Source organism: Balearica regulorum, chromosome 1 (assembly GCF_011004875.1).
Source record: "Balearica regulorum gibbericeps isolate bBalReg1 chromosome 1, bBalReg1.pri, whole genome shotgun sequence".
NCBI lineage: Eukaryota > Metazoa > Chordata > Aves > Gruiformes > Gruidae > Balearica > Balearica regulorum.
In genome coordinates, this window is record NC_046184.1 from 107,840,515 (window position 1) to 107,967,888 (window position 127,374).

Below are 127,374 nucleotides of genomic sequence, written 5' to 3' on the forward strand. Positions count from 1 at the left end.
GTCCAAGTGCTTAGCCACTTGAGAAGTGCAATTATGCGCTGGAAATGCACTGCCTGGAACAGTCCCTCTTACAAAATGAAAATTACCAACTAAAATGGGAAATTAGAAAAAAAAAAAAAAAAGTTCCTTTCTGTCTCATGTTGTTTATTGGAACTTCCTTATCAACCCCACTGCTTCTTTCCTTTTTACCCAAATTTTACCCAAATCAAGGCAACAAATTGCTATTCCTGTCCTACCCTTTTTATAGGTATCTTTAAAATGTGTGAAAACATTATCATTACCTTTATAGCGCACCACTGTGCAACACTGTTAGTCATGTCTGTATGCATCCTTATATCTTTCAACAGCACCTTACCTCACATTTATTCCATGCATTTGTAACGGAAAAAATCTAGGCAGGTACCTCGGTCCTCAATTCTGCACATCTTCTTGTTCATGTCTCATGCTCTACCCCACAACTCAATATATCGTGACTGCCTGTGTAGCCATCATTTTGCCAATGTGTTTACATGATAGATAAAGAATGCAGAAGGCTAGTAGTTCATTGTATATGAGTTACGACCTTTGACTAAAAGCATATATTGGTGCAAGTTCTCCTTTCGAAGGGCTGCATTACCAGAGTTCTGTCCTAATTTGGGGAGTAAGTAAATGGCAAAGGATACAGTTCATAGTGAAAACGCCACCTCCAGCAAATGCTGAAAAGATATAATTTTGTGTGTCTCTGTCTTTAAATAGAGTAAGCTGTTGAAAATCAGGCTGATACGGGTAAACAATCCACAAAATAGGGGGAAAAAACACTCGTTTGACAACTACATCAATTATAGCTGTGGTGATAAACAAGCACTCACTTCCATTACTGGAAAGAGCAGTATATCTACCCTTTATGCTGCCAATTTAGAGCTAATACAATTTCATTAGTTTTTTCAAATATTAACTTGTAATTGAATATCTCAAGCAAAATAAAAGTTTATAGTCAAAAATCATATTCATACCTCTGTACTTCAGTTCTTCTCAGCAGGACATAAAATCAATGGGAAAAAAAAAAGCAAGACTATAAAAGGTTAAAAAAAATAAAAAATTTAAAAACATATAAAAATATAAAACTTCAAAGAATTTGTAGAAAGCAACATTAAAAGGAAACTTAAGAGGCTATCATCTGATAAATTTCTATGCCTGAACATTTGTGTCACATGTCACCCATTGAAAGATTCTAGTTCAAGACAGTTGATATTTACTCTCAAGTCTCTCTGCTTTTTTTAAAGTGGCATAAGAAACAGCTATTTGGAGGCAAGGTGATGGAAGTAAGGAGGCTCAGATACCTATAAAGGGGAAGCTAGGGCTGATGAAAGCAAGGCTGGACAAAAACCTGCAGAATGAAAACAAACAGAATAACAGCAGTTTAAAAAAAAAAGGGAGGAGAAATTAAAAAAAAACCCAAAAACCCACACCCCTCCATACCCATGCATATAAGCAGACAAAAATGCCTTTTCCAGTGTATCTTCCTCAGAGGAAAGGAACAAAGAAGTACACAATAAAATGATAAAACTGAGTAAGACACCACCTGAGAAAACCTGTGGTAATATAATTACTGTTTCTATAGATTATTTTTTTTCTGTTTTTTTAAAAGTCAGTCCATGAGCAAGTCTGTCCGCAGTTCCGTATATTTTTTTGGTGTGTCTAGACAAGTAAAAGCATGTGCAATGGCTGGTTCAGAGCTTTGCACATACTGACCAGCATGCTGGAGCTGCCTCTTGCAATGAAAAGGGCAAAGTTATAACTTGCTTTCCCTTCCTCAGGACGCTATCTTCCATCTCCCTTCTCACCCAGCTGTTGACTTTCAATAAAACTTACAATTCGTAGGTTTTGGACATCCCACTCCATTGACATTCAGATGAAATTGGTTAATAGGTTCAACCAAGTATCGCTGTCAAGAGCAGGGACAGCGGGGGCATAGGAAAGAAAGGAAAAGGATAACGTGCATAGGACACATTTACTCAAGAAACTTGGGTTAAATACATAAAGCAACCTTAAAGAAGAAAAATACACATATCTGTTCTTGAATCAGTACCATTAGGAAAGGCAATCTAGCATTAGAAGATCTTTCCCTGGACTGGAGGAGGAAATGTTTATGTAGGGCTTATTCCTGCTCACATTCCAATAGGTGAAAAGCTGTCATCAATCTCAACCCGAGCAGCAGCTCTAATTCCAAGAGGCCCAAACAGAAACAGAATGGAAATGCATTTATTTCATCTTGAAGTGATTCTCTTCAGAACAGACTTTATGATTACTTCATAACTGAAATATCGCTGCCTTATCCATAGCTTTAATACAAAAAAACCTGGACAGTTGCAATAATATGAGGTGAGCATAAAGATAATTGATTTAAATAGCAAATTTACATACGTGCTCACAAATCTTATTATTCTAGTTCTCAGACTGAGACATTATATAATGAGAAAATGTGAATTCATTTATCCAATGAACGTAGCACAGCAAAACTGCTGTGTATTAGATCTGTAGATCACATGTACGGTATATTAAATTCACTTAGTAGACAGATAATTATGTTTCCATGTAAAAGCCATTACAAATGATAAATAATTAAATATATGTATGATTTGACAAATAATGTGCCATGATTATGCAGATAACTCATATTTAATTCAGTAGTTGCTTCACTGTTAACAAGTAATAACAAATAGACCATCGCATGTTCTCCAACATGATACACTTTATTCAAATTTCCCAAATACATAGATATCTGAAAATTTCAATTAATTTCACCCTAAGGCACTCAAGGCAAGTAATGCATATTACCAAGTAGACTCCTGAAAATAAATCTAGCTTATCTCGTTTCCTTTCTCATTGCAGTCTTTATCCTGAGGAAGAATCAAAATGTCACTGCAGTAGGAAAAATTAAGTTAGAAGAAGCTCGATCTTTGTGTACCCCTCTCTGGGCAAAGGATAGGTTTGAAGGTCAGTTCAGTGTTCTCCATCAGTACAAAATCGTATCTGCACAGCTGCGGTCTACAAAAGTAGAAACAGAAAAAATGTGCACAACAGAAAAAGTTAAAATTAACAGAAAAATATTTCAGTATTTGAATTATTACACTTCCAGTATTTACCACTTCTCAGAGACAGTACTCAGGACAAGAAGAAATGTCTTGTTTAAGTTTACACCCTATTTTACACATCACTAGAGTAGTTTTGCCATATTGTAAACAACAACGAGGACATCAGCTGGATGGTGCAAAATAGAATGAGTAGGAAGTGTATTGCATTAGTCTGAAATATGAAGATGCAATTATTCATCCATTAAAGCTATTAATCTGGATTCAAATTAATTCTTTAGAACAATGATCCAAGAACAGCCCAATTCCTGTTAACGCTGGGCCTGAATAATTTATTTTGAGTTCCCTAGGTATGAAAGTTTCTCTGCTTTCATTCCACAGAGGAAAGTAAAAAACCACATCATAATACCTTCTAACTCTTTCAGTTGCAATGACAGCATGCGTAAGAAAGTTTCATGCAAGAGACTAAACATGTTTAGTTTGTCATCTGAACACCTAGAAAACTCAGACCTGCATAATACTACACAAAAACATACAGAGGTCACAAAAGGAGTCGCACACACACACAAAATCTTTCTTTTGGAGGTCAACATAGATGCTCTGCCTTTTAGGGCAGAGACAGAACATAGCTCTGCCCTTTATGCACCATTATAGATAGACAGTGATAGCTGGTTTGAACAAGCAAATACCCTCTGATGGCACCTCTCAGCTGAAACCAGGACAGGGACATACAAACTATGATACTTATTTTATTTAAAATTATCTTTTATATTGCTCTGAACTCACAGATGTGGCTATACAATACAATCCACCTCGGACTGGGATGTAGCATACAATGAAACAGCTAAAGGACAAAGCCTGAGGAAGAACATCCCGCTGGGCACTCCTGTTGTTGCCCATTAGCGTGAGATTTCCAACCAGTCAAGGTTCCACCTGTCTGTATGTGAAAGGACTGTTGGATTTCTGTATAAGAATTGGAACCTCACAAAGCTAACATAGTAGATTTAATGACTAAGAAGTTCAAGGCAAATTCTGGTATTGTGTATAACGCAAAGCACAGAATTTCATCCAGTCCTTCCCCCCTACTTTGTTTGGATTTGAATTTAATGGTTTAGTATTCTATTATTTTTGAGGTGGGAGGAAAAGAAAGACATAAAAGCACAGAAATTGCCAGCATTTTAAAAGTCCTTATAAAAGACCATGAAAGAATTCACAGGTGAATTTCCAGCCAGAACAATGTCAGGTTATTATATACATCCATTTCCTGAGTTCACTTTCAATATCTCACGTAACAATACAATGCTGTATTTTAGCATGCTGCAACACAGCAGCAAAACATGTTAGCATAGCCACTTCTCCAACAGCAGTCATCACCTGGGAAGGGCTCTACCTAATACAATACTTAGACAAACAGTAACGATGAACACTAGAAATAAAAACGTATGGTTTCCAACATATCATGTCTCATTTGAAGTGCAATACATCTAAGCTTGTGATTATTGAGTACTAGGAATGCCTTACGGGAGAGTAGCCCTGAGCAAGGACCAGGGCTCCAGCTCACCAACAAGGAACAAAACATAAATTTTTTTTATTTTTTTTTTTAGGTGAGGCTTTCATAATCCCTCACCCCATGTGGCTTCTCTGCTGTCTGCTAAAAAGTAAGGACATGCCACACTCTCTCGTTCAGTAGAGGTATTAATAAGGTTGTCTTTTTTTATTACTTCTGTTCTTGTTTTGGTTAAAAAACCCCAAAGGTGGCTGGGCTATGTATCTTTGAGACATTCACCTTCCCCATCAAATGAGTTTGAATTGACTGACGGGTTCAAAAGCTTTTTTGGGAGAACTGACACCTGGACACACACAAGTTAGGAAAGCTTTCTCGGTTTATGGGTGAGCAGGAATGATTTATCTCAAAGACCAGAAAAAGAGTCTGAAAATTATACATACCTTTTAGCACTCCTACATTCACACACCATCTGTCTGAATAATGGACCAGCCCAGTAGAAAATTGTCAGTGATATCCCCCAAACTCCCACTGTCTGCTATTAACCCAGATCTGGGGAGACTGAGACTCCTATTGTCTTTTACCCCTGCACCTGTTCCCTGGTTTTTACCTACTACGTTGTTATATGAATAATTTAAATATTTTTAATGTAGTTTCTAGTTGATTATCCTGTATTCAAGTAATTGTTGTAATTATATGTAACAAAATAAGGTAAATATAGGTAGTTATAATTAGAATGAGTAATTATGTAATTATGCCAACCAATAGTGTTATAACATCTGCATTTAAATTACCTTCACATGCTCATTCAATACACTATTTCCCATTGCTATCCAAAAAGTATCTAATGTGCCTGTATGACTGCCATCTGATGAGGCTCTGTACAAAGGACTTTAATGGATCCTGTATTAAAGCAAATCAAGTGCATCTTACTTTAATACTAACAAGAGTCAGAGTAACAGGAATGAAAACTCAAAACCAGTGAGGGCTGTTCACTGAAAACCTTCTTATTTGCTAGATCGTTATCTGAAAAAGTCCTGAATGCTGATAGGCTTGCATCAAAGGTACCAAGTGTTCTGTTTCTTCTTAAGTCTCTCCCACTCATCTCCTCCTCTTTCCCAGTAAATATGAAATAGTACATCATTAATTTAACAAGGTTTCACAATTTATACAAAGTTTCATACCCAATTCTGTTATCATATACCAAATTTTTACAAAATATCATACCCAATTATATTATCATATACCAAATCAGAAAGCCTTAAATGTTATTTCTCAAGTTAACAGAATATACTGACTTAAGACTTACTCGTATTTTAATATTATTCCCACTCATTACTTGAGAACCCTTATTAGGTTTTATTTTAAATTCTGACTGTTGAAGCTGCCATTCATACAAAGCAAACAAACAGAACAACTCTAAAATAACGTACTCTTGCTACTCCTGGATATTTCTTATCTATTCCATGTAATATGTTATTTTCACAAGATGCAAATGTAAAATTTAATTGCTAGCGCTATTGTACAAGTAACTCTGGAGATCTAAAAAGCAAACATATGGCAATACTGCTCAAGTATTTAAAACCAGAAATAATTAATAAAATCATAGTAATGACACTCAATTATCAAAACATGCAGATGATTTCATTTTAAGTGTAGGCAAGCATAGACTCTGTTTTGGTCTTGGAAGGTCTTTACCTTCAGCAACAAGACAAAAAACCTGTTTTAGTCATAAAAGCAGCTGAAGTGCTCCGTTTCTTATCTGAGTGTGAACAGCTGTGTACGGACACATGATTAAAATCAGAAAAGTGCTTAATAAAATTTATCTTCTGGAAGAGAAGTTAACCATGCAGGTGTAAGTCAGGCTGGTCTACGTAAGTGGTCCTTGAAAACCCTTTGTGACCAGGCAGCAGCAGCAGCAGCCGGCTGTAACAAGCATGTGTGACACCTACATGTACAAGGGTGCTGTGCACTAAGTGTTAATGTACAGCGCAGCTCTTCCACATGATATATTTGATCCTAGGTAGGATGAGAAGGATGTTCATGCGTTTAGGAATATGTGATTAAAAAAATCAATAGAGGGAAACGCACATTTCTGAGGAAACATCCTGATTGGTTTAGTTGATACACCAATTTGATATGTGACAAATGCTTACCTTTCTGGATTATTAAGGGATTTCAGCCTCATCTGGAGAATCCTAAGCTTGTGTTTCGGGCCTATTAAAGTCTTTGTAGAAAAGGTCAAGGAAATTCTTGATATATTGTCAAGGTCTTGGTAAAATCCAGTTAGTATCTTGACTCTCTTATATTGCTGAAATGTTGAAGCTTCACTAAAGAAAAATATTATTTCTAGTCAGGGTTTTGTTAGCTGAGTAACATTCATTATTGCTAGGCATTATTCTTAAGATCAGAAATCTTATAAGACTTTGAGTGTTCAGAACAGGACACCTAGAACTGGATTCAAATCAGCACCATGCAAGGACCTGGGCTAGTTGATAAATGGAGAGAGGGTGCTTTCAGTGTGAGGAGCATTGCCTCTGACACTGAGCCATATCCCAGAAAAGGAGCCGTGGCCAAGTCTTAACAACCTCATGATACTTTTTTGACTTACAAGTTAACAAGCTAAAAGGTTTAGGGAACTCAGAAAATTAGTCCTATAAAGTGATAAAAAAGAGACAAAGCACAACATACCTATTCATCTCTGATTCTACTGTGTTTCCAGCATAATCTGTTATTTTCATTTTAATGAATCCTCTCCTAATGCTTTTATTCCAGGTAATAATATCCAGTAAGTAGTTATACACTGCAAAAAGAAATAGGAAATTATACAATTCAAAGAATGACCTCACAGGACATAGTTGTTATTATCACCCTGTTAAAAGTATTCACTGGTTGATGATAGGAATAGCAACTCTTTACTTCTAAGTTACCAGCTCAAAGCAGAGTAAGAAGGCTAAGGACAAAAATTAGCTTCTACCAAATGGCCACTTGGAGTTCTATGAAATTAGTGTATCGTTTCCTTCAGTTCTTACAGGGAAAGGATTTGCATCAGAAAGTTACCATCAGAATTAGCAGGAAGAGTTTGACCTGCCTAAGGAAAAAACGCACCTCAAGCTCTAAGCAGTGCCTTCAGGTTTTGGCAAGCTCTGCAAAGAGAGGATTTGAGCTATTAGTGCAGCCACAGTATTACATTACCCACAAAAGCGACATATCCAGAAAACAGCTGAGGTACACAGGCAGGGAGAGGGGAGGAACAGCATTGGCACAAACTTTATGTATAGGCAAAGTGGGCAGTTAGCTAGGTAAGCAGATTAATAGGGTGGCAAAAGCTGATTAATTCCCATGCTTTGCTTGCCCAGCCTGAGCAGGAGCAGCAGTACAGGTCCTCCAAGCACCCTTCCCTCAGAGAAGTCAACCTGCCAAAACCTCTGTGTGGATACTAGAAAAACTGCATGGGGAAGACTGAGGAAGAGGAGAGGGGGGTCTGATCGCTTTCCCATGCTCCAGCCCCTTCTCCTGCTCCCCTGGAGGGCCCACGGGCTCAGGAAACCGGGCTGGCTACCTGGGGCTGGCACCCTCCATGCACTGGCATGGGGCTGACCTGCCCCGCTGTGCCCTCGGAAACCCCGACCTGGCCTTCTACCGCACTTCTGTATCCATCACCAATATTGTAACTGTGCTATGGCTACCCAGGGGAAACACAGCTTTACTACTCCCAAAGTAAGGAAGCCAATTCAAACCCTTTTTTTTTTCTTTTTTTTTTTTTAAGCATGTTGCTTTTTAACATTCTCTCCTAAAAGACCAAGCCTCACCTCGTATGAAGAACTTGTCCTGCTGAAGTTTACAGTTTCATTTAGCTTTAAGACCTTTGTTTATTTGTATTTCCTCATGTTTTCTAATATCTAAGGATTAAAATAAGGCTTTAGTTAATAAATAACCTCTTTTTCAGACTGGTTTAGTAGACTCATTTTTCTTCTTGACTTTGCATATTTTCCCTCAAATTTCTGCTGTCATTACAATGTTTCTTATTCCTCTCCCTGTGTGTCCCCCTATGTTTGGTATATCTCCCCCTCTTTTCTCTCCTCTACCACCCCTGTCCCAGAATACTAAACATAATCTTTTCATTTTGCAATGTACTCTTTCCATCAGGAAGATTCTGTCTGGCTGGATATTTGATGAATGCCCAGATTTAAATATGTATGAGAGTGAAAGCAAAGCCGTATTTTTCTGCAGGAAGAATGAATAAGGAGACAGACCTAGTGGCCTGTGCAGCCTCGAGAGCAAAGCCCAGGCAGACAGGAGCAGGGGAGAAGAGTGGGAGCAGGTTTGGGTTGAGCCGAGAGACCACTGGGAATAGGAGTTATTTTATGTTAAATCCATCACATCTTCATTAACCTCTCCTTGGCCCTTTGGAAGAAACAGCGAAGTAAGTAAGCATATAGTACCACTATAAAAAGATATTTGGTCACTGGTCAAAAAACTTGACGAGATGATGGGGAAAGCTATTGGGAAAGCGTGATTTCACTTCAATTCCCTGTAAGCCTATCCCCATATCCCAAATAAAAGAACCTTAAACATAATCAATTCAAATGAGTGTGCTAACATTTGCTTATGGTGGTAAAGTCTGTTAATAAGAAGAGAAATTGGATGAGAATCTAAACTGGGCCTCTACATGGATAGGTAGATATCTAAACTGTTGCAGCTAAACCCCATGCCATGAGAATTCATCCCCATAGAGTATAACCCTGAAACAGTTAGCTAAGTTTTCTCTCCACTGTTTTACTGTCAGGGAGACATGGACTTTTAAAAGCTGGAGTAGCTTTAGTGGACTGTGAGGTGCTCCCCTGCTGGGGTGGAACACAGAAGCATCTCTTTTTTTGTCCCCCACCCAGGGCAGTCTCACTTCCCATTTTTGCTCTCTGAAAATGGCAGCAATGATCCCATCCCAGCAGGTTCTTCTCTCAGTCCAGCTTTTTCCCTGTCACTTGATTCTCCTTTTTTGGCTTCCTTCTTCCTCTTGGCAGTCCATCCCATTACTTTTAAAGTCACACCTCTTTCTCAGTTCACGCATTGCTTAGGCTTCTACCACAATCATTCTTCATCTTCCTCCAGTCTGTGAACTGACACTTAGCTTATGGTTTATTACACCATTTTACACAGCAGTTAGCAATAATTTTCTACTTTTAACATGCTTTCACTCCAGATCAGCTAACAAATAACAGCCATAACATTTCATAAAAAGCTTGTTATGTACATATTCAGTCACTTACTACAGAATGGTTCTTGATCCGAGGTATCAAAATAAGCTTTCCTTGGTGAACTCATTGGGATTAACAGGTTTTTCCACCTATCAGCATAATAACCTGAAATCCGAAGTTTAACTATTTCATTTCAGACATCTAGCAAAATCATGATACATGTATAAATACACAAAAGAAACTCATCTGAAGTGACAGATTTGGCTTTAATTTTTCTTAAATATTCTCTGAGAAAGTAAATTGACTTGAAAAATGCAGGAATCCCCTGAGAATAAGAGAATATAGTATGCAAGTATTTCATTCTTCTAATATATTTGTATCACTAAAATTGTTGTAATGTAACAGCTGGAATGTTTTTAGTCTAGACTACTAACTCCAAAAAATAGTGCTTATACACTCCTGCAGAAGTAATAAAAACAAACCCAAAAAGTAGCCCACTTATTTGCAGAGAACAGTTACAGAACAGCTTCACATTAGGTAAAATTTCTTCCTTTCTTTTTTGAATCATTACAGTAAATATTTTTAAACCCTTTAGTTTATACTTGTATATATTATTTAATAAAATGTTAGATACTCTGTAAACCTCCTAAGCTTATGGATGTAGTGTAGAAAGAACTTTTGGTCTATACGCTTATTGTCTTTGGGGCTTGATAACAGTTCTCGTTTCTAAACTGGCTGATCCTATTCTCTCCCTCTTGATTTCTTTACCTAGACTGGGCAACAAGGGCTAGTTCCAGGCTGCAGAGCTGCCACTGCAAGGCAGCAAGCAGGAAAGCTTCTTGCAGTAGAAGGATGCTGCTTCTCCTCTCAGTTCCCAGATTCAGCTGCCTGTCATTTCCTCAGAGGTTTTATGGTTATTAAAAAAAAAAAAAAACAAAACAAAACTGGCAGCTGACTGGTCAAATATTTCTCCACTTCTAGCTCAGGCATTCTGTGTAAGTGCATCAGGCATGGCTAACAACCATGCTGGGGAAGTCCTGCCCTACTATAAGATCCCATTATGGTTGGGGTTTATTGTAAAATAGCATACACATCCGTCTAACTATGCTTTTTCTTCAAACCTGATCGAACCAATATGGATGTACATCTTAATATAAGGATGTAAAAAAGACAAAGTATGAATTGAAAGTTAACTTCTAGCTCTTTTCAAACCCTCTCCAGATCCTCCCTAAAAGCAATAAAACCCCAAAAAACTAAAACCCCCTCCAAATAAAAGCTTGATTCCAAAAGAAGATCCAGAGAAACCATGAAGTTGCTATAAACGTCATTACTCTTAAATAAAAACCACAATAAAAGGTACTCTAGGGATAATAACACACTGTGAAAGCCTAAAGTGATGAATTAAGTAGAAGCAGTTTGTCAGTACAAAGGAAATACATCGTGAACCCATTTCAGACTGGAAAGCCTAATGATCAAACATTAGGAACATCCAGCACCTGTGTCTAACAGAGATAACTATAAAGCAGACAAACCCATAAACTTTAAACTACTAAACAGTATGCAGCTCTGCATGTGATCAATCTCTACAGATCCCTTCACACGATACTACAGATCTCTGGAGTAGCCCCAGAAAGAGCTGGTCTGGATTTTCTGAGTAATCTCACCCAGCCCAGAGCAGATGTGATAATCCTTACCCAGTACTGGACAGGACATTGGCTGGAAAGCTTCACAATCCACACATTTTCCTCTCTTGTAATCCAAGTACGAGTCACAAGGATATGTTATTATGTTGCACTTTCTTTTCAAAGATGATAAGAAGAGGAAGACAGATCTTTGATGGTCACACTTAAAATACCGAAGTCCTTCAGGAAAGAAAAAACAAAATATACCAAGAATATGTAATAATTTTTCTTAATGAAAGAAAAGGTGTTATCAAAGTAATCCCATTTACCTGAGTCATTCTTAATTAGCCATGCTTTTATTCTCTGGTTAGTTGACTACCAAGTGCAAAAAATGGATGCATACACACACAAGAAGAAATTGAAGACTATTTTGAATATTACAGGTACAGAGAAAAGTCTACAGAGTTTTATATGTAAGAAATAGTCTACTAAGTCCCATCAAATTCACAGAGTTTTTTGTTAGAAAGCATGAGTCTGAGTTAAAATTTGCCTTGTTCCATCCAGTGCAGAACCTTTTGGCAGAAAAATTACCGAGAGGAATATTTCAGAGATTTTGTCCCTAATTTTGGGGGGTAATAACACAAAGCAAAACAAACTCTCCTAGCAAAATGAACTCTGAGAATTGTACAGACGAAGACGATCCTGAGTCTTAAGGGATTCTCCCATACTCACAGACACACAAGTGGAAGCCCTATGCTTTTGCAGCAGCTCTAATTCGTAGCAGCACTGTGCAGATTAGTAATAGAAACAGACATAAACATATCCAAAAAGAGTAAACAAAAACACTGGGCAGCAACCTTGCCTAAGGTTTACAGAGGTTGAAATAAGCAAAATTCTGCAGCAAAAGATCATGTTGTAAAATGGTTTTCATGCTAAGGTCTAAAAGACCTGTCCGAAACCTAGTTCATCATTGCCAACCAGGAGGAACCTAAGACACTGTAAAGACTTGAAAGCCTTTCCTTCCATGCCATATGCAAGTGATCCTGTCCAAACCACTTGGACACAAACATCTTCCCCCATGCCTAGCCATACATAAACACAGAAAAATAAAAATCACTATATGCAGATTGTATACATAATACAATACTATAATTCCATCATGCCAATTATAATTGTATGGTGGAATATATATGCTTATAGGAAGATCTTTATTAAAAAAAGATATCAAATGTCTTTGTTATTTCTCATTTGCTGAGTGGGGATGGAAAAGAAAGAATACAATGCCCCCAGGTCCCACATTACCAGATATGTGCAGTATCCATTGAATTCAGTTTAACTTTTTTTGATTTGATCTCAAACTCTTTTCTCATTAATTGAACACATTCTTATTAATTAAACACATTTTTATTTACCACTGAATACTGTTTGTGGACAACCTGGCTGATCCATTCCTCCATTTGGATAGAAATCAATGGTTCCTAAAGGTTTCTTGAAACCTAGTGCTAAAGTAAAAAAAATCATGAATCAAAAAACCATAAACAGAATTATGCAGTCAATTATTTATCATTACATTCATTACAAAATAACATGGAAGTCTTTAAGAAAATTTTTGCAATTATACTGTTCTTTTGTTCTTTAAACGGAAGTTATGAGTTAAATAAAATCCATGTCTTTTTTTGTTTTTAAGAAAATTGTACACATGTAAAATGCTGCACACAAATCTATACATATTTGTGTAAGATTCCTACTGCCACGAAAGAAAAAGGAAAGAACAGAAGCAACTATTCAGTGCCGTAGCTGAGACAAAGAAATTTATGAAATTCATGTTCATTCCAGCAACCAAAATACTTTCCCAATGCAATTTTCATTAGAGTAAGATTTTCCATTTTTTGCACATGACATTGGATTCTGAGCTACACTAATGTAAGCAGTATATCAAAGTAGAAAAATCTGTATCCATCCTGTAAAAGACCATAAGTAATATTTAGCTTAGTCTGACCTACCTTCCTTTTTAGCACACATTATCTTTATTCACATAATTGGAACATTACAAAAATTGGTATTTTACTGCTTGGCATATAAATTTGTATAGTAAAATGCTTAATTGTTAATATTATTAAAGAAATTTATATGAAACTACACAAATAATGGGACAAGGGTGTTAGGTTTGAAAGGTTTACTTATGGTTTTGAGAACAAAATTAAACCAGATTATAGCATGGATGAAGCAGACTTCACAATGTTCTTCATTTTAACCTTACAGTAATGTGATTTAGAATTTTAAGCGGTGGATCTGTAGTGTACTAATGTGACACAGCTGAGACTGGCTGTCTCAGAAGGCACTAATTCAGTGATAATCATGTGCTTACAACCTCTATGTTCATACACACTAGCACAGCAAAAGAATGTTAATGCTAAACTATTTTGGAAATAGCAGTATCATCAATTAATGCAATAGGCATGCTTTATTCAATGTGCAGACGTGCTTTTTTCATATTCAGAAGGAATATACTATAACGAACAAGACATAAATGACAGTGGTGTAATCACTACTTTGGCGTGACATTAAACGGACTCACGACTATATGGCTATCTACGTACGCTGCTGGGCATAAAAGCTGTTTCAATATTTTCAGGTTCAGTCATGAAGCTTCACCCACTCAATAACATGGCTACTTCTGTCAGAACCAAACAGAATGGCCCATCATTACTTAAGTCATTAGCAAAGTTGAGTTTCGATTTCTTGATGAATAGCTATAATAACATATAGTATGATTTCAAAAGTATAGACATTGTTAGCAAGCAACAGCACAGGAATCTACCTGATGATAACAAAAAATATACTTCTGCAGCACTATTTGGATGTTACTGAAACAGATTATTCCTTCTCTTTTGCTTTCCTGCCTTTCCTCAAGTTGAAATAGGAAAGTTAAGGCTATGTCATTACCATCACTATCTGAATGGATTACATCAACAAATTGTGCATCTGTACGATCTAGTCTCCCCTCTGGTGGTTCTCCAGTGAACAAAGGGCCCGCTGGATCAAGACCTAAATGAAAATAACACTAGAATTACAAATCCTGGGGTCTGTTTCTACAGATATATACAAGACCAACATTTGAGCATTATTCATCAATGACTTCATTTTCTTGGGATAAAACCAAAAACCAGCACAATTGTTCTCAAGTTTTCATTCTTCAGCTTGCTAAGCAAAGCAAGGGCTCTTAACACAAGACTGATCAGCCCATATCTTTGAATTGCTCTCTCTTAATTAGTTGTGCTCATCTCCCGGTTCTCTAGATGAATTATAAGCCAACAGAATTAGTGATCAAATCAGGAGTAGTAATTTTGTCCTTTTCCCCAGAAAATACCATACCTACTACATACTTCATAAAAACAAAATGCACAATATAACTACTTTCAACACCAGAACACAAGATGAAGACACATTGGACGGACACAATTTCAAACATGCCTTAATCATTTTATCAGTTGGTGTTGAAATTAGTTACAGAAAAACATTGTTATATACAACTACGTGAAATAATAATTTTTGGCCACATTTTCACCTGAAGGAGGTTTGGAAATCTTATAATCAAATGAAAACTCAACTATGACAAAAGAGATTCCAACCGAGATCTACAAAAAGCACTTTATTTGAAGGAGGAGGGGATTTGGGTGGCAAAATGTTCAAAGATTAAACACTGCATATTCTCGTTCATTTTAGGCATGTTGTGCAGCCCTGAAGACTGATAATTTTCAAGATGTTAATCTCTGTCCTTCACAGGAAAGTGAAATTTTTAGCTGAGGTTTGCTCTTCTCTTATTTTCTTGACAACAAAAGCACAGACAAAGAGGGGAAATGAAAAAGCAGCAAAGATGGAAAATACAACTGTCAAGGCAAAACATATTCCTACACTGAGCTGACTTCTAATTGCATTCTCACTGATTGAGAGACAGGGACACAGTATGACCTTAGCTTATTCAGATTTGTATTATGACTTAACTGGCAGATGTTCTTTAATAACTAGTCTAGGAAGGTTCTCTCTCAAGGTCAAGCTAACCAAGATCCAAACTACGGCAAGGGATGATGGAATGCCAGGAATTCACATTCATAGTACCCCAGGTGACAAAGGTCATCATTTTAGTCCACTAATTAGTTTTATATTTCAGAAGCCTCCAAACAATTAAGAAGAAAATATATTTTTCTTTTTTAAAAAAAATCTCATTTTTCCAACATCAGTTTGGGTCACCAGCTCAAATTGTTTGAAAGAAAGAGGATCAAAACAGTCAAGAGGTTATGATCCTTGAGGGTTTGAACTACTCAATCTTTGCCTTTACTCATCCATACCTGTAATTATAAGAATGTGATTGAAACATGTCATATAATTGCATTTTCCTGCGAGCATCTGAGCTTAGAAGTGACATGGATCTTCTAGCTCCCAATTATTGTACAGAGAGGACACAGACCTGCTAACCTAGCACTGTAATCGAGACTGTCTCCAACCAGTGACACCACCAAACTAGGCAATCGTGGAAAGTGGAAATGACTATTCTTAAATAAAGGAGTATAGTTGGAGCCTATCACATTCTTAGAAAATGCCCTGACTTTCAGATTACTGTACTAAAAGAGGAGTCGTCTTTAATTCTCTTTCTTAAGGCTGGCTACTGGCTCCTCTTACATTTTGGGAAAAAATTACTTAAGTACTCTGAAGAGAGTGTTTGGAGCTATGAATCTCAAGGAGAGGTAACTGCCTCCTTTCAGCCTGAAAACAGCTGCTCTCTTAAATCCAGAACACTATCGGGATCCAACAGTCCCTTCTCCCCTTAGCACCTTTTCTGACAGCTTAGGGAGCTTCCTTCTCAGCACTGCTAGCTGCAGTGAGTTTTGCTCTTTCACCGCAAGAAGCATCTGGAGCCTGTGCACCCAAATTAGCACTGTGGATTCTGCCCTAGGAACCAGCATCTAAAAGTTAATCCTAAACTTTGTACAAGCAGGATCCTGAAAGATGTACCCAAATGACGGTACTCCAATTTTTACCGTATGCGCCACTTCCCGCAGATGACAATGCTGACGATGTAACGTGTATGAGGTAAGATTTGCAGTATCCATACACAGGCTGGACACCTGATTTAATCTCCCTGTAGCAGAGAGCTCAACATAGTAAAACCTGCACCATGTCCAGATACCTCAAACTGAAACTAAATCCTTGTGCCTGATTCCTGTGGTCTGACCAAGAGCTTTTGAACTTCCCTTCAGAGGGACCTGACTTGCTCCATCAACTAGACAGAAACTCATTTAACTTAAGTGGCATTTGGGATGTAGCACTTAATTTTCATGTGAGAAACTAGAGGTAAACAGGTTGGAAACTTATGTCCTGAAGTCAGACTTTCACAATTTTCTGAACTTCTATCAGGGATACATTTTGCCTAGCATACGTTAGTAAATATTCAGTTCTTATCTGTCGATATTTCAGAGCTAGCATCTATGGGATTTGCAACTATGACAACACCACAAGGTACATTAGAATACATGTATTGGGATTAAAAGACTTACCTGTAATTCTGCCGATTTTGCCATTATACTTCTGGCCAACAAAACCAGCTATATGAGCCCCAAGACTAACACCAATCATATACATAGTGTCAAGAGAAGCTCCATCTACCTGTTGGGGAAAAAAACCCACAAAGCCACAACCACACACATGGTTAAATGAACAGACATCAGCAGGCTGATTTAAGTTTTCACTTTCTGTCAGTACTCTAAGTTATACTTCTAACTCTCTAACTTTAAAAACAAATGGAAATTACAAAGTTCCTTTCAGTTTGACATTCTGTACTAGTTAAACAATGTAGTAATTGTGAAATTCTTTGACTAGAAAAATGTAAAAAGGAAGCTTGAGTCACATTTTTTCCAAACTGTCACACTAGTTAGAAGAGGAGCACAGGGAGAGAAGAGGAACACATTTACCAGATACCAGAAAGATGAACCAAAACTATGAACTAGGGAAAAAAATTAAAAAAAAAAAAATCTATCTCCCCCTGCCTTATTCTTCCAATAAAATAAATTTAAAACATAATACCATTAACACTTATACCACAGATCTGCTGAATAATGGTGCCAAACACACACCTGCAGGAAAGCCTTAAGATGCCCATTCTACAAAACAGGCAGTATTTAAAAAAAAAAAAAAAAAAAAAAAATCTACCAAAGAGCTCTCAAATAGTATCAGCAGACCTGTTAGAATCTCTGCAAAGTGATGGGATGATATGTGGGACCTGAAATATTAATGCATCTCAAAATTAACTGACAAGGCCTTGCGGCAGCTTGCATCTGTGAAACTGATACCTGTGGGACACAACATACCCCACCACCATCACTTTGATGACTCGCGCAACAAGATCGGCCCAAGCATGTCCTTCAGTCATTGCTTTGCCAGGCAGATCTGTAACCAGCAATTAACCAAAAATCTGCATCAAGAAATTTGCAAAATACACCCTTTTAACCCATTCTGGATTGGAGACTGTTCTTATAGTCCTATTTTATTTTTCTATTCCATAACAATAAATTTACTGTCATAATTACAAATTGTTATCACTATATCTAGTCCCAAAGGGTAGATTCTGATAGGATATCTCCTCTTTCACCTCATCCTTTCTCAAAATGCTGGTTTTTTTTCTCAAATTCCACATGAATATTTCCTTACTGCACAGCATTCAAAATTTCTGAAAATAGCCGGGAAAAGAAGTGGTTAGAATGGAAGAAAAATCAAGTGATAAATCTAACAATGCCACAAATTAGATGATAACATGTTTTGTTCATGTGATTAAGCAATAAATCTAAAGCCCAGTTAAGACCACTGGCATCAAGAACTGTTTCTGCAACTCCCTCTAGAATCAAGAAGTTTGTATTATTTTGAAACAAATATTTCTATCTCTGCCAGTGAATCCTTTTTCATTTAAAATCTTTAACTATAGTAGTTTAATAGTAAAAAGAGTAGTGTAATGTTTCTGTAAAATTTTAATGCTGCATACTATTTGAACATCTCTTGCTTCACCTCCCCACTGGTGTGTTCACTCTTCCAAGAAAACCTAAAACTTCCAGCTGGCTAAAGAAATCAGATGCAATCTCTGCCATACTTCAGGGAAAGGGAAATAAGAACTCAGGGGAAGCTAAAGATATGCAGTAATAACTGTATGCAAAGTTAGTAAATACTTTGGTAAAGAAATGTCATTTGATATTGATCACTGGGCTTCTCTTTAGACATATTTTAAATATCCATTCTCACTTAAACTATGCTATTTAAACTTAGTCAGAACAGAGGCAACTCTCTGCCTTACCAGCATCTGGTCAACATAGTTCTTCAGTATTTCTGCAACTTTTCTGCAGTTTTCAACAGCAGTTATGTAATTCACAGTTGTAGCACCACGATTCCAATCAACTATAATGAGATTAATATCCTCGGAAGACAGTAAAAGCTCCTTTATGCCACCTAGCCATGCTGGTGGAGATCCTGTTGGTCTGAAGCCATGAATAACAAAGACAATTTTCTTGGAGGTATTAAGGTACTCAGATGCAGTAATATTATGTTCAATGAGTCTCTCAGAACAATTTGGATTTTCTCTTGTGTGTAGCAGTAGCTGGACTTGGAGTTCTGTTCCAGACAAAGCATTGCCTATATTAAGATCTGTAAATTCAGGACATTTTTTCTCCTCATCTGAAAAAGATGAAAATGTTAGACAGTCATTTGATGAGTTAGACCACCTGAAATATCACCTTTTCATTTTTCTTTCCACATTTTTCAACTAAAAGTGAAGAACAACTGTTTTCTTCACTTCAGACCTTTGGAATGAGGTGCTAGAACATGCACTGAACAACAAGGACACACAGTTTAACTAATGATTCTACAGAGACTACTATGCTCCTCTGAACCCTTCATATACAAAATTAACCTTTCTAATTGTTTCTGAATCATATATTTTCTCCATAACAAGTACAAAGTAGTAGTCGCTGTTGATAAGATCCTTTGCTTAACCATCAAAGTAGGTTCTCAGAATTTTTTCACAGCTAATGTATGTTGTACAAACAGGAAGACCACTGCAGTTGTATCTTCCTCTTTTGGCCGCAATGTTAAAGTTGCCAATCCTTAGACCTTATTGTTTGATCTAGCAATAAGAAACAGTTGCCTGACAGTACAGAGATGATCCAGAACCCTGCCCTTGTTTTGGATCACCATAAGGACACCATTACCAAGAAATAAAGAAAGAAGAAACAAAGGATCTTGTTCCGAGTTTGAAAAAATAAGAATCTGTAAGGTACACAATGTACACAATGGCACAAGAAAAAATATATTTAGCATTTCTGTACTCAGACACTTATGGTATACAAGGTTAAGCTGTAGATCAGTCAGGATCAGGAAGAGGATGGAGGTTTTCAAGAGTCTAAAAAGAATTTTTCCCCTGTGTGCTTATCAACGTCAAAAGTTAACGCTTAGAAAAGTATCCTTTGTGACTGAGGTCACATTGCGTGGATAAGCCACTTCAGGATTCTGGGCACAATGCTGATGCCTGTCACAATTCTTCTGTATGGCCTCTTCACCTTTGCTATGGTGTTAGCTGGTGTATGGACAAAGAAATTTGGGCCAATCTCTTGACTTCTAGTGGGCTATGCAACTTCACACAAGGTTTTTGTCCGATATTTGATGGGACCTTTCTCAACTTCTCTGTCATTAACGACTTTGTAAAGCAAGACTCAGTCAGCTTCCAGAAAGCAAAAGTAGGAAGAGAAATAGTACCTACTCAGTTCCTTAAAAAATAATAAAAAAAGTAACCTGAATTTCTCGGAATTTTTGAGTTACAGGAGAGGCAGTTCTAGCTCTTCTCCTTTTCCCAGCGAGTGGCCAGCAGGCAGAACCAAACCTACGGCATTTGCACATCTGAGATGGACAGCGAGCCCTCACCAGTTTATAAAGCTGCGAAGGGCAAGAAAGTTGGGGGGGGGGGGGGGGGGGGGGGGGGGGAGGGGGGTTACAAGGTATCTGAAAAATGTATTTTATACTCTAGTACAGATCTAAGCAAAGCTAAACAAGATGAATTACAGACTGAAGATGCAGTAAAGATGCTGTAAACACACTAATTCCCTTGGGGAACTAGACCAATCACCTCTAGGCCATATCATGTATCTACAATGACTCAACCAGTCACTTACAGACTGGACATCACAAAAAATAATGGATGTTTGCAAACCGGAGGAGGGTTGGAGTTACACAGTGTTAGAAATTACCAGAAACTTCCTGTCTCAAATCGTTCATGCCTATCATCACCTTATGGCAATAGCTACAATTATTAAGTCTAGGAAAAGTTAGAATTACCTATATTTCACAATAAAGATCACTGTTCTCCTTATTTTAACATTGAATAACTTAAGTAACTTTCACTGTGTTTACTGGACAGGTTATTAACTAACTAATGGTACAGGAAAGCAACTCAGATTCATTGCTGAGGTTTATCCAAGAAGTTGTTCTGAAATTAAGAGCTGTTCAGCTGCAGTTGCCTTGAATTTAGTGAAAACAGTATTCAAGAACCTGGTAAAATGTCATACATGTGACATGATACTGAGATGTTAATAGAATGCATCACATTTAATCTCTACTTTTCATAAAATGATATATGACAATAAAACTAGAATAGAAATTCTATTACACAAATGTCATATACAAAGCTAAATGATAAAAACCAGCCACTTGATTAAATTTTTTCTATTCAGATTCAAAGCTACAACATGAAACTCTTTCATTTTTGCCTAATATTGTTCTTAAATCCAAGTTTAATCACTGATCCTTATAATTCACTCCCACATATCTAACACAGAAAAGATTAATGCTAAGATATTGTTGAAGTGTTCCTCCACATCCATTTAAATGTTTTGATTTCTTATCATTTGATTGGTAGAAATAAGAATTAATTCTTCTAAAGCCAGTGGAATGACAGTGACATAAACCAGAGACACAGTCTGGTCCATGGAAGCGAGAAATCTATCACAAGGAAATTATTTTAACTGACAAAACCTATTTACTAACTGGGAAATGTCAAAAGGAAACAACTCGTTTACTTATGGCTGTGAAATGACAGAAGTTATTCTTTGACAAGTAAGTAGAGAAAAAAAAAAGATGATGTCTTTACTGTGGAATGAGATACGTACTATAAATACATTTATAGATTTAATACTTTGAATTGTTTAGCGAGGAGTCTTTGAGGGAAGGTTTTTCAAACTCCTGATTGATTACTGGAAGGAATACACAGCTGCCCTTTGCGCACATGTGTGGGAGTGATGCCATACACTTTTCTGTACAGTCCGAACATACAGATAGGTGTTGGGCAGTTACATATGCTGTTTAGCTCAGCTAATACACAATTTTAACTTTCCTGTGTACATTTGTAGGCATTGTAAGTACCTTCTGTGGTTGAAAAGGGGAAAATCTTAAGTGCACACTGACTTTTTTGTAAATAAATTTTACTATTTAAAGCATAACACATAACTTGAAAACCTGTCAACCTATCGCATCGGCAATAAACAATAAACTTACGTTAATATGTTAAAACTATTTCACAATTACCTCTTTACTTCGTACAAAGTGCACATACCTGAGTGTGTCCCTGTGTAAAGTACAGCCAGAGATAAAGTATCAGGCTTTGTTCTATTTACTTTAAAATGAAAACCTATGTCTCAGTTTTAAAGTGATCAAATTCTCTTTACTAATCGACTGCTCCACTAGGCGTAATTCACAAGGTTTAATCTTTTGGCCAATTTAAATGAAGGAATATTCATTTTTTTAATGCTTGAATAAAGCCATTGCGAAGAATAAGCTAATGGTTCTTACCTGCTTTCACCCAGTATATCAAACAGATGAAGAAACACAATTTCAGCATGTGGAAATGGAGAAAAGCAATACGTAATATCCCCAGAGAAGTGGCAAATCTAGCTTTGCCTTATAGTATGCTAGATTTCTAACCTAACTGAATGCCACTAATGAAGAAAGTGACATGTAGAGTAGGAAGCAGAAAGCAAAGCCGTATTCAAGCTTCTGCAATTCATGGCTCCTCCTATTGAATGACTTCAGTAGGTAGGGTGGTTTCTGGTCTTTAAGGGTTGGGACTGTTTTTCAATCTATTTCCCTCTCTCTTTGCTCTCAGCAGATTCACACGTAAGCAACTGATGTCATATATTACTGACAACTCTGTTACACGCATGGAATTTAGGAAGCAGAGTAACTAGAGGTACATGACATTACAGACCCCCCACATGTCTTTTTAAAAGCGTGTCGCTCAATTGCAATCAGAGGCGCTGGGACGGGCAACAGAAACTTAGAACAAAAAGTAATTCTGGCGACAGAAGAATTTTTCTATAAGAACTTGAAAATAATTCTCACAACTGTGTCCCCATGGATTATTTTTTCACAAAATTAGCTTCTGAGCTTTTTCCAAGGAGTCATTCTCTGATCTAAATCCATAGGAAGTCTGTGAAAGCACTTATACAGGACAGAGCCTGTAGAGCCCCACAAATCTCACTCAGACACTGACTTGCTGGGTGTTTTGGGTATGTCACTTACTTAACTTCATTCCCTCTGGTTCACAAACTATAAAAAGATGAAGAAACATTTAGTTTTGTGAAGTTAATTTATTTACAAAGTAATTGACTGGGTAAATACAAGAGGATCAACTTCAGTTTCTTGGAGTTCACAGTGAGGCAAAGAGGCAGATAAACTCTGCATTATTCAAACGAGATGCCTGGATGCACAGTTTGCCAATATCCAGCCCCAAATTATTTCTACTGCAGGAGAAAGAAAAACAGATCATAACCACTCCAATACGAGGCAGATGCATCCAGAAATGTTTTTTGCATAGCATACCCTTCACAGCGCTTCTAAACATAAGGTCTAGGTCTCCTTCTTTCCCTTCCACAACAGTTAAGGTATATGTGTGTGTGCACGCACACGCGTGTTTCATTACTTAGTTTTAAGCGGTTGGTCTCTTCTGCTAGTTTTATGATTCTGAGCAGCTCAACAAAGTTGTGCTACACAAGCTTCTGCAGCAGATAGACTTTAGGTCTCTTCAAAGTCTTTTCCCCTTTGAATACAGCCACAAGAAGAAGATGCAGTATGTCTACTCATATGAACATCGGCTCAGCTTAACTAATGACCTTTTATTACTTTTTTGCTTCCATTTCTCAAATTTGTCACCCTATTGTCAGTAAAGTTCAATAAGGCAGCTCTTGTTATTACTTTGCGTTCCCTCTTTGACACGTTGCCCAACAATTACTATAAAAGCAGAGCCCTACTGACATTACATACTACTTAGAACAAGTAATGGTATAGTGTCAGTTTGGCTCTTTCCCCTCCCTAAAATCTATCTTTTTAATATAGATTACTGTTACAACAAAAACTCAGTGCACACAAGAAACCACCAGTTAGGCAGCCTCAGCATGCACTCGGTGTGCAGTTCACATTCATATACAAATTAAAGCATGGCGACCTCAACACCACTAAAACCAAACCGGTAATAGCCCTAGTAAAACATCTACAGCACTTATCCAAGAGCCAATCACATGACTGTAAAAGAAAATCTTACATACGTACCTTTACATATATCTAATGCCACTAGTTGTGAATAAAAACCCACTTGTTCTTTTACACATGTATGGGGAACAGAAATGAAAGTTCCATCTTGAACTGAAAACCAGTAAGCCCAGCTCACATGTAAGTAAAGTACTGTACCACTCATGTCAATATAACGACCCACAAAACAGTTTTAAAACCCTCTGAAATCAGTGTCAGGAAAGGATTCCCTTACTAAACCAATGTCCAGAAAGTTCTGCGGTATTAATTAGGATGTTGAACTACTGCCTGTTGGATTCAACTCTGTTGTATGACAAGGGAACTTTGTTCACCAACAGTGGCACTTACGTCACTTAGAAATTCATATATCTTAACTACTGTTACTGTTTACACTGTAGTTTCTACTGACATCCCACTGTCAGGTTAAATCCTTCAAGGTGACTCAGAGTTCCAGGTACACTGTCACAAACAGACGTGAGACCCTTGAAGTTCAGGCACTGCCCGTCCCACTTCACTGCGTGTTATGTCCACTGTTTTTCTCACAAGGATACACTTCTCGCACTGAAATTCAGAGGTACCTGCTCCAAAAGTGCCTTATGCAAATGAGTGGAGGATCCCGGCACTGCCCCTTTGGCACTCCGACTGTGTCCTGCAGCACTCAGGGCCATACCAGCAGTACTTCCTGAACGAACCCCGACACTTTCAGGGGAGCCTACAGCCTGCCAGCTATTAAAAAACTCTCAGGGCTGGCCAAGTACTGAAGTTGAAAAAAATATACAAAAACTTCATTTTATTGCAGTACAAGATTACTCTATGATTTACAGGTGACAGGATGGCACTTTTACACTTCAGTTCACCCCCAAAAGTTTCTGATAAAGTAACAGCTAAGAACATCACAGCATGTTTTTCAAGATTAAGATCGAATTCTTATGCAAACCTTGATATCCTGATCACTGGTCACATGTAAATGTATTTCCCCTTCTAATCTCTCTACCCTCAAGGATTTCGTAATCTTAGGAAATCCCATTCTCATAACGATTCTCATAACAATTCTCATTTCTCTTACAAATGAAGCCACTTCTCCAGAAAAATTCCTTTCTAACCGCGAGCTTAAGAGCGCTGCCCCTTTTCAGGCAAGACAAAATCACACTTGGCTTTTGCAACACAATACGTTTAGCTATGAAAAAAAGCTGTCTAAAGATTACAAAGAGAAAAACCCTGACTGGCTGGAAGAAATTTAAGACTCATGTATTCTATACTGTTTTGGGTTTGCCTGGCAAGGTTTTGGTAGCAGGGGGGCTACAGGGGTGGCTTCTGCGAGAAACTGGTAGAAGCTTCCCCCACATCTGACAGAGCCAATGCCAGCCGGCTCCAAGACAGATCCACCGCTGGCCGAGGCTGAGCCCATCAGTGACAGTGGGAGCACCTCTGGGATAACATAGTTAAGAAGGGGGGGGGGGAAGAAGTAGTAGTTTTTGCAGCCAGAGAGAGGAGTGAGGAGATGTGAGAAACTTTGCAGACACCAAGGTCAGTGGAGAAGGAGGGGGAGGAGGTGCTCCAGGCGCTGGAGCAGAGATCCCCCTGCACCCCATGGAGAAGACCATGGTGAGGGAGGCTGTCCCCCTGCAGCCCATGGAGGTTGATGGTGGAGCAGAGATTCCACCTGCAGCCCGTGGAGGACCCCACGCTGGAGCAGGTGAAGGCACCTGAAGGAGGCTGTGGCCCGTGGGAAGCTTGCAGTGGAACAGGCTCCTGGCAGGACCTGTGGACCATGGAGAGAGGAGCCCAGGCTGGAGCAGGTTTGCTGGCAGGACTTGTGACCCCGTGGGGGACCCACGCTGGAGTGGGAGAAGACTGTGAGGAGTCCTCCCACTGGGGAGGAAGGAGTGGCAGGGACAACGTGTGATGAACTGACCACAACCCCCATTCCCTGTCCCCCTGTGCCACCGGGAGGGAGGAGGTAGAGAATTCAGGAGTAAAGTTGTGCCTGGGAAGAAGGGAGGGGTGGGAGGAAGGTGTTTTAAGGTTTAATTTCTCACTACTCCACTCTGTTTTGTTTGATAATAAATTAGATGAATTTTTTTCCAAGTCGAGTCTGTTTTGCCCATGACCGTAACTGGTGAGTGATCTCTCCCTGTCCTTATCTCGACCCACGAGCTTTTCGTTATATCTTCTCTCCCCTGTCCCATTGAGGAGTAGAGTGATAGGGCAGCTTTGGCGGGCACCTGGTGTCCAGCCAGGGTCAACCCACCACAGGCTTTTAATTGTTGTAAATTGATAATCCTGTTCTAAGTAGACTTGACAAGTCAGTAATTAAGCCTCCATTAGAAAATAACTGGCACTGAAGCAAAGCACACCATCCGTGCTTGGGGGAAAAAAAAAATAAATCTGTAATAGTATTTTTCACATTGCTGTCATCAGGATGACTTCTGAAAAAGTGCTCCTTTGTAAAATAACATTTTAAATATATATACTGAATGTTAGATGTGTGTATGTGCTTGATACCTATTTGTAGCAACCACACAACAGGCAAGTACAACTTCAGTTTTAAAGACAGCAATGGTATTTCAGTTCTTTTTAAATACTGAGAAATGTACAACATCTGATAGTTTACTTGTGTATTTTTTTAGTAACTATCACAATGCTTTACCATGCTGACAACTAAAACAGTTGAGGGCTTTCAAGGTTTTGGAAGCATGTGTCAGCCAGCCCCACGGCAGCAGCTGCAGCGCCCAGCTGCCCCACAGGGAGGCAGGCGGCGGACGGGGCTGTTCAGGCCGGCCTTCCTCTGCTCGGCCTGTGCGCTTCGGGCTCCTCGCTGCCCGCCTGCAGCTTCACGCAGACACAAGGAAACGCTCCAGGGGCGCACACGCTCCTTCCCGAGGCCGTGTTTCTGTGCAACACACGCTTCCACTGGTAGCTCTGGCAATAAAAATCTTTTCCTCCGGTCAGTAGGGAAAAGCGGGAAAAGAAAAAAATGAAGTGAGCGTCTTCAAACGTCTGCAAAGTTCTCCACAGACTAACGGCACTAGCGAGCGCCTGCCCAACTGGCACCAACAGCGCCCCTCAAACGCGCCATTAAGTAAACGGCAGGCCTCGCGGCACCCACGGCCGGGCCTCCCGCGGCACCCGCCGCCGTGGCGCTGCCCCGTCCCCTCACACCCACCCGCGCCACGCCCCTCCCCTCACACGAAGCGCTCCGGCAGCCTGCCCGCCCGGCCGCCCGCGCTCCCGCGTTGCTAGGGCACCGAGCGCGCTCCCTAGCAACGCGCCCCGCCGCGCGGCGCTTTACGGCAGCGGGGCGGCTTCTCCCGTTCCCCCGCGCCGCGGCGGGACCCGGCGGCGGCGCCGCCATGTCCTCGCCGGGGCCGTCCGAGGAGGTGGACCGGACGGTGTTCGTGGGGAACCTGGAGAGCCGCGTGCGGGAGGAGATCCTCTACGAGCTCTTCCTGCAGGTGGAGGGCGGGCCCCCAGGGGCGGGACGGGGCCGCAGGGCGGAGGCCTGGGTGGGCCCCAGCCGGGCGCGGCGGCCGTGTTGACCCCGGGGCCGGGCAGAAGCGAGGCGCAGCTCTGGGCTTGCGGCTCCCCGCACCGGCGCTCTGCGGTGGGAAGCGGCCGCGGCAGCCTCCGCCGTAGGAGCGAAGCGTTGCGAGCGGCCGGAAAGCGCGAAGCCGCCGGCCGGGCGGCCCCGGTGCCTGCCGGCAGCGCGCTGCGGGGTGCGGCGGCCGGGGCCCGCCGCCCGCGGGGTACCGTGCACGACTGTCCGCGGCGGCAGCGGCCCTTGTAACTGTTTCGCCTGTTCGCGTCCGCCGGTGCGGCTCCGTGACCCTCGGTGCGCTGGGGATGGGAGCGGGCCCTGTCCCGCCCGTCTTCCCTTCCTCGGTTTCGTCTCCTTCCCAGCTGTGCGAGTTTTGGTGCCCCACATGGGCCCCCAGTTAGTGAGGAAGTTAAATGGTTTAAAGATGTTTTTAAAATCCCCGAGGAAAAAAAAATCTTTTTTCATACATTCTTAAAAATATATTCTGAATAAGATTTTTTGTTAACAATTTGATTAAGAAAAACTAGCGTAAAACCTGAAAATGTGTCGAGTAAGGTTGAAACTATTTTTAAAAGTCCATCAGTGGGATTTTCAGGGAGGTGGTGGTGGGAAAACGTTAAGGTGCCGGACCTGTTTCAAACCTGAGCTTAATTCTCTTTCTTTGGAAATAAGGTATGCCAAGGAGGAAGAGAAACAGCAAAGACAGAAATTATAAGGCACTGACTTGGTCTCAGTTTTAGTCTCCCACTGACAACATCTCTGGCTAAGCCAGGCTTATTGACCTGAATGTAGTAAGAAAAAGAGAGAGGAGGATATGGAGAGGCGAGACCATTATATAGAATCATAGAAGGGTTTGGGTTGGAAGGGACCTCAAAGATCATCTAGTTCCAACCCCCCTGCCATGGGCAGGCACAGTCTCCACCAGACCAGGTTGCCCAAAGCCCCATCCAACCTGGCCTTAAACACTGCCAGGGATGGGGCAGCCACAGCTTCTCTGGGCAACCTGTTCCAGTGCTTCACAACCCTCACAGTAAAGAATTTCTTCCTAACATCTAATCTAAATCTACTCTCCTTTAGTTTAAACCTATTACCCCTTGTCCTGTCACTACATGCCCTTGTAAACCAGATTTCTCACAGGCCCGCTTTAGGTACAGAAAGGCTGCTATAAGGTCTCCCTGGAGACTTTTCTTCTCCAGACTGAACAACCCCAACTCTCTCAGCCTGTCCTCATAGGAGAGGTGCTCCAGCCCTCTGATCAGCTTTGTGGCCCTCCTCTGGACTCACTCCCACTAATCACTAATGCAAGCATAAAATTTCAAAATTTCAGGATGGATTGACAATAGTTGCTGATGATGGGCTCTTCCTGAATTTGTTTATGGTGTGATTGTTTCGTGTTCTTGGGGTGGAGGTTTTTTTTGGTTTGGGGTTATTTTTCCGGGCGTGATCCAGTCAGCCTCCGTCAAGCTAAAAGGTCCCAGACTCTGACTGGACAGTTCATCTAAGAGTATGGTGATAAACTTGCTTCTACCAATCCCATAATTGCCCCTAGTCTCAGAATGAACCTTGCTTCCTTCTGGTGTGTTTGCAAAATAAAAAGTGCAAAAAAAGAGGTGGGCAGAATCATCTATTCTCTTGCTCTGCCATTTGCTAATCCGAAGTATTTCTACTCACCAGTTTTATTCCACTGATTCATCTGATATTTGTCTTGTTAACTAAGCATGCTATCCATTTGCACTGAAAGGCCTTTTTGTTTGGTATATTCTAGCCCTGTGAGTTTTTAGCTCTTCCCATCTCTTCCTAACTTTCAGTTTTTAGTTTTCCCCTAAATTATCACAGAAATAGTTGTTTCTTCTTTTTTTTTCTTTCTTTCTGATTGTCTGTGCAGTATTCCTACCTGTTTCCAATACTAAACTGTAGTCTGTTGTTTAACTGTAAACTGTTGTTTAACTGTTAAGAAAGCTTGCCTTACCTGAGGATATGAGTAATATCACACAAATTCTGGTACAAAAGTGATAAACATAAGTGACGCTCTCAGAATGCAGTTTTGCATGACTCTTCTGCATAATCTGCGGCAATCATCCAGCTGCTGACTTTTATCTGGGTATTGAGGTCATCCCAATAACACCTACTTATCTGTTTCCTTCTCTTCATGTTCTCACTCAGGTTTCTCTGTCTTTTGCTGCAACACCATGATGTGCTTCTCATTGCAGTATTGTCCTGGGAAAGTATACAGTTCAATATTCCTGCTATGGCATAGTCGTAAAGATGCACTCCTGAATCACAGAATCATTCTGTGATTCTATACGCTCCTGACCTCTAGCTTTTCCCCCATCAAATTAGGAGCAAGTATCTATTATTACTTCTAAGCTATTAATATTTTGATTTATGAACAGGAAGACTACATATTTAAAAGACTGATCTGCCAAGGACTTGAGATTGTTGCTTCTAGCTCTTGAAGAACCAGATCCTCCTCATTAGACAAATAATAATCACAAGACTGGATATATGTCATTTTTATTAAAACTGCGGTGTAGTGCAGAACAAAAATGCCTTAAAGAATCAGCTCAAGCAAAAATAAACATGTTCAGAATCTTACTAAAATCCCTTCTTTAAAAAAAACCCACAACCAAACAACAACCCCCCCTAAAAAAAAAAAAACAAACCAACAAACCAAAACAAACCCCACCAAACTTCAAGATCTTTGGAAAGATGAGATCAACATTTGGAAGATTCCCCGCACAGGACAACCTAGGCATATCCATTGCTGTATAGCCTGATCACTCTCTGCACCGATAATAAAAAATGTTACATTATTTTTGATCTTTTGTGTTTGCCTTTATGACTTCCCTACTTTTATCAGAGAGGGGGGTGTGTGTGTTGATTTTTCAGCAAAAGCATCTTACTTGAGGATTAGTTTATACGCAGCTGGCAAAAGCATGCAGCAATCAGACATTATTATCACAGATGACAATCCTTAATATCTTCAGTCTGACAACATGGAGAGTATAATAAGGGAGATGGCTCCACATCATCACTCTAAATGCTCGCAGCAGACAACCTGCAGATTTGTTGTTTGACAGTAATCATTGAAAACGCAGAATAATAAAGTAGATTACTTTCTATGGCTTATTTTCTTCATCTGAGCATATGCTGTGTTTATATTGAATGTTTAACTGTTTATGCTGTTTAATTGCTGTAAAGCTGTTACGAGTTAACTTGCGTTTGCCTGAAGCTATAGATGACTTCTGGGTGACTTTCACTGAAAAGTACATGTATTAGTAGTAGTGGAAGCCAGTTCTACTGATGAGTACTAGTTTTTTATTCAGAACAATGAATTCTCCATCTACTACAGTAATTTAAACATTCAGTACTTTTTTTTTACAGGTGGATTTTTTTTTAACTTCTGTTCACTTCATCGCTCATCTGGATATTGTATCCTCCTAAAGTTAAGTTGTGGCATCCTTAACGCTCCTGAGCTGTGGCAGGAAACTGCTGCTGGCTACTTCTTTTCACTCTGTTCAATCAACCGTACAGACGCATAGCTTGTTTTGATGAGAAACCATTAATTTGGTGACTAATACACTGATACCATCTTGTGTAGAGAAAATTATTCATCTTTGATATCTATTATGACAATGACAGTTTATTTGAAAATGGAACCAGTATTTATGGAATATCACTACTTTAATTTGGTTCTAGAAGTACTATGCAAAGATTAAAATGTTACGTGTAGGTAGAGATGGAACTTTTCAATGAAGATATTTCAGCCAAAGGGTGTGGTTTGGGGTTTTGTTTTGTTGGTGGGGTTTTGGGTTGGGTTGTGGGGTGGGTTTTTTTTGGAGGGGGACCAGGAGAAAGGATATGTTATCTCTGATGAGATAAGGGGTCTCTTGATTCCTTGCCATGCAGTTGTGATGAGGGTTAGACAGTACAGAAAACACGGTTTTGTGGTTCCAGAAGCACTACTTTCTATTTGGGTTTGCTTTCCCACAGTGTTGATGCTGCCCATTTTAGGAATTTAAGCAAGATTAAAATAGAGGCATGTTAATTGAGTAGATCACTTTTACATAGCTGATATAAGTTTGCTTAATTATGTTAGCTGTGCAAAAAAACGCCCTGTAATAATTGTACTAGCAGCTATACACACATAAGATAACTTTTGCTACAGTGTCAGTAAGTTAGTCTTCCCCCTTGCAGCAGCTATCATCATTATATTTTAAAAATAATCAGAAAATCTGATTATTAAAGACTAAACATCACCCATGGACTGATACTTGGTTCCCTTTTAACATTTTTGGAGCTGATTTTTGTGTGTAGAAGGCTCAATATTTGAGCTTGGGGAATGTGGAAAGACATTTTCAAAATTAAGTAGAGGTTCTTATACCGAGAAACTATTTCTGCCATTTCTGACTATGGCAAAATATACATCATTATGAAATACTCAAAACCGGAATGAAGTGTCAATCTCTGTTAATTTCTGTGAGAAAATAATACAGATTTCTTTCAGGCTGGACCATTAACCAAAGTGACAATTTGCAAGGACAAAGAAGGAAAACCTAAATCTTTTGGATTTGTCTGCTTTAAGCACAAAGTATCAGTGCCTTATGCAATAGCTTTGCTGAATGGAATCCGTTTGTATGGAAGACCAATTAAAGTGCAGTATCGGTTTGGTACGTTTAGTATTCTCAATGATTAAGTCTTTGTACATTTTTTTTTAATGACTATTTTTGAATCGTACAGTCTTTTACAAAGATCACGTTTTATAGTTGGAACAAATTACAGTCCATTTTTTAGAGAAACTAAACATTTTTGTGGCTTTTGCATAGCGAAGGAATCAGTCTGTATTTTTGGTTTGCTAAGAGAATACAATAGGTTGGTTCAGAACAGCATAACTTGCAAGCTAGCTCAGACCATACTGTATGGAAAACATAGCAACACAGGTTTTCATGCCAGATTACATTTAGGAATCAGGGTGTGACTTTAACTTGCAGTCTGGCAGGAAAAGTACAGTAAGCGCAGCAACTATCAAGCTGTTTGATAGTTTCTATACTAAAGCCACAGAGTTATTAGAGCTGTTGTTTTAAGTGGAAGGGATTGTAGTTCTGAGAATATAGTCAAACGAGGGTCAGGTTCTTCATTTTACGTTCATGAAAATTAACCCTCTAGAAAGCTAACAATCAGGCAGTGTTTGCAACCCAAACATTAAGGACTCATGTTCCCACTGTGCACTGTGCCACTCCTTACTTCAAAGGCTGTACAGAGCAGTTGCTGGGTTTGAGTAGAACGGCTGAGGTTCCTAAAATCAGAAACATCTCCTGTGTCTGTAACTGAATGGGAATTACTCTGTTCTTGATTACTTCAACAGCCCTGATTTATGCTTTTGTAAGTGAAGAATTGATAAATGAACATTGTCAAGCAGTAAAATGATGCTATAGCTTATCTGCCATAAAATGGCACCTTACCTTTATATACTACCTTAGACCTACTAGTACATTACAGGTGACACAGAACACTTTCTGTGTTTTTAACTTGTTAATTGAATAGTCGTAACCAAATAGTCATTATGCTCTTGTCTTATTTACAGGGAGTTCTCATTCATCAGAACTAAACAGCCCTACACATGGTTTTGAGAACTATATTGACTTATATTCACCTTCGTATAGGTAACAACGATCACCTGTGAATGAACTCTATGATTATAATTTAAAAAAAAAAATCTTATTAAGAAAATTGGTTGATGTGGTAGAGCAATCTTTAGGCTTTTCATTAAAACAGTAGTTGCATGCTTTAATTTCATCCTTACTGATGACTTGGAGTGGGCTGTAGTGAATTTCAACATTTGGTTGTTTAGCTTGCCAGAGGTTCATTTAGCTTGAATTTTCCATTTTTTATGTTTCCACAAGATAGGGACCATGAGAAAATATTGGAATATGGTGTTTGTACTAACGTTTGCAGTTGCTAGGCGGAAAAAAATCTGACAATGGAGATAAACTTTTTAGACCCCACTGAATTTATATCTGTATTTTTAATGTGTATATGTACAAGCAGCTGTCATGGACGTATGAATGCACAGGTATAAACCTGTTATAATGGAAGTCTGAACACCCTAGATTCAACATTTTTATTTACAAATGTGACAGAACTCTCCGTTGAAGCTAAACTCCCATGGTGAAACCCAGAACTCTTTTGCATCTGCATTTAAGTACATGTGAGGATTACTCATTAATTGAACCTTTGGGTGTATTTTCCTTGTTTTATCAGGTTTTTTCATGGAATTCCAATTGAAAATATCTCAATTCTCCTCTTGGATATTCTCATTATAGCCCAAGAGTTAAGTTTCAGCACTCTGGTAAGCAGTATGTGGTGGACATCTAGTCTTTGTACACTTGCTTGTTTTTCCTAGGTATCAAGAGCCTTATGGAAATCCTCCATTTCCTGCTACTCCTTTTCCAGTGAACAATAGTTTACCTCATGAATACTCAGGCTTTCAAAAGTCGGTGAGTTTGTGTTAAATATTAAAAATTTGGGAGCTTTTTCATGAAGTTGAACGTATTCTGCATTTCTGCAAACAATGGTGCTTATTTTATGTCTCAAAATGTGGTTTAGGCTGCTAACTGATGGTATTAGGTCTATTTATTTTGGCACTTCTTAAGGGTACTATAATAACAGGGGATCTACCAAACGAAACTATTTTCTTACTGCACGAATGTCTTCAAGGTGTATAGCTTAGGGAGGCTAAAAATGTCCAAGTCTACAGATGGAGCTCTGTCCTGTACTATGTTCCAAATCAAATCCCCTTGGTGAGATGAGCTAACCGAGTAAAATTACAACCATGCAAGCAATAGCTTCTTCATACACAGCTAATTTAGTCAGAACCTCTTAGCTCTTCTACTCAATTCAGAAATGCCCAGCAGAAGTTTGAAATGTCCTAAAAATGAAACCTAAACCAAATCACCACTGCTCAAGTTAGGGCAACAACAGTTTGAGGCTTTCTGGTCTCAACCGTTACATGCCCCTGCAGTTCTCACATTCATGATTTACTTTCACAGCAGTAGACAGTGAGAACCTGTATTCCACTTCCCCTCTAACAGATTCTGGCACACCAGGCCATTCTTGTCCTCACCTCTTTGTCTGAGATATTCTACAAGGCAAGAGAACTGGTCTCTTCAGATGGCAACCTGTGGGCCAAACCCTACTCACCAAACACATCATGGAGCTTCTGAATCTGATGAGTATGGATGAGTAGGACTGAAGAAACCCAGCATTTAATGTGAGGTACCAACTGTGGACAGCACTGTTGCCACCCCACGGTGGCCAACCCTGTGTAACTGTAGAAGGGGTGAAGATTACTCTTATAGATTACTCTTGCTAGCTGCAATCTGAAGAGGAAAATGGAGAGGGTCAGTTCTCTGTTGCACAGATGTGGTGGTGGTCGTCTACCTCTCCTCTTCCTAGGCTGTGCCCTCAGAAGAGCTGGTGTGCTTGCACAAACTTTCCCATCCCCTCCACTGTGGTTAGAAGGCTCAGGAGTGTACCATGTCCCCCTCTGTGCTTGCCGATGAACCCGCTCTCAGTAACAATGCAGCACGTAAACACCGAGACACCAAACTCAGCAGACCAGCGCACATAGCCAACTTCATTCCATTTTCTGCTTGCTAGAAGGGATGGTACTGCCATATGTCTCCAATTATAGTTTGTTGCAGCTTCAGCAGGAAGGATCTCGTCACATGTACACCTTCACACATCTACCTCACCTTTATTTGGGCGAGCCAGGCAGGCTACTCACTTGGAGTCTGCCTGCGCGTATAACGTACTCAGACATGATCGCCATAATTTTTCTGGTTACTGGCAGTCAGAAGAAAGCTGCTCTTTTCTGACCTTTGTAATCCTATTTCTGTATTTGGGCTGTGCGTTTTGTATGAGAAGGACTCTTGGGATACTTCAGGGACTGTAGCAAGAAGCTGGACACTTACTGCCTTGTTCTAAGTGCTTTGATCTATGGATTCATTATACCTTGTTGGAACGCTTTGCTCCACATTAACTTTAAAATTACTTAAACCAGGTTAAAAAAAATTGCAGATGCGCATGTCTTGATATTAATGATAGGCACTGCAGTTACAAATGTTTATAAAATACACAGATGAAGAAATGAAAGGAATGCCATGCTTGACTACCCAAGGACTAACTGGCAGTAGAGTCTTAAATCAGATTATGTCTCTAACTTTGCCGTGAAAAAATTGTCTACTTCTTCCAACTATACTAGTTGATTAAAATATATAAGCTTTATTCTCAAATGTTCTGTTATTTTATAATTTATCAGTATTTTCATTCTGTAAGCCATAATGCATGCAAAATTAAATTCTTCAGAACTTCCTCTTTACAGTGTTAACAACTGAAGTTTCTATTTCTCTAGATGAACCATTTTTTAGCACAGCAGTACACAGTACAGAGTCCAATGGGTCAACAATTTCCATATTATCAGATGACTCCACCACTGCCTTCAAATTTATCCTTTTCTCCCTGTCAGAATCAAGCTGCAAATTTTAGGTCTGCACAGAGATCTTTTGAATTGGCCCTGCCACATTCAAGTGACTATGAAGTGCACCAGGTAGATGAAAGCACCTATAAAAGAAAGAGAGAACAGCAAAATTGTGACCGTGACACTAGTATTGAGGATGACAAAACGAGACAAAGACAGCGTGACCAAAAATACAAGAAGTGCAAAGCCAAGAGAAAGATGTATTAATACTGTGTAACTGGATTCATCTTTTTTTTTTAATTATTGTATTTGCTGTTTTGACAGAAATTTAATCTTTCACCATTGCACTTTATTAAAAAAAGGTATGTTCAAGATTCATGTTATTTTTGAAATGTGTTATGCATAAAGTTTACTGATACTTTATTTCATCTCAACCTATTTAAAGAAGAAGGTACTATTTAAGGTGTAGGAAACATTTAAGAAGATAAAGTTTTCCTAATAAAGGAAAAAAACTAGTTGGTTCCTCCCGCCAAGAATCATGGAAGGCTATTTTTCACTAATATAGAAACTTTATAAAAATACGTAATTTTAGCCACTCGTGAAGCATATGCATCACTTCCATCACTTATGGAATGTATTTTTGTGAATCGTGTCAGAATTTTCTGGAGCTACTTAAGAAGTGAGCCGCTAGAAATTCTAAGTGTCACATCAGAGATGTGCTTGTCACTGAAGTATCAACACTTGTAACTTTTTCTCTTTTCTGATTTAGCTCTGTTGTTACTTTCTGTTCAGATTCACCATGTATGGTTATTGGAACTGTTTTTTTCCAGTAATAAATCTGAGGTAAAATATGGGCATTTGCACTAACTACAAGACTTACATATCTATAAATACTCAAATGAATGTATGTACTTTATGACTGCAGTTATGTACTGACTAGAACTACATGCATATAGATGCATCTTTCTATAAAGTTACTCTCATGTTTTATTTGCTTATTTGAGAATCTAAATGTTCATTGTAACAAATGGATGAAAAAATTAGTATTTCATCTAACTGATAGCACAAAAGCATGAGTCAGTGGAGTTAGTACTACCACTTAAGAAAAGTTTTTCCCTTATTTACCAGAGGAAGAATAAACTGTCTCATATCGTGATGAATCAGAGTAGTCAAATGACCTATTTTCTATTTTTCACAACTGCCACCAGCAACCTGTAGACAGATACAGAGGTATTGTCTTATACAATACCAAGTACAGATGAAACACTTTTAAGATCCTATTATATAGGAAAGCAAAATTAACTTTAAGCAATATTAAATAGTTGAAAATTAAGTCTTCTGTTCAGACTAGATATAAGCTTCAAATTGAACCTGACTAAAAAAAAAAAAAAGGATTTTAGTTTTATTAAACTCAGTTTTTATGGTTATAATGGTGGGTTCCTTGAAAGGAATATTTTTCATCCTTACCCCGGTATTGAGAAAGAATATCCAAGTTTACTGGTTTAAAGGTGACGTGTTTTACAAGCCCAAATGAGTTTCAGAAATGGAAGAATGTTTAGCTTGCAATGATTTGTCTGATAAATCACAGCTAATAAAATCACTTTCTCAAGACACTGCTTTTAACTTCCCAATGGGATTACATCCTTAGCCTGAGACATTCCTGTTATGCCACAGTATGGCACCCTTGGAATGTCATTAGCAACTGAATTCAAACTTCTCTAGAAAGAACTTATGTAACGAAGATTTGTACCTTTAATAAGATTTATGCCTTATGTTTTAGGAAACTTGTTAAGTCTGCCCAATCTCTTTCCCTTTTTCCCCTCTACCCTTCCACACAAACACTTGCCCCTTTATTTTTTTGGTTATTTTTTTTTCCCCCACCAGTAACTTTAGGACTAAGCTATGTAGATATAATCTAACTTCTGCTGGAAGATACTGCTGACATCATACCAATAGGTCACTTATCACAGAAGTTGCCACAATAATGGAAAAAGTTAACAAGTAAAATACACTGGATTTCTTTAAACCTGTTCCATATGTTAAAGAAATTTAAATATAATCAAGTAGAGGAAGAATCTGTTAACATTAGCTTAAGTTAGAAGTGAAGTTCATCAGACAAAAGGGAAAACAGCTGTATGCCCAAACCAGAGTTAGCCTCCAGAAAGAAAAGCTTAATCAGGTCTATGCTAATGTGTCCGTATCAGACTTCCCCAGCAGGTAGGTAAAATAATCTGTTCTATGCAATTATACTCTACAAAAGGAATGTCAAGAAGGATCATAATGCATATGGCTGATAAAATATCAATACAGGTCTAAAGAAATAACTTTTCTTACCCTCTGTCTTCCCAGTCTTTTTTTTTCCTGAGGGAGGTATGAGTTTTAACACCTCTCAATATCCACTTACCTAAAACTTGTCAGTATGTTAAAATACAAAAAGTTGGGCATGTGAGAGTGTGCTAAAATTATTTTAGCCATAACTAAATTTCTTTTGTATATCTTTTAAGATATCACTTTAGTCAGGGCCCCATTGATATTTTGATAATATTGTCACCATGTTTAAGAAATAAAATACTGGAAACAAAAAAACCACTTGAGTTTGGCCTTCACCAAATATTTCTTCAACCTCCTATCTGTTTCAGTCACTTTTTAAAATTCTTTATGAATGTATTCTATGTTCTGATTATAAATTATTGTTATTTTGTCCTGGCCTTTCTTTTCCCATGCTACTGGCTGGCCACAAGACCTTACTTTCCCTGCTGTCACACAGATCTTGCATTTAGACTTGTTTCTCATGTATTTTATTATATGGAATAGCAGTGCATAATTATTTCCATTACAATCTCCCAAACTTTGGACAATCAGTATTACTGCAGTCAGGGATGCATTCTCATTTAAGATGGCAACATGCCAGGTCAATAAGAGTCAAAGGGGATGTGCCATATTAACAGTAGAGTAAAATCAAGACACTGGTTTTTATTAACTTTTGAAAAAACTTTATGTTCAGAAAAAAAAACCACAGCAATGGAAATTGCTATTATAGCTTCCTTCCTTCCTACCTTTAAATACTAGTGAGCAAGCTGTATGAAGCCTCCAAAAATCAAAACTAGAAAGTAATGAGAAGTAACAAATGCTTATCTGGTATGCATCTGCTGGAGTTCCCAGTGCTGCAGCAGCCTGGTTCCAGAGACAGGATGGAGATTCAGCTGCCAGTCCTAGTTCAGTAGACAGCGAGCTTGCACTTTCTAAGTTTTATCCAAAAGTGGTTTAAGTTGGATACTTTCAGCAGCAACAGCACTGCAGTGCTCTGCTGTAAGTGGGAAGACAGAGCTGGTCTCACAGAGCAGCTCACGCTGCAGGCCCAACTCTAAGATGAACGTACTGTCGCCATTTGTCATTTTCTGATGCACTAAAAATCTTCTCCTGGTACATGTCCATCTTAAGTGCTAGTAAAAAAACCAAAAAAGGTGGTTTTATATGTTTCGTCACCATTACAAAACGCTCATGTGCGTTCACCACCACGCGCCATTGCCTCTCCTGCCCTCCCAACGCATTTCACCACAAGCTCGGCGGCCGCAGGGGTACCGCGCCGCAAGGCCGGGCCGAGGTGGCAGAGCTACTGCGGGCGCCCTCGGGCCCGCTGGGGGCGCTGAACCGGATCCAAACCGCCCGGAAGGCTGAGGTTGAGGCAGCGCTTCGCCCCAGCCCAAACCCCTCCTCCAACGACCGCCTCCCGCCTCTTCCTTCGCCTGCGGGGCGGCCCCTAATGGTCTCCGCCGGCTGCTCAGAGAGGCTCTTCGCAGCGTCCGCCTCAGGAGGGAGCTATGGCCGCCTCCCGCGGGAAGCAGAGTGGCTTCTACGAGCGCCTGAGTCCCACCGGCAAGAAGGTGACAACGGGCGGGGGACCGAGCAGGGAGGGGGCGTTATTAACGGGGCTGAGGGAGGGGTACGTCCCCGACGGGACCTGCTTGCTGCCCCCGGCAAGGAGCCGGCGGCTGCCGCTTTAAATAGGTTTCATGTAGGATTTGCGCCGAGTCTGCGTCAGAAAAACGCAGCTGATGACAAACTGATATGTCCTGGGGTGTATCCTTTGAAGTTATAAGGAGGGAATAATCTTTAGGCCGGGGTTTTGTTCAATATTTCTCAACATTCTTTTCTTAAGGAAATAGGAATTTTGCCACGGGATTTAAGCAGGGAATGTTTGTGACCTAGACTTCTACTGTGCTCTTCAATAGCAAAAGACAATAGTTCAAGCAAACAGTGGTGTATGGGTGTAAGCCATAATGTACCATGGCAAACATTTACCTCTGAGGGTGAAGGGCGAGTCAGTGCACAAGAAGATGTGTTTGCTCCAGGAGGACATACGTATTTGTTGCATATTTGTTTCTTGGATTATGACTTAATCATTCGACTTTTCACTGAAAGTACAAGAAAAATTGCTGTGCAAAATATCCAGGATCTCAGAGCACCCTCAGCATACATATTTGCTAGGTGGATTTTTTACACCACCTGCTGAAAAGAACTGTAACTGCATCTTTGGTTAGAAATGATTTTAAGAGAGTAATTACTGAGGGACAGAATTTACTCCCTAGGTGTGCTGAAGTCATTCTTGGGTGTGGATACACATTCCTCAAGAAGTATGGGAGAGTGCATATTTGTTTGCCTCTATTACACTTATCTCCAATGACTTCTGAAATTGGCAACAGTGCACAAGCCTCATGTTCTTCTCCTCATTTGTGTGTACCATATATGTTAATAGTTCATCGTCTCTTAGGGTCTGAAAGGAGTTTCCTGTTCGTTAGGTATTAGCAGTGGATAACTTCCAATAGCTAGGTTTTTAAATGTGGGAAAAAAAACCAAACAACACCCAGCATTTTAACTTGTCAAAGATTTGAGGAAGGTTTGCTTATATTGGCCATAGAATCATAGAATATCTCAAGCTGGAAAGGACCCTTAAGAGTTGTCAAGTCCAACTCCTATGCTTTACAGTTGGTGCAATCATACTCTAGGATATGTGCAAACAGTGTAAAATCAAGCTAAGGTGGTGGTTAATATCCTCTTACAGTAAGTTAAGTTGTTCTAATAAGTCACAAAACTGTAGATCTCTTTCATTCTTCATATATTGTGTTAGAGGGTATTGGTGGGAGAAGGTAACAAAGAAGTGTAAGTATAGACCTTATTATAGCTCAGAATTAAATAGCTCCTAAAAACAATATGTTTATTAAAAGAAAAAAAAAAACAACAACTTTTTCTTCAGTCTTCCAAGTAACATTGATACTTTTTCCTCTCTTCTTTTTTAAACAGAAACACAGCCCTGAAGAGAATGTTATTTTGTTCAGTAAATTAACATATTCCTGGTTTAGCAGGTGAGAATTTAATAAATTGCTTGTTGATGTTCATTGATGCTTACAGAATTATAGAGCACACACTTACATTCCACACCATCATTCTGGCTTGGGCCTGTGATTGCTGTTAGCTTTTTGTACAAAAATTAAAGTTTATAACTTTTAGAGGTCATATTCAAATATTTTGTGGGGTATTGTTTGTACATAGTAACAGTCATTTTATGCGTTATCTAATGGCATTATTTAAAACATTAATATTTTGATAACTAAGCACAATGTTCTTGTCACAATAGACAATATTTTTAAACAACAGGATATAAAAGACCAAATTAGGCTATCCTTCTTTTATTTATTCATAGAATCATAGAATCATAGAATGGTTTGGGTTGGAAGGCACATCAAAGATCATCTAGTTCCAACCCCCCTGCCATGGGCAGGGACACCCTCCACTAGACCACATTGCCCAAAGCCCCATCCAGCCTGGCCTTGAACACTGCCAGGGATGGGGCATCCACAAACTCTCTGGGCAACCTGTTCCAGTGCTTCACCACTCTCACAGTAAAGAATTCCTTTCTAACATCTAATCTAAATGGACCCTCCTTCAGTTTAAAGCCATTACCCCTTGTCCTGTCACTACACTCCCTGATAAACAGTCCCTCTCCAGCTTTCCTGTAGGCCCCTTCAGGTACTGGAAGGCCGCAATTAGGTCTCCCTGGAGCCTTCTTTTCTCCAGGCTGAACAATCCCAACTCTCTCAGCCTGTCCTCACAGGAGAGGTGCTCCAGCCCTCTGATCAGCTTCGTGGCCCTCCTCTGGACTCGCTCCAACAGCTCCATGTCTCTCCTGTACTGGGGCCCCCAGAGCTGGACGCAGTACTCCAGGTGGGGTCTCACAAGAGCGGAGTAGAGGGGCAGGATCACCTCCCTCGACCTGCTGGTCACACTTCTTTTGATGCAGCCCAGGACACGGTTGGCTTTCTGGGCTGCACGCGCACACTGCCGGCTCGTGTTGAGCTTCTCATCAATCAATACCCCCAAGTCCTTCTCCTCAGGGCTGCTTTCAATCCATTCCTCACCCAGCCTGTAGTTGTGCTTGGGATTGCGCCGACCCACGTGCAGGACCTCGCACTTGGCCTTGTTGAACTTCACGCGCTTCGCATGGGTCCACCTCTCCAGCCTGTCAAGGTCCCTCTGGATGGCATCCCTTCCCTCCAGCGTGTCAACCACACCACACAGCTTGGTGTCGTCGGCAAACTTGCTGAGGGTGCACTCGATCCCACTGTCCATGTCGCCGACAAAGATGTTGAACAGTGCCGGTCCCAGTACCGACCCCTGAGGAACACCACTCGTCACCGTTCTCCACTTGGCCATTGAGACGTTGACCACAACTCTTTGAGTGTGACCATCCAGCCAATTCCTTATCCATGGAGTGGTCCATCCATCGAATCCATGTCTCTCCAATTTAGAGACAAGGATGTCGTGCGGGACAGTGTCAAATGCCTTGCACAAGTCCAGGTCGATGACGTCAGTTGCCCTTCCCTTATCCACGGACGCTGTAACCCCATCATAGAAGGCCACCAAATTTGTCAGGCACATTTGCCCCTAGTGAAGCTGTGTTGGCTGTCACCAGTCACCTCCTTATTTTCCATGTGCCTGAGCATAGTCTCCAGGAGGGTCTGCTCCATAATCTTGTCAGGCACAGAGGTGAGACTGACTGGCCTGTAGTTCCCTGGGTCTTCCTTTTTTCCCTTCTTAAAAATGGGGGTTATGTTCCCCCTCTTCCAGTCGGCGGGAACTTCACCAGACTGTCAGGACTTCTCAAATGTGATGTCGGGTGGCCTGGCCACTTCATCCGCCAGTTCCCTCAAGACCCGTGGATGCAACTCATCAGGTCTAATGGACTTGTGCACCTTCAGGTTCCTTAGATATTCTCGAACCTGATCTTCTCCTACAGTGGGCGGTTCTGCATTCTCCCAGTCCCTGCCTTCTGTGACCTGGGCAGTGTGGCTCAAGCATTTGCCAGTGAAGACTGAGGCAAAGAAGTCACTGAGCACCTCAGCCTTCTCCATATCCTGGGTAACCAGGTCACCCGTTTCATTCCGGAGGGGACCCACGTTTTCCCTCGTCCTCATTTTATCACTAACATACCTATAGAAGCTTTTCTTGTTGTCCTTGACATCCCTGGCCGGACTAATTTCTGTCAGGGCTTTGGCTTTCCTGACCTGCTCCCTGGCTGCTCGGACAGTTTCTCTGTATTCTTCCCAGGCTACCTGCCCTTGCTTCCACCCTCTGTAGGCTACCTTTTTTTGTTTGACTTTGCCCAGGAGCTCCTTGCTTATCCACGGGGGGGCCTCTTGGTGGTTTTGCTCGACTTCCTCTTTGTTGGGATGCATTGCTCCTGAGCTTGGAGGAGCTGACCCTTGAATATTAGCCAGCTGTCTGGGTCCCTCTTCCTTCCAGGGCTTTGTCCCATGGTATTCTACCAAGCAGATCCCTGAAGAGGCCAAAGTCTGCTCTGCTGAAGTCCAGGGTAGTGACCTTGCTGCGTGCCCTCCTCGCCGCCCTGAGGATCTTGAATTCCACCATTTCGTGGTCATTGCAGCCAAGGCTGCCCTTGAGCTTGGCATCCCCTACCAGGCCCTCCTTATTGGTGAGAACAAGGTCCAGCATAGCACCTCTCCTCGTGGGCTCCTCTATCACTTGGAGGAGAAGGTTGTCATTGACACATTCCAGGAGCTTCCTGGATTGCTTGCGCTCAGCTGCATTGTCCCTCCAGCAGATGTCAGGGTGGTTGAAGTCCCCCACAAGGACCAGGGCTTGTGAGCGTGAGGCTGCTCCTATCTGCCTATAGAGGGCTTCATCTGCTCGGTCTCCCTGGTCAGGTGGCCTGTAGCAGACCCCCGCTATGATGTCCCCTGCCCCAGCCCTCCCTTTAATCCTGACCCATAGGCTCTCAGTTGACTTCTCATCCATCCCCAGGTGGAGCTGCATGCACTCCAGCTGGTCACTGACATAGAGGGCAACGCCCCCTCCTTGCCTGCCCTGCCTGTCCTTCCTAAAGAGCCTGTACCCTGCCATCCCAACACTCCAGTCATAGGAGCTATCCCACCATGTCTCTGTAATGCCAATAGTGTCATAGCCTTGCACACACATCTCCAGCTCCTCTTGTTTATTGCCCATGCTCCGTGCGTTCGCGTAGAGGCATTTCAGTTGTGCCCCCGATGAGGCTGACTTATTGGCTGGGGTGGCTGGGATTCTTTTGATGTATCTTCCCAGTGTTACCCTGTTGGTTCCTGTTGCATCCGGAGCCCCCGGCTCGTCTCCTCTAGGCTTCGAGCATGCTGTAGTTCATCCAGCACGTCTCTGAGCAGTAGGCCGAGGGCCCTCGCCAGCGCCCCATCCCTCCAACCTGGGCACATCATCCCACAAAATGTCGCTGGCAAGCCTGATGTCATCCCCCTCCCCCTTCGAGCCTAGTTTAAAGCTCTGTCGATGAGCCCCGCTAGTTCCTGGGCAAAGATCCTCTTCCCCCTTTGAGAGAGATGAATCCCATCAGGGTCCATCAGGCCTGGTGCCGTGCGGGCCGCCCCACTGTCAAAGAACCCAAAGTTGTGGCATTGACACCAGCCACGGAGCCATGCATTTATGGACTGCGTCCACCTGTTCCACCCAACATTGCTGCCCTCAACTGGAAGGAGGGAGGAGAATATTAGCTGCGCCCCCGAATCCTTCAGTGACTGCCCTAAGAGCCTGAAGTCCCTTTTGATCGCTTTCGTGGTGTGTGTCTCTGCTTCATCCCCACCCACATGGAGGAGCAGCAGTGGGTAACAGTCAGAGGGCTGCACCAGGCTGGGGAGTTTCCTGGCGATGTCCTTGACACGGGCCCCAGGGAGGCAGCAGACTTCTCTGAAACGAGGGTCTGCCCTGCATATCGGGCCCTCTGTACCCTTCACATGGGAGTGTCCTACAACTATAACTCTCCTTTTCTTCTTTGTCGGGGTGGTCACGACCCGAGGCATGGGCCTTTTGGGCCTAGGTGCTACTTCTGGAGTAGCTTGACTGTCATCCATATCCTCGCTCGAGTGGCCTTCCACAGCCAGAGCCTCGTACCTATTGCACAGGGGTACGTGGGATGGCGAGGTGGGTGAGGAGGAGAAGGTTTGCCGCCTGCCACGCCACGCGTGGACTTGTTTCCATTCACTCCCCTCTTTGAGGCTGTTGCCTTCTGCCTGGCGAGGGGAGGATACAAGGTCCCCTTCACTTTGGCTTTGGTCCTTTAGGTGTCCTGTTTCTGCCTCAGTGAGGGCAGAGCTTGGCTCCAACAGTCTCTCTCTCTCTCTCCGCCTCTCTGATGCTCCTTAACCTCTCTACTTCCTCACGGAGTTCTGCCACCAGGCTAAGCAGATCATCCACCTGGTCACACCTGAGGCAGCCAGTCTCACTACTGCCTTCCCCTGCCATTACCAAGTTCAGGCACTCCCTGCAGCCTGAGAGCTGGGTGGCTGCATGCTTCTGCGGCAACTCTGTCTGTGTTGCCACATGCCTCCTGGCGAGCACAGAGCTTAGGACTTTCTGCCTGGTGGGCACCATGGCTGAACTCCCTCTATGAGAGAGCGATGACCACCAGTGGACTCTCCTCTTGAGCAGGTAGACTGACTAGGCCCTGCCCGCTCGCCCTGCCTGCGCGAACTGCCACACCATGCCCTGGCTGATGTACCACGCTCCAGGTCGCTAACACTCCCTAGGCTACTTATAGGCGTCGGGGCGGGGGGGGGGGGGGGGGGGGGGGGGGGGAGTGGGTGGGGGTGCTGTTGCTTTGGCAACGCCCAGGTCTTGTCAGCGGTTCCTGAGAGAACAGTCGGCTCGTGGCGGGTCTCTTCCACATCCCTGGCGTTTCCCTGCCTCTGGAAAGGGAAACTATCTGTTTGTATAAAGTTTGGCAATAGAAGAAAATTAAAATAAGGTTTCCTTTATACTCTGTGTAGTGATACAACAGTTTGCTAGATCTCCAGGAACAAATATTCAGTAGTACATGTAAGGTATGCTTGTTTTCCCCCTCTTTTACGGCAGGCTGCATGTTATTACTGTAGATCACCTGCTCATAAATACCAGTGAAGTTCCTCTGCTTTTTGGGAAATTTTCCACTCAGAAATAGGAACTGAAAGCCTAACTATATAAAGTCATTCAGCTGCCCGTCACTTATGTTATTTCAATCTATTTCATATGTTATGTCTTGTGACCATTACTCATTTTTAACATTTTTCTTGTTTCTTCTTTAAAAATCATTTGAGTCAGACATACACACTTCAAAAATCTAAAAGTGAGAAAAAATTTTTAAGAGTATTATAACTGTTTCTTGCTTTATTCAATATATTAGTTTTAAGGAAAAACTGAAAATGGTATTTGTTATTAATAAGACGAGACAAAACAATCAGATTGTTTCAAGGATTTAGAGTAGTCATTTAAACTCTGGTCCTGTTGCAGTTAGGTGTTCACCATCAGTTTCAGAGTAGCTGTGCTTTTTACCAATCCTTACATTCTATACCATAAATACAAATTTTAATGTATTCTAGAAAGTTATGCAGTGTACTGAGTATAGCACTTTTGTATGACATTTACGTGTTCATTATGTCACAGGGTTCACCCAAATGTTCAAGCTAGGCTATCCTTTATTTTTAATCAATTCCACAATGTTTACCACAATCAGAGAGAAACAAAAATAAAAAGGATTTCAGTTCTGCTCAATGAGAGCTTATTTAGCTATGAAATAACTGGATGAAATTAAACTAATATTGTGAACATTGGATATGTTCCCTCTTTCCAATCCCGAGCAAACACAATAAATTATGGCTAATATATATTCACCTTAAGTGCTTGCAATCTAAATGAGGAAATCTCTAATTGTTACATAATAAACCCATAATGCTGTGTCCTGGTTTCAGCTGAGAGGATGGATTTTTCTTCATAGTAGCTAATGTGGGGATATGTTTTGGATTTGTGCTGGAGACAGCATTGATAATATAGAGATGTTTTTGTTCTATGGACTTATTGTTGAGCAGTGTTTACACGGGGCCAAGGGCTTTACTTCTTGCACTGCCCTGCCAGCGGGATGGCTGGGGGTGGACAAGAAGTTGGGAGGAGACACAGACAGGACAGGTGACCCAAACTGACCAAAGGGATATTCCATACTATATGACGTCATGGTCAGCTTATAAGGAGCTTGGGGGAAGGGGGGGGGCGAGGCGGTGGTGTTCGGAGCGATGGCGTTTGTCTTCCCAAGTAACCATTACGCGTGATGCAGCCCTGCTTTCCTGGGGATGGCTGAACCCCTGCCTGCCCATGGGAAGTGGGGAATGAATTCCTTGCTTTGCTTTGCTTGTGCGCGCGGCTTTTGCTTTACCTATTAAACTGTCTTTATCTCAACCCACGAGTTTTCTCACTTTAACTTTTCCAATTCTCTCCCCCACCCCACTGCGGGGGGAGTGAACGAGCGGCTGCGTCGTGCTCAGCTGCCGGCTGGGGTAAAACCACGACGTGCTGTAATAGATTTCTTGAGAATTCAGGCAATCTGGAGATTACAGTGTGGAGGGCATTCGGTAGATCTGTTTATCCTCTTGGCAGCAGTGAGTTTTAGCATTGAGATGAGTTATGCAGAATTCTTAAACACCAGTTCCCACTCAAGTACCAATTGGTCTGCTTTCCTCATCTGTCTCAAAAGCTGGCACTCTTAGTGAGAAGCTATGTTATTTTTGCCTTAATGTATCAAGCATAAGGCAAATTTGCTTTGCATTAATGTTACAGCTTCAGTAGATGTTTGGGTGGCCCTTGGAAACAGTGAGGTCCACCCCTACCAGAATTTTACAACCTCCAAAAAAGTGTTTCTGAGTCTTATTTTCTGTCCTGTGATAAGCACAACAGCACACATTAGCCCCCAGCCCAGAGCAGGCACTGATCAGCACAGAAATGATGCACTGGGAAGTGCACACTAGAGAAGATGACACTCTGCTTGTGTTGCAGCCCTCAGGGAGGAAGTCCCCACCAGCTTGAAAGCATTAGAGCTGCCACTGACAGGACGCACACTCCGGTGTCTATGCATGTGTCTCTTGTTGATTCCTGGATGTTTGGGGCTTCCTTTAAGTTAGAGAACATTGTCAACATTAATCCTTTTGCATTTTCCCCATCTCAGAAATAGTATGGCATGGTTTGCTTTGAGTTGTCATAAATCCAACATGCCTGTCAAAAATTCCTAATCATTTATTTTTCTTTCAGAGTTTCTTTAGGTTCAGTGTATTCATCAGCCTGTTTTGCCATTTTAAGACCAGTTTTAGTTTTTGTTGACATTGAAGTGGGTAAAAGCACTTTGTTAAAACAAAATTTTAGCAGCTGAAGATCTGCTGTAAGGAAGCTTCCATTGTACTTGTGCTGAAACCCAGTAGTTTTATGTTGTTACCTTGGTTAAAGATGAGTCGCAACATAATGAGTCACCATCCCTGGAGGTATTTAAAAGACATGTAGACACGGCGCTTGGGACATCGTTTAGTGGTAGACTTGGTAGTGTTAGGTTAACAGTTGGACTAGATGATCTTAAGGTTCTTTTCCAACCCAAATGATTCTATGATTCTGTCATAATGCAGTCCTGCTATAGAAAAAGTATTTTGTTCCAGATCACAATAGTAAGTGGGTAACGATGCTACGCACGTTTGTTTATGAAATAGTATATTTTCTTGTAAAGAAATACGGGATCAAAAATGTAGAGAGATTCTGAGGTACAAAGATTCCTCAAAATTTGCTGTTCAGATGTGACAGTCTGCTTGGGCTCTTCTTACTTCAGATGAATTTCATTGTACTTAAGGTGACTGTAAGTATGTTCCACTATTTATTCTGGAAAGCCAAGCATATCCTGGGCTGCATCAAAAGAAGTGTGACCAGCAGGTCGAGGGAGGTGATCCTGCCCCTCTACTCCGCTCTTGTGAGACCCCACCTGGAGTACTGCGTCCAGCTCTGGGGGCCCCAGTACAGGAGAGACATGGAGCTGTTGGAGCGAGTCCAGAGGAGGGCCACGAAGCTGGTCAGAGGGCTGGAGCACCTCTCCTGTGAGGACAGGCTGAGAGAGTTGGGATCATTCAGCCTGGAGAAAAGAAGGCTCCGGGGAGACCTTATAGCAGCCTTCCAGTACCTAAAGGGGGCCTACAGGAAAGATGGAGAGGGAGTTTTTACAAGGGAATGTAGTGACAGAACAAGAGCTAATGGCTTTAAACTGAAGGAGGGTAGATTTGGATTAGATATTAGGAAGGAATTCTTTACTGTTAGAGTGGTGAGGCACTGGAACAGGTTGCCCAGAGAGGTTGTGGATGCCCCATCCCTGGAAGTGTTCAAGGCCAGGCTGGATGGGGCTTTGGGCAACCTGGTCTAGTGGAGGGTGTCCCTGCCCATGGCAGGGGGGTTGGAACTAGATGATCTTTAAGGTCCCTTCCAACCCAGGCCATTCTATGACTCTATGATTACATATATTATTTTGATTATAGACTTGATTTATATACACTAAATTACATCATTAGGCTTTTGACTTAGTAGTTCTGCTTGTTTTGTCTGCTGTATTTCTTGCTGTCTGAATTAATTGCTTTCTTTCAGACTAATATCTATAGGCTATAAGAAGCCATTGGAGAGGGATGACTTCTTCGAACTGAATGAAAGTGATTCACCATACAGTGTGTGTCCTAACTTTGAAAAGCAATGGAGAAAAGAAATCCAGAAGTCTACCACAGGACTAATGGTAGCTATAATTCTGACAATAGGCAATATCCTTTTCTAAATTTAAGGAGTCTAGAAGCTGAAGAAGATTTCTAAAATCTTCTTGTTTATTGAACAGCCTACATTTTGTAGATCACAAAGGCCACTCAGGGTTGTGATCTCTAGTGTGGTTATAAACAATTTAGAAAAATCCTAAGTGCAAACTTACCTCTTAGAAAGATATCTAGTTACATTTTAACACTTCAAGTGACACAGAATCTACCTTGACTTTTACTTTGGTGATTAATTGCCATCTGTGTCAAAACTGTCTGACTAATTTCTCTCTGAACTTGTCTGTTTCCCCATGTCTTATCTTTGCATCTGTATTTCAGGCAGGTAGAGAAGTCTATTATCAGCTTGCTTATCAGGAGACACTCTGGCTTGCAGAATGCACAAAACAGGCTTCAGTTTTCATTAATTTTAACAATATTGAGTTTTACAGATATATTGGCTTTTTTGCTTGATTTATCCTGTGTGATTTTCAGGTAAATCTTTGACAGCTTCAGTCACAGTCATTATTTTGCTGTTGTAGTTAAAGTGCAGGAGGAGCTCTGTAATGTTAGGAAGTTCACAGGAGAGAGGGCCTAACCTGTGAGTCCATAAGAGTGTAGCTTTTGTTTTTTAATGACTTACTAAGAAGATATGTCTCCTGCAGCATCTGATTGTACTGCATCTCTTCAGTATTTTTCTTATATATTTCTGTATTTGCCCTTTCTTCCACTGATGGTATACACACCAAACCCCTTTCTACCAAAGCATTCAAAAGTATTTTTCAATGAGGATAATTTTTAGTTCAGATACCATTTTTATTAGTCAAGCAATCTATAAAAAATATCCTGTCCTTCATCACTGTGATAATTGAGAAAGGCTAACTTTTTTTTTTTGGAGCCCTTGTAAGAATATTTGCAATTGTTTGAACTAAATTCCAACTGAAAAAAATAGTTACTTGACAACTGAAAATATTCTGAAAGAATAGCAGGGTTATTCAACTTTAAATATAAAGTTGCTGTAAGCCTGCTATAAATTATAATGCATTTATGTTGAAGCTTACCTCTGTTTTTCTGATACGTTTTTTTTAACCTGTGATAATTATTTGAGGATTAAATTATTTTCTGATTATATTTGTGAATGATTGAGGCAACCCTAGAGATGATATTTATCCTTTCCTGAAAGACTACTAGCCAGGCTAAATAAAACCGGACTTCATTTCTTACCCCAAAGCTCTTCTTCTAACTGTAGGAAATGTGCTTTTTCAGATCATAAATACAGTGATGGCTTTGGATGGACACTCTAATATTGTATATTTCATATTTGTAAATGTGGGTGAAGTTCAAAAATATTTTTGCTCTTAATTCTGAACATATTTTTGTAATCTTACAGGCTTCTGACATCAAAAGAGTGCTATTTAAGAAAACAAATTTCCATAAACCATCTTTAATTTTGCCATTGTGGCAAACATTTAAATTTTTATTGATTAAAGTTGCATTTCTGAAAGTTGCAGCTGACATTCTGGCTTTCATGAGTCCACAAATAATGAAGTAAGTTTTTAATGTGTTTCACTTTATATTCAGAGAGTAACAGTAATAATAAAGCTAAAGGGTTACCAATATCAAAACCAAACTAAGCAAGAGCTTATATGTGTAAAGATTTTATTTGCGCCCCCCCCCCCCCCCCCCCGGTGATTATCTGAAAATGGTCTAATGAGGGAAAGCTCAAAGGGATCAGGAATTTCTTAGGCAAAGGACTGAGACAAAACCAGTAGACGTTCAATTCCATAATATTGTATTTAAGTATTTAATATACTTAAATATAAAATGAAATGTTAAGAAAAATGGAGTACCAAGATATTTAACTTCCCTGCTTTTTTGTCAATAATTTAATTTTCCATTTCTGTTTAAAAAGCCCCACACAAATATATAATAATATCCACAGCTTCAGCATTTAATGGAAAATTGCAATGACACTGGTTTTACCGTGTTGTTGGTACCATGATGTTGATGGAAGTGTGCTTGAGAAATTGTGCTTACCGCAGAGGTGTTAAGAATGAATCAAATACCTATGTGTTTCTGAAGAAAAGAGTTAATGAACAGAATTATTGTTAACCTCTAAACTATACCCTGAATCAGTGTAATCCTGAACAAAATTGTTAACCATAAAATCTGTTTGAAGACATGACAGTTGCTGGTTATCTAAGATAACCTTTTACTAATACAAAAATAAGAATTTTCCTCTAGATTTTTTCTCTCTCTCACTTTCATGGTTGGTAGTTGCAACCTTTCTATGTAGAAAGATCTAATTAATTTTTCCCCCTTTTCCTTATGCCATTCTTTATTTGTACATCATTTTCAGTGAAGTCAGCAATAGCACATTCATGTCTAGAATATTATTTGAGAATTGTTTCTAAGCTAATAAATTGGAAAACGCAGATAAGACCTGCCTTTTTTCGACATAGTTTTTCTTTGTGTCCTTCCACCATATCTGGATCCAAAATGGACTTAATTGAGCAAGTTGCCAGTATGTCAGTTTATTGAACTTTTTTTGTTGGTTGTTGACTTAAGGCACAAAAGTTAAAAATTATTTTCCTTCATTTTCAGAGCAATGATAATGGTCAATGAAAATCATCCTAGTTCACATGGGAGTGGGTATGGCTATGCCATTGCCCTGTTTTTTGTAGTTCTCTCACAAACTCTTCTCCATCAGTTATACCAGCGTAACAACATGCTTACAGCAGTCAAAATCAAGACTGCAGTTGTTGGCCTGATATACAAAAAGGTAAGCATGTATTCTTCTACTTTTCTTTCAAAAGAAAAGCTAAAATAAAAACACAGTGTTAAAAAAAAATATGTTTACCAGCATGATCAAAACCCAGGATGTTATACACAGGCTAAAAGATTGACTTTGTTTTGATGACTATTTCTTTTATAATAATTTGGAATTTCAGCAGCATTTCTATTATAAGACTTTAATCCTGAAATTACATACTTTTGTCAACCACCTGTACAGACATAATATTGGAGATATATGTAGAAACTGAACTCTTCCTACTTTGATTATGTGTTAATTTCCCAAATTTACTGAATGAACTGGGAAAACTTTCTAGGTTGATTGTCCTGGAAAAAGTAAGGGTATACATGATCACTGTTTTTACTATATAGTAGTAATGAATATGAGAAACTGAAGTTTGCCTTCTTTGGAGATTGAAATTTCCCCTCAGATTTTAGTGAAATTGATTTTCTATTGAGTTGAATACCCAGTAGGTTTATTGTTTTTCAGATGTTTAAAAGATGGGTAACTGCTGTGGAAATCTGTCTATAACTTATCCCACCTTTAATAAGATATGCTGAGGTGGCAGCATTATCAGCCACAAGAAATGCAGGTGCTAATAATGTAAAAGTAAAAGTAGCTGTCTGACCTGCAAAACATAAAAATGTTTACTGTACTGTTAATATGTAGCATATGAGTTGAAGCTGGTTTCTCAGCACTGCACCTGTAGTTTACTTTGTTATGAACATGACACATTGGTATCTTTACTGCACTATTTAACTATTAAGCACAAGTTAAGGAAGCCAAAAAATACTCCAAATCTGAAATAAATTACTGTCTGTGTTAATTTGAAATACAGTCTCTTTTTCTCAAGAGAGTCAAACTGATCTTTTGAAATAGACTTCTCAGGTATTTTCTGAACCACTACACAGAATTTTACTTATAAGTTGCAAATTACCAAAATAAAGGGATTCATTCTCTCAAGTCACATGTCAAGGTGTATCAATACATCAGCTCACGAACTGGGGAATAGAGGCTTCAGTTGGAGTGAGCATGTCTTCTGGCAAGTTTTCACAGCTACAGGGTAGAGATGCAGCTTCTTCCTCTCTCTGAGTAAAGTTGATTAGTGAATGCCAGGTCAGGTTGTGCTTTGCACGTGGAACGGATGGAGTGAGTTGCTGCAGCGCTATCTTGTTAGATGCAGGAGTTGCAGGTGACATGGTGGAAAAATGTGAGGCACTAACACAGAAAGAGGGAGTGTGTGTGCGTGTATATGTTTATTGAGGCGTCCAAGACGCCTGGGACTTGTCTATCTGCCTGCCATACTGAGGTTGTACATCTGCTTGCTGTGATGCCTGCCATTCCTGCTTCCTGCCCTGGGAGGTTCTAAGCTAGGCCAAAGCTGAGGGTTTCTGAGCTCTTTGCATCATGGTGTCCTGTTTATTTACTATAAAGAGTTGCAAGTCTGTTTTACTGAGTTCAGCTTTGCTCTAATTATTGTCCTTTTAGCTTCTCCTGGGCAGCTAAACCCATGAAAACAGTTGATTTTTGTGACCTCTGTATTTTCTGGTTGCAGGCCTTAACTTTAGCAAATTCCTCGCGACGAAAATACACAACTGGGGAAATTGTTAACCTGATGTCAGCAGATACTCAGCAACTCATGGAGCTAACTCTAAACATCAACCTGTTGTGGTCAGCACCTTTTCAGATCATCATGGCTGTCGTCTTTCTGTGGAAAGAACTTGGCCCCTCAGTCCTAGCAGGTGTTGCACTGCTTCTTTTGGTTATACCTATAAATGCGCTCATTGCAGCCAAAGTAAAAAGATTGAAGGTGAGATATTTAAATAAGCATAGTAAGGAGAGGTTAAGTTGTCATAATAGAGGAATGAAGGGGGGTGGGGTGGGATAAATTGTGCGTGTATAAGAATACTACTGGTACACCTAAATTAAACCCAAAACAAATAAACAATGCCAAGCCACAGCTGTTTTTCATTGAGGAGGGGAAACATAACTGCAGTAAGAAAGCCATATGTTTGATAGCTAAGCTAGTATTTAGGTTGGATACCTACATTTTTGTTATACTGAAACAATACTTTTGTCTTAGTAAAAATTACTGTATGACTCAATTTAGGAAACAGCTATGGGTTTGCATATTTCATTAGTTAATTCCATTAAATAAAGGATTTAGTTAAATAAGGCCCTCTTCCACTTTTATTATTCAGGCTTAGCTGCTGACTCAAATTTAGCACATTCTCCTGAGACTATAGGAATTCCCATAGAGGTACTGCATGTGTTATGACTTCTTTTCTGCTTCTCTGATGCCACAGTTCTCTTGGCACTGTATTGCCTGGTACTATGACAATTTCTGTGAGCTCCACTGAAAAAAAAATACAACAACCCTAAGTTTTGCATTGCTATCAAGGCAATTATTTGTCTCTATCTTGTTCTGCCCTTGATGGTGCAACATGCAGTGAAGACTCTGGGTTTCTTTGTAAAGCTGTAACAGTTTAGAGAGATTGAAAAACAACCCATAACACCTTCCACCTCTTTTGCAGGTGAGGTGCAGCAGCTACATATGTACATAGATCCCTACTGTGATATGAGAGAGAATAAATACAAAGGACAATAAAATAATTCTTTCTAAAAGTTTGCAACTTCTTGTTGTATATGAAGAAGACTCAAAACATTGAAGAGGCTGTTAAACAGTGTTTTAGAAATGTGAGATGCGGAAGAGCTTAAGTATAGTGTAGGAGTGAGAAGAATTTCTGTATTTCTTTGATTGGTTCTTTCAGTAACAATGTATTAATCAGTTACAGAGTAAACTTTCTTCCTAACTCCTGTATATATACATATGTGTGTATACACTGTTTTATATCCATATAGTGTTATGTATATATTCATGTACATGTGTGTATAGTGTTATACTATATTGTTATTGAGTCTATATTTACCTGCTTAGTGATTCTGAAGATTAAAACCATATTATCATTCCTGAACAACCTGGGAACTGGAAGCCTGTTAAGATTTTAATTCAGCATGAAGAAAAATAAAAAGGACAAAAATTGAAATGCACTCTTTAAAGGGGAAAAAATGTTATTTTAATGTATTTAATCCTTTATCCTATTTAATGATTTTTTTTTTGCTACCTATATATCTGAAAATTGTATAATTGCAGTGCTAGTGTGTTTTTCAGCAAGGTAAAAAATAGCATAAAAGGTATTTGTTGCCTACAGTGCACTGCATATTTTACTTTCCATTTTTTTTTCTCATTGAAAAATGAAACACTGCTCTTTTTAACCAGAAAAGCCAAATGAGGTATTCGGATCAACGAGTCAAACTACTAAGTGAAATGTTACATGGAATAAAGGTAATGCCACAACTGACAAGAGATTTGGGGTTTTTTTTTTAGGTCATAAAGATAGAAGGTAAGTTGTTTATAAAATTAAGGTTTTATGAGTAATATTTCAGCTGGTAATGATAAAAGTTTAAAGAGAAAATGTTTTAACATAATGTGCTTAAAGTGTTTTTGGAAAATATTTATTGGTTTAATTTGATTTGAAAAACTTACTATCCGTGATGCATTAATTTTAATACCACATTTTTAATAAGAATGAAAAATATGTTAATAGATGTCTGACAACCTTTGGCAGAGTGAAATGTTAGCGTAGAAGAAAAGCACTATTAAAAGTTGTCTCATTTTTGTTATTTATCCTGTTTTGAAAAAGCTCATTATTTATGATACATAAGGGACAAGTTGAAATCTGAAGAATTAAGAATGACTAGAATATATCTTCCATAAGAACAACCTAATTTAGAGTTATCTGAGGTCTTGCTTTCATTTGTAAAACATTCAAATTTTTGTAGTTTGGCATTGCTGAATATTTGAAAATGACATTTGGAGCTTAAGCTTATTTTCTGAAGCATGGTCACTGGTTCTTTGCTTTATTAAAATATGTTTGTTTGATTGTCTAGATCCTCAAACTTTACACATGGGAACCTGCATATCAAAGGAAGGTCATGAGCATTAGAGAACGTGAAGTGGATGTTTTGAAGTCATCTGGGTATCTGATGACTTACTCCATGCTAACATTGACGTGCATTCCTTTTATGGTTTGTTTTATAAAAATATTAGTTCATGTATAACTGTTTCTTGTATTCCCTATTGCTTTAGTAGCTGAATGGCTCACAAATGTTGCCTCACAGTATCTCAAAACATCAAATGTATCATCACAATATATTTGAATTCTCAGGTTCTAGTAGTGCGTATACAACTGGAGAAGAACAAGAGAGATTATGACTTGACCAAGCTTTTAAAGACCTCTGTTAGAAAGTCAGAAACCAAATCCAAAGCTCCTGAATCTCATTTCACTGATTTAATCATACTGTTTCTATTGCTTAGAAATCAACTAGAAATCAACTTAGAAATCAACTTCTTTATACTCCTCCTTTTTTAATTTTTAAGGGAATGTGTTTTCGATCTGTAATTTTTAGCTATACCTTCTCAAACACTAAACCTCTAAATATATGAAAAAGAAAAAAACAAAAAATATGAACCAAATTCATCCTAGTCTTGTTTCAGTGGAATTCTGTCAGTAATGCATTGAGATCTTTGGATCTTTAAATGCCTCTGTTAAACACTATCATAAAGGGAGACTTCAGGGCCTTGGGATGACTGGTTAAGGGATCAGGAGCACAAGTAGTGTTCTTCTCTATCCTTCCATGATGAGGGGAGAAACAGAAGGAGCCAGCAGATCAATACCTGGCTCCAAACCTTGTGTCAGTGGCAGAATTTTGGGTTTTTGATCATGGGTCAGTCTACACGACACCAGGCCTGCTGGCAATAGACTGGAACATCTGTCTCAAAGGGGGAAAAAGATCTTTGCACGGGAGGTCGCAGGGCTTGTTGAAAGAGCTTTAAACTAGATTTGAAGGGCGAAGGGGATCAAACCAGGCTCGCTAGAGATAAGCGTGAGGGTGGCATGCCTATGTTTGAGGGACAGCATGCTAGCGAGATCCTTCCATCTGCCATCTCAGTGAAGGTGGGGACAGAGATACATGTGGCAGCAAAGACACAAGGGTTATCGATGTGTTAAAAACCATGGAAGTGCCTGAGAACAGTCATATAGGAATTAGGGCTTCTTCCCCAAAAAACATGGCCCACCTGAAGTGCATCTACACCAAGACACGCAGCATGGGCAACAAACAGAAGGAGTTGGAAGCCATTGTGCAGCTGGAAAACCATGATATAGTTGCAATCATGCAAATGTGAGTGCTGCAATGGATGGCTATAAACTCTTCAGAAAGGATAGGCAAAGAACTAGAGTAGTTGGAATAGCCCTGTATGCCTGTATGTTAGGGAGTGTTTAGACTGTCTAGAGCTTAATGATGGTGATGAAAGGGTTGAGTGTTTATGGGTAAGAATTAGGGGAAAGGCCAACAATGCAGATATCATGGTGGGAGTCTGTTATAGACCACCCAACCAGGATGAAGACACAGATGAAATATTTTATAAGCAGCTGGGAGAAGTCTCACAATCACTCGCCCCTGTTCTTGTGGGGGACTTCAACTTACCAGACATATGCTGGAAATACAATACAGCAGAAACAGTCTAGGAGGTTCCTGGACTGTGTGGAAGATAACTTCCTGACACAGTTCGTGAGTGATACAACTAGGGAGGGGGCCCTGCTGGACCTCTTGTTTGTGAACAGAGAAGGACTTGTGAGTGATGTGATGGTTGGAGGTTGTCTTGGGCATAGCGATCATGAAATGATAGAGTTTTCGATTCTCAGAGAAGTAAGGAAGGGGTTCAGCAGAACTGCTACCTTGGACTTCTGAAGGGCAGACTTTGGCCTGTTAGGAGTCTGGTTGACAGAATCCCTTGGGAGGCAGTCCTAAAGGGCAAAGGAGTCCAGGAAGGCTGGACAGTCTTCAAGACAGAAATCTTAAAGGTGCAGGAGCAGGCTGTCCCCATGTGCCAGCAGATGAAATGGCAGGGAAGAAGACTGGCCTGGCTGAACAGAGAGCTTTGGCTGGAACTCAGGGTAAAAAAAGAGAGTTTATGATCTTTGGAAGAAGGAGCAGGCAACTCAGGAGGACTACAAGGATGACATGAGGTTATGCAGGGAGAAAATTAGAAGAGCCAAAGCCCAGATAGAACTTAATCTGGCTGCTGCCGTAAAAGACAATGAAAAATGTCTCTATAAATACATTAGCAGCAAAAGGAGGGCTAAGGAGAATCTCCATCCTTTTTTGGATGCAAGGGGAAACATAGTGACAAAGGATAAGGAAAAGGCTGAGGTACTTAATGCCGCCTTTGCCTCAGTCTTTAGGAGTCAGACCAGTTGTTCTCTGAGTACCTAGCCTCCTGAGCTGGATGACAGGGACGGGGAGCAGAATGGAGCCACATAATCCAAGGGGAAATGGTTACTTACCTGCTACACCACTTAGACACACACAAGTCTATGGGGCTGGATGGGATCCACCTATGGGTACTGAGGGAGCTGTTGGAAGTCCTCACCAAGCCACTTTCCATCATTTATCAGCAGTCCTGGTTAACTGGGCAGGTCCCCATTGACTGGAGGTTAGCAAATGTGATGCCCATCTACAAGAAGGGTCAGAAGGAGGATCCAGGGAACTACAAGCCTGTCAGTCTGACTTCGGTGCCAGGGAAAGTCATGGAGCAGATCATCTTGACAGCCATCATGTGGCACATACAGGACAACTAGGTGATCAGGCCCAGTCAGCATGGGCTTATGAAAGGTAGGTCCTGCTTGACTAACCTGATCTCCTTCTATGACAAGGTGACCAACTTAGTGGATGAAGGAAAGGCTGTGGATGTTGTCTACCTAGACTTTAGTAAAGCCTTTGACACCATTTCCCACGGCATTCTCCCGGAGAAGCTGCCTGCTCGTGGCTTGGATGGACGTACTCTTTGTTGGGTAAAAAACTGGCTGGATGGCCAGGCCCAAAGAGTTGTGGTGAATGGAGTTACATCCAGTTGGCAGCCGGTCGCAAGTGGTGTTCCCCAGGGCTCACTATTGGGGCCCGTTCTCTTTAATATCTTTATTAAAGGAACTGGGGGTATTGGTTGACAGCCCGCTGAATATAAGCCGGCAGTGTGCCTGGGTGGCAAAGGCGGCCAACAGCATCCTGGCTTGTATCAGAAATAGTGTGGCCAGCAGTTCTAGGGAAGTGATTTTCCCTCTGTACTCAGCACCAGTAAGGCCACACCTTAAGCATGGTGTTCAGTTTTGGGCCCCTCACTACAAGAAGGGCATTTGAGGTGCTGGAGTGTGTCCAAAGAAGGGCAACGGAGCTGGTGAAGGGTCTAGAGCACAAGTCTTATGAGGAGCAGCTTAGGGAAGTGGGGTTGTTTAATCTGGAGAAAAGGAGGCTGAGGGGAGACCTTATTGCTCTTTACAACTACCTGAAAAGAGATCATAGCAAGGTGGGTGTCAGTCTATTTTCAGAGGTAACAAGTGATAGGACAAGAGGAAATGGCCTAAATTTGCACCAGGGGAGGTTTAGATTGGATATTGGGAAAAATTTCTTCACTGAAAGGGTTATCAATCATTGGAACAGGCTGCCCAGGGAAGTGGTTGAGTCACCATCCCTGGAGGTATTTAAAAGATGTGTAGATGTGGCACTTGGGGACATGGTTTAGTGTTAACTGTTGGCAGTGCTAGGTTAAGGGTTGGACTTAATGATCTTAAAGGTCTTTTGCAACCTAGATGATTCTATGGATCTAACTGGAACCTTCGTTGGGGATAAATGACCACCATTAACTTCAGTTACACACACTGACATCTTCTAGCGCTTAACTCACAGTATGTTAAGAAGTGAAGAGGAACAGTCCTCAGGAATAGTGAAAGAGAAGATTAAGGCCATGCTTCAGTCTGTAACCTTGATAATAACTGAAATACTTGAAGCAGTGAGTGAGAAAAATTCGAAGTTTGAATTAAATGCAGTGAAATAATCAACTTATTATTTAGCACTTTCTTAGAAGTCCTTCTACTTTACGAGTAGATTAGTTTACGACTCCTGGCTTGGTTTAGGACTCCTAAACTCAACAAAAGGCAGACCCCGTAGGACAGGTTGTTAAATTTAGGCTTTTCTGGGTAATTCTGAAGGCTTATTCTCTGATGATTACTGACAAGATTTTTGAAAAAAATTCAAAGAGGTTAAAATAAAAATACCTGCAGTAAATAATTCTATTTTATGTCCAATATCATAGCAATAGTAAGAAGAAAGAAAAAAAAAAAAGTTATTTTCCTGAAACATCATGTTTGAGTGTTTTGAAAATGAAGAAATCAATTCCTGAGGTGGGAAAGTTATTTCATATAGTTTCATTTGTATCTGGTTGGGTCAAACACAATAGCCATGGTTTTTGCTCACTAAAATTACAATATTCCTGCACTCAGTATTGCAGCTATGCAATAATTTCCCTGTGCAGCAGTTACAGAGTCCCTGTTTATACATGAGCAGAAATGGGATCCTACGCCTTTCAAATGCAAACAAAAATAGTTTCTGTGTATAAATTTTAGTTATAATGTGATATAATATTCTGCAGATATCTTTTTCATTTTTTATTTAAAAGGTCTCATTGGCTACATTTGGAGTCTTCTTTCATCTGGACAAAGAGAATGTTTTAACAGCAACTACAGTTTTTACATCTATTTCTTTATTTAACATCTTGCGACTGCCTTTGTTTGATTTACCATCTGTGATCTCTGCTGTAGCCCAGGTAAACATATTATGAACAAGTGCTATAAAGGCTGATGTTTATACTCTGTCATGTTTCATCTATTTCTAGGAGTGATTAAGTAATTTAATTATGTTAAGTTACATTTTATTGAGGTGAAACTGCACAGTATTTTTAGGGAATGAGAAGCATGAAGGCTGTTTAAAGGATACAAGCGTAAATTCATCTGATACTGTCACAGCACAGTGATGGACATCTCATGATGCACTCAGAGTAAAATGTTGCCTTCATTATATGAAGAGAGAGTTACTATGCACTATTTCTTAAAAAAAAAAAAAAAAGCTGAAGTGTTCTAAGCACAGGTTTATGAAAACAAACTGATTGAGTCAGAGGAACCAGACATTCAAGGATTAACTATATTATCTAACATTGGATATGTCAATCATGCTCTGTTGCTTTATAACTGCCAAGCAATAGATCCTCAGGAAAAAAAAAGACATTTATGACTTTAGATTGTTTAGTACTTTAAGGAAAATAATTTTTAAATACCTAAACACCCTTTTTGTCTATCTTCAAACAAGACAAGGAATATGTCTTTCCATATTATCTAGAACTTTTAAAATAATATTTAAAAATTTAGGGAGCACAGGCATGTTATAAATATTATATATGTATGTTCATCTTGCAGACCAAAGTTTCTCTGAGCCGTTTGGAGGATTTTCTATGTGCTGAGGATCTTAACCCTGAGGATGTCAATACAAACTACAGTGGAAGTAAGCAGTAGTTATTAATTTTTAATTGGTCATGAATTTATATAGATGATCATTGAGAAACTGAACTGAGAGGATGGATTAGCAACTCTGTGCTCTTTTTTCTTTACTGCAACAGATTACGCTGTTGGATTTATTGGTGCTTCTTTCCGCTGGGAAAAAAATGGCCCCCCAGTCTTAAAAAAGTAAGATATTTCTTACTTATTTTTATGAACTCCTTTGGCAGAACGTAATGTCTGTAGACGTTTTGTTCAGGTTTAATGTATTCTGAGTCAGACTAGTTCATGATGTTACATACCAAAAAAACCATAAATTATTGTTCCCATGTGATGAGTGTGCTCTGGAAAGTCAAATCTGACCTAGTATCCCTGGTGCTCCAAGAGGAACCACGTGCTCCCCAACATAGCATTGTATAAGTGCTACAGGAAGCCAGTGCTTTTATTTTTTTCTTCATTCCCTCTTCTTCATTCCTTCTTTCCTACTACCTCTCCCCTCAGTTTGCACAAAGGACATTGAACTGCAATATCAATTTTTCCCGAATTGCATTTTGGGGAGCATTAACTGGCAAGATGCCATTTTGTCCATGTAGATTTTTATATTGCCTACAAGTAAGGTGAAATAGTTTATGCAGCCTTGCATTGAATAGTGATCTTAAAATTGGGCTGTGGCTTCCTTTGGAAAGAACAAACAAACATAAAGTTTGGTTTTCTCGCAGTGGTCTCTCTTGCCTGAAGACACCCTTTTTTTTTTGTTTGTTGTTCCTTAACAAGGTATTTCTTAGGTGTAAATTCAGCTGTGCTTAAACTGCTACACAATGAACAGATTGGAGGGTTAGTACGAAAATGGAGTAACCAAGCTCTGGAGTGGAATGAAGAACCTATTTTATAAGCTCTATACAGCTGTTAAATTTTACTAAGGCAGCTGAAAAGGTTACAACCCAGCCAGTCTAACCCTTCTCACCACACTGTCTACCCTATTCCTCTCAAGGCTGGAGGGGGTCACTTCACATAACGTGTCACTGAGCATCCACATCTCAGCCACCATAGCCTGCAATATAATTTCCAGGAATGAGCTGCCTTCAGCATCAGATACAGACTTCATTAAAGTCTGGTATAGTTGCTGGGTACAGACTTTCTCTACCTCGTTTGTGCTCCAAGCTCGAGTCTGAAGGAACTATGCTTATCTTAGCATAGGGCCTTCAAATCAGAACACAGATCCAGATAGCATAGAGTACAGATACAGCAAGTGGCTGTCCTTGAATGCTAAAATTTATGAGTACATGTTGTACTTATTTTGACAGCAAAATATGCAGATTATGAAGGGCAGCTTTTCTTTACCCAAACAGCTATTTTCCTTAAGAGGGATCACACACTGGCTACAGTAGATGCTACATGAGAAGTCTAGCTGTTGATTGTCAGAGTAAGACGGAACGTGAACCACAGGCCTGAGAAGAATACAATAAGACCACTTATTGTTTAGACTGTCTCCCATTTGATTTTGTTGTGACCAGATGAAAGCACAACCTCTTAACTTGCGGACAAATCAATTTATACTTAAAGTCATTATTGCAAGTTTCTGAATGATACATAGTCAAAAGATGTGCAAACTGAAGTACTTATTTCTCATCCTTCTGAGGGTAAAATAGAGTATTTCTTTCTTACAGTGACCACAACCCATACATGATGGAGTATTTACAAAGAGGATAACTAATTTGTCTTCCTCGATATTTCCAGCTTGAATGTCAGCATTCCTGAAGGCTCTTTAGTTGCTGTTGTGGGACAGGTTGGATCTGGAAAGTCATCTTTTCTTTCTGCTATTCTTGGAGAAATGGAGAAACTTGATGGAACAGTTCAGAGAAGAGTAAGATTGTCTGTCCGTGTTGCCCTGCCCTGCCAACTCCTCAATACCTAAATTAAGCACTTTTGAAAGTGCAGTTTTTCCTCCTCAACTATTTATTGTTGTAGAAATACTGGCAAGGGTAGCTCCAGCTTCTTAAATCTTCAAAGAAAAGTAACGCAGCAACACTTTGTTAACAGTGTAACAATTTATCTTGGTCTTCAACCTAAGTGATTCCAAAGCTATTTTCATTTTTTTATAATCTGTATAATGCAGTGCAAAAATCATGAGTGTGTAAGTCAGTCATATATGGAGCCTAAACATCTAATGGTTGCTGGTTTTGAACAGCTGTACAAACATGAGCAGTTGTAAACTGTTGTAGATCATGATCATCTTTCTTGGAATGGCTTATGTGTAGAGAAGGCACAGGATATGGAAATAGAGGGAAAAGTTGAACTTCAAGCAGAGAAGGAATTAAGGTGCTGGCTATCCTAGTGACAGGAAACCCTGCAGCTTAACTTGTCTTGTAGTTACATAAAGCAATGAAAGTCCCCATCACAGAATAGAGTTTAGGGAAGTTTTTTATAAGCTATAGATACAGAGGAAGTTATCCTCTGATGACAGACTACTGTGCTTGAGCCAATAAATATCAATGGATAAGCATCATATCAGTTAATCTGGTTGCAAGTGGATGTGGCAGCATTAAAAAAGTGTTTCGGCCTTGAAAATAAGTGTTGAACAAGAATCCACTCCTGTGGAAATCTAGTACAGTATCCTGTCACTGTTGGGGGATGGGGAAGAATATGAAGTTGAGGTGTTCCGAATCCAGGAGTAGTAATTAATGGGAAAAAATCAGCTGTGTAGAATCTAATAAGGAATGCATATATCCATCAAGTGTATCTATACTATCAATTTGTTGTAAAATTAATAGATTTTCACAGGGCTTGTAGCTCAATGTAAGAAAAGATCTAGGAGTATTTCCAGTTATCATTCCTGTCCTGTAACCTTAATTTCTAATGGCTGACACATTCCACAGCATGTTATGTAAAAATACAAACAATCAAACTGTATTTTGATATATACCTAATACAGACCCATTTTGCTGCATATAAATCTTACAATGGATGCCTGTTTGTCACTGAGATCTTTCTCTGAAAGACTTTGTTCAATGTATGTCCTAAGTCTGACAGTTTTATTCTGAGTATGTGCTCTTATAATAATTATAGGCAAGCTCTTATACAGGAACAGGAATATTCAACAGACTGTTTTTATTGCCTGACTTACTTAGTCAAAATTTTAACAGCTTAATAATGCTCAAGTTTTGGAAGTAATTACTGGTTACTTTGAGGTAAAGGTGGAATTTCAAATGTATTTTTAAATGTTGTTTTTCATGTTCAGAAAGCCCAAGTAAAAAAAAAATTGTTTCCAATTCTTTTTAGGGTTCAGTGGCATATGTTTCTCAGCAGGCTTGGATTCAAAATGACAGTTTACAGGAAAATATTCTCTTTGGTTCAAATCTAAATAGGCCATACTACGAACTTGTTTTAGAGTCTTGTGCTTTACTGCCAGATTTGGAACAGTTACCGAATGGAGACCAAACAGAGATTGGAGAAAGGGTGAGAATTTAAGGTGTCAGAAATGATGCAATGAGTTATGGCTTTTATGTTTTTATATATTATCTATTTGATAATTTACAGTGATGACTAATTAGTGCTCAGTCAAGTACATCTATCCCATCTCCTTACTTAGCTTACTTACTTTGAACTTAACTTCTGTTCAAGCTCTGAACTCTTATTAATTTTTAAAATGGCTCTTTTCTCTACAGAAGTTTGAGTCAGCCCTGTCCTGCTCTCCAGGGATTTCCTCTATACTGTAAAAATGCCTGTAGGACTGTAAATAAAAGTTATTTTTTAACTTTCCAAAGTACCTTTCATTTGCCCATTTTGGAGTTGAGATTTAATCAACAGAGCCCAAACTTTGCTCTAATTACTTCAAAATCCAAATGTTACCTTTCTATTTTCATAACTAGTATAAAATTTATTTTGATTACCTGAAAAAAATGATGAGACTAAGCGTGATACACTGGTCTTCTTTAGTATTTTGTCTTTAAATGTGGATTATTTTGGCTTTATTCCTTAGGGTGTCAATATAAGTGGAGGGCAGAAGCAGAGAGTGAGTCTCGCTAGAGCTGTGTACAGCAATGCTGACTTGTATCTTCTGGATGACCCCCTGTCTGCTGTAGATGTACATGTTGGGAAACATCTTTTTGAGAAGCTAATTGGCTCTTCAGGTCTCTTGAAAAGCAAGGTAAAGTAAGATGGCTTCCTTTCAATTTGGGGTGAACTGCTTTGTACAATACAACACACACAGCAAAAGTCCCAGTCATTCTGCAAAAGCTCATCTCTTACCTAATGTGTTGATGAAAATTATTCTCAATAAAGAAGCTAAATAAAAAGCACAGCTGACTGTGCCAATTTGAAGCCTATTGGGTAGACATACCACAGACCCAAAAAAAAAAAAAAAAAGATTAAGAGCTAGCCTGACCTGGGAGTCTGAAAGATTCATGTAGTGCTTGCTCATTTCTTCTTTTCTGGAAGTTTTTGAGAAGTGCTGCGATCTGCATGTAGAAGGCAAGGTGGAGCCCTTTGTGGTCACTGTTGATGCCTCACTGCAGCAAACAGGTTATAGCTATTATAGGTTCTAGTTGAACAAAGAAATTCCTAGGGGAATGTGGAATCAGAAGGAATAGATTCTTCCACTTAAAAACTGTTCATGTGGGAAGGTAAGATAGTTTGTAAAAAATCTCTTCTCAGTGTTATGAATTAGTACAGATTATTCCTGCTGGTTGATGCCTGCAAAACATGTATTACTATGAAATACTTACTATTATGAATACATTACTTATTATGAAGTAAATGTCTTTTACTTTCCCTCTCTCCCTTCTCCCTTTTCTTAATTTACCTGCTCCCTGGGTTACAAGTATCTGGCAGAAGCAAGAACTCTAGTAATGGTAGAATTGTAAGCAATTTTTAGTATTGAGACTGCCAGACTACATGTAGTGTATTAACAGCTGTAGTATGTACCTCTTTTCTTTACAACCTAATCTAAACCATTCATGAGCAGAAGACACACATTAAGAAACAGGTAAGTAAAGTAATAGCAAGTAGCTATAAGCATAAAGTTTGACATTACAATCAGCAATTAAGAGAGTAATGTAGTAAAGTAGGCAATAAATAACAGACATAATAATAATATACAAATATTAACTATACAAACTATAATAATAATAGACAAATAAATGAGCAAAATCCCAGAAAAAATGCCATTATGTCATGCCAGCTATCATAATATAATGACCACATTTTATATACGCTTTGTATTTGTATGGTAAAATGGAAAACATTGTGTTTCAGACTCGTATATTGGTGACCAATAACCTAACACTCCTGCCTCACACTGATCTTATAATAGTAATGGAAGAGGGCAGAATAAGTCAAATGGGGACCTACCAAGAACTCATTTCAAAGAGAGCTAATTTTGCTGAGCTTATTCAAGTCTTCAGCACAGAGCATACAAGTGAAGAGACAACTCCAATGGAAGGTGAGAAAATTTGTATACTGTGTTTGCTTAGCCTTTTTTTCTTTTCATTGAAGCTTCTCAAAATATTCCTCCTCCCCTTCTTGGAAATGAATAGAATAATTGCTGGAAAATGTAGGGCATTTCTATCTACATTTTGGTATAGAGTTATAGGTTATAAACTGAAAAAAATATCAGGCTTTAATGTCTTGAGATCAAATGGTTTACTCTTTCAACTAATGAATGTATGATAAAGCTGCCTTATGCAGCTGTTTTTTACTTTTAGATACTGTATTAATTACCTGGTAAAGTTACCTGATTCTGCTAAGGATTTATCACCCAATAAATAACTTAGGGGCAAATTAATCTTGCAGTGTCAATGATTATGTCCTGTTTTATATTGGATGCTTCCCGTTTTCAGGACCTTAGACTGCTGTAATCATGGAGCACAGCAGAAGGAGTAGGAGAATATGGTCCATTTGTAGGAGAAAATAATAAATGAAAATTTTAGTACTCTTATGAAATACTTCCACCCAACAAGTAGACAGCATAAACAAACAAATACTGCATAGTACCTTAAAAAAAGCTTATTTACAAACCGTTCACATGGGTTAGAACTCAACTTATTTCTGTTCCTGAGTTGTTCAATGTGTGCTCTTTATAGAGTTGTGGGAAGGAAATAGGTACATTGACAATGCTGTCTGTTTGACCTGCTTTCATGATGTACTTCAGGATGAGATTAATTGTGGTCATTTAATTTTGAAACAAGGAATCTCCCCACATGACACAGAGGAGTCCCATAACAGATAAGTAACCACAGATATTTATAATGCTGGTTTCCAGTTAGCTTAGCAACTCTAAATTGGGCCTGTAGTAAGTACAATGCACAATGTGGTGGGTTTATTAATTCAGGCCCTATACTGGAGCCAGCACTCTCAAATATTTGCTGGGGATTGAGTGCAGGAGTGGAAAGACAGAACAGCAAATTTGCAAAAGGCAGCAGTGCGCAGTCTTGAGTTAGCTGTGTTGGGCTGAAAGTGTGAGGTATCCATGTAAGGAAACGTATTATTCATGGACAGTAATAGAGAGAGGGAAGGGGAAGCAAAGTAATGAGGAAAAGAAACAGCATGCAATGTGTTGTGATACAAAATTATACAGCAGAGGTACATTCAGCAGGATGGACACATCTTTGTCTTAACAGACCTGTTGACAGAGATAACATCAAATATGAAAAAGAAGTAAAAAATCCACTTCTGGAAGAAAAAAGTGTTGAATCCTTCCATTAACACACACTTTACAGCAAGCTTGGTTTTCCAGCCATGATGCAAGAATACTTTGAGTTAAGCACTAATGTTAATATTTGCAGGGATACTAATAATTTCACTAAGCAAGAATGGAATTCCAAAGAGACCCGAGGCTCATGGAGATTTACCTGCTGTCACACTTCTAGCATTTGGTCGTAAATGTATCTGTCTTGTGTAGTATCTGTCCCAAGACTAGGTCGACTTAAGGAGTTCATGATTTAAAGTATCTCTGTTCATCATTTTGTCCCTGTTTTTTATTCCTAGCTTATTGTACTGTACCTGTCTACTCATGGTATAATACTGAAAAGATTTTTCTTTTTTTTTTTTTTTTTTCCATTATAGTGAGTTCTTCAAAAGAAGGCGGCCAATTAGGGAGGAGTCTGCAACAAAGAGCACTGCTGAAACATAAAGAGTAAGTATTTTAAAAAAAAATTAGCCATTGATTAACTAATGCAATGCTAGAACAACCCTAAGTGCTGAAGGCTCTGCCACTATGCTTCACTGTGTAAACACAGGTTAAGCCTGAATGCCCAATAGCAGTTGGCTGGAGAGCGTGTATCTGGAGCTCATCTTCTGGTTTCACTTTATACAAAAGAAATCCAGTTAATGTGCTGTATGAGTTCAAGAGGTCCAGTTCGTGGCCTGTTTCACTGTGTGAACCAAAGTACATTAAGCAGGAATGAAGGGGACTTTCAGAAGACCAATTGAAATCACTGATGTGGATGCACCCGCAATTCCCGGGCAGCAATTTGACTTCTTGGTGTAATGACAAGTTGTTTATGCTCTTTGTTTTTTCCCCTGCAGCATTAATTTATTTTTTTCCACCATTAAGAAAACTTCTGGGCTTTCAAATAGTTGAATGACCTCCTAGATCAAGTTGTAAAGAACTGTAGTGATACATTTGCAGTGGTAGAAGATAGTGCAAAGATGAAGTAGAAAAGACTCCATGGAGCAAGTTCAGACAATGCAGGACACTTAAGCTTAACCACCCTGGTCCAGAAGTGGTAGAATTGGATGTGTCAAATAGTAATGCCTAATCCTAGGCCCAGACAAGGGCTGAGACCCAAGTTGCACCACACTTAATATGACTCTGAAAAGGGCAGTCTTACATCTTTAACTGACAAGATTTTATAGTATCCGTTTTTGCTTAGAAATAAATGGATATATTCTTTGTATGATGATTCACAAGATTTGAAAGTGTTTCTTGTTTGCAGTTCTTCCTTTGATCAATGGAAAATATTCACTAACAATAAAGAAAAAGTTGCCACTGGTGGTGTAAGTATGACTAATAGAAAAAGGTTTGACATTTGTTTTTATAAAAATGTATTATTTTGCTGTTGCATTTTTCTGTTTCTTGTTAAGGTTTCCTGACATCTCATTACTGAATTTAAAATAAATCTTACAGGTTTTTACCAAATTTTAAGTATGTAGTCTGAGATTTTCTATTTTGATGATATGCTACTGGCTGTATTTTCGTATTATATCTAGGTCCAGTTTGTTTTACATATTTCAGAAAGAAGATAATGAAAAAAACTTTTACCTCTCTTAGAAAAACATTCTATCTGTCCTGAAGTTTAAATAGCTGTATGCTAGAGCAGAGAAATTTTGCATGGTAATACTGCTCCAGTATTGTTTTATGCTAGAAGCACACTTTCTGTAGTCTCTATTAAAAAAATCTGCCAGTTGCTAGGTAGAGGGAAAAGAAGGGGTGAAAAAGAGTGTGGAGAAGGTCAAAGCTTCCTGGTAAGCTGTAGTTTAATTAAGATAAGGAGAGGGATGGAGGGGGGAAGAGGTTTCTAGCAAGATGGTAGAAATAGATGCTTTAAAAAAAATTAGTTTGCAGAAGAGACAGAAGAGTTTGTGCCAACTAGAGCTCATTTCACTCCAAACCCTATAATGAAATCCAAGAATCTGTCATTATTCTGCTCCTTCCAGTTCTACCTTTCAAGTGGCCTAGCTGAGTTTGGTCCCATTAGTCCTCATCTACACCAAGGAGAACTTTCTCCTGCTGACGCTAATTTCCTTGGCTTCAGTAGCCCAGAGTGGCAGTTCTAAAGTTTCTAGTTCCACTAATGAATAGAGTAAGATTTGCTTCATGCAAACTGCCCAGGAATTGCACTCTTGATTGGTTGGTTGGTTGGGTTTTTGGTTTGTTTGTTTTGTATAATCTACATATGTAAGATTTTTTTAAGACCTACACTGGAAAGTGTCAGAAGTAAGATCGCCTATGATATGTATCATTAAAGAGCAGGATGTAGGGAGAGAGGGAACCTTTTTACAGTAGGATATTATATACCTAAGTTATCAGATTTAATTAAGAAATTCTTTAGATTTATTCTGAATTTAATGTATCCAATTCACATTATGTAATGTGTATGTGCCTTAGTAATGATTTTACAAGTCCTTTTTTATATATTCTCTTTTTTTAATATATTTAGATTAAAACGTCCGTTGTTTTGAAATACCTCCAAGCCTTTGGCTGGCAGTGGATGTGGCTAACCATAGCTGCTTATTTAGGACAAAATGTACTAGCCATTGGACAAAATCTATGGCTTAGCACCTGGACTGCAAAACCAGCAAAAGTTACTGATTTCACAGAATGGAAACAATCACAAATCTATAAACTTCGTATCTATGGGCTTCTGGGATTCATACAAGGCAAGGAAGAGCTTTTATGACTGTTTTCTAACCATCTGCCAAGTTGGATGTGCCTGAATATGTATTAGTAAAGAAATAATGCTGGTTGTTTCATAAACAGAATTGTATGCCACACAGTATAATAGTTTAACGTGGGGAGAGAAGAGATATACAGACATGTAGAAGAAAATACTATTTAATTTTATGATACTTCTGTGAATTCTTGGAACATTGAAGTGTAACCTAATGCAATTATGTTGGTATCTCAGTGAGGAAGGAAATCAGTGTTGATGTGTAGTGGCATGCTAGCACGAGAGACTTAATTGCATGAAAAACGTACTTATGAAGTAGTAAGACGTATCAAAAAAATACAAATATGTACATTTGTAAAACTAAAATATGAAGTGCAACTGTTGGATTGCTCGTTGTGGTAGAAAACAGTGACAGAAACAAGCTCCATCTCCTTTTCCTCCCCAACCATTCATACTGTCTTTTAATTTATCCATTCTCTAGGTCTTCTCGTTTGCTGCGGTGCTTACGTGCTCACCAGGGGATCCCTGTCTGCTTCTCGGGCGTTGCATCATCAGCTGTTAGACAATGTATTGCACCTTCCTCTTCAGCATTTTGAAACTAATCCAGTTGGTCAGATAATCACTAGATTCACAAAGGTAAAGGGAAAACTCGTGCCTATTTTCCATTTTATGAAAATGAAGCTTGAGTGACTACAGATTCAATTCCATTTAGTAGTGCTGAAAAATTAAAGATATCAAAGGAAGTGAATGCAATATCTAGCAATAGAAAGCTGTTTCAGTGCATAAAAAAACTTAAAGAACTACCTCAAGCTATTTTCTTACAAAATCATCAAAATATTATTAGTAGAAGTTGTAGAGACCCTATCCAAGATCATTAGGAGGCCATTCATAGAATCATAGAATCATAGAATGGTTTGGGTTGGAAGGGACCTTAAAGATCATCTAGTTCCAACCCCCCTGCCATGGGCAGGGACACCCTCCACTAAACCATGTTGCCCAAAGCCCCATCCAACCTGGCCTTAAACACTTCCAGGGATGGGGCAGCCACAGCTTCTCTGGGCAACCTGTTCCAGTACCTCACCACTCTAACAGTTCTTTCTAACATCTAATCTAAATGGACCCTCCTTCAGCTTAAACCCATTACCCCTTGTCCTGTCACTACACTCCCTGACAAACAGTCCCTCTCCAGCTTTCCTGTAGGCCCCTTCAGGTACTGGAAGGCCGCAATTAGGTCTCCCCGGAGCCTTCTCTTCTCCAGGCTGAACAATCCCAACTCTCTCAGCCTGTCCTCATAGGAGAGGTGCTCCAGCACTCTGATCAGTTTCGTGGCCCTCCTCTGGACTCGCTCCAACAGCTCCATGTCTCTCCTGTACTGGGGCCCCCAGAGCTGGACGCAGTACTCTAGGTGGGGTCTCATAAGAGCGGAGTAGAGGGGCAGGATCACCTCCCTCGACCTGCTGGTCACACCTCTTTTGATGCAGCCCAGGACACGGTTGGCTTTCTGGGCTGCAAGCGCACACTGCCGGCTCATGTTGAGCTTCTCATCAATCAATACCCCCTAGTCCTTCTCCTCGGGGCTGCTTTCAATCCATTCCTCGCCCAGCCTATAGTGCTTGGGATTGCGCCAACCCACATGCAGGACCTCGCACTTGGCCTTGTTGAACTTCACGCGGTTCGCATGGGTCCACCTCTCCAGCCTGTCAAGGTCCCTCTGGATGGCATCCCTTCCCTCCAGCGTGTCAACCACACCACACAGCTTGGTGTCGTCGGCAAACTTGCTGGGGGTGCACTCGATCCCACTGTCCATGTCGCCGACAAAGATGTTGAACAGTGCCGGTCCCAGTACCGACCCCTGAGGAACACCACTCGTCACCGTTCTCCACTTAGCCATTGAGCCGTTGACCACAACTCTTTGAGTGTCACCATCCAGCCAATTCCTTATCCATGGAGTGGTCCATCCATCGAATCCATGTCTCTCCAATTTAGAGACAAGGATGTCGTGCGGGACAGTGTCAAATGCCTTGCACAAGTCCAGGTCGATGACGTCAGTTGCCCTTCCCTTATCCACGGACGCTGTAACCCCATCATAGAAGGCCACCAAATTTGTCAGGCACGATTTGCCCCTAGTGAAGCTGTGTTGGCTGTCACCAGTCACCTCCTTATTTTCCATGTGCCTGAGCATAGTCTCCAGGAGGGTCTGCTCCATAGTCTTGCCAGGCACGGAGGTGAGACTGACTGGCCTGTAGTTCCCTGGGTCTTCCTTTTTACCCTTCTTAAAAATGGGGGTTATGTTCCCCCTCTTCCAGTCAGTGGGAACTTCGCCAGACTGTCAGGACTTCTCAAATGTGATGTCGGGTGGCCTGGCCACTTCATCCGCCAGTTCCCTCAAGACCCGCGGATGCAACTCATCAGGTCTAATGGACTTGTGCACCTTCAGGTTCCTTAGATATTCTCGAACCTGATCTTCTCCTACAGTGGGCGGTTCTGCATTCTCCCAGTCCCTGCCTTCTGTGACCTGGGCAGTGTGGCTCAAGCATTTGCCAGTGAAGACTGAGGCAAAGAAGTCACTGAGCACCTCAGCCTTCTCCATATCCTGGGTAACCAGGTCACCCGTTTCATTCCGGAGGGGACCCACGTTTTCCCTCGTCCTCATTTTATCACTAACATACCTATAGAAGCTTTTCTTGTTGTCCTTGACATCCCTGGCCGGACTAATTTCTGTCAGGGCTTTGGCTTTCCTGACCTGCTCCCTGGCTGCTCGGACAGTTTCTCTGTATTCTTCCCAGGCTACCTGCCCTTGCTTCCACCCTCTGTAGGCTACCTTTTTTTGTTTGACTTTGCCCAGGAGCTCCTTGCTTATCCACGGGGGGGCCTCTTGGTGGTTTTGCTCGACTTCCTCTTTGTTGGGATGCATTGCTCCTGAGCTTGGAGGAGCTGACCCTTGAATATTAGCCAGCTGTCTTGGGTCCCTCTTCCTTCCAGGGCTTTGTCCCATGGTATTCTACCAAGCAGATCCCTGAAGAGGCCAAAGTCTGCTCTGCTGAAGTCCAGGGTAGTGACCTTGCTGCGTGCCCTCCTCGCCGCCCTGAGGATCTTGAATTCCACCATTTCGTGGTCATTGCAGCCAAGGCTGCCCTTGAGCTTGGCATCCCCTACCAGGCCCTCCTTATTGGTGAGAATAAGGTCCAGCATAGCACCTCTCCTCGTGGGCTCCTCTATCACTTGGAGGAGAAGGTTGTCATTGACACATTCCAGGAGCTTCCTGGATTGCTTGCGCTCAGCTGCATTGTCCCTCCAGCAGATGTCAGGGTGGTTGAAGTCCCCCACAAGGACCAGGGCTTGTGAGCGTGAGGCTGCTCCTATCTGCCTTTAGAGGGCTTCATCTGCTCAGTCTCCCTGGTCAGGTGGCCTGTAGCAGACCCCCGCTATGATGTCCCCTGCCCCAGCCCTCCCTTTAATCCTGACCCATAGGCTCTCAGTTGACTTCTCATCCATCCCCAGGTGGAGCTCCATGCACTCCAGCTGGTCACTGACATAGAGGGCAACGCCCCCTCCTTGCCTGCCCTGCCTGTCCTTCCTAAAGAGCCTGTACCCTGCCATCCCAACACTCCAGTCATAGGAGCTGTCCCACCATGTCTCTGTAATGCCAATAATGTCATAGCCTTGCAGGCACACACACGTCTCCAGCTCCTCTTGTTTATTGCCCATGCTCCGTGCGTTCGCGTAGAGGCATTTCAGTTGTGCCCCCGATGAGGCTGACTTATTGGCTGGGGTGGCTGGGATTCTTTTGATGTATCTTCCCAGTGTTACCCCGTTGGTTCCTGTTGCATCCGGAGCCCCCGGCTCGTCTCCTCTAGGCTTCGAGCATGCTGTAGTTCATCCAGCACGTCTCTGAGCAGTAGGCCGAGGGCCCTCGCCAGCGCCTCATCCCTCCAACCTGGGCACATCATCCCACAACATGTCGCTGGCAAGCCTGATGTCATCCCCCTCCCCCTTTGAGCCTAGTTTAAAGCTCTGTCGATGAGCCCCGCTAGTTCCTGGGCAAAGATCCTCTTCCCCCTTTGAGAGAGATGAATCCCATCAGGGTCCATCAGGCCTGGTGCCATGCGGGCCGCCCCACTGTCAAAGAACCCAAAGTTGTGGCATTGACACCAGCCGCGGAGCCATGCATTTATGGACTGCGTCCACCTGTTCCACCCAACGTTGCTGCCCTCAACTGGAAGGAGGGAGGAGATTATTAGCTGCGCCCCCGAATCCTTCAGTGACTGCCCTAAGAGCCTGAAGTCCCTTTTGATCGCTTTCGTGGTGTGTGTCTCTGCTTCCTCCCCACCCACATGGAGGAGCAGCAGTGGGTAACAGTCAGAGGGCTGTACCAGGCTGGGGAGTTTCCTGGCGATGTCCTTGACACGGGCCCCAGGGAGGCAGCAGACTTCTCTGAAACGAGGGTCTGCCCTGCATATCGGGCCCTCTGTACCCTTCACATGGGAGTGTCCTACAACTATAACTCTCCTTTTCTTCTTTGTCGGGGTGGTCACGACCCGAGGCATGGGCCTTTTGGGCCTAGGTGCTACTTCTGGAGTAGCTTGACTGTCATCCATATCCTCGCTCGAGTGGCCTTCCACAGCCAGAGCCTCGTACCTATTGCACAGGGGTACGTGGGATGGCGAGGTGGGTGAGGAGGAGAAGGTTTGCCGCCTGCCACGCCACGCGTGGACTTGTTTCCATTCACTCCCCTCTTTGAGGCTGTTGCCTTCTGCCTGGCGAGGGGAGGATACAAGGTCCCCTTCACTTTGGCTTTGGTCTGTTAGTTGTCCCTGTTTCTTCCTCAAAGACTGTTCCTGCAGTGCAACGAGTTTACCAAAGCTAAACTTGATCTGTTTTTAAAAAAACCCTGTATTTTTTTTTGATAGTATATTGCATATCAGAATCAAATGTTATTGTCAAAACCAATTAATACATTAAATTCACTTTCTCAAAGCTATATAGACTTAAAGTGAATGTCATTTTCTGGTTTTGTAGTGCTTTGGCTTTAAATGGAACCTCTAACACACAAATGAGTGTTATTTACTATGACTTTAATACTTCCTAGTCTCATCATATCTAGATTGTTCAAAGTATGCTCAAACATATGCTCCAAGTATGGTCGATGCATCACCGACTACTTCAAATTCAGTGACTGTTGATGGCTGTGTTCTCTAGAACAGACCCAACAGTGGTTGTGTAATACACTAAAAGATGAGTTGGTTTAGGTTTCACTTTGGTAGCAATATATTGTAAACTGGGTTTGAAAAAGCTTTAATGTGTACAGTAAGAGATTAGTAATATTTCAGTACATTTCTAGAATTATTAATAGGAGTATACAAGAGTTAGAATTTGAATTCGGGGCCTCCTTTTCAGTCTGATATGCTGTACATAAGCTAAAGAGTATTGAGTAGCAAAATAGCAACAGCTATCTCTTTTTGACCTCACACACTCAGAGCCTGTTCTCTGACATACCGTGAGTAGTCTACAAGCTATTATGTCTATTTCACTTTTAGACAAACAATAATGATATATGAATACATTTCATTAGGATATAATTAGGGGGGATCCTACTAATTTTTATTGAAGATATTTTAGTTTGATTCCATTTTTAAAGGATGCTTTCTCAAAGTTTCTAGTGGAATTTGCTTACTAAATCTTGGTTATTCTTGGTTATTGTTACAGGACTTATTTATAGTGGACATACGTTTCCATTACTACTTACGAACTTGGCTAAATTGTACACTAGAAGTTATTGGAACCATTCTAGTTATCACATCTGCCTCACCACTATTCATAGTGGTAATGATTCCCCTGGGATACTTTTATTTTACTATCCAAGTAAGTGCGTTAAGCTTTTATAAAGATTTCTAGATGTATGTGGATGAAATGACCAAAGCAATCAGGAATACAGGTTTAAATTATTCCTTATTGTGAAAAAAAAAAAACAAACCACCAAACACATATATATATAGAGAGAGAACACATCTGAAATTGCTTTCAGAAAAAATCTTCAGGCTTCTTAAAATGAAATTAGAACACTTCTTGAATATATCCTATAATGCTTGGGACCTTTTAACGGCTTACATTTTTCTCTTCATATTTTCCTTTTTCTTAGGAAGATATAATATTGATATAGATCCCACCAAGAAATTTGATGAAGTTACCTGAAAAAAAGGAGGTGTACCTTATAGTGAAAGCGAAAAGTTGAAGGGTAACCCTGAAAAAGCAGATGTAAAATAGAATTATGCCTAAAATACCTGTGCTATTTTTTGAGTGGAGTGTCAGTTATGCTACTGAGAAACAAGAGAGTAATGTTTCAGAAAGACTAGTGGCTGCATTCCAGTTTCTTGATGCTCAGAGTATGGTTTGTGATTAAAGATCTCGAAAGATTCTTAAAATAAGAATGTAGAGAAAGGAAAAGAGTGCCTGGATTCAGTTTCTGCTAAGGAATTTAAATACAGACACCATTACATAATAAAGGCTGACTTTCATCTGAGAAAGAAGCAGGACATTCTAATTTGAAAGTTTACATAGCAGTTTTAGTTGGTTGTTACACACCTCTTGTGGTACAGCACATTTTCTATAGAATTTGGAAATAATGCTCTCTTATTTTAACCTTGCCAGTAATTTATGTATTGCAGTTATGTCAGTATGACAATATTAGTGTGTCCCAAGAGACAGATTTTTTTTTTTTCTATACTGTTTGCAAATAGCTTTTTTTCTGTGTGGACAGTTCTGACTTTTTCACATTCAAAATTTACAGGAATTACTTAACAGGTTACTTAGCTGGAAATAAATATGGCAAATATTTTAAAGAATGTAAAAGAAACTGTAGCAACTTAAAATGTCTGTTTTGTCTGTACTGTTTTATTAGCAATACTACATAGCGAGTTCACGACAAATTCGACGGCTAGCAGGAGCATCGCATTCTCCTGTGATCTCCCACTTCAGTGAGACTCTAGTAGGGTGTTCAACAATTCGAGCATTTGGCCACCAAGAGAGATTCATTAGAAAAAATAATGATCTTGTGTATGAGAACTTAGTTTACTTCTACAACAATGTCATCTCAAACAGGTACTTTACAAAAGTTCTGCGTCTGTGACTGAGGCCTTCTTCTGTAGAATTCCACAACTAAGTGTTTACCTTTAGTCAGAGTAAACTCACTGAGAAACAGAAGGACAAGGGCAATTTATTGTCTAAGCACTAGGATGATTTCTTCTTTATGTACCAGGAACTAGCAGGTTTATAAAAAATATGCATATGCTCTCTGGGATGAGAATATTAAAAAAAGAAAAAAGCAGTTTATCAATAGGTCATGAGGATGGACTGTATTACATTTCAACTAGCAGTTCCTCTTGCAAGTTTATGAACAAATTGAATTTATGTTTCAGTAGTTCACCTGGAAGTAACCTGGTGTCTGTACCTACAGGCACCAGGTACATCTTTAGAGTGGAATCTTAGGTTTAAGGAATTAAGTCCATCTCCTCTCCTCCTTTTGTGATTCAGTTCAGTTACAGGCAGAGATTAGCAAGGAGAAGATTTTCAGTTCTGGTTTTCAGTCATATACCTGAATGTTTTCCAGATAGGAAGATTAGGAAAGCAGTATGAGGAGTGAAGGGAGCACTAGCCAGGAGCTGAGAGACCTGCATTTTATTTTTAGCGATGCTACCAGTTCTTGATATGTCATATTCCCTCCCCAGTTCATCTGTAAAATGGGAATGATAGTATATATCTCTTTTGTAAAGTGGGAAACTTGCTAATATAATGATCTCAAAGAGTCATTATATTAGCCATATGTTCACTATACTATAAAAAAAATATTATGTAATTAACTTTTTTTCTTTGCCTTGACTTGCTACAGGTGGCTATCTGTCAGGCTTGAATTTCTGGGAAATCTAATGGTGTTCTTTGCTGCACTGTTTGTAGTACTGGCTGGAAATACAGTGAGTTCTTCTACAGTGGGTTTATCAATATCCTATGCTCTAAACGTAAGTAATGATGCAATTTTTTTGCTGCTACCATATTGCATATGACAAGGGAAGAATACATACAATGAAGTTGTGTAGGTGAATATACACGGTGGCATCGATGAAACTAAATCCCATGGGCAGAACAGAGTTTTCCTTTGAGTTCTATTAATTCTGGGAAGCTTCACATTATTTTCCACTTCTGAATTTCAATGAAATAATAATTATTAAAACATATTTTAAAATCAAGTTATTGAAACTTGATTATATGGTTTATTTTTAAGTGTTTTGTTATAATTAGAAGCCTAGTCATGTACAACTATACTTCATATTTGATTTCTTGTTCACTTACTGAATCTTATGTGTGAATGCTTACTTATGAGTTTCATAAAATCATTTATTTTGGCATTGTCCTTGTAAAGGTAATATGTGAAAGCCACATTTGAAATGTGTCTTGAAGTAAGGTAAACTGTATTGATAAGTTGCTAGTTAAAATAAATCTTAAGCATTAGGTACACACAAACTAAGTCTTCAGGTTTGTTTAATCTTAGGATGCTTAGGAGTCTAGAGGTGTCCAGATTCTCACTGTGGGAAGTGCTTCAGAAACACAGCTGACAGATACTAATGAAGAGAAATACAAAAAAATATATCAATTACCTGTCATGGTATATCCACATCACCCCCAACTCACAAGAGTTCCATTTTCTGTTATCCAGAGATAGAACAATGTCATTTATATCATCATATACTTGGTGATGACATTCACAGGTACTTCACAGTTTTTCACCTTCATTTGATGTCAAATTGACACCATTCTTTATTTCGATACATACAGCATCTCAAAACAGTTGACTTTTTAAGAATTGTTTTGGCTCACTTTTTTCCTGTAGAAGTGGGAATATTTAGCCACAGAATTAGTACCATGGAAGTGGTACCAATTCTGTCTGCAGAAGCATTCCCAGTGCTTGAAGATGACAAATTTGGCAGACATAGCAGACCAAATACATATCTCCATTACAAATTCTTTCTTCTGTATTTCTAGCTTACTTTACCTAGGGAATAGTGCAACAGTGTACCCACAATATGAGCCATGTATGTTTTGCATTTCGACATATCACACAATTACTGTGCATTTTCTGTTGATCTTGAAGTAGTTTCAGATTTCTGGAGCTGTTAATGTTAGTGAAAATTACAGCAGCCACTGGGCACTGAAAGCAGACAAGAAGTGCTCAGAGTAATGCTGAGATCAGTCATTTTCTAAGTGATAGTTCATTTGGCATGCCATCATTTGCTGTACACATTTTGGCTTCTGTAATTAAGCATCCAGCTTATGAAATTATTACATTCGAGGTAAGTTTTGCAATCAGTTTGCTGTATTCTAGTAGAGTCACTTTTTTTACATTCTACGATGCAACTATTTCCCCAGATAATTCCGAGTCTGAATTTTTGGGTGCGTAAAGCATGTGAAATTGAGACCAATGCAGTGTCAATTGAAAGAATTTGTGAATATGCAAAAATGGATAAAGAGGTGAGCTTTCTTCTTGAAATGGTGAGCATTCTTCTTGAATATTTAATTCGTGTGCATAGAAAATGACTTAGATTGACTTTAATATTGGTGAGTGTCATAGCAAGTTGTAAGTTGTTATTAAATATTTTCTCATTTTTTTTATATTGAGAATAATATGTGGCTTCTTCATTACATTTCTAGTCATAGCAGTTTTATTCCTATTTCAACCAGTAAATTTCTTGGCATCCTTCTTAGCAAGAGATTTTGTAGTAAGACTAATGCAGCTACAGCTCAGGTGAACTTTCTATGCTATGTGCAACCAAGAGGAGCATTTTAAGAGATGAAGACAGGAAGAACGGCCTGTCAGACCCCTAACTGTTACCTTATGTCTGGAGAGACATTTGTTTCAAACCGATTTGCCTTTCTTATTGTGCTTTTCTAAAAGTAGAGACCGTCTCAAGTACGGAGGCATAAGAAACTTGGTCTGTCTCAGAAACAAGACTCTTCTACTTCTTCATTCTGTTTCACCCTTCCCCCATGTTTATGTTTCTTAACCTTTGTTCGCATCTTTCTATTCTCTCCTACTCTACTTCTTTAAACAAAATGTTTCTCATAAGGTATGCATTTTAAATATCTGGGAGATTAGGCATGAGATTCAATTCAGGTCCTGCTAATTGATGGAACAGATACCAGACTATTAGCAACTACCCAATTAAACTGAGTTTACTTTTTGAAATGAGTGTATGAGATGTTGTTTAAAAAAACCACAACCCAAACCCCCTAAAAATCCCAGTTGGAATGTTTCTGCCCAGTGTTCATGAAACTAGGTTCTCCTTCCCTTATATAGCATCAGAATTATTCTAAACCTGGTGGGATTTTTAAAGATATATATAATATTCGTAATGTTTTTATTAACTTGTAACATTTTTAATCTCATATATTGAAATTCCAATGGTTTTAATTCCAGGAACCGTGGATAATGTCAAAAAGACCACCAGTGGAGTGGCCCGATAGAGGAATAATAGAGTTTGTTAACTACAAGGCTCAGTACAGGAAGGATCTTGGTTTAGCCCTGAACGATGTCTCTTTTCAGACACAGAGTGAAGAGAAGGTACTGTATATAGTAAGAGATAAATGAGAGGTATAGATATAGCAAGATGATGTTGAACAGGGAAGATATTAAGTAGATAAGACCTTAAAGAAAAGACAAATGAGAAAAGGAAAACTATTTTCTTCTACGATATAGAAATTCTTATCCCTGTAAGAAACTGAGATAATGTTTTATGAATTTGGCAGTTTTAAGGAAGATCCAAATTTGAAATGAAATCTCTTGTCCACTGTGCTGAATATTTCTGCCAGATTAGTGTTAATCAACTTTGGATTTGGGATCAGGGAACACCAAGCGGGACCTAGTTTAGAGTCATTGGTTTGAATTGGGAAGTGCTAGACAGAAGGGAGGGGAAAGGGAAAGTATTCCCGCGGAACCAGGCATAGGCTGTACCACTTCTGAGGGAGAGCTGTGATTGTGAGTCATGTGTTCCAGAAGTGAGTTTTGAACACTTTTATTCACCTATAGGATTGCATGTTGGTGAAAGAAACTGAAGTGTTGAACTGAAAGTTGAAACTGAATTAATTAATCATTTTTCATATAGAATGCGTAGCATGGAAAGTTATAGTCTTTATCAGAAAACTTTCTTTTTCAGGTTGGAATTGTTGGAAGAACAGGAGCTGGTAAATCAACGCTCACAAATTGCTTGTTTAGAATTCTAGAGGGATCTGAAGGCAAAATAATTATCGATGGAATTGATATATCAACTATTGGACTCCATGACCTACGTGGAAATCTTAACATTATTCCACAGGTGAGATGTGTTTTAGAGATAACTTTTATTTTTTTTTTTTACTAGCACAAGACATTTCATTTTTTTTGGAGAAATTATAACCCCAAAGTCCACAGGCTGCCAAGAGGCAAAGGCATAAAACTCCAATAGAATTTTACTGATCTTTGAAAATAGGCTCTGTTATGGCCTATCAGGTTTTAGAATTGAATTTTTGAGAATCTTAGCTATTTGATAAGACAGTAACCTTCAGTACCGCTGGCATAATAGTATCTTGAAAAATGTCACAACTGCATGTTGGCAATTATAAAGAAAAAGCCTCAAAACAGGGAGACCACATGTATGACATTAGGTTTTATTATGCCATTATTTAGTTTTACAGTCTTAGCTAGAATAACCCATGTTCTACAGAATCGGTATGTGTATAGCTACACACAGTGTTTTCAAGTCCCAGCTGAAGGCACAAATATTTTAAAATAACTCTTTCTGAAGAATGTAGGGAATAAGGCGATGTGTCCACGAATCATGTGATATGTATTTAAATTCATTTGTATGATCTGTTATGTAAAGCTGTCCTCGCTTACTTCAGAACAGAGCAAGAAACTCAAGATTAGTTCATATATCATTAGGATTGCGTTCATGCTGGTAAATTGATTTACGTTGAAAAGCTCTAGTATAAAGTAAGACCTAGAACACAAATTTAATGGTCACCTGAAGACTTTCTGAAGGTTCCCTGAATGCCATTCATAAAACCATTTTTTGTGCATCCGTGATGTTACTATCACTTATAATATTTTTTTCCTGACATTTTCCAAAGGAAGGTCTGGTTTTTTTTTTCTAGCTTTTCTGGAGCTTTAACCCTGGTAATATTTCCTGTGTGTCTCTACCATAGACTGTGCATGGAAACGAGGCTAATAATACTTAAACCAAAATAGCTTGGGTCTTTCCAAGAATGACCTGAATAGAAAAAAATATGTATATATTCCTTCAAATCCTTGGGTGCTTTTCCTTTGAGAAATATATTTGCTCAGGGGAATGATAAATTCAGAGTTTTTGATAGAAGTTTTGCATCAGAAATGACAATACTAACCCAAATTTGATTATGCTGCAGGACTTCAAAACACAACAATTCATACATGCTCAGTTGTAACATTTTTCTTGTTTTAAGCACCTAATACTCTGTGAATCTGCACAACGTGTGACAGTAGTAAATTACACCATACTTTCTCACCTGCAGTTGCAGGTCTGATTTACTGTGGATGCTGTGGATATTGAATCTACATCAAGGCAACTAAATTGAGAGAGGTAGAAGAAAGTTCAGTGAACTAACAAGCTGGGATCAGAAAAGGAAACTAGAACTGGAAGGGTGTGAAAACAGAGACTGGAGTTTGGGGAGAGTAGGTGGAGTCTGGAGTGTTGAAATGCGTTGATCAGGAGAATGGAACTGGACAGACATCAAAGTCTGGGACAGAAAAAAGGGCATGGCAAGATACCAAAGCTTTCAGTGTGCACATACTTCTTCGGATCAGTCAAATCAGTCAAACACAAACACTTTTTAACATGTTAAAGTACAGATTTGCAAATTACTTCATTGATGTTCTAATGCAAATAACATGAATTTTAAATGAAGAATATGCACGAGATCTGATACCGTTTTAACTGTCCTTTCTGGTCACCTAGCTGCCTTAAAATTATCACTGTTCTGCTTGCATGTAACTTCCTAGTGAATGTTGTTGGCCTTTTACAGTCTACCTATTAGGTCACAACCACTATGACTGCACTTAGTCAAGGTGTCTGTTCACTGCCTCTAAAAACATCAGTTCTGTTTATAATTATGTGCAGGTATTCGTATGTTGTCAAGTACTGATTTCTTAAATTTGCCTGTTTAAGAAAAAAAGGGGTTTGTGTGCATCCAAAAAAAGTGTTTAGACTTAACTACTAAATGTTTGTTTCTACAGTCGTTAAGTGCTGGATGTGACCCAAATACATCCTGGCATGTTCTTAGTCTACATGTACTTTCCCAGACATTCCCTGCTGTATTCAGTGCACAGAAGCTAGTGATGCTCATTTATGCAATAATTATATTTGTTCTTATTGCTGAATATGTTGCCTTTCCTCTAGGAAATTAAGAATATTTGACTTATAATGATAGCCTTCTAATTTTTCTTAACAGTGCTCATGAATGTAGTACCCAGTGTTTCACAAACTTAACAGTAGTAATAATTCGCATGTCGTTGCAGTTCCCAGGTGCTGGGCAGGACTTTAGTCAGCCACAGAATCAGTAGCACGGGGAATGCATAAGAAATCTTTTGTTCTTTTCATTTCACCTTAACAAAGAACTGAGCACACTAAGACCCCCCGTAATTTTTGTCTTTTCATCCACCAGCTTCAAAATGTTACCATTTCCCTTGCAAAGCTTCACTTCCAAATTATTTGTTCCAGTTCCCTATGTTAATGTAAGGATTTATGGCAGACTGGTTTAGGTATGTGTTAGAATTGTGCGCTCATGTTCTGCTGTTATTTAGGACCCTGTCTTGTTTTCTGGGACACTGCAGTCAAATTTGGATCCACTTGGAAAACACTCTGATCTTGAACTGTGGGAGGTACTGGAACTATGTGACTTAAAGGATTTTGTCCAGTCACTCCCAAAGAAGCTCCTTCATGAGATTTCAGAAGGTGGTGAAAATCTCAGGTACATAAACAAGAAAGTGCTATTGCATTTATTTTCTGGTACTGTAAAACTATGTGTTCCTTCCAGAGAAATTTACTTCAGAAAGTATCAGTATAAAAATGACACTTCTCCCGTCATTCTCTGTAGAATTATTCTGGTAGTACGAGTTTCTTTGAGGTGACCAGCTGGTCACAACTGTAGAAAGTCCTATGGCCTGTGCTGTATGGGAAGCCAAGGAAGCACACTATTTTCAGCTCAAGTATATGAGTAGGTATAAAGGCGAGGAGAGCAATTCATGCACCACCTAATTAGATTTGGATAGAAAAGTGCTCATTTATTTAAATTAAAAAAATAACCGAACAACCCAACATAACAAACCAGAACAAAACAAAAAACCCCAAAACCACCAAATCTGGAAAGAAGGCAAAACTGCAGAAAGCTTATTCCTTTGCTTTATTTGCTTAGGCAAAACAACTGATTTTTTACTTGTCAAACATTAACCCATAGTTATGTAAGGAGGGTGACACTTGGAATAGAAGGACTCGGCTCTAAGAGACAAATACTGAAGCTTTCAGCAGCAAAGGGGCAGGTCTTAAATGGAGCGTACTGAGTATTTTTTTGAGAGATCGCTTTCAGGAGGAAGCCTCTAGAAGGCATACACCGCAGGTAACCCATAGGAGTATCCAAACTTTTACACTGAACATTATTAAAAAGTGGTTTAGCATTCAATCTGGTTTATTCGGAGTCCCCATTATAATGTGAATATAGAAATTGAAGGCAAGACTAGGTTTAGGCTACAAAGTTCAGCCACAGGTGTTTGAGTCACACCTTAACTATTATTGGTATGCTGAGCAAGAAGAAAATAAAACTTCCAAAACAAGGTGAACATATTTCACTAGTCTTTTCAGAAGTATAAAGTGTTGTTAAGAAAGATAGAACAGGTAGGCTGCACAGTAATCTCAGCTTTGTATTTGTTCTCCCTTTCCTCAGTGTGCCTGACCTGACCTCTCAAATGTATTTTTAACAGTGTTGGGCAGAGGCAGCTGGTCTGTCTGGCCCGTGTTTTGCTACGAAAGACAAAAATCCTGGTCCTAGATGAGGCGACAGCTTCTGTTGACATGGAAACAGATAATTTGGTGCAGTCCACCATCAAAAGAGAGTTTTACAACTGCACAATATTAACCATAGCCCACAGGTTACATACAGTCATGAGTTCAGAGAGGTAAGTAAGTTTTGGTAAGCCATTTTAAAAATAAATGGCTTCCTTTAAAAGCGTCAGTTTTCAGACCTACTAAATTTCACATTCCAACACTTTTTACCTTAGGATCTTTGTATTTGTACAATCTGAGGTATCGCAAAAGACTTGAGCATCAATATTAATTAAATATCGAGCACCTGTGTTCTGTTTCCCCCTTCTAATTACAGAATTAATATTTTTTCCTGCTAAAGTACAGGTATAAGGTTAAGACCACTTAATTCTCTAGAGTAAATTGACTATATAGTAGTATTTTTACCAATCAAGCAAAAATGCCATTTTCACAGGTATTTATTAAATATAGGAGTTCTGAGCTTTTGAAACCAATGAATTACCTAGTGCAACAATATTTCTTCTAAATAAGAGCTCCATTATCCAGAGATACCTGTATTAGGACTGGAAAATATGGTTGAAGAGCTGATTTTTCTTCTGCTGTAATCTTTCTGCTTTTGCATTGTAGAGTGCTGGTTCTGGACGCAGGAAGGATTCTAGAATATGATACACCACATAATTTGTTACAACGAAAAAGTGCCTTTTCTGAAATGGTTGCAGAGGCTGGGGTAAGAAGATAAAGAAAACTAATGAATAAATGAAGATGAGAATTCCTTACTCCAGTAAACACTCGAGGGATATCTGGCATTCCACATATTTATGGATTATTTTATATTCTCTGTAAAATAACTAGCTTACTTAAAAGTTCCTCACAGCATTGCTGTTTACTACAATTACAATCTATAGATATTGATCAAGTTTCTTAAAATAACTTTCTGATTTTACACAAATCACTTACTTTGATCATATTGGCACTGGAACCACATAATGAAGCACTAATTTTCATGGCATATTTTAACTGTTGCACTAGTAAAGACTGACTGAAAAATCTTGCTGTTCACACACTGTTTTATTTATAAAAGTTACCTAAGTAGCTCTGACATTATGCCCATTTAGGTAATACATTCTCATTATGATTGCAAATTCATAAAAAACCCAAATCTGCTTATTGGTGGACATACAGGCAGATGTCACTTGGTGCTGATTTTAAGGACATGCATAGTTGCAAGTATACTGAGGTAATTCTTGAGGCAATAAACTTGCCATGTTAATTTTCCTTTTGACCTTGTGATTTCTGAATAACTGAAAAATTATTTCAAACAACTGAAAACCACGTCTTATATATCTAATTGAGCATTACAAATTTGCATTGTGAAAAATCCCAGAAAAATGGAGTCAGGTGCAGCTGTCTCTTTGCTAGTAGATTTTAGTGCAACCCTCAACACTAGGTGTGTTGGTTTTGCATGGCAAGGTTTTGGTAGCGGGGGGGCTACAGGGGTGGCTCTGTGAGAAGCTGCTAGAAGCCTCCCCTGTGTCTGACAGAGCCAATGCCAGCCGGCTCCAAGATGGACCCACCGCTGGCCAAGGCCAAGCCAATCAGCGCCTCTGTGACAACATATTTAAGAAAGAGAAAAACAGTTAGAGAGAGCTTTTGCAGCCAGAGAGAGGAGTGAGAAGATGTAAGAAACTCTGCAGACACCAAGGTCAGTGCAGGAGGAGGGGCAGGAGGTGCTCCAGGTGCCGGAGCAGAGATCCCCCTGCAGCCCATGGTGAAGACCATGGTGAAGCAGGCTGTCCCCCTGCAGCCCATGGAGGAAGGATGAGGGGGTGTAGAGATTCCACCTGCAGCCCGTGGAGGACCCCACGCCGGAGCAGGTGGAGACACCTGAAGGAGGCTGTGGCCGGTGGGAAGCCCACGCTGGACCAAGCTCCTGGCAGGACCTGTGGCCCCGTGGAGAGAGGAGCCCACGCCAGAGCAGGTTTGCTGGCAGGACTTGTGACCCCGTGGGGGACCCATGCTGGAGCAGTTTGCTCCTGAAGGTCTGCACCCCGGGGAGGAGACTCACGTTGGAGAAGGTCGTGAAGGACTGTCTCCCGTGAGAGGGACTCCATGCTGGAGCAGGGGAACGATGAGAGGAGTCCTCCCCCTGAGGATGAAGAAGCAGCAGAAACACCGTGTGATGAACTGACCGTAACCCCCCCTCCCCGTCCCCCTGTGCCGCTGGGGGGGGAGGAGGTTGAAGCTGGGAGTGAAGTTGAGCCCGGGAAGATGGGAGGGGTGGGGGGAGGTGTTTTTAAGATTTGGTTTTATTTCTCATTCCTCTACTCTGTTTTGCTTAGTAATAAATAAGATGAATTCCCTCTCTAAGTTCAGTCTGTTTTGCTCGTGATGATAATTAGAGAATGATCTCTCCTTGTCCTTGTCTCGACCCGTAAGTTTTCTTTCATTGTACCTTTTCTCCCCTGTCTAATGAAAGAGGGGAGTGATAGAGCGGCTCTGGTGGGCACCTGGCCCTCAGCCAGGGTCAACCCACCACACTAGGTTATGTACATTTACTGAAAGTGTCAGTTAAACGTACCTATGCTTTTGTAGGCCACGTACATATTTTAGGTTTTATTACAGTTTAATACCAACTCAATGCAATCATATCTTCAAAAACTAAGAGAAGATTGCCATCAACTGCTTTAAAAATCCAAACAAACCCCAAGTACATGAATAAAGTTTCAGGCTACAGCCCCATTATATTTCTTTAATATTGGCACCTGGTTAATAATCAAGCAGGATCTTAATTTCTTGCCTGATAGCAAGCAAACCATATTGGCTGTTGTAGAAAGGTGGTGAGAAGTGATGGAGGCTCTCTGAAGGGAGTTCCTCAAACATGTGATTCTACTACAGTGAAGGTGAATGATTTCTCTGTCCTTTCCTGAGGGTAAAAAAGAAAGCCTGTCTTCCTACAGTACAAACAGACTACTATCTATTTGAATTGGCAACAAAACACAACTAAATATACTATCACTTGCACAAAACTATTAGCATATAATTATTTTAGACTAGGAACAGCCCTGCCCAAGTAACTATTATTCTGACAGTCTTGGAGAAACTGGTATGACACAAGGTTTCTCAGGAGAGAGAATAGCTTTCTACTTTTCATCTCTCTTTTCCTCTTCTTTCCGCCAAGTGAGGCCAACAGTACCTTCCCAACAGAGCAGAACCTTCTCGTATCAACATTTAACTTCCCTGCAACATTCGAAGTGCCACAGGCAGGCTCTTCTGGGGCTCTGCTTCCCCCAACCTTGTCCCCATCCCTTACCCACCTTCATGCTCCCCTCCAAACCCACCTTTACCTGGAAGTATCACAGGAGGAACTGGAAAGGAGTGAAGCGAGTGCCATTCCTAAACTGATTAATAAGTTTTAGGCATAAAGCTAGGGGAGGGAGACTCAGTACTTTGGAGACCAACACCTATTTGCAAGGTCCAGAGAAAATAATCTGAGAACTGGCATCAGTGCATGGTAATTTTTACTTTTTTATTATTATTATTTATGGGGAGAAGGGTTTTCTGTGCTTACTGGTGGGCTGCCATATCCTTGCAGCTTCAGCCTGCCTTCAGACCACACCTGGGAAAAGCTGCAGCCTGAATAATGGCAAAGTCTGAGAGAAAAGAAAATGGGCTACTGTCAGCAAAAGCGAAAGTGCCATTCCTTCTCTCTCAGCAAGCTCTGGTCCTCACATACAGCTATACTTTGAAAAAGGAGGTAGAGTGGAAGCAGAAGCAGCATGACATGCTTTTGCTTTGTTTTCATGCAGCAATGGCTGACCAAAGTAAACCATCTAACGGGCTTAGGGTAGGCAGGAAAAGGTGATTTTTGCAGTAAGAATATCATGCAGGGTCTGCAACCTCTACTCTCCTCACACAGCCAATGTCAAAGAGACTCGCTCTAAGAAACAAAGAGGGACCACTTGGCTGCCTCAAGGTCAATATTAATTCAGGCTTTGCAGCACCCAGCACAACCCACCAAACACAAGGTCACCAGCTAACTCTCTTGACAGCACAAAGTCACGTCACAGCCCCGCAGGCCAGCTCAGCACATACCTCACCTCTCGTGCGCTTTCTCCTCCAAACAGCAACTCTCTTGTGCATCTGGGTTCAGGTCCCAGCCTCATCCTGTGGGCACAAGCTGCTGAGACTCCCAAAAACATGCTTGGGGCTGTTCTCAAAGGGGCTTCTGACCAGGCAGGGGACCTTCACATGGTTGGAGATAGTATGAGGGACCCAACTGTTCATCCCTTTGAGGAGCTACTGCTCAACCTCCTTTTCCAACTAGGTTGCTTGGGCTAGGGAGAGGACAGGTGGGACAGCCAGGGCACCAGGGCAGAGTCTAAAGTGAGAATGAGGCTCAGAAGGGCACCATGACTTTGTTTTTCCTTTCCCCAGGGAGATGCATGGAGCAGAACCTGCTCATGTTCTGCTTCAACTTCCTCCCCCACAGCATTCAGAAATCCCACAGGCAGCATCCCCCTGCCCTGCTTCCAGGCCTTGCTCTGCACTTTTCTGGCAGGATCACAGCAGAAACTGTGAAGAACCCCTCCTCTCCCTCACAGGAACATACACAGTTCTGCCTTTTGCCAGCCATAGTTGATTGCTGTCTGTTGGGGGAAGGTTGGACTAGGCTTAGGGTTATCATCACAGCTTTTGCACTGGGGAAGCAAGAGGCTTGCAAACGCTCTGTAGCATTTTCTCTGGCTATGTTTCGGGGCAGAAATAGTCCATGAAAATTCTGGTTTGGGTTTAAACTGCAGGCTAGAAGATTAATTTATGAAACACCATCCTCATTCAGGCTCTCTAGACCTTACATTTCCCAGCCTGAATCCCAAGATAACACAGACGTAGAAAACCCTCCCACAGCTGGAAATACCAAAGGACAATTTGGAACCTCCTGGGGCAAACTTCCCTACCTACAACTTCTCAACCATCACATTTGCTCATATTCTGCAGGAACCTGTCCGCAGCCTTCACTCCGCGTGTGCTCGGAGCCATTCCCCACGTCCATCCCACCCTGCGGCTGTTGGCCAACAGGAGGACGGGGCTGTTCCTGCCCCACACCTTGTGATCCAGCCGGCAGGGCACAAGGAACATAAGCGTAGGAGGGGTGGGAGGTGCTCTCACTCTTAACAGCAGCAAGGCCATTGTCACCCCCTTCAGCCAGGGTTTCCCTCCCTGTTCGCATTCTCTCCTTCCTCCATCATTCCTTGCTTTTCCTTGTTCCAACTTGCACTTTTCTTCCCAGTTCCATTCTCCCACCCCACGCTGCAGTTTGGGGAGGAAGGGTTTTTCCCCTCCCACCCCAGTTCCTAACACTTCTCTGTGCCACTTGCCAGAGAAGATCTGTCACTCCAGGGTATAGCAACCCCTTGACAGGTTGAGGGGTTACAACCTCATCCTCTCACCTCCACAGGAATTCCAGGAAGACAGAGGGAAATACCGCTGTCACAGTATTTCCCTGAGAAACTGAAACAAGGCATGTCCAAGGGACAGAAATTGCTTTTATTAAAAACATTCTAAAAGGTTATTTATAAAATGCATTTCATTGTCTGCACTTGGAAACAATTCAGGAACATAAAATTGGTGAGGCAGCTTATACCTTCAGAATTTCAACTCACAAAACAAGGTTTAGCTATATAAATTTGTTACATACCTAACACCACAGGCAATCACGCTCAGATTCAAGGATTGTTTATAGACAGATTTCAGCCTTCAAATATCAATTTGTTTGAAGAGAGACTTTTGGTAAGCAGTACATGTGCATACCAGGAAATAGCCACTTAGGACAGTGGACTCATCTTTAAAATTCAATGGTTTGTGCCAAAATACAGTATTAAAATAAAAAAATACAGAATAAATAACTTGATTGCAGAATAAATAAAGATGCATTGTGAGATATCCAATGTACAGTAACTTCTCTATTAAAAAAAAAATCTGTACAGAAATCTGAATAAATACCCTTTTGTGAATTTTTTTTTTTTAAAAGTAAACAACTCACCCTTCCAATTCCCAGATTAACACTGAAGGACATTTAACTCCTCCAGAGTGAAGGAGTACGCGAAAGAAAAAAAAAATACTTCATTTATTTGCATTGAGAGTTTAACAGTTTAAAGTTACTCCCACACTCCTACCTAACTCGTCCCAAAATTATAGTTTAACTTCACTGCGATGTGTTTCTATTTTTATACAGGTCTGCTCATTTTACACAGTGCAAAAAAAAAAAAAAGATGACTAAAGACCTACTGTAACTCCAGTAGACCTCAAGATGAGTTTACAGCAGGACAGAAGGAAAGGCCACAATCACTCCAAAGACATTGGAATAGACATTGAATTAAATACATACATTTATATCCGCAAGGCAAGGCCCCAAGTAGCAACTGCGTACGAGAACTGTACTGTATATTGGCATTCATCCATGATTTCACTGAAGAGGCACTTCTTTCAACTCAGGAGTTGCAGTTATATTCACCTGAGTCTCTTACCACTCACCGTTTATAACACTCTTTTTAACACATTATCACATGTTACTGGAAGTTCCATACAGACTTAGAGACAGGGGCACTTTCAAAGAGGTACAAATGAAAAAAAATCCTCAAATTAAAAAAATAAAATAAATCACTTTGGTTTTCAACTCAGGGAAATTAAACAGATGTTAGCAATATTTTAGGAATCCTCTGTGAAGTTAAACAATGCTGATGGAATGGCTGTGTGCAACTGTGATTCAATTTAAGAGGATTTTAATTGGATTACTTCAAAGATATGTTCAGACAACAGCTACGCAAACAGCTGAATCAGCAGAAATTATTTATGTCAGTGCCATACATCAGGCCTACTGCCAGGAGAATAATCAGCCTATTTTAATGTAGCCATAGGTTAAACAATAAATCAGCAGCACCTGTACATTAACCGTCACCACCAGATCAGGAAGGAAGCCCCTGGAGATAAGTAACCCAACATTAGCAAGAGCTACGTTTCTTAATGCGGTCTGGCTGAAACGTGAGACAGTTTGCCATACAGCCTCAACGATACCGTTATGCTGTTATGAACAGCAGAAGAATCAAGTGAATGCGTTAAGTCTCATTCAAGCTGCAACATGCCTTTCAGAAAGGTGCTTAAATGCTCAAATGACTCAATTTAATAAATAAATTTAAGCTCAACATTGCTAGTGCTATGTGCGTTAACACTGCTTCACATTCTTTCAAAGTAAGTATATTGGACCTGGGAATACCTACAGTACTGTAACACGTTACCGCTAACCTGTGGTCACGCTCCCTTTATATTTTAAACATACACCTCTTCAGGATTTGCTAATAAAATTTAGCAAGAAAATGAGAGTGTGTCATCACTAGCATTTTCATCCAATATCCAATCTACAAGCAAATACAGGACACTTCAGACCTCCCGAAAATCTCTCGTACCTTTAAAGTAACACCTAGCTTTAACACAGTTAGGCGTCAAGTAACACCTAACTGGAACGGATAAAAAAATGAATATAATATGGCTAAGATCAGGCTCCAGGGCCTCTCAGATAAGCACGCACCATCAGATTACACTTCTGGAGAGACGGAATGCGATGGGGAAGAGTTTCTATTCAGTTAAAATTAGTCTTCCGTAAATGCTTATTAGGAATTTCTATAGCGCTGACTTGGAGAGGCCAGGAGCCACCAACAATTCCCGCCTGGATAGCCACGCCCGTTACAACTGCTAGATCAGGGTCTACAGAGGTGTTGGGTTCCTTTCCAAAGAAATCCCGAATGACTTTGCGTATTTGAGGAATCCGGGTGGAGCCTCCAACTAACACAATTTCATCCACTTCTGCTTTGTGTAGGTGGCCTTCCTTCAACACCTGTTCAATGGGCACAAGAATCTTCTCAAAAAGGTCTTTATTTAACAACTCAAATTGCTTCCTAGAGATTTCTGTTTCAAAGACAACTTTGACAAAGTTGTTCTCTACTTTTGAAGTCTCTCCCAGATTTTCCAGATCTTTTGTTTTTTGTGAAGGCTTTCCTTTTAGGACAGTATTTGTTGTTACCTCACTTTCTGGAAGTTCTTTTGTAAGCTTCCTTTCTGGCATAGTCAACGACACCCTTAGCGTAGCTGCCTCATGAACAGTCAAATTTAATTTAACTGCTTCCACTGCCTGTCTGAGGCGATGTATTTCTTCTTTTCTTGTTGGCAGAGAACCATACATTTGATGGAGCTGATCATATAAATACAGCATCAACCGCTGATTAAAATCCTGTCCTCCAAGTTTGTTGTTACCTGAAACATCAGAAAAGAAGGCATCAGACACATCATCTTCAAAGCTTCAGAAAGCAGCACACATCATCTCTTGTACTGGGAGATGGTTCTCAAGGGCCAGGACCATAAGCACAGTGCAAGAGCTCAAAGAGCTGGGAAAACAGACATAATCGTTGTCCACTAAAGACACACAATATTTATTTCCAGATTTTTATTTAGCAACTATTGTAGAATTTATCTGCCTCAGTGTTTTTCCCCTGCAACTGCTCTGTTACACTGTAACAGAAAAAAGCAGTGGTTGTTAACTCACAGAGGCCTTGTCTATAGAAGAACATACGTGACAACAGATTTCTAGCTGGAACCCTGTAACTGAAGTGCAATCCCTCACAGCAAATTGGGGTTTTTTTCAGCTAAAATAGGTAAAACTCTCAGTTTCAAATTTCTGTCTCTGCCTGGAACGGATTTTTCTCTTAACATTTCCACAGTACAGCTTTATTGGAATCAGTGTTTTAATAATTTCAGTTATTCAATGTCTTCATGCATCCACACCAAAAACTATATGCTACTGAAGTATATGTATACACCCTGCCGGAAGTGGAAGAAAGCGATAAAATGCAAGCAGTGAACTTCAAGTTCTGTTAACAGGTATATCTTATTGTCAGCCTTCAGAGAGAGAGAGGAAAAAAACCAAACTATCATACGTAACCAATTTCTACTGAAAGATTATTCTTGCACCATGCTTCCAAAACTTTTCAAACAACTGTTCATGCTTTCCATTCAATAGAGTTAAAAAAATGGCCTCAGATTTTCATCTGTGTTGAACAATACTCTCAAAGTTTTCAGTTTTCACTTGGTTTTGTTTTGACCAAAACCAGAAATTCGCTTAGGGGACCTCCATCTAAATAAATCAGAATGAAGCTGCTGAATATTTCTCGGTGTTCCACTCTTGCTGGACTCAGCAGCAGCTCACCTCTAAACTTCTTCATTCAAGACAATGGAGACAGAACTGCATCTCAGACCTGTCTGAATCCAGGTCATCTGAAAAGCAGTTGTGTATTCACTACACTTTTAGTAAACATTGCTGTCAGAACTCTTTGCCAAGTGATGAATCACTTTGGCATATACACATCACGAAACTTACATCTAGGTTAACGGCATGCGCGTTTCCAAACCCTGCCCAACTGAGCTGGAGCCAAACACAAGGCAAGGATGCTCTGAAGCACTAGGCAATGATGTGACAAATACCTTCATCCAAGCTGGAAGTAACAGAAAGATTTGTAACACCCCCAGCCCCCAAAAGTCCAGTCAAAGTAAACGTAATACACACCAGCGCTTTTACTAGTGGGCACAAAAGTTAATGCCAGGGATAAAATGAAACCACAACTTATTCCTTTGAGTCAGCCAAAATCTGTGAATTTATCTTAATTGTTGAAACCAGTCACAAACCTAATTTTGCATGGAAGGCAGCTATGTTTTAAAAAGCTCCTCTAATGGTGACTTTAGGCGCACCCTTCCTTCCCCCCCCGGCTCCTTGAGAAAGTAAAGTGTTTTTCTCACCTGCCATGGCCCGTGTGAGGAACATCCCTCCCTGCTTGTTCAGCAGAGACACATCCAAAGTTCCTCCACCCAAATCCACCACCAGAACATTAAACACATCAGCTTTGTGGAGTCCATAAGCCATAGCTGCAGCTGTGGGTTCATTGATTACTCGCAAAATTTCTAGCCCTACAAAGAGCAAAGATACCAAGCAACAGTCAGGTACACTTCAGAAAACTGCAGTTCTCACATCAAAATGACATTTTCCATTAGGTTGTTTGGGGTTTTTTTAACCAAACTTACCTTAAGTAAAGAATCAGATCTAAAGGAAATCGGTTCCTAAGCAATAATACTCAATGAACTCTTTTCCTTATTTAAGCCTAAAGTAATACTACTTCAGTGTCACAGTGAAGTCATGAACCATGATTTGCCCAAACACATTTCTTCCAGAGAAATCTGGCTAGGGAGATTTATTTCACATGTTTTCTTTCTGTTTAAATTATTGTCCAAGGGTGCTTTGTACAGTCTCTCTATTTAGAGATTACTAAAATGACTATTTTTCCCCCCGCTGAAGTAAAACTTACTTCTAATGCCATGTTTGCATTAGTCAGCTGCACCTGTCGGTACCCAAGAGTTCTCTGCTGTTCCTCACAATTGTTAACGATCATTAAAAAAAATAAATCCATTCTAACATTCTCTATCACTGATTCACTGTTTCTCTATCGTCCCCAAAGACTTTACTCTATTGAAATAGACCTAAAGATAATTTTAAGGCTTCACAGAAAAATGCTGGAATAGAGAGACATCACCTGCAAGGTTAGCTGCCTTAATGGTAGAATTCCGTTGCCTTTCATCAAACTCTGCTGGCACAGAGATGACCGCCTTCGAAATGGGCATGCCAAGGTAGTCTTCTGCCATTTTCTTCAATTTCAGTAGTAGCTGAGCACCAATATGCTCTGGAGTGACGCGAAAGGTTTCATTAGTTGTCACTGAAAATTCAGCTGATCCATTGTTGTTGAAAATCTAGGAGGAAAAAGCAACACAACCCACAGGTGAGAAATCTTTTCTTACTCTCTCCCACCCTGCTCCTGCCAAATGTTTTACTCACATGTAGTCTGTTTATTCCAGAAAAATATGAATGTGCTTTTGCCACTTCCTTTTACTCCCTGACTATGAGTATTATGCAAAACATGCAACTTAAGGGGTCGGAGTATACTCCAAATAGTTGCACCCACTGTGCCCAGGGTAAGACACATTAAAAAAAAAGTTAAGACCTAGCAACTGTGTAATCAACTCCAATGCCACATTCAAAGATAAAAGTAATCCTTTTTAATCGTGAGGTTTACCCTACTGATAAAGCTTCCCACAGGTTCTTCTTTCTGAAAGGAAGCAAACAGGTTGCTACTGGAACAGCTTCTCTTAACAAGTAAAGAATTCAAAGACTGACTGCAGTACCTGAAAATTTGTCTCCTTTCAGCAAATACTGCACCATGCTAACTTGACGTAATACTTCTTTAAAAAAAGCAGCTTTCAAGATCTGCTGCTGGTCAAGTAAGCACTAGAAAAGTGCTAGGGGAAAAAAGTACTGGAACAGAGAACATATGACTTTTACACTTTTTCGTGTGTTTTAGAGTATCAAGGGAGAAGTGAACTTTCAGCAAAGCACAGTTAGAATTTCAAGTTGAAATTCATACTTTAAGAGAAAGGGCTGGAAGGTCACCCAGAAATACATTACACAGTAGAGGACATGGTTCTCTGGAAAATCACTATCAGCTCTGATGCAGAGGTAGGCGACTTCCACAACCATTTCCTCCTCCCCTCTCTGGATACCTCTTATGGTTTTCGGGCATATCAGATTTAGCCAAATGAAGCAAGGTCAGAAAATTTGGTCACCTACTACATGTTTCAAGCTTCCTATAGATTACTGCTTAGAGAGAACTGAAGATGACTACTTACCTTAAAGGGATACCTGGTACTTTCACTTTTCAGTTCTTTTGAAGTGAAGATTTTCCCAGTGAATCTTTTTGCATCATATATGGTGTTCTGAGGATTTGAATCAGCCAGTTCTAAGCCATCATATCCTACATACACATCTCTGTCTGTGAAAGAGACTATACTTGGTATGCTGTTGTGCCCATTTTCATCTGCAATAACCTTCACCTGTCCCGTTCCAGGAAGAAAGACACCAACAGAGCAGTAAGTCGTGCCAAGGTCAATCCCAATTACTTTCGGCGTAGGCATTGGTAAATACTGTTGTGCTAGATAGCCGGCTAACAAGAGAGCCAGAATAGCCGAACCTGAAACACACATTTTTAAAAAACAGGGTTAGAGCATCTACTGCTGCAAACTTAGAAGTCAATGAAAATTATACAGCATTCTACCTTACACCTCATGCAGTTTTATGTCACTCTCTGAAGCCTGTTCAGCTATCTAATTAGTTTTCAATTTCTTCAAAGGTCACATGCAAGTTCAAGTCACTTAATTCAACAGTACGTTGTTAGAAGAGTACAAAAATCTAAGGCATTAAATACTAAACTGCTTTTAAAAAGCCCAAGAGGTACAGCAAAGCCAAAAATACTGCCAGCATCTAAAAATTCCTTTTGTCTCTGCAAGGCACTTAAAAAAATGTAGGTTAATTAATATTTTTGGGGGAACTGCCTATGAATGACCTCTAAGGGACATCTAGTTAATGAGGCTGCACAAAAATCACAGTGAAATGACAAAGTCCTGATTAAAACATCTCCAACTTCACTGGAAGTCTAAAAATCAGGAGATAAAAACCATGCTAACTCTTACTTCAGTCACAGCTCCCAAAGAGCACCTTCCCACACTTCTGAATCTTTTCTATGCCTTGAAATCAAGGGGTAGACTAGTTTAAGTGCAGAGCAGGTTTTGTGCTTTTTTTTTTTTTTAATTTTACATATAATCAACAGACAAAGCAAGAATCCCAAAAGTCTAATATAAAGCAATGTCTCAGAGGAGGGAAAAAAAAAGCACCAACAAAGTCTCAAGAAGAAATTTAAATAGCTTAAGTTTCAGCGGGCGGGTAAGCTCTTTTCCCCAGCAGAGAAGGGCGGTCACAGCTCTGCTTCAAACAGACTAGTGAGAAAGAACAGGTTTACTTTTGGCCGTCACTTTTCCACGGCATTTCTCAGCAATACGCCACTGAGCACTTCGGCTCTGCAGAGGAACACACCGAACACGCCACAGGAAGCCGTGCCCAAAAAGCCAGTCCGAGGCGATAACGCTGGCAGAAAGATTGCGAGAGCCCCGGCAAAACCCCGCAGTCGCGGTCAGCGCCCGCCGCCTGAGGCAGGGTGACGAGACGCGCCTGGGCCCTGCCAGGCGGAAGCCACCACAGGCGGGGCGGGGGCTCCCCAACCCCCCGCCGGCCCCACCGCAGCCCGCCCCTCCCCGGGCACCGTCCCCTCAGCAGCCCCAGGGGTGGACGGGACCCCCGGGCGCCCGCCCCTGCTCACCCAGCACCGCCATCTGCCCGGCCATCGCTGCCCGCCGGCTCCGGCAGCGCCCGCCAACGCTGACTGCTGACGGCTCCTTCCGGGCCGCGCCGCGCGGCACGCCGGGACTGGTGGTACGCGCGGCACGCCCACTCCGTGACGCTGCTCTACCATAGCGGGTGAGATAACCACAGCTCCCAGGGGGCATAGGGGCACAGCTACTTCCGGCGGGCACCAGCCAATGGGCTGAGAGAAGGGTCATGCGGCGACGGGGGAGGGGAGGAACAGGTCCCAAGGGAGGCTGCGCGTCACCCTGCCTGCCGCATGCGCACACCAGGGCCGGCCGGCTCGCGCTGCCTGCTGGGGGCGGTAGTTCTGTTGGTGGCGGCACGGCACGCTGTGGGGGCGCTGGGCGCCATGGCAGCGGCTCGGTGTTTAGGGCGGTTAGGACGCCCGGCTTGCCGCCCGCCTCCAGCGTCCCTTCCCCCGGCGCACGGGCAGGCGACACGCCGGGGTGCCGGGAGGGGACGTGGACCGGGGGCCCGGCCTGGGCAGCCGTCGCAGCCCTCTGAGCACCCTCCTGCCGGCGTGAGGCGTTAGACACCATAGATCCAGCGCTGCCCGATCAGCACGCGTTAACGCTGTTAGGCCTTTAAAAACAGTTAAACTATTATTTCTTTTTTAGTCTTATTTCTGGCATTCATGTGTCAGAGACCTTGGCTGAGGCGATGCGGGCAGCAGCCCTGTCAGCGCCGGGGCAGAAGCTAACTGTAAAGCCATGGGTCAGGCTGTCGCGCAACGGGGCTGCTGCGGTCGTGGCTTTTTGGAAAAGCGCTGAGTGCTGTGGTGAAGCGGCCTTGTCAGTGGGCGAGGAAACCCCCTACTCAAGGGGCCTGACGGTTTCCAGTCCTGGCGGCAGGCCGAGACCATCCAGGGCCTGGGCGGGGGTTTCGACCCAACGCATTAAGCTAAAGCTGAGCAGTCATGTTGCATCTGCTCTCCCGCACTCTCTCTGGAGAGAGCACCAGGGTCTCCTGCACTGAGGTTATACTTCCCCTTTTGAAAACATTTCATCTTTTCTCCCTGAAGTGCTCAGATGCGTTTTTGTGCCTTAAAAGTGTTCTTTGAATGCAATGGCTCAACAGTGAGACAGCCATGGCAGCTTTTACCTCTATCAACTGTGAGGGGAGATTTCCTTCTTGCCTAGCTGACAGATAGACGAGTAAGGAAAATGCAAATGAAATCTGCCCCTCAAATGCATTCTGGAGGAGCAGAAGTAGTAATTAATCCAAGAAATACAGTGTAGGTTTGCTTCTTGTCAGCAGTCCCCCTGCTAAGCTCTGCTCTCATAAGAAGTAATGGATTTTCTGGCTCTTGCAGATCAGGTTTCCATTTCAGGCAGAAAGTAATTCTGAGAATCTGGTGTTTCCTTGATGCAGTTTAAGTTAGATGCTTTTTAATAGAAGATGTTCGTAAATGAAGAGCTGGTAACAAATAGCATAGTGGAAGGAAAGAGGCTAAGTTCTATTGCAGTTACCATCTCTAGCATCTCTGTTTCTCCTAAGTGATAGAAAGACACATAACCCAAAAGTAATTCCCAGGAGCTTACTTCTTATAAGCTTCTTCTATATGCAAAAAGCAGCACCGCTTTAACTTAGTAAAAAATGTACGCATCTTCCATTTATGTTTAACATAGTGACGTGGTTCGAATTCTCTGCATGAGAAGGTGGAAACTCCTTGCTAAGGGAAGAGAAGGTTAAGCCATTCAGCCTTCTTAATGACTCATGATCTGACTGTTTTCTAATTACATATCTAACTAGTTTCTTTTCCATACATAAGAGTTGGATACTTTAATCATGTTTCTTGAAGTGTAACTTGTAACTGTGCTCATTCTGAAGTTATTTAAGGGGGGGAAAACTTGTAATCATTGTTTACAGTATTTCTTCACTTGTATAACTCAAGCATAGGCACTTCGGATTTTATGCAATTGTCAGTGGATGGTGAGGAGGAGAAAAAAGTTTTGAGTAAACCAGGCATACAATTAAACTGGATGTTGCTCATAATTTTGCTATTTAATAGCAATCTGGTGCTTTAATACATAGGGACCATGTGAAATGTCACACTGCAGAATGCAGATATGTAGGGATGTTTTTTTAAAAATACTGATACAAAACCTCATTTTAGAGATTTCTTCCTTTTCTAAAGCATAGGCCAGGCTCTGTTTTTTTGTCCTTGAGGTTAAAACACCGAAAGACATTGGGATCACTTGATATCATACCTGCTGAAGGACAAAATTCAAATGCCCTTTCCTATATAGCTTCCATTCTGTTTTTTCAAACCAAAGCTGCTTAATGAATTCAGCATATCAGTCAAGGCCTCCCCACCCGACTCTGACTCCCTGGAGGCCTGGCTGTTCCCTGCAGAATTACACAGCACAGGCCACCTGCCTGGGAGTCAAATCAAGGAGAGCATCTCAGCAGGCTTTCCGCCCTGCAGCAAAGGTATATCATGCCAGAAACTTCTTCAGAAGCCACCTTCCTCCCTGTAGCTGTTTTTGGCTTTTGTGTAGTTTGAAGGCTGCATCTACCCTACGTACTCTGTAGTCCCTTGAAGGCAACACTTGGTCTTCAGCACCCATGCTCAGATGAAGTCCAGAAGTGCCTAAAATATTTCCCCCACATCTTCTCCATGACCTGCCAGGACCTGCTCATGGATACTCCTGGACCCTGCATAGAGATGCCAGACTTCCCTTGCATCTGCAAAATTGACAGAACTAATCATAGTGAGCTTGCCCTTGGATTTTTTTGGGCATTACCAGAGTGTCTTCTGTATCAGCTTCTTTTACCTACCCTCGCAGAGCTCTTGTCCGGGAAAGTGAGACCTGTTTCCATTTTCTTCCCTTATCTGAGGGGGTGCTACACCTAGGAGTAGGTTGTTCAGGAGCAGAAGGAACATTCAGTGTTTCTGAAGAAAATGGTTTGATTTTGCACCAAATAATTAAATATTCATTGGTCAATAGAGAGGTTTATTTGGCCAGGAGAGGAAAGCTATGGGTAGCCCCTGCCCCACAGACTGCCTTGTGGGGAATACATAAACGTGCTTAGGGGCAGACACTGGAAGGCTGGTCTTTTTTCTGAAACGACGTGCTTTACCCTCTTCCCTGTAATGGCAGGCAAGGCACGTACTATCGTGTTGAGCATCCTCGCCTGGGGGTGGGCAATGCAAGTTCAGACCAATACCAACTCCTCTGAAAAAGCCCGTCGCTGATAAAGCTTCACTAGATGTAGCTGAATGAGAGTAAGCGAGGTGCTGTGGCGACATGGGCTACTAGAACTGAAGAGCTTCTGGTATCTGCTGGTTTGAATACCTGGGCTGTGGTGGCTGTGCAGCATCAACCAGCCCTTGGTGACCACCCACCGGGCCCTGAATGCTCACCAGCCGCTAACTTGAGTGGAAAGCGGGCTTGCAGCTAACTCCCTCCGAGGGTCTAGGCCAAATGCTTGTTTATCCTTATTAGTGCATCTGTTCATTCTGGTAGTAAGCTGTTTGTAACATTTCAAAAGGCTTTTGGGGATAAATTTCCTTCAAGGGGCTGTTGTTTTCCCCTGCTGCTTTGATAGGTGGAGGTAAACGCATTTTTGTCTGCAAGTAGCTTGAGGGAGAGGGTTGTTCTTACAATGTAAGAGCAGAGGCTGGTTTTAGAACGGTCTCCCATCAGATGTGAACTCATGTCCGCAGGAAAAAAACTGCTGCACTGGGGAGTGTTGCTCAAAACATACACCTGTGATGTGCTAAACGCAGTTCAAGCATTCAGTGTGTGTGGAATCAAATACAGCTCGTTTTCATTCCTAGGATGCTTTGCATCAGTTGTATCCCCAGACTTGGAGAAAAGGGAATTGAGTTTCCAAAGCGTCTTCTTCTCTGCCATCATACAAAACAGAGCTTCCTCTTTCTAGGGTTTGCTCAGGGAGTGCTCTCTACGCCATCTCAATCATTTTCAAGCCAATGTCTAAAACTGAAACACAGGGTGCCGGGATATGGTCAAAGCATGGTGTGATCCCAGCAACCCAGTATGATCAAACTGTGTTTTCCTCCTATGAAGGACAAAGCGGGAGAGGGATTTGAGTCTGCTTCTTAGGTGGAGAGTGTAGTCAATGTGTCTGTGAGAAGGGAGGCAATTTATTTAGAAGCTAAAATCAAACCTCATTTTCAGTTTTTAGCTTAGGTAAAAGTAGGTTCTTAGTCTTAATGTAATCATATTGTCAAAACTACAGAGAACTTCACTGATAGTTCCTTTCCCTGATTAAAACATTGATCTTCTCCTGCTGTATACGGTTGGGAAATGGAAGGATTTCATCCGTGCCCAGGCTTCCTCTGACAAACTGTTCAATGTCAGGCAGCTGGAAGAGAAGTATAACCTTCCATTTAGATGCAAAAGTTTCCATTTAAAATCCAATGTACAGCTTAAAGATTTCTGGCTCCTGTTGAGTTGCTGACTGGCCATCGCTGGGCAGGTCTGCACTGAATTCTTCATTAGGCAGAAACCTGCTCCCCAGCCAGAGGCAGCGGAAGCAGTTTGGGGCTGCTCAGAGGATTCGTAGCCCCAGAGAGCTGAACCACGAGGTGTGAGACAAATGTGAGAAGCTTCCAGCAGATGTCTCTGCCATGCAGCGTTGCTTCCCCAGACCGCTTTCGGTGTTTGACAGATACCTGCACATTCATATAAAGCATATTAACCTTTTGCAATCGTTATCCAAATTCTTGTAAAGGCATAAGTCATGAAAACAGTGCCTCATTTTTCATTACAGTTTATTTAATTGCCTTAACATAGCCATTTCACTGAACCCTCATGAAATCATTTTGAGGTTAACAATGAAATTACTATTTCCCCTTTCTTGAATATAGTTGCAGTGATAACACTATAACGTAACCCAGTAGATGTCCATGAAAACCAGTCTGGAAGGGAAATGAGATTTTCACAGGGCACTCTCTCACTTCTCTACTTGAATTTCGGGTGGTCTGCATGTTGATACAGCTTGCTGTGGTGTGGAAAAAAAAAACCAAAAAAAAACCAGAGACCTTTTATTGAAGAGACAAAGCAGGTTTGGCACTTACTGGTCTGGTAGCTCAGAGTTTCTCTTCCCGCTTCACCAGAGTGCCATTTTGGGTAGGTGTTGCAAGGCCAACAGCTGAACGGCAGCTGTGAGATTGGCTGAATTCTCCCCAGCCACCGGCAGCCTGGGTTAGTGGGGCGGAATTATGCCTTGGCTTGGATTCGTGCTGATGTCTGGAGTGCATTATCTGCCTTCTGCTCAGCTCCGGTGTCCTGTGTGGAAGCAGGGAGAATGATACCGGAGAAACTACAAGGGGTGACAGAAAAACCAATTGCTTGTACAACTGTTTGGTGACAACAAGGTGCTGCAGAGTGCAACCTAGAGCACAAGGAGGAGGATATGGCTGGGAGTCTTATCATCTGCGTGAATCATGATAGTGATAATGATAATGAACAAGGGTCCCAGCAGTCTCCCAGGAGGCCATTTTCTCATTCACCTTGTTGCTGTGTATATGAAATCCATACAGATGTCAGTCAGGCTTGTCAATTTAGTCTATTATAAATGACAACAAAAGGATAAACAGAGGAACGCACTCAAATATAGCTGCCTTAACAGCAAGCTCCCCATGCAAAGGAGAAGAGGTTTTGCAATATTAGAGAAAAGTCCTGCTTTTCTTTTTGTGGGGTTCTGAGGCTAAAGTATCAGAATATCTATTTTATACTTGTTCTTTTCCTGAAGATATCACCCATAGTACCTCAGTGGGTTTGTACAATGGATAAAAATTTTTGGGCCTTTACAGTGAATCTTTCCACTGGCACAGAAGATCTGTTTCAGTTATCACTTCTAAGTAGTGTTATGGTATTCCAGGAGCAACTATGCTATGCCTATTTTCATAGAAGAGCTAGTCCCTGGCCCAAATTATTTCTAATCCAAGTATACAGGAGAAATAATAGGTAAGAGCATGTATTCCTCTTTACACAATGTGAAGTGGAAGAAAACAGAAATTCAGTGACTCAGCGACTCAAGAATAGACAGCAAGCCTAGAGGGCAAATACAGTTTGAAGCAAGATTTCTCAAACACCATTCCAGAGAGCTCACGACGACAACAACCTTCTTCCGTTGAAGGAAAGGAATCTGTATTAAGGAGGGTCAGCAAAAATCTGATGGGAGAGAAGTGTCCTCATTTATAATTGCTGTTTGGGTAAAGTGGTAGTGGCATTTCCTAATGATCTTTGTAGTACATATCTGTCCTGCAGGAACCAGAGTTGTTATTGTATAAATATCCAGCGTCCTTCAGTTTAATGGATACATAGTTGAAATACAACTAAGAGGTAAGCAAGCTCATCTAGCATTATACAAACTCAGTTTGGTTTTATTTCTGAGTGTGATATGTGAAACCAATAGCACTTGACAGCATATCCCACAATGCCTCTTCTGTACTTTAGTCCATCTGAGATACGGAAAGAAATGTTGAGAACACAGAAGAAGAAAACTCAGTGTCATCAGCCTAAGTCAAGGTCCTTCGTGTTGCTTTGTACCTTCCCAGAACCTCTGGTCAATTGGCATCCACTTCGCTTTAGTTGTTGCCTGTGCCAAGGCTTGCAGCGTACCTGGAGGGCTCTTAAACCTATTTCTGACATTACTGACGGAATCATTCCGACATTAGTCAGATCACTCTTACAAGACAAGCAAAGATGTTAGCCATGGCGTGTCTTCTTTTCTCAGCATCACTCCCCCATGCGCTGTCATGTGAGTAGCAACTGTCTGTTTAGCCTGGAGAGAAGTTTGTTGGAAGCAGATACTGTAAATTTAGAGCCATTCTAGAAGAAGCGTGCACGGCTACGGAAAATGATCCATCCACAGAAGCAGAAATTAGTCTTTCTGTGCAATCACAATAAAATAAAAGTCCCATGCCAGCTTTCTCTCTCTTTCTTGAATGATTGTGCTGCGTATAGGTCTGCTGGACTGCATCAATACCTTCTTGCAGCCAATAATTCATTGCCATGCTTTTGGCTCCATCCTGCTGCCCAGATAGGCAAGCGCATGCTTTTGCCTATTTGAAAAATCAGCTATTGCATATGCACGCACCAGCAGAGGAGTAGACTCTACAAGATACGTGAAATCTGCGTGCCAGCATATTTGTGGGCACTGAGCCCTTAAGCTGCAAAATATTTATTCTGAATACAAAATAGTGACAAAAATGCAACAGCATGTTTACGTCGTGGTTCTAAGAAATATTTCTGACTATGTGCAAACAGTCTCGTTGGGCAGGGCTGCTTTTTTTTTGGCTGTTCTTGGTGCATAGCACAAAGGGGGCTGGGGCTGTCAGCATGCTCAGGTGCTCCCACAGTACTAATAACTGCAATTAAACAGCAGTGTAAGGGAGGGATTTTGCAATCTCAGAAAGATGTAACAGAAGTAGATTAATTTCTGCTGACTTGTTGGGACAGAGAATGTATCTCTTCATATGATCTGGAGAAGCCCCAAAAGTTTCCCATCTCAGTCTAATAGCTCTTTTCTTGCTGTCAGGGAGTCCCAAGGTGAGCAGAGCTGACAGATGTCAATTCTTTCTGATTTTCCCTTTCCTAAGGACCTTGACAGCTTCACCTTCAGGAACAACAAACTTACTTCTTTCTTTCCCTTACCTGTATATTCCCACCGTAGCTGTCCTCTCTCTCACAAGGAGACGTAGATCCAGTTCATGTCATGCAACATCAGTACTTTACCCTCACTTTGCTGAAAAGGATCCAAGGACCACTATGATGTGCACCCTGTCCTCTGTCTGCCGTATGCTGTGGTAACCATCTTCCATGCTTTCATTTCAGAAGCAGTCAGGTATGACACAATAACTGTAGGAGAGAGAGAGAAATATAATGATGCGCTACTCAAAAAGAATATAGTTAGGCAACTGCTACACCTCTACAATACCTGCAATACCCGTATATGTGCAAAATAAAACAAAAACAAATGGTAAAGTTTTATAATTGCAGTGGTAATAAATAATCCAGATTGAAAGATCAGTGTCTGCATCCTTGTTGCTATTACATTCATTTAAAGCCAAGTAATAGTTGTATGTCATGCCGTGTATGGACACAGTTAGTACTATGGTGCTTTTTGAAGATGGATTACACATTCTGGCTGAATATAGGGAAGATACAGCATGTCCAGATAGTTCTTAATGGCATGAGATTGGGAGCCAAATAGTTAAACCTCTTTGGTAATTTGATTTCATACAGTAGATCTCCCATAAGGTAACACTGAGTTGATTGTTACCTGCAGTCACTGAGGACTAGTAATCCATTGCCATTCTGTTTCTTCGTTCCCATTTCTATATGAGGTAAGGATGCTATGGATAAGCCTGTTTCTGTGTGACTGGTTTACGTATTTTAGTTTTGAATTGTACAGCCCTAAAATCTGATCAGGACAAGCAAAGCCAATTTATTTTTTCTGGAAAGTTCATTAGACAAAAAGCTTCACTAGCTTAAACCTTTCCCTGGTTCTCAGAAGAACTCTTATTTTTTTAGTGCAGATTGATAGATTTTAGCTCAAATGTGTGATAAACAGTTAGGAGCAGAGCCCTTCCTGTAAAAGGCAGTCCTCAGAAAAATGTGGTTTAGTTTGCAGCCTATGATAATCTTAATGAGATAATTCATGGTGGGCCTGCCAGGAAAATCAGTTTACCATCTCTATGCCGTTTTTAAACAACGTGTATTATCTGTCTTCTTTTCCTCCTCTTTTGACAGAAACACGAAACTTTCTTTATCCTGTACTAAAGGATGGCAAAAGAAACGGAGGGAAAAAAGAGTTTTATTTTTAAACACAGACATTTTAAACAACTTGTGGGAAGTGATCACTGCTGGGAAACTGATCCACCTCTCTGCTCCTCCTGCTGTTGATCTCCATCCAGCTGGGTGCTTTGCAACCTCCCTGGCAACCTCGCGGAGCACTGGGAGAGCCCTACGCACGGAGCACGATGGTGAATCACGTGCCTGCCCCTCTGGGGGGAGCGCACAGTCCGATAATGCCGTCTGGTAACATAGTCTTCCTGGCTTATTTTCAGCAGTTAACCAAAAAGTCCATTGCAAACCCAGCTGTGCAACAATATTTAGAGCTAAAGAAAATTGAGAAAGTCTGGATTGGGGAGAAAACTTTTCAAGATGAAAGAAGGCTACATTTGTTGGATAGTGCTTTAACTAGCTGAAGTGGCTGGTTCAGCCTGCTCTCACCACCATTGTGCCTTTCCACAGCTATTTTCCAGCTCTTTTGTTTTTTTAATATAGAATAAATGTTCTGTCTGCTATTACATTTAAGTTATTCTGTGTGACTGTAACATTCTGCTTTTCTATCTGAGCAGGTTCTGTTCCATCTGAATAGCAAAATGGATAGAGGATTGCCATAGATAGAGGAGGAAAAGCCGTATTAGACTGGAGTCCATCATCCTGTAAGGATATGATATAATACCCTGACAGAGGCCATATCAGATATTAAATTGATATAATACAGAAGTGTTTTACGCTATCTGAAATTATAGTGAGAAAGAGCAGCCCAGGAGTGGATTTCTTGTTGGTGCAATAGCCGAGTTACCCTATGAGCAAGAGGCGATGCCCAGACTATTACAAGAAACAGGCCACCGGGTTAGCTCATGTGGTTAAGTCTTCTCCAGCATCGGCTCTGTGCGTTTGGGACTGTAAGGTCTGGAGCAACGTGCTCTTGCACTGTGCTGTGGTCCCGCTGGCTCTCGCTAGCCGAGCAGGAGGGGACTGATGCAGTCCTTAGGGCTTGAGCCAAAATCCATCAAGGCCGAGGAGAGTTTTACCTGTGATTTTGGAGCAAACTGCTGCCAGGCTCTGCACAGCCCCGGAGGGAAGGACGTGGCTCAGTGCCGCGGTAGGTGGCACTCTGTCCCCAGTCAGCCCGGCCTCTGTCCCCGCAGCCTCGCAGGACTAGGGCAACTGGAGGTGGTAGATTTTTGCTTAGCATCTGAAGGCAACACTGATGTCTTGCTAGGAGGATGAAATATCCCATGGCATGTTTGCAGAACAAGGGATATAAACCTTTTGGTAGCCTGGTTGGACCCAAAATTAAATGGATCTGTTCTAATTTCTCCTGCATTTTAATTGATGCAGCTGTAACTGATGCCTCACTTCTCCCAGACTGAAACAGGTTTTGAAAGAGCCCTTTAAATGTCTGTTCCCTCACTCCTCCCCTCAAATGTCAGGTGAACCAGCATTTAACAGTGCTTATTAAATTTGTACTGCACATTAATACAGTCGTGGAAACTGACACTGTAGAAATATTCTCTTTCATAACCTTTTTCTGTAGATTTTTTCATCAGAATATGAAACCATGGAATAGAAATGCTTTTACGGTCTTCTGCTGCTGGAGATATAATTGTGAGACAAGGAATATCTTTAGTGCAGAGCTTTAAACTCTCACAACAGTTTTTTCTCTCAAAATACTTGTAACAAAAATACATTGCACCAGGTGCCCTGGGTTTCATTTCTGCATGCTCTCTTCTCAGAGGTTTCACATAGCTCAGAAATGGAAAGTCAAACTACACAGCATGCATCTGCTGCTGATGGGCATATACACAGGAGTAGACTAATAAAAATACCACATTTCTTCTCAATACAGCGTACATTTCCAGTGCTGAGTGAATACTAAACACAATGGCTGAAATCCTGTTACGAAGGCAACCAACTCCCATGTTATCTTTATATATATATATACTCCCTACGCTACTTGAAAAAAAAAAGTTCTTGTCAAGATTTGGTGAACTGAATGCTTGATGAGATCTGTCTTATACCATATGGAGTATGGTATATTCTCTCTAACATTTTGCTGTTAGTATTTATTTCTGTAGACATATTTTCAATATTAGAACACGTTGTATACTATAGCAAGCAAGTGTGCATAACTCAGTGCTGCTCCAAAAGAGTGAAGAGAGTAGTTGAGGCACCACTTACATAGTAGTTCTTATCCAGCTATCTCGGCCACGACAGACTGGGGTGGTTTTTTGCCATAAATGTGTTTTTTTGAGGATCACTCAGCTGTATTTTATACCCAATGAAAAAAAAGAAGAGTTCCCTCAGTGGGGGTTTAGTGCTCATGCTGGTGCAGTGCCTGTTTAATCAGGACTGAAAATTAACTCAACAACACACTCCAACAGGGAGGTTGTCTGAAAGCGCAGAACTTCATGGGCTGACCTAAACCATCCTTGAAGGCAATCTTTGGTTTCATGGCGTGTGGCCTGTGGAGTACATATTCTTGAGTGGACCTTGGACTGGACAAATTTGCAGCTTCTTATAACTCACCATGCTTTCAGCAAAGTACTACAAGTAATATTAAGGTTTTTAGGAGTGACTTTTTTTTTTTTTTTTTTTTTTAAAAAGTATTTAAATGACTCCAGCTTAGTGTCCTATCCCAGCAGCTTGGGACACTAAATGAAGTTATCTCTGAAGGTGTTGTTCACCCACACACATTCAGTGGCAGTGAGTGTCTCTGAAGACACCATTATCGGCAGGTAGAAAAGGGGTCACAGAATAAGCTTGAGAAACAGTGAAATGGTGTTAGGGGAGACTTCCTCCTCCAGGTGAAGTCTTAACCCCATCTGTCTCTTGCAGCTGTAAGTACTGAGGCAATTTGCAAATACTTTTCCCATCTTCTCTGTTATGTCAAAAAAGTTATTGTCCAGAATTGGGGAAATTCACCTGTGGGGCACTCTCTCTCTGTTTTGTTTTTTTTTTTTTTTAACCCCTAGAGAAGTGTTTGTCCCTTCTCTCAGATCATGTAACAAGGCCAGAAGGTCCTTATCCATGTCCCTCAGTTAGGTTGTTCTCTCTCCATGGCTTGAGTCCAAGTACTTTCAGCTCTTTTCTACATCTCAGAACTGACACCATTCTGTTCCCATTTTTAGAAAATACCAGTGATACACTGAGGCTGAGAAAAATCCTTGTTCCTAAATAAGCTGTTCTGGAAGAAACTTTTGTCGTCTCATTTCTTTCCCAGCCTTTTCAGAGGTTTCCCTCAAGTGGTTGTAAAGGCGATGCTTGTAATTAGGGAAACTCTTGTTCCAAGCACAATTGATACAACAAGGATAATAGTATTTTATTTTCCTTAAATCCAAAGGTTAAATGCATTTTAACCAAACTGCCCAAACCCAATGCTTAACTGCAATGTACATGAGGTCTGTCCCATACAGTCATTTTCCTGGCTCACCAGCAGAAGCTCGAGGAATGCACCCGCCCCTTGGAGGCCTCCATACATCTGGAGTTCCCAAGCAGCCCTTAGGCTGAGCTTCTCCCGTTTCATCAACAATAAGCTCCTTGCTCGCAAAACCTTCAGGGAACATGGATTATACGCACATGGAAATGGGACTTTTAGTAACAAGTGGCCAAATGTTCAGACGCCTCCTCTAAAGACATTTGTGCTTCTAGTGAAAAAAAGAGCCTGATCCCAATAAGGAATCTATTTCTAAATTAATAATAATTTAAAAAACCCCTGAAGTCTGAGATACATTAAAATACAAGGTGACATTTGAGTATGTACTGTGGGTCAGACTCGGATGCTCGAAGGCACGTTGAGTACTGTTTTACTTGCAAGTAGTTCCATTAATTTCAGTGACCCAGTTATGGAGTAAGACACCACTCAGCAAGAGAAAAGATGTTAAAAATCTGCCCACAGTATTTGATGATAATTTGATTTCTGTACTGCCTCCCAGACCCAGTCACCCCGTTCTGCTTTCACCACAGTGCAGCATCTCTTTCACAGATGCTGACATCTCTAGACGGCTGTCAGCCTTTGTGATGAAGAATATTAGAATAACATTGTAGCTGTGTCAATAAAGTGGATATGCATCCATTCATGAGGAGGATATTTTTTCAGTGATTCTTGTAAAATTCCTTGGATTTTTTCCTTTTAAGTTTGATATTCAGGTTTCTGTGACTATGGTAACTTATGTGCATTTGCATATTGTAGGCTGTGCAGCCACAAAACTGCATTGGAGATAATTGATTTCCTCCCCGAAGTAATTTGGTGCTCTTCACTTCAGAGATCATCCTTTGGATTATCGACTCCTTATTATTAGTCATTTGCAAAATTATTGCTATGGCTATGAGGTTCACAGCCCTGTCAGACTTTTGGCTTCTTTTCCTCAGGGTTTGCTTCCTGACCAGGAAGGTTTTAATCCTCTTGTACTTGTAAAAAAAAAAAAAAAAAAGCCAGCTAGCTCTACTGGCACCTTCTCCCGTAAGGCTGACATTTCAAATCAGTTCTTTATCAACACATGCTTCTTGCCTGCCTTTACGATAGCCTCAAAAAATGTTACAAAAAGCTTGGTCAGTGATGATAACCTCTGCAGAGCACTGACCTACAGCAAGGAGAGGAGTGTTTCCAGATGACTACAATATATGAGCAAATAAGTAGTTTGTGCTTGTACTTGACTACACTGTCACCCTTTTCAGTGTTTCACAGTTGGACTAACACTTTGTTTATGATAGCTTCTCCCCATTCTTTTTTTTCTGTTTCAAATTAATTGATAACTTCAGCATAAAACCTCACTCTAGGCTAAATGGTACATAAACTGCCTGCCTGCAATTAATTTTATTATTTAGACCAAAATTTTCAAAATTAGCAGAATAACCTTTGAAGATTCAGAATGGACCAAGTGTGTGAGCCTTTTTGGTTTGGGTTGGACATTCTTTTAATGACAAAAGGTGAAATTCTTATTTTAGAAAAATTTCACCAAATGTATTGATAGCTATTAAATTTCTAAAGCACAGTGGTTGTTCATGTTGATTTTCAAAGGATTGAAGACTTACAGAAGTGGTAGTGATAATCTAAATATAAGGGAATGTTTGAGTTTCAGATACTGCTATTTCTCTGTTTACACTCTATTTTCATAGCAAGCAAGTGGCATTTATCAGGCTCTACAGTCTTCAAACACTGCAAGTAGTAGTAAGAGTGACTCAGTGCTTCCATTACCATCTGTGGTTCCCCACCTGCACCTTTGATGATTTCTACCTTGTAGTTAAGGTAATCAATGAGCAGGAAAGCTGATTTTCGTTGTGCAGTTGTATGTGACCTAGGCATAGGGGTGCAAATGATGGAGCTGTTGCAGTAGCATCCATGGCAGTTGCACAGTAACTTCCATGTTGTGTGTTCATTTGATTGTAAATCGAGCTCCATGAGCTTCCTGCCGAGCTCATCCTGTGGGAAGAAGAATGCAGAATTGGGACCCAAAAACATATATATAGTTTTACTAATGTCCTAGTCATGGTTTCCATAGTGCTGGAGCAAGACTGATGTGGAGGCATGGTGTTTGGGGACAAAACATGGGATAACAATAAGGGCTGTGATTACTGATAACGCTTCTTTCATTGTATAGTGTTCATTTCTGCAGCATTCATATACATGCACATGCATGTGTATATACACAAACCTCTTGTTTTCCTCTGAATTGAGTGTTTTCTGTTTATTAGGAGCCCTTGTCGTCTGCCTGTGAGGGGCTCAGGAAAATCCTCGTGCACTGGAGAAGGATTCTGAGTTTCATTAGTCTTAGCCTAGCCCTGGCAGACTCAGCCACATATTTCTCTGGTAATGGCGATTGCTCAATCTTCTCTGTAAACTTGTTCCGTTGCCTAACTTTTCCAATAGTTATAACATTTGCCTAATACTAAATCTAAATTTCCCCTTGTTGCATCTTAAACCCATTACTTCTTGTTCTGTCCTTGTTCTCTAATGAGAATAATTGGTCTACATCCTCTCCATAACAGCCCTTTACATATTTGTAGACAGTAATGCTTCCCCTCAGTCCTCTTTCCTCCAGACCAAGCAGGCCCTGCTCTCGTAACCTTTTCTCAGAGGTCTTATTTACTAACTCTTTAATCATTTTTGTTGCTCTCATCTGAACTCTCTCCAATTTCTCTGTCTGTTTTAAAATGTGGTGCCCCAAAATGAATGCCGTTCTTCGAACAAGGCTTAGCCGATGCTAAGTAGAGCAGAATAATTATCTTGCTTGTTTAACATGAGGTATTCCTCAGCATGGCTGTTGCCTTGTCTGTCAGAGCTTGCTCCTCTGGCCTCTCCGTACATTTGTTATCCTTTATAACCCCACAGAAAACAGGAGCTTTCTAATGCAATGTTTTTAGGGCAAAGACAAATAAATTAAGTCCCAATGTCTTAATTACCACCTTTTCCAAAGGAGAGGCACTCCCCTCCCCACGTGCTTACAACATGGAGGAGCACCCGGCAGCTGAGCTGTTGGGTCTCGGGTAGGTCCAGGAGGCCCTGAGGTCCCTCACCCCACCCCACAGGTGCTCCTTGCCACAAGCCATCGTGCTGCACCTCACGCTCCCCTTCCCTGCGCCTGCCATGGGGCTGTGACCTCCCACGCCTTCCCCTCACGCGTGCCCTGTCTGCTGCTCACCGCAGCCCCTGCAGCCGGGACACTTTCCGCGTGTGCTGTTAATGGAGACCAGCCCTCCCCTGAAGCGTTGCTGTGACCTGGGGCTGCAAGAGCCGCCATTCCCCAGGAGGCTTTGCTTGGTGAGATGGTTTCAGCTTGGCTGTCCTCATGCACACGTGAGCTGGCAATTTCAGCGCTGTCTCCCCACATCACCACACAGTTCAATGTTACTTCTCGGGTAAAACCCAGTGCCGAGCCCATGATGGCTGCCGCAAGCCCACATCACAGAGCAGTGCGTGGGCAGCACTGCAAGAGCCCACCTTTGGGTGAGATGCACCCCACCGTTTTTAGTGAGGGGAGCCTCGCACGGATGGGAAGGACAGGTCTGGGGAGGGGGAGATGGTGACAGAAACAGCAGGGGCAGAGGAGGAAGAGCATATTAATTTTTTCAGTCACATCCAGCCAGTGCAGGATGCATTTATCTTAATTCAGAAACAATTATCTTGGCAAGGGTTTTTATTTTGTTTCCGTGAACTGTTTGCCTGAGCATCATTCCTGATGTTTGGTCAGGCATTCGGTACAGAAGATTTGAGGGGTGAGGCTGCTTTGCAAGGGCTGCCCAGCAGCATGGGATCTGCTCAGGCAGCGTGGCCTCACAGCTGGTGGCTCGCTGCTTGTGGCAGGCCGGCACTGTTTTGAAGTTCCCTCTCAGGTGGCAGCTGAGAGATGATTTCCAGTGGTTATGTCCCAGCTCACACCATTGAGAGCTGAGGTGGTAGTACCGTCAGATGTACATGATCCAGGGAGAACATAGGGAAACACAGAGTCATGCTCATAATAGCAGCTGCCAGTGTTTTGTGTAGGAACCTTTAGCAAAACTTGGGTCTCTGTACGTTACAATTTATGCCTGCAATACAGGGACAGCAATACTTCCCAAGGAGTGCCACGTGCCATACTTAAAACATCTGACAGGCTTTGGAGCTTAAGCCCTCTCTTTAAAACATCCTCTTTGACTTTGCAGAGCTTGGAGTCGGCCCTGGAGACCCTCTGACTGGAAGGGCTGCTGAGGATGATTACTTCTTTCAGAGAGCAAGACAATACTTGCTGACACACCATTTTGCCTGCAAAGAATTAAAAACTCAGCAAATGAAATCTGCCTAACTGTTCTAGCCTCAGACTTTGAGGGAGAATGCAAGTGGTAAAATTACACCCGTGTCCCAGGCTCGGTGTTCAGCAAAGGCGCTGGGCCAGAGCTTCAGCTTTGCTGAGTCCATGTTTGTTGAAGCAGAGTGAGGAACTGGTTATGGCTTCCTAACTCCTGGCCTGGCTGCCAGCCCACAGCCAGGTTGGAGCAGCTGGGGAGCTGCTCTGACATGTAGTATCTATTGCCATCTCCAAGGCCTTAGCCACAATGAATATGGACGGACAGCGGTATAACCTCGTCGCATCCTCTGCGTCCTTCTTTCTCCTCATTTCTGCCTCCCCTGCTGACATGCCCCTTGGAGCAAAGGTGGCAAAGGAGCAGCAGTGTGCTCTGAGGGAATGTTTCAGTGCTGGCAATCAATCATGCATGCAAGTAGTACAGCTTCTCTCTTTTACCTCAGCACCTCTTAAGCGATGCAGAGAATGTGCCCACAATTTACGAGGCTCCTGCTGAATGCAGCCAGCATCATTGACTGCTACATTTTTCCAGATCGGTGCACCAGTATGCTGCTTAATAGACCTCTGGCATAATGTGCAACAGTACTGAGCTCTATACCTTGGAGCTAAAAATCAGGAGACAGGAAGAGATGAAGAGCATAGTTGTTTTTCATGTCGGACAGAGTGAAATTACACAGGAAGTAAGACACCTCCTGAAGAGACACAAGAAGAGATATCTTTCTCACTTAAATTAAAAATAATAATTAATTGCCAGATAGTTAGAGCACGTATGGCAGATACTGCACAAGAGCTTTTCTTGCTAAGAAAGTGACCATGTAAGTTACCAACTGACTTTAAAATGACAGAGAAAATGTAGTTGTAAAAATTGCTACTGCTAATTTACCTTCTGGCAGGAGTAGGAGAAACCAGCTTTGGCTGGGCTTATTACTTCATATAGTATTAAAATACTGTGGCTTGTAAAGAGCATCTGAACATGTGAGTACATAGTGTCTGGGTTGCTCCATGCTTGACTGATGAACTTGCGTGGCCCTCACAAAAGCTTCACATGTTGAGCAAAGAACTGTGAAACCCAAACCCAGCCAACTGCATAGTCTGCTGTCTCTTTTGGCTTTGCAAAGGTGTGGAACACTGACTGAAGGTGGGGACACTGGAGCAAGGTCTCCTCAAACCTCCTCTCAAATCTGGTATGTCTTTGGCATTTCTTATTAGCCAGGGTCAATACACCTGCAGAGGAAATCCTTTTCCAGGGAATTTCTCTTGCTGTCCCAACACTAACCCTGTTCTGCCTCAATCGCAGCTGGTAAGCAGGACCAGAATGATCCCTCCAAAGCATTAGAGGGTTTTCAGCACAGCCTACATAGCAAATATCTCTATATCAGATCTTGTACCCAAGGAGATTTTTTTTTTACCTTTCTGATTTCATCCCTTTCACTTCTCACAAGCTAGCATATTACTCATATTTAAAGGAAAAGTACAATTCATTTTAAAGACCGTCCCGCTCTGTATCAAAGCCTTTCCATTAATCTCAGCAAATGTTGGTAAGTTGTAAACATAACTACTAAGGGACAGTCCTACAGGGAGAGGGACTCATCACATCTCTAAGCTCTCTGATTCTAGAGTTTAGCAATTTTCTCTTGTGAAGATTTGCCTCCAAGAAGTATGTGCATGAGTATTGTAATTGGGGCTTAACTGGAACTGATCTCCTGTACAAATCTTCCCATACAACCGTAGTTTCTTCATAAAGAGGAAAGAATTGCTGCATTACAGCAGAATAAAATTGTCTGCACAGAGCCCTGGCACAGTATTACTGCCCCACATGGGCTATTTCATGCAATCAAACCTTAAGTTAGGACCTAACACCTACAGGCCTTTCAGCTCCCCAGTCAGTGGGAAGTTTGGGGGAATTTCTTCATAGGCTCCTGCTCTTTCAAACTGCCAGCATTACCACAGGTTCTCTGACTCAGTGGAATAGTAGTTAAAAATAAATGAGGGGGGTGTGAACTCATCTGTCTGGTGTCCTAGGCCAGAGAGAGAAGTGGAAAAACTTTACTATTCAGATCAGCAGCATATAAACTCAGTTCTTCCCTGCTTGTCTTTGGTTACTTCTCTGATTGCTGTCTGGGAGCAGTAGGGGAAGGAGACCACAGCCTAATATTTTCAGTTCATATCAAAAGCTAACCAAGCCAACTTTGCCTCTTTCTCCTCCATCCTTATAAACGATAGCAATAACCTTTACAGAATAGAATAGGAAGGGATCAAACAGTTGTTATTATACCTTGCTCCTTTGAAATACATACTTCCAATTGTCCCTATCTACTTTTGCTACTGAGCTGCTAACAATGTGGTAGGCTATCGATAACATTTTTTAAAAATTATCTTTAAGGGGTGAGTGGGTCAGGAAGCCCCTCTGTCTTTTAGAGACCAACCTCAAAAGCAGATTCCTTCTAAACCCAGCTGTTCCAGTTAATAGGGCTTGGCACAGCCACAGTGTCTACTATCCCAGACCTTAAAAGATAATTTACAACAGAACTTTGAATGTTTCCTGGCTCAATGCATTTTTTAATATACTGGATCATTTGCATCAGTGTCTCTGTTCACCTTATATTTCATGAGTAAGTAAATTGTGGGAGGTTAACCTTTTCTATAAAAAAATAGTACTTTATGTGAAAGTCAATATTGGCACAGTCTGTAGAAGAACTGTGTCTCAGCTGTCTGGGTGTATGTTTTGTCTGGCCTTCCTTGCAAGTCTTTTAGTCTTTTCTTTCTTTCTTTCTTTCTTTCTTTCTTTCTTTCTTTCTTTCTTTCTTTCTTTCTTTCTTTCTTTTTTATTATTTTTCCTCTAAGGCTAAAAAAATTAATAAACTTACATTAGTATCAAATTCTTTAAATTGTCAAGTCATACTTTGGCTAGCTTTCTCCCCTGTATAGTGCTTTGCGCCATAGTGAATATTAATGCTTACAGCACATCCCTTCTTGAGTAATTTATAGGATTTAAAAGCTTAGATGATCTTGTGGGCTTCTTGGTTCCTTGGTGCTTAAGTGGACTCTTGGCTCTGTAGCAGTGATTCCAGATCTAGCAGGCAGCAGTGTGCCACTGCAGTGCTTGATTGCTACCATACTCATCCAAGGACATAACTAGCAGTATGAAAGATATCTCCAAAGACTGATGCACACAATTAACTGAATTACTTCAACAGGGTGTAGATAGGATAGATTTAAAGTGGAACCTGTTACTGTGCCAGTGGCTGTATGAGGATCGCACTGTGCCAGTCAAGGGGGAAGAAAATCCTTCTCTGCCAGTTCTCAATGAAGAAGTTCTTGCTGTGACAGCAGATCTAGCTCACACGCTTGATTTAATGCCCTCAATTACCATATCTTTGTAATTATCATCCATGTCTGATAAGTCTTGTGGAAACTATCAGGTCTTGAGTAGAGGATCTAGGAGTCTTGTAAGAATATGATGTCTTGAATTGATCTTTCTGTTTAATGTTTCATCACTCTGCTACCGATTGATCATTCTTTGAATAAAATGATAGCATAGCTGTATGCCAACACTTGTGATTCATTTTCACTTAGCTAATCAAAATGTTGTTTCACAAGACCCTGATGATGTTCAGGATGCCTTTTAGGAGGTATTACCTTACTCCTCGCTGGCTGACTCAAATGGTCTATTTCTTATAAAGCTACCAGACCAAACCCCATGATTTATGAGGCACATTTTCCTCTAGCAAATAGTTCTTAAGGGGGTACAGAACTGTTTCATTGCAAAGTTTTTCAACCTGTGAGAAATCGTAGTAGATTTTTTTTTTTTTTCACTTGAAGGAACTGCAGCATCTTAGCATATCCTGGATCAATAACTGTGCGTTTTCTCTTTTTACATGAAATTTAGGGATTAGCAGATTTCTAGCCTGGTCCGTACAGATCAACCATTCATCATTAGGTAGCCAAGACAAGCATCTGTCTTTGCTCTATCTCATGCTGAAACTATAATGCTAAGATTCACACAGACTTGTTTGTAGGAGGGCCTCTTTTAGCAATGTGACCAAAATAAAATTTTTTGCTTCTGCAGTAGTCATGAACCATGTTCATGTTTGTAGCTGAATTTTGAAAGGCATACCCATCAGACAGGGGTGTGACTGTTACTTTTTAAAGAAGAATAGTTGCTCTTTCAACTAATGTAATCCTAGTAAGTTAAACAGTGCAATGGAGTTTGATGTTTGCTATAGCAATGAAGTGGTAAGTAAAGATCACCTTTAGGAAGGCTTACGCACTGAAGTAGGAAGGAGCAGTGAGTCAGGGTACTCTAATGTAGTTAAGAGACTCTGTAGTTCTTAGGCTTCAATAGTAAGCAAGTGTTTCATAGGCCTTAGGGACACAGGTGAATTTTACCCGGAAAACTAAGCATTTTTCTACACTTTTATGTCCAGTATAATTATGTTTTTAAGTTTTAGCATGTTTTTTTATATTCCATGAGCCTCAGTAGCAGTAGCATTGGGAAAATTACACTGTAGCACTGAATGCTGTCTGCCTGCAGCAAAGACAAAGTTCATAAAGGACAGAGAAAGCACAGAGCCCCTGTTAACCTTCTGTGAATGAAGTTTTGTTAGCACACTCCAAGAAAGCAATCTTTTTTCCCCCTAGGTCTTTGTACAGTCTCGTATGTTTTCTTTTCTAAAGAGAGGAGACACCGCTGTAGTCATTTTATAACTATCAGCAGTTTCAAAAAGACTGTGGAAGCATCTGGTAGGGCCAGCATTGTGGTTCACGATGTCAGCCGCCACCTTTCATGTTATTTTTTAAGAAGTGAGTTAAACTGCCTCTCAAACACTGACAGGTTAAGAAAAGTCTGAGAAAACAAGCCTTTCTATAAGTCCAGTGATTCACCTGTATTTTCCTGAGTGTGATTACAAATATTCTCATTTAAAGTGTCACGCGTACTCCTCCTTCACAGACCAATACGTCAGACTCCTAACCACTTGCTTTTGCTTTCTACAACATTGATGGCCCTTTGAGTTAGCAATGCTTGTGCAATTCCAGATGAGAGCTCCCAGTGCTCACGTGGTACCATTTCTTCCTGATTAAGCAGAACAAGTGAGCACCTGATTGACTTTTGCCATAAATGCTGGCATTCTGCAGCCAAAGGGGAGAGGGGGAAAAAATATCTTTGGTAGTGCTTAAAGCACACAGGCCATTTTTAGGAAGGAGTTCCATTTCAAGAGATTTGTTAGTGTAGTCTTGGATTAGTGTATGCATCAAAAGCTTTGCTTAGGAAGATTTTCATCCTTGAGGCACACATTTACCAAAGCTCTTTGTTGTTCCAAATCCGTATGATTATATACTGAATAATGAATATTTTTTAAAAGCTTTGTGCAGCCACATTGTGACACCTCACCAATTTCAGCCAATCTCTCTTTTTTTTTTTTTTTTTAAATATATATTTCCTAACATAAAACTTTTAGCAAAGACTTTTAGCAATTTACAAGTTCTTCAGTGCCAGGCAACTGAATTGCTGAGATGCTGATTTAAAAAAAAGAAAAAAAAAAAAAAAGGTGTCTTATGCTGATTTTGTTTTAGAACAAGCTGACTAGCTGCAATTGAGGTTAATTGACCTTTATAATGGATACACAGGACAGTACTAAAGCTGTATACATAAACTGCAAGTTTATTTGAAAGCAAATTGTGTTAATTGACATTCATTGTGCATCTTTCTGTTGTTTATTGCTAGTTGCTCATGTGAATAGTTTGTTGATATTATAGATAGGACAAACATTTGTTTCAGATAAATAGGATTTTCAGTTGAATAGGTTTTAATTAAATGATCCCCTGTACTCAGTTTTGAAACTATGAAGTACTATACAGTATGTAGCTAATCCTGTTATCTAGGATCTTAAATTGTTGAATCGTGTCTCACACAGATTTGTTTATTTTTGGCAAATAATATCTAAAATCTCTGCCAGTTGTGCAAGATTAAGGTCTTTTTCCAGAGTAAAACATGAAATTATGGTGCTGCAGAGACTGAGTTATGCAAGAATTATGGGTGGTTGGTTTGCGTTGCAAGGCAAGCCAGTGTTATATTAAACACATACTCACTGCTGTATTAAAAGCGTAAGTCAGAGTATATATGGCTTCTCTCATACCTGGTCCTGTTCTGCTCCGCACTTGTCTTTCCTTTCATAGACCTCACTAACCACCTGAGGGCCTGGCCTGGCCTGGTGCAGTCTTAATGCTTTTCACTACATACATACAGTATTTTTGATCCCGTAACTCAGTTCGACATAGGTCTACAAATTCAGTCCAAACCAGTTTACTTTCCTATTTTTTTCATCAATGACGGGAAGCCATAGCTGACAAAGTCACGGATCATACAACCACTTCCACTGATGGTGGCTTTCCTTTCATTCTGAAAGCAAAATGAAAAAGCAACCCCTCCAAAGCCCCAGATGAAAGAAGTCTTTTCTAGGTTACAAAGCACATTTTGCTTAACAAAGTTAAAATAAGCAAAGATTGCTAATACATTTTGTCTAAAAATAAAGCAGCACTAAGAAGACAGGTAGATGTCCTGTAGGCATGTTCATAGCATTAATTGAGTGGTGCAGAACTATCAGTTATGCTGATAATTTTCTAGCTCCTTCTGATACTTCATCTCTGTCTTTAAATAGCCATGCAGCTAGACAGATAGGCGAGGAAATGAAATAAGTATTTACTGTATATTTTTACCACAAAGGTATTTAAAGAGAAATAACTGTTCTTCCAGTAAGGTACATTTTATTTTAATAAGCCGGTGTAAAGAATGGTGGTAGTCATTCACCTTTTATGTTAGGGATGAGAACAAACTTAGGAGGCAAAGCAGTTAGGTAAGATATAGAGAGATTTCTTTGAAAGCATGCAAGTGCCTCAGTTTTGCTGTATTCATTTTTCTCTGAAGTGTAGTTTCCCCACATGAGTGGCTTTCTCTTTCCATTTCTTCTACATTTGCACTCTGTAAAGTGTAAGGTTATTTCCAATAGTATTTTAAGAAGTGCTTTCTCTGGAGGATGTTTTTTTGATCGCCACCAAGGGACTGCTCACAAATATGATGGTGAACATTTTAGAGAGGTTTGTGATATAATGTGTGTCACAGACACAACTTGCAAATACCTTATTTCTTGTCACGGAAAAGTGGCAAAAGGCTGGGGCCTGATTTTCAGCTCTGAGCTAACCATCTCCAGGAGCCATCCCTGAGACCTGCACTGAGTACTGGGCATCCAGACAAAGCACATCAGAAGTGTCTAGGTTAGGGTGTTTAAAAAACTGAAGGAGTAGAAGCAGCAGAGGCTGGCTGTCATGACTCATACTCAAACTTGATCGCAAGTCAGCAAGCAACTCTTAACGCTGGTATGTTAGTTTGGACTCAGGGTAGCTGTGGTTCACGCAGTTTGGCTCCTTCTGCAGGAAAGCTAAGGCTTGGGAATCATGGAATCATAGAATGGTTTGGGTTGGAAAGGACCTCAAAGATCATCTAGTTCCAACCCCCCTGCCATGGGCAGGGACACCCTCCACTAGACCAGGTTGCCCAAAGCCTCATCCAGCCTGGCCTTGAACACTTCCAGGGATGGGGCATCCACAGCCTCTTCGGGCAACCTGTTCCAGTGCCTCACCACTCTAACAGTAAAGAATTTCTTTCTAACATCTAATCTAAATCGACCCTCCTTCAGCTTAAACCCATTACCCCTTGTCCTGTCACTACACTCCCTGATAAACAGTCCCTCTCCAGCTTTCCTGTAGGCCCCTTCAGGTACTGGAAGGCCGCAATTAGGTCTCCCTGGAGCCTTCTTTTCTCCAGGCTGAACAACCCCAACTCTCTCAGCCTGTCCTCATAGGAGAGGTGCTCCAGCCCTCTGATCAGCTTCGTGGCCCTCCTCTGGACTCACTCCAACAGCTCCATGTCTCTCCTGTACTGGGGCCCCCAGAGCTGGACGCAGTACTCCAGGTGGGGTCTCACAAGAGCGGAGTAGAGGGGCAGGATCACCTCCCTCGACCTGCTGGTCACACTTCTTTTGATGCAGCCCAGGACACAATTGGCTTTCTGGGCTGCAAGCACACACTGCCTGCTCGTGTTGAGCTTCTCATCAGTCAACACCCCCAAGTCCTTCTCCTCGGGGCTGCTTTCAATTCATTCCTTGCCCAGCCTGTAGTCGTGCTTGGGATTGCGCTGACCCGTGTGCATGATTCAGGTTGAAGTCCTCCCACTTCCTCCCTTGGCCATACGGACATGACTGGTAGCCAAACAGTGTCAACTAGCTTGCCCACAGTCTCACAAAACTACCCCATCGCCCCTTGTCTCCGTGTCCCAGTGCTGAGCTGCTCGACATTTCTACACCTTTGATGTTCCACCCAAAAAAATCCACATATGGCACACAACAAGACAGCCCTTCCATATGTGGAGAACACCTCCAGAAACCGTGACTGAGGAAGGGAGACCTGGAAAACCTGGGCTGCACAGCTTCTGTAATGGGAAAGTAATGGGACAGTAGTAAGTGTGCATCTAACCCTCATTCACTGTGAGCACAAAGGAGCCATGGAGAATCAAATTTCGAAACCTGAGATCTCTGAAAGTGGATCATTTAAGAAAGCCCAGGGTTTGCCACAGCTCCACGTCAGAGCACCAGTGAGTAGGGGGGCATTAATGTAGTTGGTTGGCATGGGGAATGGGCCTTAGGAGGTGAGGACATGTGGGCTCTGCCCAGGGAACACACGTGTTGTGTGACACTGGCCAGATTTAAATTAAGCAGCCAAGATATGTGAGCTGTTAAGGAACACCACTTGCCCTCCAGCCCTCTTGTACCTCATTTGTGCATGACTTCTGGCACAGGCAGATTTTCTGTGCTCTTGCTGTCAGCAGACAGATCTCATGCCTATCAGAGATTGCTAGGCATGTCAGACCAAATTCTGCCTAGCCACAAAAAATGAAATGACCATCTCAGATCCCCCTAGCCTATCATGGAAGTCCTCCCACCTGTTTCCTCCTTCTAGAGAATACATGTTTCCCAAGAAATTCAAGTTGATTGCAATGATTGCTGTTTATTATGCCTACATGATGTGACTCTAGATTTCACAACTGTGTTTCCCTGAATGTATTACCCATTGCTATCCCCAATTGCCTTTTGCCCTGTGCTTGTAGTGGCATTTTTTCACCTTTCATAGACAGGGGGAAATAGAAGATTTGACACCACTTTTGTTGGTCTTCCAGTGAACAGACAAGCCCTTCTTCTAGGGCCAGGTAAAATACAGAGCTTGACAGAATCACTGGCTGGTTGTCAGTCTGCAGCAAGGATGCTAGCTAGTGCCAGTCCTGTGGCCAGCCCTCAGGTCTTCGGAGGCAGACAAGGAGCTACAGGCTGATGGGTTCATCATGTAAGACAGACACTGGACACATACAAACTGGATGCTCTGCATAGCCTTTTTACAGCCTTTTCCACATTCTCCCCTGAGATGTAGGGAAAAATCTGCTTATTGCCTACCAGGAACCAAAGATCAGGGACGCAAGTGAACACCTCATGCAGGAACTCTTAGACCAAAAGAAGACGCTTATACCATCCTGTGTGACATATTCTTGGAACTGACCAAAGACCGTCATTGCACAAAGCAGTACTACAACGTACACAGCCAGCAGACATCAGAGCATGATGCAAATAACCTCTTCAGTGGCTAACGAAACCCAAAACCTCAGCTTCGAGCTGTGAAAAAGAGGCAGAGGGTTTGCCATGCCGTTACTAGAAGTGATAGAACTACTTCCCTCTGACATGAAGGAAGGCTCAGCCATCTATGACTACATGTGACTCATTTGTGAAACTGCCATTGAGGCTGTCTTAGGACAGACACCAAGGTGCTAATGTGACCCAAGAAAATGAAAGAGTCTATGATATGTCTTCCTTTAACTGTTGACACCACAGATTTGTGTGTGCACGTATGCATGTATCTGTGGGCAGAAAGAACTGTACTGACCTTGGCTTGATGGAACAGCTAATTTCCAGGGAAAGGGGCAGGTTGGACTCATCTGTGAACCTAGTGACATCTAGAAACTGGTCTGTCTGGGTCACAGCACCTGAGGTATCCTTTCTTTCTTTCAATATTGCCTTGTGCTCTCTGCACCAGTTTTCTTTTGTAATGGCTCCACCAGTGTGATGCAGACCTCCTGACAATGCCAGAAATTATTTTAATTGCCACTGCCTCGGACCAAGTACTATGGTATAAAGACCCCTTGTATATCATAGCTAGTGAGATGTGTACTTCCTCATATCACAGGAGAGACTGGCCACTCAGTGGTAGGATTGAAGTATGGGATGGATAACTGGGTGGTAAGGTGGGTGGGAAATTGACTGCAGAGGGTTATGTGAGCGGTGCAAATTCCAGCTGGCAGCCAGTAATTAATCGAGTCCCTCGGAGGTCAGTCTCCTCCAGAATTTCCACAGGTATGCCCATGTTCTGCCTTATGCTTCATGTGCTCATTCATGCCTCAGCAAAATGAATGCAAACTCCTCCTTGCTGCTAACCTCTACGCCGATGTGCGTATGCCCACTGACTTTCAAAACTTTTGTTACAAAGCCTGGAGAGCAGGATGCTGACTCCC

At 41.0% G+C, this 127,374-nt stretch overlaps 4 protein-coding genes across 5 annotated transcripts; 2 read left to right on the forward strand and 2 right to left on the reverse strand.

Annotated features, from left to right (window-relative positions):
• Positions 1-2,711: 2,711 nt before the first annotated feature.
• On the reverse strand, positions 2,712-22,427 carry LIPI (lipase I). The gene is made up of 10 exons (XM_010312641.2): positions 22,274-22,427; positions 18,735-19,111; positions 16,951-17,059; positions 14,342-14,443; positions 12,808-12,897; positions 11,468-11,635; positions 9,846-9,938; positions 7,267-7,378; positions 6,732-6,905; positions 2,712-3,027 (listed from the first exon to the last, which is right to left on the reverse strand). Exons 1-10 carry the CDS (start codon positions 22,320-22,322, stop codon positions 2,922-2,924), a joined length of 1,380 nt encoding a protein of 459 aa, XP_010310943.2. The 5' UTR covers positions 22,323-22,427; the 3' UTR covers positions 2,712-2,921.
• A 4,872-nt stretch (positions 22,428-27,299) lies between these two features.
• Positions 27,300-36,396, forward strand: RBM11 (RNA binding motif protein 11). Its single transcript, XM_075769810.1, has 5 exons — positions 27,300-27,462; positions 32,053-32,215; positions 33,130-33,208; positions 33,949-34,042; positions 35,959-36,396. Exons 1-5 carry the CDS (start codon positions 27,361-27,363, stop codon positions 36,289-36,291), a joined length of 771 nt encoding a protein of 256 aa, XP_075625925.1. The 5' UTR covers positions 27,300-27,360; the 3' UTR covers positions 36,292-36,396.
• A 3,376-nt stretch (positions 36,397-39,772) lies between these two features.
• Positions 39,773-87,915, forward strand: LOC104638206 (multidrug resistance-associated protein 1). 2 transcript variants are annotated; one of them, XM_075769752.1, is made up of 28 exons: positions 39,773-39,908; positions 41,326-41,387; positions 49,996-50,137; positions 51,535-51,692; positions 52,749-52,926; positions 54,494-54,748; positions 56,219-56,284; positions 56,890-57,027; positions 61,514-61,660; positions 62,307-62,391; positions 62,507-62,573; positions 64,122-64,248; positions 65,664-65,840; positions 66,364-66,531; positions 67,638-67,824; positions 69,447-69,516; positions 70,319-70,379; positions 71,543-71,762; positions 72,255-72,409; positions 77,480-77,635; positions 78,672-78,871; positions 79,659-79,785; positions 81,191-81,292; positions 82,239-82,382; positions 82,975-83,133; positions 85,635-85,801; positions 86,808-87,002; positions 87,496-87,915. In XM_075769752.1, exons 1-28 carry the CDS (start codon positions 39,846-39,848, stop codon positions 87,605-87,607), a joined length of 3,888 nt encoding a protein of 1,295 aa, XP_075625867.1. In that variant the 5' UTR covers positions 39,773-39,845; the 3' UTR covers positions 87,608-87,915. The 2 variants fall into 2 exon arrangements, with proteins under 2 accessions (XP_075625867.1, XP_075625876.1); XM_075769761.1 differs by lacking the exons at positions 39,773-39,908; positions 41,326-41,387; positions 51,535-51,692 and having other exon boundaries at positions 50,029-50,137.
• A 4,478-nt stretch (positions 87,916-92,393) lies between these two features.
• HSPA13 (heat shock protein family A (Hsp70) member 13) lies at positions 92,394-100,260 on the reverse strand. Its single transcript, XM_075769795.1, has 5 exons — positions 100,167-100,260; positions 98,644-98,984; positions 97,497-97,710; positions 96,709-96,876; positions 92,394-95,172 (listed from the first exon to the last, which is right to left on the reverse strand). The coding sequence occupies exons 1-5, from the start codon at positions 100,189-100,191 to the stop codon at positions 94,502-94,504; spliced, it is 1,419 nt and encodes a 472-aa protein (XP_075625910.1). The 5' UTR covers positions 100,192-100,260; the 3' UTR covers positions 92,394-94,501.
• Positions 100,261-127,374: the final 27,114 nt, after the last annotated feature.

Coding starts and splice junctions, on each gene's coding strand:
- LIPI (XM_010312641.2), bottom strand. CDS start 22,322: ATGCTGAAATTGTGTTTCTTCATCTGTTTGATATACTGGGTGAAAGCA. Junction 17,060..18,734: donor ACTATGTTGACCAGATGCTG/GTAAGGCAGAGA, acceptor TTTCCCCAACAG/GTAGATGGAGCTTCTCTTGA. Junction 6,906..7,266: donor GTAGAATCAGAGATGAATAG/GTATGTTGTGCT, acceptor ATTTTTCTTTAG/TGAAGCTTCAACATTTCAGC.
- RBM11 (XM_075769810.1), top strand. CDS start 27,361: ATGTCCTCGCCGGGGCCGTCCGAGGAGGTGGACCGGACGGTGTTCGTG. Junction 32,216..33,129: donor TAAAGTGCAGTATCGGTTTG/GTACGTTTAGTA, acceptor TCTTATTTACAG/GGAGTTCTCATTCATCAGAA. Junction 33,209..33,948: donor TTATATTCACCTTCGTATAG/GTAACAACGATC, acceptor TGTTTTTCCTAG/GTATCAAGAGCCTTATGGAA.
- LOC104638206 (XM_075769752.1), top strand. CDS start 39,846: ATGGCCGCCTCCCGCGGGAAGCAGAGTGGCTTCTACGAGCGCCTGAGT. Junction 39,909..41,325: donor TGAGTCCCACCGGCAAGAAG/GTGACAACGGGC, acceptor TTTTTTAAACAG/AAACACAGCCCTGAAGAGAA. Junction 41,388..49,995: donor ACATATTCCTGGTTTAGCAG/GTGAGAATTTAA, acceptor GCTTTCTTTCAG/ACTAATATCTATAGGCTATA.
- HSPA13 (XM_075769795.1), bottom strand. CDS start 100,191: ATGGCCGGGCAGATGGCGGTGCTGG. Junction 97,711..98,643: donor GTACCAGGTATCCCTTTAAG/GTAAGTAGTCAT, acceptor TTTTCCTCCTAG/ATTTTCAACAACAATGGATC. Junction 96,877..97,496: donor TAAGGCAGCTAACCTTGCAG/GTGATGTCTCTC, acceptor TGCTCTTTGTAG/GGCTAGAAATTTTGCGAGTA.